The sequence below is a fragment of the Pollachius pollachius genome, assembly GCF_949987615.1.
Source record: "Pollachius pollachius genome assembly, chromosome: 2".
Taxonomy (NCBI): Eukaryota; Metazoa; Chordata; class Actinopteri; order Gadiformes; family Gadidae; genus Pollachius; species Pollachius pollachius.
In genome coordinates, this window is record NC_136935.1 from 20,959,003 (window position 1) to 21,082,161 (window position 123,159).

General features: G+C 42.1%; 1 protein-coding gene across 1 annotated transcript; it reads right to left on the minus strand.

Annotated features, from left to right (window-relative positions):
* Positions 1-12,385: 12,385 nt before the first annotated feature.
* Positions 12,386-86,611, minus strand: piezo1 (piezo type mechanosensitive ion channel component 1 (Er blood group)). The gene is made up of 54 exons (XM_079758900.1): positions 86,147-86,611; positions 66,604-66,699; positions 65,538-65,703; positions 65,309-65,450; positions 54,415-54,712; positions 53,985-54,198; positions 50,907-51,078; positions 50,093-50,173; positions 49,911-49,971; positions 49,669-49,769; positions 48,105-48,184; positions 47,824-48,004; positions 47,540-47,645; positions 47,033-47,214; positions 46,514-46,662; positions 45,959-46,117; positions 45,696-45,778; positions 45,188-45,351; positions 44,883-45,059; positions 44,386-44,511; positions 43,782-43,982; positions 36,773-36,977; positions 35,649-35,753; positions 35,229-35,385; positions 34,734-34,977; positions 34,365-34,461; positions 34,018-34,183; positions 33,660-33,749; positions 33,250-33,332; positions 31,048-31,122; positions 30,845-30,945; positions 30,248-30,392; positions 29,888-29,953; positions 28,965-29,137; positions 28,782-28,876; positions 25,651-25,821; positions 25,227-25,488; positions 24,872-25,060; positions 24,266-24,475; positions 23,931-24,123; positions 23,661-23,778; positions 23,104-23,251; positions 20,898-21,050; positions 20,623-20,684; positions 20,248-20,406; positions 19,907-20,054; positions 17,148-17,336; positions 16,543-16,635; positions 16,208-16,380; positions 15,684-15,806; positions 15,008-15,087; positions 14,044-14,239; positions 13,777-13,918; positions 12,386-13,128 (listed from the first exon to the last, which is right to left on the minus strand). The coding sequence occupies exons 1-54, from the start codon at positions 86,208-86,210 to the stop codon at positions 13,000-13,002; spliced, it is 7,743 nt and encodes a 2,580-aa protein (XP_079615026.1). The 5' UTR covers positions 86,211-86,611; the 3' UTR covers positions 12,386-12,999.
* Between the last annotated feature and the right edge of the window lie 36,548 nt (positions 86,612-123,159).

Consider the following 123,159-nt stretch of genomic DNA (forward strand, 5'->3'; position numbering starts at 1 on the left):
TCTTAATGTCTATTTTGTTGACTCTGAAAAGTATGAAGCAAAACTCAGGTCATGAAGTACACCAACTAACTCCAATGCCCCTTAACACTGAAGCCCCAATTTGTGATATCCATGCAGTATCTCAATCAAAAAGTTGATAAGGTAATCTGCGGTCTTAAAAGTACCAGAGCCGAAGATACCTTTTGACATGGATTCATTATTTCTTAAAACTCACAAACTGCCTTTAATTGCTCCGCTAACAAACATTATCAATTATTCCATAAACGTAGGTGTGTTTCCAGACTCCTGGAAATATTATATTATTACACCAATCCTTTAGTCTGGAAACCCTACACTGAATTGTAATTATAGACCGATCAGTATACTCCCCTCAATTTCAAAGATGGTGGAGAAACTGGTTGCAGAACAACTCATATACCATCTAAACACAAGTCCATTTAGGTTAAATGACCTCCAATTTGGCTTCAGAAAACACCACTCCACAGAGACAGCTATCTGCTACTTCTTGGAGACCGTAAAATCCAAGCTTGATACAGGTGGGGTTGTTGGAGCGGTGTTCCTTGACCTGAGTAAGGCGTTTGACACAGTCAACCACAAGTTATTAATAACCAAGTTGACTCATTTTAATTTCTCTGAGAAATCTTTCCTCCAGACTTCAATGTGTTAGAGTTCAAAACATAAAATCTATGCCTTGTGAGAATAACCTAGGAGTACCCCAAGGTTCAATTCTAGGACCTATATTATTTAGCTTATTCATAAATGACTTGGCAAGCTACTGTCCACCAACAGTGACCTGCCAACTGTATGCGGATGATGCTGTACTATATGTTCACACCAAAGACAAAGCGCAAGCTGCAAAATAACTTACAGCTGTAATGAGTAATGTGTGCAACTGGTTAGAGAGCTCTCACTTGCACTTAAATGTGTCGAAGACTGTTGCTATGTATTTCTCCAAAAGAGTAAATAAGTTTGACACAGACCCAAATATTTCTGCAGGAGAAAAAAAGCTTGAAAAAGTTCAAGAGTTTAAATACCTAGGTGTCATCTTGGACTCACAACTGAGTTTCAAACAGCACACAAAAAAAACTGTAAACAAAATGAAATTTATCTTGTCCAACTTTAGATATATAAGAAACAATCTTACTTTTGAAGCAGCTAGGCTATACTTTGATGCAATGATCATGTCTCACATGACCTATTGCATAACAAGTTGGGCTTCAGCTTGTAAGACGACTCTAAAGTCCCTAGAGTCAACATATAAACAAGCTATAAAAGTTTTAGATAGAAAACCTAAAATGTATCATCACTGTCAGATTTTAAAGAAACTTGAGTTGCTACATATGGAAAACACTGTGAAATACACTGACGCTATTTTAGTTTTTAAAATCATTCATGGTTTAGCTCCACCCCCTTAACAGAAATATATCAAAAGGAATACAAACAGCACAACCAGAACAGGATCCAGAGGCAATTGCACAGTTCCCTTTAGGAGAAGTGCCTTCGGCCAGGCAAGTTTTACCTATAGAGCAACGAATACCTGGAACTCAATACCAAGTGCAATACGCAAACTACCAACTCACACCTCATTTTCCAAACATAAAAAAAAATGGCTTCTGGAAAATCAAACATGTAGTCACTAGCTGGGATAATTTATAATTTGTCCACTGCCGCTGATCTGTTAACCCTGTCTATTATGTATATTATCTTCCAGTCACGCACTAAGGATGGAAATTAGCCTACGGCTATAATCCTGTATATTTACATTTTTATTTTTAAAAAAAATGTTCAATATATTTTGTCCCTTTGTAAAAATAAAACAAATATCAAATCTCAACGGACCAAACGTTGCACTGCCACCGGGCTCGGGCTGAATTTGAGCTGGACGGAAGTGAAGGACAAGTGGAGGTCGATTCGAGACCACTTCGTCCGAGCCCAAAACAAGACGCTCAGCAAGCGGAGTGGGGATGCCACTGACGCCCCCCGTCAGCGGCAGGATGAACTGCCAATTCTGCGGCGCTTGGCTCAAGGCCTATGTAAATCACCAATTAACTTTTGAATCTGAGCGACGCCCTCTACAGGATCTTTTGCTCAACGTCCATCCGACGTAAAGGACGCATGAAAGTATGAGGGCAGTGACGGTTAGAACGTTGATAACGTATGTCTCTATTTACACACAAAATGGGAGCATAACTGAGCCTTAATGCTGTTGTTTTATGGGCTACATTTGGTAGAAATAAACATCAATGATGTAGGATTAAACCACCTAATGGAGCATTCTCCGTCAGGAGGAGGAGGTAAAAACGATGATGTCTGCGCATTTTCCACATAGCCTGCATTAATGGAGTCATTTGGTAGCTTTTATAGCTTTTTATATCTGCTAGGCGCAAAGAGTTCAGCATTCAAAGCGGGATGTTTTTGGCAGGTGACGAGCCCACCGGCAGTCGCAATCGTAATTTCCATTAAGTGCACCACAGATTATTCGATCTGGAACAACACTGACGTCTGAAAATCTGCACATTTAGTGAGTGCGGATAGTGTACTACGTTTAAGTGTACTCATGGAGGTATGGGTATCGGAACACAGCACTGGTAGCCATAGGGGTGAAAAGCTATTTTATTTTGTCTGTTTTTTCCTGTTTTGGTGTAGGGATTTAGGTAAGACAATTTGTATTTTCTGGGATGGAAGTTAGTTTATTGTTGTAGAGATTTTGTTGATTATTTTGGCATTGCCCCCCCTGATGCAAAAGCTTTCACCACACAGCTCTTAACGAGTGCAACGGAACGGCCTCAGGGAAACGGGTGGCCGCGCACATTATGGTGAGCAAATATTGGAATCCGGACATGGATTTGGCAAGGGACCTACACAGTCGAATGTTGGAATGGTTCGCCAATTGCTGGGATTGGATGCAAGAGGGCCAGAGGAATAATGTGCTTTGGTTTTCCTGTCAACTGGCAGACATGACAGTATGTGTAGACGTCAGATTTTAATCCCGGTCGGAGGACCCAATTGTCTTTCGAACCCCTAAATGAGCCAACAAGTCATTGTCGTGGCCAAAACTCAACACTTGCGGGTGGACTCTTTTGGTACAACTACCTTCACGAACACATCACACGTTATACCAACTAAGGCACACGAAACACGCTCATTATAAAGTCCCCACACAAACAAATCAGGGCCCGGTTTTCCGATAACGTTGTCTCTTAGCGCAATAGGAAGACTCCTACGTTTAGACTTATCAAAGTTGTTTACCTCTATAGGCGTGGTTCCCGAACGGTCTCTTAGGAGTCTTCTTAAGGAACACTCCTCATGTCGTTCGTAAATGGCGCTGTCCAGAATGAATGTGCTGAAATCGATTGCTCAGAGATCGAGTTTCCATTTCATGCACAGGTGCATGACAGCATTCTAAAAAATATTGCAGTCTTTGCGAATAAAAAATTGCTCGAAATCCTTCCTTTAGGCGTAAACATTTATTTAACCATGGGCAAACATAGCATAGCCTACACTGATTAAAAAAGATATAGAAAATATAAAAAACAGCGGAGGAGATTGAGTCTGTTCAAATGAGGCTATTGATTTTCTGTTTACAAAGGTGTCTGACTTGTTGATTATTTAGGAAAATAGACATTTTGAAATGAAAGCTACATTTTTAAAAGTTTATTCAGCATATTATACAATACCGTTTATGCTGAGACTGCTTTGATTGTTGTTACCTGTAGGGGTCTGTGTGCGCACCACCCGGCCAGTGTGTGTTTGTCAGGTGAAAACTAAATGCGAAAAAGAAGGAAAGAGTGGTGGTTGAAAAAAGTCTTTCGACCACTTATTACGTTCACTCGTTTCTTGTAATGGTTTATTAATTTCCCAGTATCATTTCCTTAATTGAGAAGAAAGTTTTTTTCATTTTTGATTAGTATAATAAATAAAAAAAAAAATTGAATAGACCGGCTTCCAGAGTTAACACAGATGGAGGAAAGACACTCACGATTATAGGTGAGATCTCCTGTGATGGGATCTCGGGAGGCATTGACCTTAGAAGAGGTGATGCTGGACGCTCTCAGGCCAAGCGATCCCCATCCCCTGCCAGTACATCTCAGGCCAGGCGCTCTCCATCCTCATCTGCGAGGACATCCCCAGCTTTGAGGCCCTACCAGGACAGGCCGGGAGCTACTTCTGAGCCACTCAAAGCCTTATTGTTTGTCATTTGCAAATTTCACAAATTGCTTGCAGAATTGTGCATGCCTTGACACTAGCCGCGTTTACATGGATACTTCTGATCCGATTAGAAGTGGAAGAACAGCTCAATCAGAATAAATCATATATAGGCTACACCTCAATCGGAATACAAGTCTCTGATCGGAGTATAATTTCATGCGGAATAGAAGAGGTGGTGTAGTCCGCTCTAATCAACATCTAGGCCTATACACTTATTCTGCTTTTTAGCTTAGAGAGATGGCATCAGCAGTTGCAGTAGTTCGCAATTGGTTCGTTGGTACTTTTATGCACACCGAACTAGACCGCTGTCAAGGAAAGTGGATTTTTTGCCTGATTTACGTCTTTCTTATCACTCCGTAAGTAGTCCGGTAACTTACGATGTCATGCGCATGAAATGGGAACTCGAACTCTGAGCAATCGATTTCAGCACGTTCTTTCTGGAAAGCGCCATTTACGAATGACGTAAAGAGCGTTTCCTAAGAAGACTCCTAAGAGACCGTTCGGGAACCACGCCTATAGAGGTAAACAACTTTGATAAGTCTAAACTTAATGACACTGCTGATCCGTGTTAATGACGCTGCTGATCCGTGAATATTTATAAATATTTATTCATTTATTATATACGGAGACCACCAGACCTCCTCGAAGCAACGAAATATATATATATATATATATATATATATATATATATATGATCTGCTTCAAAACTAGGAGTATCCACAATACAAAGCATTGACCCTTTTTTGCATTTGTGGTTTTTGACATATACGTAAATAGGGTGCACTGTAGCCTACTATCTGCGCACACCCCCGCTGAAGCTCTCTCTCTCTCTCTCTCTCTCTCTCTCTCTCTCTCTCTCTCTCTCTCTCTCTCTCTCTCTTTCTCTCTCGTTTTGTTCTGTAGAGCAGGAAATAGTTTGAGAAACGCTCCCATTCCCATATTGTATATATATATATAATATTCACAGATTCCTTTGACCAGGTTGGACGTAATCGGGTAACCGGGTGGGTCTATCCTACTGTTACACCTTTCCTGCTGTCGGCTCCCAGACAGTAGTCGAGGAGCACAGGGCAGACGTTCCCTCCAGGGCCGATGTTTTCTCGGGGGTAACACCCTTCACTTTGACCGGCAGTGGCTCTGCTGGTTATAGGTTGGAATATGGTCGGAATAAAGCGGCCACCGATTCTTGACACTAGACTGACACACGCTAACGCTCGCTCTCCTCGCTCAAACACTCACTTGCTGACATCACTCACACACGCACTGCCATTCTCGCTCACACACATAGACCTACGCTACTCTCGTAACACTGCTATCCTGCATGTCCTTCTTTTGATTTTGTGCTTGTGTGTTCAGCAATTATTTTCTTCATGAATGACTTAAACCCATTGGTGAAACACAAAACTGCCAATGTGAGTTCCATGCGCAACGGGGATTTCTAAAGGTGACAGTGGCGACGACTAGCGTCAGAAGCTGAACCATCACTATGGTAGAGCTTAGAAGGTTCTACCAGTGCTTCAGACCAATCTTACCAACGGACGACGTACGTAAGAGTTTCGTAGCAAAGAACGTTTCGGGAACCACGCGAGATGTTAAAGTAGAACTTAAAGTAGAGGTTACGAATGACGTAGCGTTAAGAAGGTTTCAGGAAACCGGGCCCTGCCTGATAAGTTTCCAGTTTTTGAAACCTTTAGTAAAAGTAATCTCAGTGTGCCGTTCAGGAAAATGCCTACAAAAAATCTTGTCTATCAACTGAACCTTTCATACCACGTTGATATTTCCAATAAATTATGGTACTCGGGAATACTTGTAGATGAGGTTGAGAGGCAGGTTCCCCAAGAGCTGACAGATTCTGACAGAATTCAGATTTGACACTGCTAACAAACGTTACCATACGCCAGATTGCAATACTGCTACATTGATGTTGCATTGACCAATGAAAACACATTAACTTTTTTTCTTATAATTTTACTATTTTTAACATTTTATAGATAAAATACAACACATACGTAACAGTACTAATATCCATGTTTAACTATACAGAGTAGTATATATTTTTTGTGTGTGAATCTCTTATTGGGCAGTCCAGCTGTCTGTGGTGGGCCCAGGCCGGCCCACAGCTCTGCACCTTGGTCCAACACAGTTCAGAGACATTTTCACTGCGTCACCCGTGGATCTGTTGGCTCTGTATGCGAACTGCAGGGGGTCCAGTACAGGATCTGTAATGGACTTCAGGGGGGCCAGGATAAGGTGTTCCAGCACCTTCATGAAAACAGAGGTCAGGGCGACGGGTCTGTAGTAACATCATATAGCAAACAATAAAGAATGGCGCTGCTCTGCTGGCGACACGCATACCTGCTCTGACAACCCTACGTGTTTTGTTTATTTGTTTGTCACTCGGAACTGTTATGTGGGTGGAAGAGACTGAACCGAAAGCAGCAGTTGTGGCTGAAAGGGGCTCGCAGTGGATTTACTCACTTGGCAAAGTTTATGATTTTTATTGGACTGTGTTTGTTTATGTGAACGGTGGTAATGAGTGCTGTGAACATGGGACCAGCGCTACGTTACAACACAAGCCAACCTGTCGTTTAGGGTCGCAACATACTTCTAGCCCTCCGGATTACGTCAAGAAGTTCAGATCAAATACCCCCGCTTTGCTGGATAATGTGCCAAAAGAACTGGAAAGAAAGATAAACCGTCCATGGGAAAACAGGCCGGACTGCTCCCTTCGATCCCCGGTGGAGGTCAGTCAACCCAGAGGAGGAAGCGAGGGAGGCGAGGCGGCATCAGGAGGAGACTACAGCAGAGGAAATTCAGACCAGCCCTACCTTCCATGATCTTAGCAAACATACGCTCCATCCAAAATAAAATTCAGGAAATAAGAACATATGCCAGGTAGTCTTTTGAATTCCGCAAAGCGGCCCTGCTATGTTTCACTGAAACCTGGTTGCACGCTGCTGTATCGGATTCCCTTTAAAATATTGAAGATTTCTCACTTATTCGTGCAGACAGAAATGAAAACTCAGGGAAAACCTGAGGGGGTGGGGTCTGCGCATACATTAATGAGTGGTGGTGCCATCAATACTCAATCAAACAGGCAACTTGTAACAGTGACTTTGAACTTTTAGCCATTGGGTTGAGACCATTTTATCTCCCACGGGAATTTGGCTGCATCCTGCTATTCGTTGTTTATGTCCCACACAGCAGCAAAATACACCGTGCCACAGCTGCAATAGCAGATTATGTGTGCAATCTACAGCAACAATTCCCCGAAGCCCCTGCCATAATTTTAGGTGATTTGAACACCTGTACCCTGGCGAAAGCTTTGTCGGGGTTTCATCAGGTTATTAAGTGCAAAACAAGGAAGGAGAATGTACTGGATAAATGTTACACAAACATAAGTGATGCATACACATCCAGAAGCAAACCACCAGTAGCAAATTCTGATCACAATGTGATCCATCTCATACCAACCTATCGGACTAAATTAAAAAGCCGTAAGCCTCAGAATAAATCAATATGAGTATGGACTCAAGATAGTCAAGATGCGCTGGGTGCCTGTTTTGACTGTAATAATTGGGGGTACTAAGGGAAAGCACTCTGGATTCAGCATGCACTGTTACAACAGACTATTTCAACTTCTGTGTGGAATCCATAATCCCAACGAAAACTGCAAAGTGTACCCTTACAATAAACATATATAACTAAGGACATTAAACAAATGAATGAAAGAAAATTGGCTTTCAAACAAAAGGATACTCAGGAACTGAGGAGGAAAGATAAGGAACTCAGAGGGAAGATAAGGAAGGCAAAGGACACACATAAAAAACATCTGGAGGAACTATTCAAGGCTAATGACTCTAGGAAAATGTGGAGTGCCATGAAAAGCATGGCAGAGATGCCAAGTAAACAACACAAGCCCTTCATAACAACTGATGAGCTGGCATCCGCTGTGGAGTTGAACTCTTTCTTCACCTGGTTCGAAGTCTCTGGGACTGAAGGAAGATGTACAGACATCCTCAAGTCAGTCATTGTACACCCTGATGACAGAGTACAAATATCAGTAGTGCAGGTGGCCCAGGCGTTTCAACACCTCAACGCACGGAAGTCTACGGGTCCTGATAACATCACAGCCTCTGTCCTGAAGACGTACAGTGAAGAGCTTGCCCATGTGTGGCAGCCCATATTCCAACAGTCATTGGACACCAACCCTGTCCCCACTGCCTAGAAAACCTCACATGTGATCCAGGCAGTGATCCAAAAAAAACATGCCCAAAGGAGTGCAATGATTTCCAACCTGTGGCTCTGTCCTCTATATTGATGAAGTCACTGGAAAGAATCATCTGCCCCTCGCTCTCCAGGTCAGTGCAGAGTAAACTGGATCAATATCAATTTGTCTATAAGTGCGGCCACAACACCGAAGATGCTGTCGCTACCCTTACACACCTTGTCCTTAAATACCTGGACTTACCAAAACACAAACCATATGCTAGAGCATTATTTATTGACTACTCCTCTGCTTTCAATGCCATCAAACTGGATTTACTTCTCTCCTAAATGCAACAGTTAGACATTAATCCATACCTTATTCATTGGTACCACTCTTTCCTCATCCGTAGGCAACAGCTGGTCAGAGTTAACAAGACGCTCTCCCCCCTCGTCACAACGAGCAGTGGAGCACCACAAGGATGTGTGAGCTCACCAGTGCTTTTCACAATCTATACCAACGATTGCACCATCAGTACCCCTGACCAATACCTCATCAAATTTTCAGATGATACGGCACTGATGACAGAGGGGATGCAGCCTGATCTCTACTATGAGAGTGTGAAGAGATTGGTCCAATGGCAAGAGCAAAATGTCCTCACAATGAATCCCATCAAAACAGAGGAGGTAATTTTTGGCACAGTTCAACACACATCTGCTCCAGTCAGTTTGGTTCTGTGGCCTCTCACGTCTTAAATAAAGAGTATCAGCTCCTGCCGTCCGGAAGATGCTTTAGAATGCCTAGCTGCAGGAGAAACAAATATAAACACTCTTTTCTCCTTCATTCCGTATCATTGCTCAACCAACAGAGAAGAGTAATGTAGGCTCCACATACATCTCACATGCAAACACGCTACACACTCCCAATATCACTATACACACCCCAGAGACATCTATGGCCTTTAATTTATTGGACTGTGAAACCCCTGACTCTTATGGACTTATCTGTGTGTATGGACTCTTGGGCTCTTAAATGTTGTGTAAATGTTTTTATGTGCTGTTTTTATGTCTTGCTATGAGGATTGAAGAGATGTGTAATGCAAGACAAATTTCTGCGTAAACAGACATTAAAGTTTATCTAATCTAATCTAATCTAGTCATTCAGGCCTGTGACCTTGGCCTTCTTGGGGATGGGGTTGATGATTAAAGCCTTAAAGCATGCCGGGACGCGACACAGCTTCAGTGAGGCGTTAAAGATGTAGGTAAATACCGGGGCCAACTGGTTGGCACAGTGCTTCAGGGCGGAGGAAGAGACAGAATCCAGGCCGGCCGCATTCCGGCGATTCTGACTCTCACCTGCCACCTCACCTACTCTCAGAGAGGCACAGAGAGGGGAAAAAGGGGAGGGGAAGGAGAGGCGAGGGAGGTAGAGGGAGGGGGTAGGGGAGGAGTAGCAGGGGGCAGCAAGGGTGGTTGTGACCTGGGGGGGTGGAGGGAAGGGGCGAGGGGGAGGCTGTCAATGGGGACTTAGTTCTGTAATTGGTGATCTTCTTGAGGCCTTTCCAGACGGAGGAGGGATTCCCCCTCCGACAGCTGCTGCTGCTGCAGTCTCTCGGCATAGCGACGCTTTGCCTCCTTCGCCGCTTTGCCGAACCTGTACTTGGCCTGCCTGAACAGGTCACTGTACCCGCCACGCCTGGCTGCCTCCTTCGCCCACCTCAGCCGCTTGAGTTGGGGTGAGAACCAGGGCTTGTTGTTGTTGTAAGAATTCCAGGAGCGGAAGAGGACACACACCTCCTCGTAGAAGCCAATGAACGATGACACAGTATCTGTGTCATCACCCACCCACTCGAAGTCCTGGTCACAGCCTGCCCTATCCAACCAGGCGCAAAGTCGCTCACATGCTTTGCTGGACCACACTCTGAACCGACTCAATACAGGTTTAGAGAGTTTCAGTCTTCTAAAGTATTTTTTGTATATGACAGCAAGGAGAAGGAGCTGTTCTAGGAATGGTAAGCTGGGAGCTGTGAAAAGAATGAAGTCTCAGAATCCCAGAGTTGGGCCACAGGGTGAGAGGTCATGAGATACAGCATTATCTGAGGCTTTTTACTACCTACTAGGATACAGCCCCCACATTTATAAACATACTTGTCCTTGAGACCCTCTTTCATATAAAACTGACCCCAAGTTTCTAGCACACTCCCAAGTGTCTTTGACGCCTAGGTCACCTATTAATTACATAAACCGGTGGGGCTGGATGTATATCTCTAGTATTCTAGTAAGCCTTAATGGCCTGATTCATAAACAAGAGATCAGATGTCTTTATCTCACTCCTAAGTAATTCTGTGTCCCTTCCCATTCTGTGTTTGCATCACTTCCTGTAGGTCTACGACCCGTTGTTGGTCATTTAAGTAGTCTTTTGAAAATCGTTTCCGTCTTCCTTTTACTTTATTGATGCATCAGCACTTCAAAAGAAAGTTAAAGTGTGCCTTTGGTTTGTCATCATTATCATGTACAACAAAATGTTCTGTTCATTTAATTTCATTAAAGGTGATAATATACCTCATCTAGGTGGACACGCCCACTTCTGATGTAAGAAGAGGTTTGAAAATCGTCCGAGTTGTTTTTTCGAGTTGACACATCTAGGCGTGTCCACCTAGATATGTGCTGGATGGATCAGTCTACCAGCCTACCCAGTGGACTGTAGCAAATGTTGCTCATCTATCCGTCGTACATCTAGTTGGACACGCCCACTTGTGATGTCAGAAGAGGCTGATTTTCAAAAACGGCTTGTTACGGCTAATCACACTCAAACCTGGTGGTATAATATGTTACTTTAAATTTCTCATTACTGTCTGAAGACCTGGTCAGACCAGATCCCGGGTGGATAACCTGTACCTTTGTTTCCTTCCACCGGGCGTTATAAACTGGAAGACACAAACAGCCGTGGCTTCTAAGCCGCATAACAATATTCTATCAGATTAGGTTAGGACTATGCTTTACCCAATCTACCAACGTTTGAGGAGATTCTGTCCAATCACATGGCTGAATGCGCGCTGCAGGACTTCCTGATTTCATAGTCAACTGTCCAGCCCCTTCCACGGCTGGTGGTTATGTTCATTTAATTTTAAAGCAAAGTATTTATTTGGTCCATAAAAAAACTAAAGCCATACAAATTGGCACCCCTCATCAGGTCCAGTCATCACCCATAACCACAAACTCCTTCTCCGGTCAAGACATCCCCCTCTTAACCACAGTTACCAACCTCGGTGTGAAGCTGGACCCACAACTGACCTTTGCAAACCACATCAAACATCTGCACAAAACCTGCTTTTTCCATATCAAGAACATTTCTAAACTCCGCCCCTTCCTCACTTTCTCTGACGCAAAGAAACTCGTCCACGCCTTAATCTCCTCCAGGCTTGATTGCTGTAACAGCCTGCTCATCGGTATACCCAATAAACACCTTCAGAAACTTCAATTCATTCAGAACTGCGCTGCCTGAACTCTGATGATAATCTGCAAATAAGAGCACATCACCCCCGTTCTTCAGAACCTCCACTGGCTCCCCATAACCTCAAGAATTCAATACAAGATCACCCTCATCACCCACCTTTGCATCTACAGCAACGCCCCGCAATACCTCGAAGACCTCCTTACACCTCACTCATCCACCCATAACCTCCGGTCCCGGAGCACAAACCTCCATCAGCCCTGCACAAGACTTCGCACCATGGGAGACCTTCTGCTCCGCTGACCCTCACATCTGGAACTCCCTCCCTGAACATCTGCGAAAACCCCAGTCTGTGGACACTTTTGAAAAAGGGCTAAAAACCTTTTAGTTCAAGCAGGCGTTCTTACGTTGTCCTTCGATTTTTCAAAATTCAATCTGCACTTCAACTCCTCTTTTAGCTGTTTTTTATTAATGTATTTTATCACTGGATTTGAATGTGTTATTGCCCTTAGTGTTTTGTTATTTTGCTTTCGGTTTCTGTAGCACTATGAGATTATTTTATGAACAGTGCTTTACAAATAAAATGTATTATTATTATTATTAGTGGGCTTTGCACTGAAAAATATTAAATTATCCGAATCGTTTGGTATCCATATCTATACAAGATGTCTACATCTGCAATACATTTATTCCCTTTGTTAATAGTTATTCTAACCAGAACAATCTTCTTCATATCTTTCTTAAACATAACCAACCTGACAAATGTTGCATTTCATTTATTTGCATTGTTTTCACTTCATAAAGTCCTCCTTTCAGGAGGAATTTATCAACCATAAAAATATTAACTTTATTATTTTATCGATAAAATCGCCATTCTCATTTTGAAATGTTCACAGCTAGTCTATTATGCATTTATTTTTTGTCCCCTTATTCATTTGAGTCTGAATACAAAAAATAGAAAATGAATAAAAAAACACCATGAATCCACAAGAATCCAAATGATGGTTGCAAGAGGGCATCTAGGAAATAATTCATACGTCCTTTCATGTCTGCTTACATTCTGTTGTAAATGCACTGCATTTTTTGTTATTCATTGTACTGTTTCATAAATACTTCTTTAAATTAAAGGGTCAGTTTCTTCTTCGACCCCTGACTTGCATGTCTCTGGTCCATTTGATCATGGTCTCCGGGGAGCGGTACAGGAAGATGAGTTTTGAGTAGAGCTCCTCCTCCAGCTCCAGTTCTCCTGTCTCACGGACCTGGACATAAATACAACCAACCATTAAAGGGGTGATATCATGCTTTTTTGACTTTTCCCTTTGCTTTAGACTTTAGACTGTTATATGACGCATGTATACATGTTTTACGTCTGCTAAGCTAGAAAGATCTAAGCCGGAGCCAGGGGGAGTATTCGCGCCCACCGAGAACGCCCCTTAATAAGTGCAGTGGGCGGTGCTTAAGAGTAGAAGTCCCGCCTCCCGGCCACCCGCAATGTTTAAAACTTCTCAGGGTATTGAATTTGCTGACACACGTTCAAAGCATTCGACCAATCGCAACAGAGTGGGCGTGCTGAACAATCACAGCAGACTGGACTACGCGGGAGGGGGGGCCTTAAAGCGGCATGATACAAAACAGAAAGTTTTTGAAAGATGATGAAATTATTTTTTATTTGAATACAGTGTGAGAATAAAACAGGATATTTCTAACATACAGGCATGTAACCCTATTGTAGTAGTACCCCCAAATGCAATTATTGCAAGAAGCATGATATGGGATCTTTAACATACGATCTAGGGTTGGGTCTCAATTGGATGGGGGTTTCAGGTTATCTCAGTATTTAGCAGTTCAATGCACTGCAGTTTGTTTTAGTGCGCGTCTTGTATGGTTTTATGTGCGCATACACTCACCAGGAATATGTCAGTGCACAACTTTAGGATGCGATCCACACAGGGAAGTTCCTCAAACATGATGGAGTGGGAGATCTCACTGAAGAACCCGCGGACAAACTTTCCAATCACCAGGACCACCGACACATACAGACCCATGATTCTGCAAGGAATGGAGTGGTTTGAACAGAGGAGCATAGACATAATGTACTGTTCCTCAATACATGGCACAGCCCCTTTTGTGGTGAAGTATGTCTGTTGTGTGACCTGTATACATTTGATCTTTACCCGTATCCAGCAAGGAAACCCAAGCTCGGCGGACTGACTTTGTCATTAAATATGATCATGGGCAACACGCGACAGCTGCCTGTGGAAGGTTTACAGTCATCGATGGCAATGTCCCACCACTCCTGGGTCCCACTGCGGTTTAAGGACCTGTCGCTCATGAGGGACAGAGTCACATTCTGGTACCCATCCTCATCCCCTGAAAAGAAAATCAATAATATGTTTATGAAAAACACTGCAGCAGATGAACGATCATTCATGATCCAAAGTCAATGTGTTGCACATACTTATTAACGGATATAAACAATGAATGTTCAAGTTTAATAATTCCCATATTGAATGTAAAGAGAACATCTTATTTTATCTGAATAGTAGACCAATAAAGCGTGTTATCGTGTGTGTACGTGTGTAGGTATGTCCTCATCTGTAGATCTGTTTGTCTGATCTACTGCCCATTTGGCATGTTTACTGTTGGGGTAATGTTGACTTATTTGGAGATGTTGTTCGATATGAATAAATATGAACAAACAAAACCAACAGCCAGCTGCACAGCACTAGGCTTCATGGCTCTGGACAGATGACACTAAATATGCCCACACACTCCCCGGCTCACAGTCTGAACCACAGTATGGGACTCTACTTCTGGATACAGTACTCTAATATTACTCTTACTATAATGAGCGTAGTTTCTGTTTGTTTGCAAATCCTTCAGTTAACTAAACAAGAGTTAATTCGATGGAATCCAAGGGGTCGAGTGTAGATGTTTGACTGAGCGCCTCTCCAGAAAGCTGCCAGCAGCGATACGGGAGGCCAGGCAACCGGCCCATTCCCAACAGGCACTGCACTAGTACATTCAAAGCGGCTTACAAGTTGAGACTAACTTGGGGTAAAAATTGGATTTATTATTTTGCTGCACATTGCTCCTGTGATGTAAATAGGAACATGTGATATTAAGGATGACTCTGACCTTCATAGAGCTGGGTCACCGGCTTGGCCTCAGCGCCATTCGGGGCCCGGATGTAATTGGGGAACATATGAGAAATACGCCTGGAAAGATTTAAATTGAAAGGTCATCAGACACAGAATTCAGAAATAAAATGCAACCCTGAAATATGAAGCCTGGAAACCAGACAAATCTCACAATGTATAATTAGCTGTGCAGATAGGCTCTGGCTCCCCTCCCATACAAAAAGAGTTCTCCCCGGTACGAGATGGACCGACTATAGATCCACCTTTATCCATCGTTAGGCGGGATTAATACAATGAAGGGATAAATATGACTGTACATAAATAAAAATAAAAAATCTTCTCTCAGCGCTGCGTCCCCTGTTTAGTTGATCTGAAATACCGCCCAGAGGCCTTTTGGTCTAACCTGTTAACCACGTCCAGGGAAATCAAAAAAATGATCGAGAGGTTCTGGAATAATTGCAGTGTGCAATTCATCTGCCAATGCCAGGCTATAAAATATATGCCCAATAAATCTTCCTAATTATGGATTCTCAGAAGAGGAAGATTCAAACAAAGATGTCAAGTTAACTGTGTAAGCTAAGAAATGTGTTCAACCTGCTGTTTTTGCTTTCTAAGCATGTTATACTAACATGTTTGCATGCACATACATACACATTTCTGCCAACATGACCTACACAGGCTCAGTGCGGTTGCCAACCAGTAGTGAAGCCAGGTCCGCTCTGACTGGGTTTCCTGGCTCCAGGTTTATGGAGTGTTTGTCAAACGAGTGTTCAACAGTCCCACCTTTACCCAAGTCTCTGTAGGAGGCAGATACACAGAGATGAGGAGTTGACTGTGGGGTTGAAGTGACTTCCAATTTGGAAAAATCAATAATAATGTTAAAAATATATGTTTTTATACGTTTCAATTTTAATTTATTACTTCTCACACCACATAACTTAACCCTAGGTTTGGTCACAATGTACAATACCTACATTTACATTTAGGGCATTTAGCACAACAATATATATCTGTCGGTACAGTAAGGATGTTCATAGAACCAAGTGACAAGCACTAACAATCAATTGGTTAACCCATTCCCTGTATACAACAAAGATATTTGGGATAAGATGCTACACAACTTAGTACTATAACTAAGTATGACATTCAATAGCTGCTGCTATTGCTGCTCTACTCATTGATCTGATGTGTTGTTTACCTCTGAAAGTTCCATGCAAGCCGCAGCGTTAGATCACCAGGACTCCCCATCAGCTCCTTTACTACCTCCTGTCGGCTGGGGGGGCTGATCCTCCACACCGACCCCGAGCTCCCCTCGATCCGGGCTGTCACGATGTCCTCAGAACTGTAGAACGTTATGAACTGCATGGCGACCTACAAAACCACACAACATTCAAACGTAGATTGGAGATTGGTCGATTTCAGTGACTATATATAAGTTAAATCGAATTGCCAGAAGAAAAATAACCTCACAAAGGACACTATCATGCATCGTGAGATGGATAGCAGAAAGCAATCTAAAGCATGGATACTTACAGCGTTGTCTCCAAAAAGTGTTGTAAGTCTGTCATAGTCTGCCTCAGAGAAGGGCTGGATGGACTGCTGCTGAGCACTCATAGTGAACAGGGGCTGGAACACACAAGTTCCACCCTCAGAAAGATATAGGTATGTAGCTACAAGATGATGGACAAAGGGTTGTTATCGGGGAGGGGAGACCTTCACTCACATCAAACACTTACCTGCCAGGAAATCCCATGGACCAAACATTGTCTTCAGTCATGTATGCGTGCATCAAACATATTAAGCTCTGGGATTTCATGGTCATATCTATTTGATTTTACTTTACAGATCTCAAACACTCTAATTAAGAATGTTGAAAGTTATTTGAAGCTGTGGTCGTTATGTAAGGTGTATGGAAGAAGACACTGTATGTGGCTACTTAAACTATGTCCATTGGTATTGTATTAGTGTCAATTATATTACTGTTGTCTGGTTTGTTGCACAAAGTTAACACCGCTTCAGATGTGTGTCATGTTTAGCCACAAAAAATCATTCAGCCGTTGGCCGAATGATATCAACACGGTCTAGATTCATTATAGATATGGGGTTAACAAAAGAACCATCATATATTTAATCATTACCTCATAACCTCCGAGCTTCACTGTCACAGTCACATCGATGGGATGGTTGACCACACCCACCACAGATCTGACCAATGAGATGAAGAGAAGTGGGAACCAAATAATGCATATCAGGAAGAAAATGATCAGTCCGCCCATTCCGTATTTCACTATCTTCTTCTTCTTCTGCCCTTTAGGCTGGGGGTATTTCTGACAAAAAAAGAAAAAACATGTTCATCAAACAACAAACAAACACAAACAAAAACAAACATTCCCGTCCTCGAGATTGGAGGGATATATAGTGGATGTAGTGCACATTTACCTTCCATATATGCTACTATATTTGTTGCTTTGGTGTGTTTTCTGTATGCCTGCGCCTGGTGCAGACCTCATTAATGTACGTTCTCACATTCACTCATGTGGCTGTGTTATGGTGTGTGTAAGGTATTTTCTCTAGGGTCTAGTTAAAGGAAAACCTCTGGATATTTAAACTGGACCCTGTTTTCCGATCATATCGGCTCCAAGGGACTAATGCTGACAACAATTCTTGACATGTATCCAGTATTGTGCAGAAAACTGCGGTCATAATACGCAAAAGAAACTGGGGGAATTGCGCCATTAGACCCAAAGTTATCGAATTATTAAAAAAGGGTCCAGTTGGAAAAACTGCTCTGAAAATTTCCTTCAAACAATCCAATTACCCATTTGTGTTTATTGACATTATATATTGTTAGTACTTAAAAACCTTTAAAATGTTGGTTGTTGCATTTGGATAATAACTACTTGAATGCAGCCCTTCAGTTCCTTGTCATTGTTTCCTTCATCTCTTGGAAATGCCTTTATCCAGGGTAACAATACGGGGGAACCAGGGAGCCAATGAGACTTGAGCTCCCCTGAAAATATTCATTTGGAAAGTTTGAGGGGGTCCTTTAAATATTATTTAAAATATATTTATTGACACATTTATATTCAGTATCAAACTATTCCGCATCAAACTATCCCCCCCCGTATCACGCTGCTCCATCTTAACCTCCACGCTAACCCCCACAGCCTATCATCACTGCTCCACCTTAACCCCCACAGCCTATCATCACTGCTCCACCTTAACCTCCAGCCTATCACCACTGCTCCACTTCTCCGGCCAGTGAGCCAACACCCAGCCATCATGCATCGGCAGGTCTTCTATCAACCAAGTGTCTGGCCAGCCACATTAACTACACACACACCTACTGTGCTCCTAAAGACAGTGTTTCCGCCTTCCGCTGGCATCGCAGCGCAGTCAGCGTATCAGCAGTCATCTTATCAATGCCTCAGCAGCTGAGTACACAATCACCTCACCAAGTACATCCTGCTCCACAGGCTCCCCCAGCCTACCAGCTGTATACACTCGGCCGAGCCCCTTATCAGCCTGTGCCAGCCCAGCCTGACACAGCCTGCCATCAGTCATTGTATCCTGTGTTGCAGAAGACTCTCCATAAACTCTCTAGCCACCATTGCTGAGCTAGTTTCAATACCTGAACTAACTAACATGCCCAAAGATAGACAGAGGGAGTTGAAAATGGCACTGGATCACCAACTAATTTGCCATACTGAACCTTATAGTGTACTCATGCAGCGCTACGTTCTAGAGGAAGCCCATTTACAAGCCTTGTAGGCATTATTTGCAGCCCTTCACTGCTGCCATGAAGGGGATAGAGTGGCGATAGGCACAGCCCCATCAACTCGCACAGAGCAAGATTGCCGCAAGAGCTTGACCCTTTGCAACATTGCTGGAAGGGCTCAAAGAGATGGAAATTATGAAATGATGTGGATTGGCTCTTGGGTAAGCTTTGTGGAGCATCTTCATGTTCTAGGTCACCTCAACAACAACAGCCTGAACCCTTACAACCGGTGGACCTTGGCTACTGGCTCGAGGTAAACGCTGACAGAGGGGAGCTCTGCTCGGGGGCCCCAGGACAGAGGGGGAGGGACTGGAGACGTTCTGGTCGGAGGCCAAGCAGCAGGAGATCAGGAGATTGTGTCTTTTCTGTGGGAATGCCGAGCCCTACGTATGGCAGTGTCCAGACAGTCCAGGGGCTCATTCAGAGAGATCGAGAACTGGATAACCGACTATCAAACTTGCCTCAAAAAGCAAGTGAAACCACTGTTTCACATGGAATTTGGACACTATGTGATTAAAAAGAAGAATGAAAAGAATGCCACCTGTTTTTAACGTTCACGTAGTGTTTGGGGAGAATGGCCAAAATAAGGATTTTACCCCTTCTTCCTCTAAATTGGGGACTTCTTTCAGTAACAGTGATGAAAAGGCATAGATTACTATGTTGACGATTATATAAGACAAATCACCACCTTTAAACTCCGTAAATCTTGCCCATCCAGGCCCTACCAAACCGAGGAGGCCCCTGAGCTTGGAAAGAAAATCTTTGGCAGACTACAGATCAAAGCTTGACGGACACATGCATCCAGCTATGTTTACGTCCATGGTTTAGTCTCATGTCGTGTTTGATTGTAGAGTGTGGATCAGGGTTGGTTGTTAATGGTATTGGTGGTGTGTGGTGTGCTGATGAGGCCAAAGCACTCCACACCGCTACGCTCCAATCACGACAGGTTAAAACATGTAGAATGTATGATTACATGCCGTTTTGTGTGTGGTCCCTCACAATTTTATAACAGGCAATAAACACTAACGTACCTGAAAGAAAACACAGATTTCTGCCTAGACAGAGGCTTCAATGTAAAGCTAGACCTAAGCCAGGACAGGAGGGTACACAGTTCCTTACCTTCTCTGTCTCACGGCTGCACTTAATTATGAAGATATTTGCGTAGATATCTTCAACACACATCCAATTTGACAGAGACAAGGTTGTGTCAGTCCACACCCAATCCATGACAGCACGCAGCTCAACAAGGAATGGAACGAGTCGGAACCTTTACACAATCATGGAAAAGATCATGGAAACATATTTTTAGAATTTGCCCCCTAAAAGTCAGTTGTAAAGTAGTAAAGTCAGTCACCTTAGTGTTTTTTCGTCAACTAATAATATATTTTTTTATTTGTTTTAGGGGGACACAGCAACAACTGGCAGAACTCTTTCCTATTCATACTTGCATCTATCCTCACCCTTGGAACAGAAAAAGGTTGAGGTGGTTGTATCCCTTGGTAAGGAAATTGCCCAGAATTCGGGTGGGGTATCCACACCGGATCTGATAGGCAGACAGGCCGAAGTAGATGCACTTGACAAAGTACCAGAGTTGGGCCACGAAATTCTGGTTAAACATCCTGAGAAAGAGAGAGAGAGAGAGAGAGAGAGAGAGCGAGAGAGAGAGTAGCATTAGTATTTTTTATTATTATTACACTGTAATAACATTTAAAACTTTTAAAAAGCTTCTCTATTTAAAGATTGAAAACAAATGGTGCACTGTACAATTAATTATGTTTTTAACAATAACAATTTGACCCAAATTTGTATGAGCTACTTGATTGTTTTGTACGCACCTCTCAGTGACTGCAGGAAGAATAAAGAACATCCACAGGTGAATACCAAACACCAAGATAATCTATAGGAGCGAAAGAAGAGTGTAATTTGTTAGGAAGTCACCTGAAGCAAGAACCTTTTTTCAAAAGATTAACAAATTTTAGTGTTACCTTTAATGTTCAAATGATATTTTTTAACCAAAAATAACCGATAATTATCTTTGCTTAGCCAAATATCTAGGTATATATATAAAATATATATATCGTATGGTCTACCTGAAAATCTGCACTCTCACCTGAAATATGAGCTTTCCCAGTACAGTCTTGCGGAGGTACAGAGCTCTGTCGATGATCATGGTGCTGAACTGGATGAGCAGCATCACCAGGAAGGCCTCGGGGACTTGGTCGTCCGACAGAGAGGAGGCGATGTCTGCTGCAGCGCTGTGTTTCTGGGGAGACAGTTTAGCAATAAGCGTATTCAATCATTGTGTTATGATGGTGTCTATGCCTGTTCCCTCTATGCTCCTTAATAAACAGAACCATAGCTCATGAAGATGCTACTCTCATGCTTCCTACTACTTTGTTTTTCATCCACAACGTACATTTGAAATCAGTGCCGTTAGCTACAGCTTGCAAAGTCCTCCCTTGTCTGCCTCCTTCTCCTTGCCTCTCTGTCTGCACCACCGGACACCTCCACCCCTCTGTCTGCACCACCTAACACCTCCACCTCTCTTGTCTGCCCCACCCAAGACCTCCACAACTCTCTGTCTGCACCACCCAACACCTCCACCTCTCTGTCTGCACCACCCAACACCTCCACACCTCCACACCTCTCTGTCTGCCCCACCCAACACCTCCACCTCTCTGTCTGCACCACCCAACACCTCCACCCCTCTGTCTGCACAACCCAACATCTCCAACTCTCAGTTTGCACCACCCAATACCTCCACATTTCTCTGTCTGCACCACCCAACACCTCCACACCTCTCTGTCTGCACCACCCAACACCTCGACACCTGTCTGCACCACCCAACACCTCCACACCTGTCTGCACCACCCAACTCCTCCACACCTCTGTCTGCACCACCCAACTCCTCCACAACTCTGTCTGCACCACCCAACACCTCCACACCTGTCTGCACCACCCAACTCCTCCACACCTCTGTCTGCACCACCCAACTCCTCCACACCTGTCTGCACCACCCAACTCCTCCACACCTCTCTGTCTGCACCACCCAACTCCTCCACAACTCTGTCTGCACCACCCAACACCTCCACACCTGTCTGCACCACCCAACTCCTCCACACCTCTGTCTGCACCACCCAACTCCTCCACACCTCTGTCTGCACCACCCAACACCTCCACACCTCTCTGTCTGCACCACCCAACACCTCCACAACTGTCTGCACCACCCAACACCTCCACACCTCTCTGTCTGCACCACCCAACACCTCCACACCTGTCTGCACCACCCAACACCTCCACACCTGTCTGCACCACCCAACTCCTCCACACCTCTGTCTGCACCACCCAACACCTCCACACCTCTCTGTCTGCACCACCCAACACCTCCACACCTGTCTGCACCACCCAACTCCTCCACACCTCTGTCTGCATCACCCAACTCCTCCACAACTCTGTCTGCACCACCCAACACCTCCACACCTGTCTGCACCACCCAACTCCTCCACACCTCTGTCTGCACCACCCAACTCCTCCACACCTCTGTCTGCACCACCCAACTCCTCCACACCTCTCTATCTGCCCCACCCAACTCCTCCACACCTCTCTGTCTGCACCACCCAACACCTCCACACCTCTGTCTGCACCACCCAACGACTCCACACCTGTCGGCACCACCCAACTCCTCCACACCTCTGTCTGCACCACCCAACTCCTCCACAACTCTCTGTCTGCACCACCCAACACCTCCACACCTCTCTGCCTGCACCACCCAACACCTCCACACCGCTCTATCTGCACCACCCAACTCCTCCACACCTCTCTGTCTGCATCACCCAACACCTCTCTGCCTGCACCACCCAACTCCTCTACACCTCTCTGTCTGCACCACCCAACACCTCCACACCTCTGTCTGTACCACCCAACACCTCCACACCTCTCTGGGATAGAGGGCTAACAGGTTATCTGTGTATTCCTAGCAACATCTTTTCCATTATGAGTTATAGTTATAGTTATAGTTATTACTTCTCCCTGCCTAACGTTTGGGACCGTAACATATGGAACAAACATCTGCTGGTAGAAGAGTTAAGGTAGTGCATGCAGCAGTAACAGTCCCATACAACAGACCAGAAATACACAGGGAAAAACCAACCAACCACTGTGTTGGCCCACTCATGTAAGATCACAGACTGAGAGACCGACGGTAAACAGAGGACCCGGGCAGGAAAAATGGCAGAATGAAGCCATTGAAGAATGTTGCAAAAAAATAGAACACAGATGAAAATAGAAACGGTTTACTACTTTGGTTTAATACTCACGCCAAACGCCCAGAATCCAAACACAATGATGATAAAGTCAACCACGTCTGTCAGGAACATGAGAGCGTAGACGTCTGTAGCTGCACGGTATTCCGTGTGGAGGATATTCACAAAGAAACAGCGGGCAGGTCTGTAAACATCCTGAACGCTAGAGGATAAGAAAGGCAACAAATAACAACTAATTATATTTCCTGTTGCATTAGCCTTATACAAAAAGGTCATAGTGTACAAACTTCTCGTAGTATGAAGGGAACTCACAACAGCAGGTATTTACAAAGTGTGAGCTACATTTACATTTACATTCAGGGCATTTAGCAGACGCTTTTATTCCAAAGCGATTTACAATAAGAACATTTGTCAGAAGACAGAGAAACAATCTATCGCTGTCTGTACAGTAAGGATGTTCAGAACCAAGCCTGCGAAAGTGCGTACATTAAATGCCAGGACATACAACATACAATAAGTGCGTAGGAGGGGTGGGAGGGATTTGCTATACAGAGTCTAGGTGAACTCTGAACAAGTGAGTCTTGAGTCTTTTCAGTGAGGGTTCAACTCACCGGGAGACTAACACATGCTTTATCTTCTGTCCTGCAGCTAAAAGTCTCTCAGCTCGTCTGCTCTCCCCCTTCTTCTTAACCGGCTCCTTGATTGGCTGTGAAGCTTCTGTTAGCAAATCTACATGAGAGTTAGAAAGTTAACAGACACACATGACACACAAACACACACACACATATATTCACACGCATATATGTGAGATATAAGTATATATATAGAGAAATATAGCTTCCTAAAACCAATGTAGCCTCCAAGATATCGTAGATGAATACCGTTGCTCGTCTTTCGTTTGGCCTTCCGGAAACGGAGTCTGCTTCTCTTTCTCGGTTCAGTCTTTTCTGTGTGTCCTTCTCCCTCTAGCTTGGTGTTCTCTGGACCAGCAGGGGTTTCCAAACCATCCTGCGGTCCAGTGGCAGGTATCTCTTGGGTGTGTCCAATAACAACAGCAGGGTCACGGTGTTCATCCTGGATTGATTGGACACGGTTTGGGATTCAATAAAGATAACTCCCATCAGATCAAACACAACTAGCTCAGTATGCAGTATAGGAGCCTCTCACTATCATCATCATCCTGTGTCACTTGTGTTTTTAAGAAAACAGTACAAGCCTTTTCTGACTGAATCAGGGCTGGGCCTTGCTGGTCGGTCAAGTCGGATTCATTGGTGTCCTTGTTCTCTACTCCTCTCTGAAAAACGTCTTCATCTGATCCCCTTGCTGCTTCCTCCTTCTCCCTTCCTTGCCGTTCTCTGTCCATGCCGTCCTCGTTGGCCGCTGGGTTCTCCTCCAGCGGGCCCTCCTGGTCCCACAGGCCGTAGCGCTATGGAAGAGGAACACAAGGTTACTGTTGTCCATGCATCTGAGTGCAGCGTGTTGCAGCTCTTCTTAAGGTTAGGCCCAACAAATCCAACAACCGTGATCCATAGTGGAGCTTAACTTTTGTATCAAATTGTATAGTCAATTACTTGACCAATCAATTATTTATATGACTTTACTATATTTTTGTCAACGGTGCATTGAAGCTTCAGGGCGTGCACTTCAGTAAAGTGTGGGTGTGTGTTTATTAGAGCGGCCGGCACCCTCTAAAGCGTGCATGCAAATGACTAAAGTGAGCATGCCCTTAATCAAAGCCTGAGTGCTTTGCTCGGAGACCAAAAGAAGACACACGTTTGACCTAGATAATATGATCAGTTATCAGATATGAACAGTTACTCACCATCAGCAAAGACCTGTGGAAGAAGAGTGCTAGTAGTTGTAACAGATCGTATCGGATGTAGTTGTCTGTCTTCTCAAGGCCCAAGATCCGCGGTGTAAAGAAGGGCTTGTCCTCGTTTAAAGTCATCTCATAAACACTATTCCATGGAAAGAAGCCAAACTGAAACAGGTACTTGACCACCACCATCACCTGTTGAAAGATCAACATTTAGCATATTGGTGAATGACCGAGCTTCTGTTCACACAAGCACTGTGTATTAGTACAAGCCAAAGCATTATTCTGACAATTATGACAGTAACATTGATCAATACAATTGACCACAACATCCATACATGCCTTTCCATTTTCCACGTACCTCTGTGTAGATAATAGCCGTCATCCAGAATTTCTTGGTGGGTCGTGGGACAGCTAGCATGGCCCACAGAAATACGAGTATGGGAAGGACAAGGGATATGGCCGAGGCCGAGACCACATTATTGAGCACTATTATTAAATAGCAGACCAGCTCTGAGTTGGCAGCCAACAGGCTGTACAAGGCAAACAGGAGCTTTAAGAGGCGGTTCTGCTTGGCGTAGAAGTCCCTGCTTTGCTCCAACTCCTCGATGAAGAACTGAGAACTGCAGAGACAGATCTGAGTTAGTTGGTTTCACGTCACAAATCTATCCCAAATCTATCACAAATCCACTCGTACAAATCTTTTCATTGACGTATGCTTCTATCCATGCACTACGGAGGAGTCCTTTATCCATCCACTGAGAAAGTTAGCGACCTTCCCTTACCTTTCTCCCAGCATTTCACTGGCTGTTCTGGAGTGTCTGTGTTGCTTGTGGCCCCCCTGTGGCTCTACTGCCAGCTTCACGGTGCTGCACGATGTGGATTCTGATGACTGCTTAGTTCCACCAGCATTTACTGCTGGTTGTACTGTGAACCAACCTGTGATGGCCAGGAAACTGAGAGACAAGGGGAGGACAAATTATCTATGTATATATATACAGGGGTTAAAGTGTACCGGAACGCTCCGGAACTGTGTTCCGGTACCTCCGATAAATTAATATATGATTAGAATTTTACAGAAAACTCGATAAAGAAAACCGTACCTTTCAGTCAAGATGAAAGGCAGAGTATCTGTTCATAGAATTCAAAGGCAAACCCATGTGTCTAGTTTGCTTAGAAACAATAACAGTCATGAAAGTAATTTCAACTTAAGTCACCACTACATATACCAAAACTGCACTGAATATAATGGTAGTTGTTGCACTTAATGTTGGGCCACTGTTTTTCAGTTTTCATCATCATTGAATGATGATGTATGTGAGCCCTTTGCACTGAAAGAATACTAATCACTCATGTGGCTGTTGTTACTCTTAAAAGGTCCCATGGCATGAAAATCTCACTTTATGAGGTTTTCTAACTTTAATATGAGTTCCCCTAGCCTGCCTATCGTCCCCACATGGCTAAAACTTGCGTTCGGTGTAAAACGAGCACTAGGTACCCTGCTCGCCTTTGAAAATATGGAAGCTCAGGCGTGCTGATTTGGAATGTGGCCCCATATGTTTCCATAAGGGGCCAAGTTACCTCCCCTTTCTCTGCCTTGCCCGCCCAGAGAATTTGGCCCGCCAATGAGACAATGAGCTACGACCGTGCGAGTGCCACATGTGTGTGTGTGTATGTGATTACACACACTGTAACGCAAGTGTTGTACACTTCTTCTGTTATTTGGATAACCGTTCTGCTGTTGGTGTTATGGCGCATAACATGTCGGACTCTCGTCTCTGGTATTTCCACAACAAGACTCATAGTGGGAGTTATCTCAGCCATGGTAAAGAAAGAATTGGGGGAAAGAAACTTTGGCTTTGTACATGAACCACGACATGGAGGAGAAAGGGATTGTTGCCCGCGATTGTCTCCCGCTTGAGCCCCGCCTCCCGCTGCCCGCTGCCAAGGGACCACCGCCTCGGCGCTGCCCGCTGCAGGAGGCGTTGGTGCCTAAGCGCTGCACGAGGCTCCGGCAGGAGACAATTGCGGCCAGCAATCACAGGCAACAATCCCTTTCTCCTCCATGCCGTGGTTCAGTCTACTTCAGATTGATGTTTTGGACGTGGAAGAACCAGAGACGTCGGAGAACCCGATGCAGTCGTTTGAGATTCATAATATTGTCTGGAGGCGCACACAGCTTTTGGCCGTGATCATATATATTATAAGATATAGATCTATGTACAATATGATATCATTTAGATATAGAGCTCCAGGATTCCCGCCGGAGCACCTGGAGTGTTCTAGAATATTTACAGAACACGGCCAAAGGCTGTGTGCGCCTCGCCATTGCGATACATCCACTGAAAACAGAGCGCATGGTACCGTGGCCGCAAGCTGCCCAGGGCCACACCCCCACCCTCCTCCTTGACCCGCCTCTCTCCTCCTCATTTGCAGTAAAGCGTTTGGGGGAAAGCTCAATGTGCGACTAGCTCGTAGTGGCTGTAATTCTGCACCACAGCAGAATTTCGGGAACGTCTTCAAATACTGTGTTAGGGGCCCTAAAGCATCCATAAAGTAGCATGCCATGGGAAATTTAACAAGAGTATAGACGTGTTAAAAAAGGATTTCAGCATGGAAAATGAATGTATGTTGGTTGAATTAACATACTTAAGCTATGAATCTGAATGATTTTTTAGGATTAGAGTTACCAGAATACAGGACATCACATCTACCAAATTCAAAATTTTCTGGGGGAGGACCCCGAGACCCTCCTATTGACTATGCGCCACAGACAAATGCTATCACCAGCCGCCACTGAATAAGACTTATATATGCACATATTTTGTTCTGATTTTGAATTATTGGTACCTACTCTCATATCCAATTAGTTGAAGTGCGCGGTCATGTGGCCCTCTGATGGTGATAATGAAAAATGTTGGCCCTCTTAATCATGAAAGTTGCCCATCCCTGGCCTAGTTAAATTAGGAATGGATAACCTAAGGTGTAAGCGTTGATTTTTATTTCTTTGGTTGGGCCTCCTGTTGAACAGTGGAATCCACAGAGATATGTTAAAAAATTGGTTCTCACAAGAAGGTCACACAGCCTGTCTAAAAAGAAAAACCGTGACAAATAAGTCATAGTACCAGTCAGTCTGGGAGCTATTTTGACTGTATGCGACTGTATGAACATAGCCACATTATTGTTTGGTGGTTTATACTGTTATGTTTAATGATACAGAAAACTCTACCTAGGTTGTGATTTTTTGTTCTTGTCTCCAAACATTTTGGGGTGTTTAAAATATGAGTCCGTTTTGGACTTCACATTTTTATTTTTGAATTAAAATTGGGAAAGCAAGGTTGTGTTCCATATTGTGGTGTTCAGCAATGTTTGCATATTGCCATATAAGTATAGCTGGACCAAAGAAAAAACATTAAATATCAAGCAATTAAGTTGTGTGATACTCGGAACGAAAGTGACTCTATCGTATCCGATACGATAGAGTCAAAAAATAATACACAATACCCAATATGTTGTTACATGGTGAGTCATTCTTTGTTGCGCCGACACAAAATTTGAGAGTTCCCCCACCTGCCAAATCCCACTTAAACCACTGTATGTATGTATGTATGTATGTATGTATGTATGTATGTATGTATGTATGTATGTATATATGTATATATATATATATATATATATATATATATATATATATATATATATATATATATATATATTTACAAGTATATATATATATATATATATATATATATATATATATATATATATATGATAAGGGCTAGCAGTGTTATGGTTTCCCAAAGTATTTTTCGTATTTTAATATATTATTGATTGTTGTTGTTGATTTTGTTATTGTTATAACTATTATTTCTCTGTTTAATTGTTGTTTGAAGAAACCTGGGACAGACAGGCTCACTTGTTTGTTCCTGCATCTGTCTCATTCAAGCTGTTCTCCAGTGTGTCCCCGTCCTCAGAGAGATTGTCCCCTGAAGGCTCTGCTGTGGTCCCCGGCTGGAAGGGGAAAGCAGATTTACGGGCCACGCAATGGAGCAGAGTAGTTTATGTTTAACACCCTTCTGGTATTGTCTGTGAACATTACCTGTCCTATCTTGTGTATGTGCAGGTAGCGTTCTTTGCACAGAACAGTAGAAGTATCCCTGTACTGTTTAGTCAACAGATTGAGCCACTCAGACAGCCCGTCCACCATCGCCAACATGATGGCCCATAAGAACCTCAGGATATCCAGGATCCTTTGGACCACTGCTCCATGACCTGCACATCAACATGAAGCAGAAGACAGAGGGTCACACCTCACACATCCTACAGCTACTGAGTAGATGTACGGCTGGATTTGTTAGAAACAGAATAGCTGTCCTTTAGCTAGTCGTGAGTGAAATGCGCTGTGAGAATATTTGTTTCCGGTTGACGGCGCCTATCAATAATATATAATTATAAATTCAGACCACTCCCGGCTAATTGCTGACTGATCAGGGCATCTCTTTCCTGATTGGTTCAGGGAATCTATATAGTCTGTCAATAGCGCAGAAACTTAGGGAGGTGGGGAGCAGAGAGGGATCCTAGTTATCTTTGTCGTATACGGGGAATGAGTTAACCGTAATATTTGTTAGTGCTTGGCACTTGGTTCTATGAACATCCTTACTGTACAGACAGCCATATATTGTGGTTTCTCTTTCTTCTGACAAATGTACATATTGTAAGTCGCTTTGGATAAATGCATCTGCCAAATGCACTAAATGTACATGTAAATGAAAATGGAGGGGATAATTTTGTTGTTTTAGCTTTAAAAGTTGTTTTATACAAGTCTTGAATCATATCTACAGCAACTATAAGGAAACTTTGTTCGTAGAAGCCGTCTAATCTATTCAGCCATGATGTTTTTTTAAACATCGACATTAATCATAAGTCATGTGGAGAAAACATACAAAGCCTAACATATGCAATACCTTTAACTGGCTGTTGTTTAAGAAAGGATAATATATCAGGAGATATATATATACTTACCAGAGTCTGACTGCTCAGTTGACTGCTGTCCATCCTGGATCAGATCCTCAAAGACATTATGGTCACCTTAACACACATAGAAGCACAGGCAAACACACATGAGCAGAATTGTTCTGTAGTAGTGTGTTTGTGAGTGTGTGCAAGCGTGCGTGCATGATTTCTCATTTGAATGATCAGTGAAAGGGATAAGGCAACACATTGTGAAAATATAAATAAAACATTTTTGATCAACTTTAGTGATACAATGACATTTGGTTTATGATTTGAATTTACAATACAAGATAAAAAATGGATAGATTGGATATAGAATTCAGTAAAGCTCTTTCACTATGTGGTCTTGGTGTGTATCTGCAGATGTACCAGACTCCAGCCCAGCCTCTTCGTTACTTCTGTTGTCCCTTTCCTTGCTCTTGTCTCCTCTCTCCAACCGCCTCAGCTCTCGCTGTCGTCTCTGGCGGTCGCGAAGAGCGGCCTTCACACTGGTCACCCAGGCCTGGTACGCCAGCTGAAGGCCACAAATGTCAACAATCATATAGCGTCAACATAACAAAAGTGCTCTAAACTCTTAACGCTCTCTACTAATAAACTAAATAAAATGATTTGATTATGAGGACGTTCAACCCATGTACATATTTTCCCTAAAACTTATAGAAACTCGTAGATTATACAACAGTTTATATTAGATATTAGTTACTTTCAAACATAATAATAGGATTGTTTTCTACATATTTATAATCATCCGCTGTGTTTTCAGCATATAGTTTTAACGTTATCATGGAAAAATCTGGTCAATAGTTACATTCAAACATTGTCTCAAAGTTGCATTTGCAGCGCATTGATTTGGAACTTTTGAAAGGCATAGGTGTCCCATTATTGAAAACAATGCACAAATTCGGAATGTTCTTGACCAATCAGAAGCATGTATTCAAAAGCTGCAGAATAAATAAAGGTGCCAACCTGACATGCAGTCTGCTTCTGAGGGGTTTGCTCCTCAAAGGGCGTCTCTTCCTCATCCTCACTGTCTGACTCAAACAGGTAGTACTCGCCAGAGTGGAGCACTGCAGGGATTAAACAGCAACATGTGTAAGCTTGTGTAGAACACATGTCTGAATGAGCAACACAACTTGCATAACTCAAATGAAAGATGTAAGTTCTCCGACCGGTAGCGTGGTGCATCCATGGCTGGTGCCATCTCTTCGGGGTCTTCCTTCTGGGGTCTGGACAGGAGGAAGGGTCTGTGAGTGTGAATAACCAATAATTAGTTATCTTTCTCTGTGGTTAATGGAATTTTTTCTCTTTTGATATTTTAATAACATTAGTAGTAGATAGATAGATACATGTCCGATTTGTAGCAGTAAACATTAATACATGCATGTCCACTTAATACATGCCCTGTGTTGAGGAGGGGTTCACATAATATCACACACAATCCAAGCCACCAACCTGCTGCTAGTTAGGGTGCCAAGCACAAAGTGCGAAGGCAACCTAATGTAATTGTTAGTTTTATTATTATTATTATTATTATTCCTCCACGTTTGACTTACACAGCCTAAACCGCTTGCACGATTTTTATGAAACTTACTACAGCTGTAGAGGCTGACGCAAAATTAACAGGTGGCGCTATAGCAACAGTCCAAAAATGCAAACTTTGAACAAACATAGCTCATAACCGCTTTGACGTAGACATGAAACTTTGTTTACACATGCATATCCTCATGTTGAACCAATATGCCTCAAGAACCTTGACTTTATTTGGATAGATTTACGACTATCTTGAATTTTGTTATAAACACTCAATTCCCTAAGGATCCTAGGTTTTCAGACGTAGACAAAAATCCTTTAGCACGTATCATCTATGGACCAATTTCTTCAATCTGAAATAAAGCGAAGTCTGTCCAATAAAGATTAAAGCACCCAGGAGCCATTGACTTCTAAAAAGGGTGTGGTTTAAAACGTGTAAAATGCTTATACCAACATCCAAGTGGACTCCTATGATCTTGAGTCCAATACAAAAGTAAAATATAATATAAAATATATATATATTTATATATATATATATATATATATATATATATTTTTATATAAAATATAAAAATTTTGAACAAGAAAGATTCAACATATTTCCAATTAGGGCGTGGCATCGAAATGGGCGTGGCCTGTGACTAAAATCACCACAGTTCATAGACGGAATGTTTGATTTGAGCGGGACCAACTTAGTTGGTGTTGGTGACCAAAGTTCCAACAGCTTAAGTAAAATGAAGTTGATTGACAAAACAGCATGGCCGCCAGAGGCTCAGAATCGTCCAAAATTAACTTAATGCTAAAAGGCAAGGTTAACTTAAACCAATCCTCATCAAAATTGGTGTAGTCAAAGAAACATGGGTCAAGATGAACCCCTTCAAATTGTATGCATATCGGGCTATAGGGAGCAGTAAAACAATTGACAGAAAATGCAACCTCTCCAAATTGTACTCAGATCGGGCAATAGGGGGAGCTATATCAATTAACTGAAAATGCAGACTTTGGACAGACATATTTTCTGAAATTTTTCTTCTACAGTCATGAAATCCGGTAGACATTTGTGTTTCCTCATCTTCAGCAAATGTTCCAAGGAAACCCAGAAACTGTAACAAAATGGCGACTGGACGTCCAAATTAGCCAAATCAATGATAGATGACTCAAGGCGGGGTTAACTTGAGTCAATAATCACCAAACTTGGTGTATTTAAAGAAGCATAGGTCAAGGTTAACCAGGCTAAAGTTCATCAAAATAGGACTATAGGGGGCACTAAAGCGATCAATTGAAAACTTTAAAGAATCATAACTCCTCAGCCTTTTGACGTACGGTCATGACATTTTGTTTGCCCTTCAACAGATCCAAGCTGAGGCTATTCCAGCGTTGTCAACCGTATGCAAACAAAAACGGTCTTAATTGTCTGCGTCAAGGTCTTAATGGTCTGTCAGGTCTTAATGGTCTGACAGGGTCTTATTGGTCTGCGTCAGGGTTTTAATGGCCTGTCAGGGTCTTAATGGTCTGACAGGGTCTAATTGGTCGGGTTTAGGCTTGGCACCCTTAAAATGCTGCTTACAGCTTTAATTCATCATTATTATTGAATCAATAAAAACTGGTTGCTTGGTTATTCTACAAGTTTTGGTCAAGAAATACCAAGATGGCAGCTTGAACTTCTTCATGGAGCTTCAGACCCTTGTGATCAGCGGTTCTGTTTAACATGTGAACAACTACATCATAGAGAATATGGCTGTGTTTTCATATTCCTCAATAATCTCCATAAACAATTTATAAACCATTGAGATCCATCACGATGAGCTGAATTGTTTTTCCATAAACAGTTAAATCTTTACCATCAGCTTCATCTTCCAGAGAACCTCCAGAAGATCTACGTCCTGCTCGGTACTTCTTCTGTCTGGAGCGGATCCTCTGCATGCTTAACACAGATAAAATAATATAGATCAAGGGAGCATGAGGGATTCTCCTTTTATATAAATAAATCAGCAACTCCCATCCCCATGATGATGCTTCATCGTCATACATTGTTATCCGATTTTATTTTATAGCTGTATAAAAAAATAAAATAAAATAAAATATCCATCAACACATAACAATTCTTCAATTCCTGTGTGGCTACGAGAGGAGCGTCAATGTTTGTTAAATATAATATCAATTAGGAATAATATATTTTAGCAAATCTTTGTAGATACCTTCTCAAGAATGTCACTAGAACTGAGGCACTGAAGCTACAAAACATCCTTACGATCTCTTTAGCTGTGAGAGCGACTTCTCCTCAGCCTTCTGGTGGAATGTCATGTCCTTCACCAGACTGGCTCTGAACAGCTCAAAACCCCTGGGAGCAAAGCAATACAGCATTTAGGTGGTCTTTGTCTTACAATCCATACTACACTTACGCATCACTCAACTATTATTTAACTAATTTAAAATGTTAATGCCTTCAATCTGTTATGCTAAAAATAAATGAATACTATGCTGTTAAACATTCTGCATGTTTTACCTGCAGAATTTGAGGAAGTGACTGGGTCTCTAAATTGAAAAAAGTCTGTTAAGATATTTTTACCAAACCAAAATCAACCTGGAATGGTGGTTTCCACTCTTACCTTGAAGCCTGTTTGGCGGAGGCCTGGAGCTCTGCTGTCACGTGCAGGTAGTAGAAGCTGAGGAAGACCCGCCTCTGGAGCAGCAGGAAGAGGAAACAGATGCTGTCCCAGATGATGCCCGCCTCCTCCACTGGGAGGGTGCAGGTCTTGTCGCCCACAGACTTGGCTGATGGAAGGAATTCAAATAACATGCATGTGAAAAAGAGCACTTGAAGTGTCATTTAGATAGAAATGCAAGAAATACAGGATGTCCACAGAATTGCATCATGCAAGAAGTCACGTTGTCAGTGGATGAGAAAATGGGTCATTCAATTGGTATAGAAGTGCTTGAGGAAACCAGTACTTACGGTCATAATAACCCTTCACTGTGCAAACTAGACTGAAGAGCTGTATCACCCAACAAAAATCTTTCTGCATCTCAACTACAAATACACATGCCAGGATCTGCATTCAAAACACAAACAAAACACAACAACATATGTCAGTAGGATTATTTCATAATATTATATATATATATATATATATATAAGTATGTGTATATTAACTATTATTCCTAGTTCGGGTACAAATGTGGTTTAATTTAATCCATGATTTCAAGTACTTTGATAATAATACTTTGATAACCATCCAAACACAAAAGGACTTAATCTGGGTAATCTGGGTCTGTAGATGTGTCCTGTGTATGTTTTTTGAGGTTTTTTGAGGGCCTCACTTACCGATAACAGATTCTTTGCAATGATAACTCCTACATTATAGATGATAAGGCAGTCCCACACAGCAAGGCGGGCCCTTGCTGGTTTGACCAATAGCTGAGTACCAAACAAAAAGAAGAAGAAACACGCCAGCAAATAACCCAGTCCGAACACAGAGATCCTTGTCGCTCCTGTGACAAAGACCACTGACAGCACAAACCAGTAGAGGTATCGGAACACCAGGACTTTAGCCATGTCGAGGTAACACCTGGGATGAGCAGAGGGAAACAAAGTGAACAAGAGAGGAGTCAATACTATGGAACAATATAGGAGAACAGCTGAATCTTGTACAGATCGTAGACTTGTTGCAGTGTACAGAATGATATAAATGATATAAATATAGAGTGACAGATGAGTGAGTGACAGGCCGGCTTGGTGCACCAAGCAGTATTATACATATGAATGTTTGATAGTTGGACAGATTATGAAGTGAATAGTTCAATAGAGGATGCTTTTTGCCTGCAGTTGATGAAATTGGGTGTTGGATTAAATAGTTGGTTCTCCATGGGATCAGGACAGTCTGTGTTCTCCCCCGCAAGAACCATCCAATCCTCTGTCCGCTCATTCTCAAACACCTTCCACTGCTGGGAGGCACACATCAACAGGACAAAATCCGCTGTAGACACACAAACACATGCATCAAGTCCAACACGTAACAAAACCTTTGGCTGCTACCACTGTTGGATGAACCATAAACATGTTTTACATGGCCTCATCACTTCAATTAATCCATCACTCAAGTCCAAAAAACTGCATTATAAGGAAACATGTTGCTTGTTTAAAATAAGCATTTGCTGTGTTTCCAGAAAATGTATGATTGTACACAGCCAATTGGAACAGCTCCTTATGAGTATAGTATTTAGGTCCTGATTTGAGTACCTATAAGATTTTGTGAGTTGGGCTCAGTGTAGAAATCGGGCAGATAGATCCACTTAATCAGAGCGGAGTTGATCGACACTGGAGTGTTCCACCGCCAAGGATAGTCTAAACAGAGGAGAGACGGAGAGTCAAGAGGGTTATAGTGGAGACTGCCTCAAACCACCCGTCATCAGGATACTAATAGTGATTATATATATTTAAAATCCATTGAATAGACCCTTTTCACAGGATTCATCATAGGACACATAGTTGTCGCTCCTAACACTAATTATGGGTCTGCTACTAAAGGGCACATCGTCATTTGGCCTCATGGACAACTCGTACGCACACGTCTGTGCCTATAAGGCTTGTACAAGTGCTTTGAATGTATTAACCTTTATACAACAATAAACATAATAAAATTCTATTAATAAGAATAAGCCGGTTAATATATTGTTTTGCCTTACATAGGCTCCAGAATAACTCATTACAAAGATTTATAATCGCTGAGTGGGTATCACACGTTAGGCCTTATTTATTACTTATCACGACAACTCCAACCTTCTAATCCTATCTACATTCTCTTTGCTTACACCTTATCCTCCCTGATCTGTTGAACATGAAGGAAGCAGTCTGCCAGTCTTTTAGGCGGCTGGACTCAGTGCGCTTTTGGCCCAAACTGTGCTGCCTTTTATAGCCGCTATACTCCTCAGAACAACTTTAATATTATTAAACATTACCAATATTTTAGGTTTGCAGCAGTAAAATCACTTAAACTACATGGGCACATGGGTCGCTTTGCCTTGCCAACATCTCTATCGGAATCTATTTAAAATCAAATGAAACAGTTGTTTTCTTTCGGATATTGTGCAGGCATGAAAGCATTGGTTATTTTCCCAACTCCTTCACCTCAGCAGGGGCTCTGATGCCACTACTGACTGCCAAATATTACTTGTTTTTTGTTTTATTGCTTTTCTGCGCCGCAATATATTTGTGTCTTTGCAAACCTTCTTGTAGAGGCCGGGGGATACCTTGACTGCTTAAGTCTGCTGGTGCATTAAAGACCCATAACTCGCTTTAGGAGGGACACCTGTGTCTGTCCTACGATGACGCCTCTTTGGAGAGAGTCCATAGCATGGCCTTACCGATACAGAGGGCGGGCGGCATCCCCACGCAGAGGACATACTGATAGATCATGAAAAGGCACAGGAATAGGCAGTACTTAGGCCAGATCCGAGCCATCGCTGCCCGCCTCCGCCTCACTACGATGATCACCAGCCAGCAGCCGTGGATTATAACCACAAAGTTCATCCTCTGGCCAATCACATTAATTGTCATCAGAAAGCATATCTGTTAGAAATGAGAGAGGGGAAATAATATATGAGTGAAGGAATGAGGGAATAGTCCAACTTTATGTCCTACTTTTTAAATGTTCTTGAATCCTATAGACCTGGGCTGTTTGCAGAAGCACTTTGCCTATGTAATGTACAATGAGCAGGGGTCCAAGAACATCTGGATTGTACGGTTCTACTCATTCAGCCGGTCTGAATTTTGACAAAGGTATAGTTCAAGTCCAATCAATCGGGTTAAAATTTTTGAAAAACTGGGAAAAACAAGGGAAAGTAATGGACATAGAAATATCTATGAAACTTTCCTTCTATACTTAAAAAACTATTGGTCTGATCTGGACTGTGTGCAACATTTCCAGGTGGGAAGATTAAGATTAAGATTAAGACCATGAGAGATTTGTGAGCATGATGCAATGTTTTGCCCTAACTGCCCATCATCTTTGTCTTTGCTTAATCACGTGTTCTACCATCTGTTTTGCCGTAATGGTTTCTGTAGAGCAGGGGTCAGCAACCATTTCAACATGCAGTGCCAGTTTGACATTTTCTCGTTAATGAGTGGGCCTTAAGCAACAATATCTTAAAAATTAAGCTGAATTATGACACAGCGAAATGTAAAGAACGAGAATATATGAGAATGTTGGAACCATCCACATTAATATCTATAGGACATGTACATCTTTGCAAAAGCATGTGAAGGCGATGCATACAGGCCACTTACAACAATATTTTAAATCTTTTGTTGTTTATTACTCACAACATAGGTTTAAAAACTATTAATTGATCCCATTTCAGAACACTGCTTTCTGTAACAATAATAATAATAAAATAAAAAAAATAATTAAAAAAAAATATATATATATATAATTTTATTTTTAAGTGTGCCAATGATTATGCTGTCCCGTGCCACTGGTGGCATGCGTGCCTAGGGTTGCCGACCCCTGCTGTAGAGTGACGGAAACAAGCTACCCTATTACAGAAGCAGCTCGGCACTCTACATTGTATTTTGCACTATTTATGACTTGATGTATGCTCAGTGTACCTTTAAATATACAAACATATATAGAGTATAAAAAAATCATAATTTTGTTTATATCTTACTACTATAATAGCAGGCCTGTCGCACCAGTTACTCAAGTTACTCATGTGCGCATGTGCCAAGCAGCCTGCAGCTCACACACACACACACACAGCACGCGCAAACGCATACATACACCGCAAGCAAGCACATACACACCGCACACAAACACCGCACACACACGCACATGCGCACGAACATACATGGAAACGCACACACACACGCACGCGCACACACACCACACGTCAAGACAAAGGCAGCGACACACTCGCCGAGCTAAGACGTTATGTTTTCAAACATAACGTCTTAGCTCGACACACGCGCAGGTAAGAACACACACGCACGCGCCCACACCGTACGTCAAGACAAAGGCAGCGACACTCGCCGAGTTAAGACGCTATGATTTTAAACATAACGGCTCCACCATCGACACACGCGCAGGTTAGAACACACACATACGCGCACACACCGCAGCGACACCCGCACAGGTAAGACGTTATATTTTTAAACATAACGGCTCCGCCATTGACACACACGCAGGTAAGAACACACACGCACGCGCACATACCGCAGCGACACTCACCGAGGTAAGACGTTATGTTTTTAAACATAACGGCTCCGCCATCGACACACGCGCAGGTTAGAACACACACACGCGCACACACCCAGTGACACTCACTCTTAAACATAACGGCTCCGCCATCGACACATGCGCAGGTTAGAACACACACGCACACACCGCAGCGACACTCGCCCAGATAAGACGTTATGTTTTTAAACATAACGGCTCCGCCATCAACACACACACAGTTAAGAACACACACACACACGCACACACCGCAGCGACACTCGCCCAGGTCATACGTTATGTTTTTAAACATAATTGCTCCGCCATCGACACACGTGCCCAGGTAAGAACACACATGTACACACTGCAGCGACACACTCGCCCAGGGAAGACGTTATGTTTTTAAACATAACGGCTCCGCTGTCGACAAACTCTCCCAGGTTACATGTTCTCACTATAGACTGTAGAAATTGCGATTAAAAGAAGGGAAGAGACAATTTCTCACCTCGACAAGCAACGGCGGGTCGTTCATTTTGTCATATAAAAAACGTTAAATTCAAACATCGCACCGACTGGCATATCAACACATAAGTCACGTAATCTTAAAGAGACAGTGTCCCTATAACACAGAACGAAAACATGTAAATAACACAGTATGGTGAATTATGCCTATAGAGCCCGCCACAAGACTACACTTTGTTGCTCAAATGTAATATTACTCCCCTCCTGGAGTCTCCCGAAATGTCTTTACACTTTGTTGCTCAAACTTAATATAACTCTCCTTCTTGAGCCTCCCCAAATGTCTTGCGATATTGATATCCCCCGCTCCCCCCTGCGGAATGTTGTTTTATTGTTTTATTTATTATTATTGTTTCTGTAATGTTTTTTTGTTGCCTCAAATTCTGTAAAAGTCATACTGCAGCCTATACCGTAAGTCGAAAACTCTTGAAATTTTCAGGTATGGTTAGCAATAACCCCCTCTACCCATAAACCCAAATTTGTGGTACTGCACCCAAAATCATGAATTAGGCTTATTTCTCCTCACCAGATTGACCTGGACTCAAAATTCTTTCAGAATATAAATCTCTAAAATCAGACGCATTTATGAAAATGTATACTTTTCCCACGATTTCATATTAAAGCTAAACATGATAAAAAGATTCACAGGCTACAAAAATAATCAAAGATTCACCAAAATCGCCACATAGAATCTTCAGACCAAGCCTCACAAAAATCATCGAACAGAATTTGTTTTACTTAGTTCCATTTGAGAAATATTGGCCAATAAAGTTGGAGCAGTTACCCCATTTTTCTTATATGACCATTTTGTTATTGTATGAAAAAAACATACGACTATTATTGGGTGGATACCAATACCCCCCACTACTAATAAACCCAAATTGTGGTACTGCACCCAAAGGTGGCACTATTTAAAAAAAATATTAACTAGCCTTATTTCTCCTTACTAGATTGACCTGGACTCAAAATTATTTCATCATATTAATCTCTAAAATCAGATGCATCTTTTTCACCATGGTCTTTTGCTCTAAAAATTTCCCACAATTTCATAGAAAAGCCAAAAGTCCACAGTCTCAACCCATTTTGCCTATATGACCATTTTGTTATTTTATAACTACCATTCGGCTATCATTAGGTTGATACCATTAACAGTGCAAATTTTCAGATCTGTACTCTTTGTAGAAAGCCCTTAATTATCTTGTGAAATGTGTGCTTGGAGTTTTCTTGATGTTGTGTGCTTATCAATTGACATTTTCACAATGTGAATGAGGCTTCATGCAGCTCAGGAATGTCAGTGGCTCAACGGGATAATGCCATGTACTGGTGATCCTTAGGTTGAGAGTTTGAATCCTGTATAGAGCATTATGAACAAGCTGAACATGACATTCTGTCATTGCCACTCATTTAAGAAACACAACATTGAACAGCACTCTAAATTTATCAGGCAATCAACATTCCGGCACATTTGTTTCCAATAATCTGACTGCCAAGACACAGTATGGCATTAAGGGGAACTTCTTCATTAACCATTTTCCCTTAATAATTAATTATCATATTTATATTTCTTCCGTTAGTGTTCTTGATTACAAAGGTTTAATTTCCCCAGAATTTCAAAGATTTTTCAGGTATATGCTTTTAAGAAAGCCCTTAATTCACTTGAGTAATGTGTGCTTGGAGGTTTCTGGATGTTGTATTTTGAAACCTCCAAGCACACATTTTGACCATGTGAATGAGCCTGAAGTTCAGGTTTATCAGTGGCTCAATGGGATAATGCCTACAGGTGATCCTTAGGTTGAGATTTCAAATCCAGATTATAGCATCCTGAACATGACATTCGGCCATTCCTTTGCAGCTCACCTGAAAGCCGAGGCACAGCATTTCATTAAGCGGAACATCTTCATCAACATCATTCCTTCATAATTATTTGTCATATTTATATATCTTCCATTAGTGTGTTCTTGACTTTTAATTTTGCTCAGACCCCGTTAATCACCGCTTGCGGTTATATTTTTTCTTATGTTTTGTGTGTATGCTATGTGTGACTGTAGGCTAATGCTGCCTGTCTTGGCCAGGACACTGGAAGAGATGTTTAATCTCAATGATTATTATTTTCAACAAACCAATAGTAGTTGCCTTGCATTTTAAATGTCAATGCACTTTTCATCCCTGAATAACAGTAAAAGCTATTTAATAATTTATTTGCATGCATAGTACACTATACTTTCCATTGAACAATTACCCCTGTTACAATAAATTGACTCATTTTATAATGTAATCAAATTCTCACACACTAGCTGCTTTCAGACACACGTGTAAGTCCTGATATTCTTCTGATTGGCCGTATGTGTGAACAACATATACTGACATTTGTACCCTGAAAATCTCCTGAATAATGCTACCCCTGAGGTAGTATTTTCTCTTTAGGAAATGTAAATTACCTATGTGTGAATGAGAAGTAGAAAGTCTGTATTTCTCACACCACTTCAGTGGGTGTGTTGATGACGATTCTGCATGTCATTGAGTGGCCCCCTAAATGATAATCAGCCTGTTGCCTTTTGTTTGCTGAATGGTTAAAAAGTCATTGAAGAGTCATTTGTGGTGAACAAATTTTATATGTTGTAAAAATAGAGGCAAAATGTTATTATATTATGCACTCAGAAATTTGTTACATTATCGACTGGGGTTTCCACATTATTGCTATGGGTTTAATTACAACTAGAGGTTGAGCGCGCGCAACGCACAAGCGAAAACTGTAGTATTATACATACACTGGAGCATTGTAGAATTCCCTTGATCGGTCAATACACAACATTCCACATGTGTGCATTTTTATTTAATAACTGGACACTGTCGCAAATCAATGCATCTAGTTTTCAATGTTAATTTTAAAATCAACAGAAATGTCGAAATATAGTTCAAATGATAAGATAGTTCATCGTAGCTTTAAATTAGTTTATCAATAATTCAATAGTAATGAAATAATGAAATGATTTAAGGTGAAAAATAATGTGTAGGGGATCTTTCTGATACAGATATAGTATTGGATACCTAAGTTCAAACAGTGTAGGCATACTGAATGAGGCAATTAGGCAAATAACACACAATAACACGCAACATTTGCCTGGGTGGTGCTAACTGTCAAAACGCTGGCCTTGAGCTCCACACATCTCCACAAAAAAACACAGTGGTGTTACACGACAAGTGTCATAGAAGCTTAAACCTTGGACGCGGACATCAACCACTGCAGAGAACCACCTCAACACATCCACACCTCGTCTCTGAGCTCTGAGCAGAGTCGAATAACCAGAAACTGGTTGGTGGAAAAAAACAGGAAATGTTTAGTCTAAATTCAGGTCATTCTTCTAATAACAGTTAAAAATGGCATCAATTAATTTGTTGAAGATCATATAAGATAAACGACCACGTTTAAATCCAGTCCTTCACAACATAACATACTAAAATCAGTTTCTGGTACTTATTCTTGAATAGTTTAAAGACTTCATTACCTTTTGCTTGATGCTGTCTGTTTCTTTTTGTGTGCCTAACCAAGTCTTGCTTTGGCTCTAAGGGGCTAATAACCCTTAGCTAAGGGGCTAATAACCCTTATTAACCCCTAAGAGTAATGAGAGTCAAATAACTCTAGCCCCTTGAAGCCAAAATGATGGGAAGATAGGGTCCAGCTTGAAAAATCCCAAGTCATCATTCAAGGGTATTCAACACATGAGTAGGTCTTGTACATCACAACGTCACATCACAAGGGCCACCACCAATCATTTTAGCTTGGAGTCATCAGCATAACAGCAATCTCTTGGAACTTCCAAGCCAGCAAATTCTGTTTTAGTTTGGAGAGAACTCTGAGGCTGCCCAACCTAAACAGAAGTCGTTTGATGACACATACCATGCTTTAACCCATCACTGATGGGATTAGCAGGACTCGTGCTGAACACACAGATGGCTGGCTCACACACACACAGACACACACACACAAACTCACACCAACACACACGCACACACACACTTTGCTCATCTTATAGTCTATTCACATGCTTTGAGGTGAGACAAAATGGAAAGCAAGCTAAAGAATGATGAAAGAGAACAAGAAATAGATGAACAGGAAGGAGAGAGGGAGAGAGAAATGAAGTAGGAGAGACAGAGAGTTACAGATACATGCTCAATGTGAAAGCACTCAAGAGATCTGGTGATATCTGTGTTATGGTTGGAGAGGCTTCGACTCTACGTACACACAACCAGGGGTCCTACTTTACACTTCAGCACTCCTGTGTTCAACATGCCTACCAAGCTACTAGCACAGTTAGCTGCGTCCGTGGGGGAGGCTGTGAACTACAAACGATCTTGCAGAGTAACAGACATCTTACTAACGGCCCCAGCTGCTTCTCGGCCTGATAGAACTGATTTCATAGAGTTGATTGGTCAGGATAATAGAACAGAACTACACAATGACGCATGTTATATGTGATCAATTGTGTAATTCAATGCCTACACTATGACTGTGGGATCTAACCATTTTACGAAGGAAACACATAATTAAGCTGTTAAAATAACCACAGCTGGGGTTAATCGTAGGGTATAAAAACAAGAGGTTGTTGCTTAACAATGTGTTAAAAAGCACAAATCAAACAAACCTCCAGCCCAAACTTGTAGAAGGCGTAGTTGAGCAGGTACTTGAGGCAGTTTGTGAGGCCCTGGTCCAGAATGTCCCTGGTGGCCGCGGGGAACAGGGTCTGGACCGCAGGGGGGGAGCACTGGACCTGGCAGTAGTGGTGGATCTGGTGACGGTAGACTGTGGCTTCAAACACCAGCAGCATCAGGACCACCAAATGATTCTGAAAGAAGAGAATAGCCATCCCGATTAATCTCACTGCTCCAACCCACTGAACTGGAAGAGCAATTTTACACGTTTAGTGTGAGCCATCATGGGGATAGAGTTTAGCATTGACCCTGTTTACACAAGCCTTCTGAACCTTGCAATGCAAAGAGGGATGTTTTTCTCAGTCCTTTCAGGCGGGAACAGTTGAACGAGAGATACAGGCACCCTCAAACCCCAACCAGAGATGTTATACGCTGCATTTATTCCACATTGTTGTGCCCTGTATGTAAAATGTATATGTTTAATATTTAATACAGATACAGTCTAGATTGAAAAAGCTTTGTCTTGTGTAAACAGGGCCAGTATGTTGTTAAAAATTAACATTTTATCCAATAAAGGAATTATAGGTGTAAGCGCACTTTGCTGTATCCCAGCACTGTGGCATCTTTCCTGAAGCCGAACCAGTTGGCGGGGTCCACGGGCCCCTTGTACAGCGTAGAGTTCTTCATCTGCTCCGGGGACAGGTTGGTCATGTTGGCGAAAGGCTGATGGGGAGGAGGTGGAGAGGATAACTCAGACCATCCCGACTTCACCCATCATTAACTGTTCTCAAACTCACATCACTTCAGGAGAAATGTTACTGATTACCTTCGCAAGTATCCATAACAAGCTTACATCACTTTTAAAATCACTTAAAAATATTGCATTTGTGTCACTTTCACGTCATTCATTTTAACGGGATGTGGGGGGGGAAAAGGAAAATATGACCAATGAAAAATCTAAACTAGATGGCTAACAAGTAGAGCAGATTGTGGTGCCAACTGTGTCTGGTTTGGTTTGGAGACCGCCGGATTATAAAGGATAATATATTTTCTTTCAGTAACAATCTCTTGATATACCGTACGTTAAATCTTACCAGGCTGCAGTTGTTTGAGTACTTGTCCGGATTGACGATGACCAGCTGGTACAGCATCTTACACACGATGATGACACACACCCAGACGGTGGACAGACAGGACGCCATGGGCCTGAAGCGCCCGTAGGGCATGGCTAGGGACCACAGGACCACCAGCAACAGGTTCATGACTGAAGGCTGCAGGGGGAGAGGTGAAAACATTAAAAGAGAGGATGGTATGAGCTTGTACTTATTTCTTAATATTCCAATTCTGAATAGAGCCTTAAAAGACTTGAAGATCGGATTAAGAGAGAAGAGGTGGTTACCTCTCCTAGAGCGACCCACACGGTGTAGAAGGCCACCATCTTAACAATGTGGAGTTCAAGTAGCCTCCAGAGAAACTCCTGAGTCTGGGTCAACGTATCTGAAAACTGTCTGCAAAGAACCAGCAACCTGTCCATCACTAGACCCCATTTACTAGGCATAAGCTCTGGAGTCGAGGATGTGGAGGAGAGAACAATGGGTTTAACAACAGGCGTGACATCAGATCATTTGAAAAATAAAAAATATATATATTCATATCTATTGGTAAGTTCTTCCTGATTTGGTTTAAGTTGGGTAATTTCAGTAGAAATGACCACATAGATCTTACAAGCAGGAGCTGTAACTTAACATCTGATCATAACTTGTATATTACGTCACATACTTCAATATGTTCTCTCTCAGGAAGGCAATACATAAACAAGAGCAACATAATGAATTTCTACCTCAATTTAACTATAAACTGGACGATCTTATCATAAGTTCAAGCTAAAGAATGGGAGAACCACTCACCTCCATCCTCTAGATCGTGGTTTCCTATCTCCAGTTCTTCTTCAAGGCACTCAGTGCCCTCAGAATTGGCGCAGCCACTCTTTCTGATTTGAGGATGATATATTTAGTAATCACCATATAAACATCATATGATTAACATTCATATTTAACGCATGTATTACACATTGTATAACAACAGCAGTCAATAACTACAGCATATTGTAAAATAGATGGATTTATAGCAAAAGCATAAAACATGTATAAACAATCATCTCACTAATCACCTGTGTAAAGGGTTTACGTGCTCCAGGTCTGTGAGGCTCATGAACGGCGTGTGGAAATAGTGCAGCTGCAATATGCACGCCAGCAAGAAGAAGCCGGGGATCAGGATGCTGCTGAACAGCTCTGACAGAGCAAATGTCTCCAGGCCGATGTCAGCCAACCTGGAAACGCAGACGTTATGCTAGACTATGGGAGCAGGGGCTAAGGTTAGGGTCAAACAACCGTAACCCGGTCACCTGTCAAGAAAACCATGCCTGGATAAGTTCCCCCTGATGGTGGAGCTACCTAGCATCCTTATGGTTGCAGAACCCCTCACCTCCTTCTTCATCAAATGCAGCAAGTCTACTGTCTACTGACGACCATTAGTCAATCCTTTCCTCCGAACCTCTTCTGTTGTCAAATATTGACTGTATTCTTTATTTGTTCTCAGCCTAAATCATTTGTATATATTAATAAGCCACATTACAAAACATAAAAGTAAATTAATTCTGGTAAACTATAAACAATGTATTTGAATGGTTAAAAGACCTATAAGGAGATAGAAAAGGTCAACCCACTGTTCCTCTGTGAACCCAGTGAGGTTCCTCCAGTAGCCAGGGAAGTCTTCAAACTGGTAGGTGTAGATTGAGATTAAGATCAGCATGGTGTAGGCCACTACCAGCCACCAGAACACCTTCAGCAGCTTCCTCCACAGGGAGTAGTACACCTGGACACATAACATATGGGTGACTGGACAGAATTAAATAATTACATTACTTTACATAATTATCCTAGCTATCTTTGTTGTATATGGGGAATGGGTTAACCTAGCGATTGTAAGGGCTTGGCACTGAACATCCTTACTGTACCGACAGCGATATATTGATTTTTATCTTTCTTCTGACAAATGTACTTATTGTAATTTGCTTTGAATAAAAATGTCTGCTAAATGCCCTAAATGTAAAAGGTAAATTATAAATACATTTACATTATTTATAAAAATAATAATGAATCAAATGATAAAACACATAATATAACACAATAATAAATAGTACAATGACGTAGCGGAATGCAGTGGGGTGGTAACAATATCCGACCTGATAGAGGCATAGGCAGAGAAGGAAGAGCAGCATGTAGACTATTTTGTATCCAACAAGCTTCCCAGCGAAGGAGACCATGATAAACATCCCTCCACAGACATAGATCCAGTACTTGGCATAGCAGCTCATCACCACTCCTCCCACCACCTTCAGCACTGATGCATCACCCCCACTCGGTCCTATATATGGTAAACACAGGAGAAGTAAACACAAAGAGAACATTGAGAAATGGAGACAAGGTATTATAAGTGAACAGTCCCATACAGACCAGACGCATACACTTAGCTAAGTAGTCAAACAGGCACTAAACTATAACGCTCAGTCAGTTGTTACTGGCCTCTCATCTCATATTTGTTTATGTGTCTCAAAAACATGCACAGGCTTTTTAAGATGTTTGTAATAAAACAATATTGTGATATTTTTTATGTTAGCGTTTCATGGCTAAATATACACTTCTGCAGGTGGGCATGTCTGTCTAAGCAAGAGGAAAGGAATAACTCTCACCTCTGGTATTGACCTCTTGGAGTTGAGTGAATATCTTAATTTTCCTACTGAAAATCTCTTTCACTGATTGCCGCAACAACAGCCAGAAGGTAAGAGTAAAGAGAAGCTGAGGAGAAAAGAAATGTACAGAAACATAAGTGGATTTAAACAAATTTCTAACAAAATAAAGTTAAACTCCCAGTTCCGAGCCGATCTTGTGAGACTATCTTGTGTGACTTCTTAGACCTGCTTTGAAGTCCTTGGTTTCTCTTTCTTTATTGTCAATTAAATAGGGACCTGCTTACCATAGCGCCTAGCCTGAGGCATGGGTACTGAGCCCTATCTAAGCCAAGCTGTCTGAGACTCAGCACCCCCACAGTGTTGGGAAGCTCTAGCTGGAACTCCATGGCCCAGATGAACTGCAGAGAGCACAGTGCCAGGCCGTAGAACAGGATGAAGGGCGAGCACAGCATGGCCACGTGGCGTCTGAACAAACACAAAACAAGGAAATAGGATTGTTCAAAATGTATTGAAGAGTTTTTCAATACATTGGCTTCAGACCTAAATGTTATTTTCTTTACAGTACCTGGACCGCACAATCCATATGAGACAAGCCCATAGCAACAGCACAAAGGTCAGCCAGCTGTGGTAAGTGATGCTCCACACCTAAAGAAAATGTAAATGATGAAGAAAAAACATGAACTTGATGTAGTAACATAATAATAATAATAATAATAATAATAATAATAATAATAATAATAATAATAATAATAATAATAATAAATTCGATTTATATAGCACTTTTCTAGTGGTAAAACAAACAACAGACATACATCACTGACACACGCTCGGATAGGAGGGGGGTTGGGGCTAAGAGAAGGCAGTAGAGAAAAGATGGGTCTTGAGGCGGCATTGGAAAAATGGGAGGGACTCTGAATCTCTGATGTCTTGGGGGAGGGAGTTCCAGAGCCTGGGAGCATCCCTGGAGAAGGCTCTGTCCCCAAATCAGCAAATGTTGAGGCAGCTGATGCCACTGAAGTGACTGAGTAGCTGAAAACTGAGAATGTGTCATCTTCTGCCTGACGACTTACAGACTAACACAGAGCTGAGCAGAGCATGAAGACGAGGGTCAGCGTAAGAGATATGACCTCCTAACAGCAAAAGGCTCCTAACAGCTAGGAGCCAAGAGGCGTCAGACCAATGTACACCAGCTCCTCCGGATCACAGTTCAATGTATACTACCTATCACTATCACTATCTTGCTGTAAATTACTCTTAGGAAGGTTCATTAATAAGGTAACCACTTCCTGCAGGCTTTTAATTATTAGTAACTAGTTTATAATAATATGGGTCTTTTATGTTGGGGACTTCCGGCGGAATTAGCGTGATCCAAACGTTTTTAAGTGGTTGCGAGTTCAGAAGACGTAATTTCAGTATGTGAAGGAAGGTTGCTTGACACTGCTCTGCATGAACATGGTGTTCAGAGTGGATTGCAAAAGACAAGGGATATGGAACTTCTCATTGTTTATGATTTTGTGGTAGGTAAGGTGGCAGAGTAACTATGAAGAATTGTTTGACTGTATTTTTAACTGTGTACTGTATATCTTAACATTCATGTTAAGATGTACAGCACTTTCAGCACTGGTCTGGCAGGATTCAACATATTTGGCCCAACTGAAATTAATTTGTAATAGTTATATATTGTGTGATCTACTCTATCCAGTTATGTATCAACAAATTGCATTTCTACGCTTGTGAGACCAAACATAGACCAGATATGGACAGAGAACGGAATGTCAAGAATGGCCATGCGGGTTCCAGTGGGCTTTGGCCGGCTCTCCGATGTCCACGGGGGGGGGGGGCGGCGGCAGCAGAGCAGCACAGTGTCAGTCGGCGCTTCGATGTCCACCCGGGGGGGAGCCCTCTGGAACCCGCACGGATATTCCTGACATTCCTGATGGGGTACATTGGCCTTTCCGGGCCGATAATACAGAGCAGAAATTCGCCACTAAACCGAGGACTGGAGCTCAGAACGTTCTGGGGTCCGTTTCCAAACACAGAGATTTCTTCTGGGTCCTTAGGGGAAGACTTTGAGGACCCATGACAAAGCATAATATTGGATGCACTTGTTTGACCATAGTGAGATGTACCATCATGGCTATGAGAGCACAGACGTAGCTCTGCTGCATCACCACTCGTCCCATGACAAAGAACGGGTTTTCTCCTTCTGGGTTAATGGCAGGGCAGAGGTCTGGGGAAAAAAGGCTGAATTTAGAAATCAACTATATCGTATCCTGCTGCTAAAAATATGTTTTTAGTTTTTTATATTTATACCGTGAAATAATCAATATTATTTTAAATATATTTTAGATAATAATTATATGCAGCTTACCACTACTGGCCTCTCCCCCAGTGTCTGGTCTCTCTGAATGACCTGAAGACAGGAGCATAAGCTAACACACACACACACACACACACACACACACACACACACACACACACACACACACACAGTAAATAAAAGATGAGGCTGTAAACAACAATCCTTATTTTCTTGTGTTAATATACATGTACCTGTGTTTCATCCTCATAGTTATGCCTCTGTGTCCTCCTGGAACTGAGCTCAACATTATCACTTGTTGGCTCACCTTTTTTCTGATGAAAATACACAAACACACACACACACACACACACACACACACATACACACACACACACACACACACACACACACAGACAGATGTATTACACAGGTATTTGACAGGCCCTATTGTCAAGTCATTCTGTAGTAGGCTTCAGACCATGCAGTCAGGGACTGGATGCTTTGGTCTGAGCTGGGTTCAAAAGCACCCCAACCAACATGACCAGGCTCTTTGTTAGATATCTTCCCCTGTTGTTGATAAGTCCCAATGTATAAATGTTCCTAAGTCGGGGTTCCCTTCCCACTTAGTCTTCATATAAACTTGTTGTTTTCTACGTTTCTTTGTTCTCTGTGGCGACATTTCTGGCCCCTTAGTCTATGACTAGTTTTATGTTCTTCTATGGGAAGTCACAGCGAATGCCTCGATTCCTCCTTTTTTGGAGAAAATAAAATTGTGCATCCTTACCCGTCCCCTGAGTCCTCTGGTTCAACCTATCCACACCTCTGTGTCAATGATGGCCCCGTACCAGGGTCAGATTAAAAAGGACAAACCGATCCACCCCTTTGAGTCAATGAGGGGCCCGTACCAGGGTCAGATTAAAAAGGACAAACTGGTCCACCCCTTTGAGTCAATGAGGGGCCCGTACCAGGGTCAGATTAAAAAGGACCACATTGTGTGCATGTAAAAGCGCCCTTAAATCTGGACGGGCGATAGTCAAGGTCATATGTCGGTGTGGCAGTTGATACCTTGGCTGGTGTCCGGTGGCTGCTGGTCTTCAGCACGATGGCTATTGTTATGTAGAGAAGGAGCAATATACCCGGATTGACATAGACGGGCCAATCATGGTTGAGGTTCACGATGAGGTCTGAGGGGGCAGAACAGTTTCCATGTTGAATGATGTCCTTCAGGCCAAACAGTCTAGTAGAGGGGATTTAAAGAAAGAGAAAATCAACACTGTGTCTTTATACCTCAGATAAATCAGGAACATTGTGAAAAGTGTTGTTTGGTGAATATTTAGAACAGTAGAGGGCAGATCAGGAAAGCCACGATTATTGAATGAAAGGAATTCTAAAAGACTCTTCCTACATAGTTTTTCTATATTTTAACCTTTTTTGTGTATTGTGTTTTATGGTAGATATTTATTTGTTTCTTGTAGGCATTAATTGTGGTTTATTTTTTATTCTCTACTAATATAATATAATATATGTCGTCAGATAGAGTACAGATCAGAATAAATGGACTCCATTCATGACTTCCCACAACTACATGACCTTATGCTATAGTGTACATTTGGAAAGTCTAGTTAGCTGCTAACCCATTGTGTTTGTGAATTGATGAACAAATCTTACAGTTAATATTTACAACAATGATGACTTCATTATACTCTAGAGGTATGTGCAAAAAAGTTTTTGGGGGCTTAGTGTCTCCATGAGCGGGGGGCTATCCTTTGACTCTCTGACACTCATTGAAATGTATGTTATTATACCCACACAGTAGTAGTTATTATGTCTACGAGCATTCACAAACTAAAGGAGGAGTGGCCTTGGGCCAGAATTCGGCTTTGTGTTCCCTGACATCACCAAGAATAACAAAATGTAACATTTTGATCTTAAACCGGTGCACAATGTCCATTAACCGGAGGCCAACTATCAGCCTTCCTTAGGAGAAGACCTTATTATCAACTAGAAAATGCATTTCCTGCAGAAAATGCGGTGAGTGCTGTAGTGCAAAGTGAGGTTGAAAATATTTCTTAATAAAGCCACATAAAGAAACGTTAAATGGCTTAAATCAAGTGAAGGGATTTGAACAAAAGTTCAAAAGTCTAAATGGAGTAAACAATGTAAACATGCACACCATTTAAGAAAATGTAAATGGTTGGAAACAAATAAAGTGACAGCTGAATGAAAAGTGTGTAAAATGAATTGAACTGAAGAATCTGAAAGGTCAAATGTATTGCCCTGCACTGCTGGTGTGAGTGTGAGTGTGAGTGTGAGTGTGTGTGTGTGTGTGTGTGTGTGTGTGTGTGTGTGTGTGTGTGTGTGTGTGTGTGTGTGTGTCTTTAAGAGAATAGCGAGCCAGTGTGTGATTAAAAGTAGCCCAATAGAGCGGGAAAAACAGCCCAATCTGGCAACACTGCCTGAAAGTCCTCCAAAAGTAGCCCAATCTGACGGAAAAAACTGCCCAATCTGGCAACACTGCTGAACGTCCTCATGCTCGAGCGTCAACATAAATCAATGAGACCAACTGAAAACAAAGCCGGTATGAAACTAAAACTGTGATCCTGAATAAAGTTTAAATGATATCGAAATTCTGTTTGTATATTATTGAAGATACAAGTGTGCAGATTTGTTAAAGGGTTTGAACGAAGGTAAACGGTTGAAAAATGATTGAGTTACGATGTCTTAAGAAGTAGGTGTGTCAGAATGGGCAGAAGTCTTTAATGAAAACAGCTGAAAACGAAGCCGGTGTGGGTACCATATCGACTCGCCTGCCAGATCGACTCGGTGTCCTACATGCGCAATAATGATGCACTTCCTGTAAACGCTGCCTTTTAAATGCGCATGCGCATTTCATTCATTCCCGTTATTCCCAAGTATTAACGATCTCCTTTTGTTTTCTAATCTATGAATAATAATCGAATGTACAAAGATTGATCAGATAATATTTGTGGCTTTAGATTGATGGCTAACGTGAGCTGATAAACTTTAGCGGGGGGGGGGGCTTTCATCAATATAGGATTAGTTTTGTAGGTGATAATTACTTTAACATATGTGAAAATAAAAATATGTGTGTAACCGGGCGATTTATTGTTGCCTATACTCAGGTAATATATAAAAGAAGAATCGGTTAACTCCATTCACTGAACGGGGCGATCCACTTTAATTCCAGCGCTCACAACACAGAGTCAAAACAGCGACCCACATGCAGACACTTCCGTTCTGCTCCTTATGAATAAGATTGCCTAACAGGAACTGGGTTACATATGCATTCATCAGTGCTTTCAGACGTGTTTCCAATGGCTTTTTTTGTGCGAAAGAAAGGGCTGTGTTCAATGAAATCAAAACCAAAACGGACTGAGCCTTCTTTTTATGACCATGATTGAGCCCCGTTGATAAACAACCCTTCCGGGTTTTGTCCATTGGCTTGTGTCGATACGTCAAGTGTCGATACGTCATCTGTAAGCGCAGGACCCCGAGTCGATCTGGCAGCCGAATCGATCCGGTACCCACACCGGTATGAAACTAAAACTGTGATTCTGAAGAAAGTTTAAATGATATTGAAATTCCGTTTAGATATTATTGAAGATACAAGTGTGTAGATTTGTTAAATGGTTTGAACAAAGATAAACGGTTGAAAATTGATTTAGTTATGTCTTAAGCACCCATTGACTCCCATGTTAAAAAATTTATAGTATTTTAAAAGTAGAATATCTTAAAAAGTCTAAAATATTTAAAAAATTCTGAAAAGAAGCGTGCGATTCCAAGCTACTCTGAAAATTTGAATGGAGTCTCTAGGTAAAAGATTGAGGAAGGAGATAGGTCCCAAAGTTTGTAGAGAATAACAAAGAAAGAAATAATAAAACTTATGAAGAACAATAGTTGAGCGCTGCATGCAGCACTCACCTAATAAGACCATAAATGTAAATTAGCAAAATAGATACTCAACAAAATCCATCCATCCAAATGAGTTAAGATTTACAGATTTAAAAAATCTGATGTCGGAAAGTAGTAATAAATCGACTTTCATCTGCAACAAGTCTACATGTTAAAAGTGTGTTTTGAGTGCTGCTAAGGGAATAAGTGTAAAAAGGAACAATACTTTACCTGGCCCATAGACTTTCAGGTGGGAACAGGCTTTGTGCCACCTGACTCTGGTACAGATACAGACAGACCATGTGACCAGCAGTGAAGAACCCCACCATGACACACAGTGCGTTGAACCCCACGGGGCTGATGGGAAGGTGACATGCCCACCATGTGCACAGGCCAATGAAGAGAATAAAGTAGACCGCAGAGAACGTAGATGGAAAAGTTATGCCTGCAGGGACAATCACACAAACACGGCAGTGGTCATGGACAAAGCAACAGACAAAAGGCGGTAATTTAATTTAACAATAATAAAACATTTTAATTAGCACTTACTTTACTAAAAGCACTTATTTCTCAACCACTTAACATACATAGATCAATTGCTTTGAATACGCATATATTATTCATAATCTCCTATGTATTAGAGATTCAACAATAATCTTACCAGCTAAAGCCAAAAGACATATGGTTAGAATCCGTCCTACATCCTGGAGAACCTCGTGTGCTGTGGTTCGAAGGCGCTGGGCCAGCTGCTTGGCTCTGGTTGCTGTGGAAACCTTCTCAGCAGGCATGTTGGATGAAAGCATCGCATCATTCTCGTCTGCATCTACAATGCCTGCTTCAACATCGATGTCTGCTTCAACAAATTCATCAATGACTGCTTCATCCACTTCATCTTCTTCTTCTTCCTCTTCCTCTTCCTCTTCTTCTTCTTCTTCAATGTCTGTGAGTACATCTTCAATCTGGGTTGAGAGATGCAAGAAACACATCAGGAATAAGACAAATATGGCATATATGACACATATGACGCCATCGACATGCAACCGTCCACCACCATGAATAAGACTACGGTTTTCTCTAGGTTTGAACATTGTAGGAAACAACTTAGATAATTTAAGTACACATCTCAACAAACTATATAACATCATTCTAATCATGTTTAGATATTAAAATGCAGAATTGTTACCTATCATACCTTAAAGTTTAGGTTTGAGGTTAGAGATGCTTCAGTGGATGTTGTACATTGGAGATGTTTAGGTGAAGGTTTTAGGTTACAGAGGCTTAAGTTTAGGGTTAGGTGCAAAAATGGTTCTGTGCTATACACTATACTTGTTTACACTGTGACACATTATACTATCATAACAGATTAAAGGACCAGAAAAATTGCAGGACTTTCAGCCACACTCTGTTACTTCAAGACCTTCAGTATCATCAAAATGCACCAAGCCACGTCAGTAAATAGTGCATAGCCGTAGCCAAGGCTACTAGAAATAATTGCATGAATAATTTTCTCTGTACAATATCACCTTGATTTGAAACCTCTAATTTAATCCAAGGAGTAAACTTCCTAAGACTATTACTAATGGACAGCATATCCATCTTATTGTTGGGGCCAAGGCAGAGAATTTCAGATTTATCATCATTTAGCTTTTAAAAGTTTTGGCTGCTCCCAATTTGTGACTTTTATACATTATATATGACGGCGGTTCACTTGACAACTGACCCAGCCCTAACAAGTTCTCTTTTTGAATCATTGATTATGCTTTAACATGACTAACAGATGCTATTGTTTATATGTATATGTATGGGAAATACAGACCAACTTGGGTCCTGACTGCCAAAACAAATGCACTCCCAAATCACAGCAAGAGAGCAAAAGCAATGTTTTGGTCCACAGAGTTGAATGATTTGTATGCTCCACATAGCTATGGATGCTAATAGTGGGGTCGTATAAGGCTCAGTCATTTCAAATTTGTGTTAAAGTTTGGTTTTCACTTCCAAGTTGAAGTTTAGGGTCTACAGAAAAATTTGAGTCCGAGTGTCAAACACACAGATGAAAAATGGCCTCTAGGGGGCGCCGCAAAATATGTAAACTGCTACAACTTTTGATTAGATTATCCAATTTTGACATATGAGGTATGTATGGATTCAGAATTAAAAGAAGAAACAGGTGTACCAAGCATTTGGTGACCAGATAAAAATAAATACACTTTTATCCCAAAATATTACATGGACACAAGCGAAATTATGCTTTTTTTGGAGATAAAGTCTGGAAATGTCCTGAAAGTTGCTATGAAACATGATTTGTAAAGTTATTGTATATAAAGGTTGTGTAATGACCCGACTGGATTTAAGATTGGTGTTCAGAATATCCCTATAGCACAAACATAGCTAGGATACCCGTACACAAATATGGCTGCATATAGCCTACGTGATATGAAGCACCCAACTTGCAGGCCTTTTGTTATTGTTGCACTTTTTAATTATTTTGCTGCTTTCATCCATGAAAAATAAGGTTATAGTAGAGTTATGCCATCTACTGCCACAAGAGGGCAGACTAGCAGACACATTACCCTTAATTTGACAATCAAGCATCTGCGCTAATTTCTCTCTGGCAATATTGGTATGTTGAAGGTAAGAAAACAACAATGAACATGTTTGGATGCTAAGTTATGTTTTTAATGAACTTGTACGACAAGTAATGTGTGATGAATTGTGAAATATCAACCACAGCTAGTAGCTAATAAATCCAAACAGTAGCTAGCATTAACATTAGTCATTTTGCTAGCACCAGTTAAAGCTAACTTTAATGCTGGCAGCAGGATGGAATGAATAGGTCTACTGGGTCTTGCACTTGTGTAAATTTTAGGTTTTTAGCTGTTTATTTTACATAACATACTTAAGTTTGATTTGGTTACAAAAAGGTAAATACAAAACTATTATATTTTATCTTTCCTGTTGACAAAATACAGGAGTTCAACAAGCAGGGTATGGGCTGCTTGAATTCTGTTTTTATGAGATGGCTGAGGCAAGAAAATGGGAATTGTGCATTCTGTGCCAAAAGAAACTGAGGAACAACTTGTTTGCCCTCTTGCGAATCCAGTTGGCAGTCGTAGAGTGGGAGCCTACAAAGAAATCATCAACCTTGTGAGTCAGTTTAGAGCTATTGGTGCGGCTCCCCACCCAGATGTAGATCTTCCAGATGAAGAATTGATGCAGCAGAATCGTGCATCCTGGCACAAATCATGTCGTCAGCTTTACAGATCCTCAGCATTTGAACACGCAAAAAAACGCACTGCCCGTGAGGGATTGCCTGGTGTAAATAGAAGATCTTGTCGGACTGGAGAACCTGTTAACCGCAATCTATGTCTCTTCTGTGCTAAAGAAACAGATGCAGTAGACCATTCTTTCCAGAAATTATCACTTACCCAAGAGATACATGACAAGGCAGTTAAACTAGGAGAAGATCGTATTCTGGCACTCCTTGCAGAAGGAGATCTGGTTGCTATTGAAGCAAAGTATCATCTGAAATGCTACACAATGTTTAACCGCCGTTACAATGTGATTTGTAAACAAACCACAGTGAGTGAAAACCTTGAAATCACAGCAGAAAATGAATTGCTAAAAGAAGAAATTAGCGGGGGTAGTAGAGTCTTTGCTTTGCAAGATCTAACAGAGATGATGACTGAGAGACTGGAACAATATGGTATCCAGAAAATCGTGAACCGGACACGCCTAAAGGAAACAGTCCTCAAGAACTTCCCTGATTTGACAGAGGAGAAAGGTATCAGGGACAGAGTTTTCATTATGTGTTCGAAAACTGCTAGGAAGTTCATATCAGACACATCACAAACACCAGATGAAGAAGCGCACACATTACTAATGGCAGCTTCAATCCTCAGAAAAGCAGTTTTTAATCATGAAACTCCATTTAAATTTGATGGCTCATTTCCCAGAGGTTGTGAAGAGACGTCTGTTCCCCAGAAAATGAAGTATTTCTTCCGCCATCTCCTCACAGGACCCAAATCCTCAACAGATCAAGATAATTCCAGACAGACTCTGTCTGTGAGTCAGGTGGCCATGCTAAATATGACCTCTCTTTCAACAAACTTGAAATGTGAGCCTCCACTTGCAGTGTTCCTTGCCCTTGATTTGCATTCGGAAACAAGAGGCAAGAAGTTAGTCAATCTGCTACACAAATATAAACTCACAGTATCATATGAGGAGGTCCTCAGCATGGAAGTTTGCTTTGCACAGGCCATTGCACAACAGACCAGGAAGAATGCAGATATAGTCTGTCCTACAAATTTGCGTCGGCAAATTTTCACAGTTGCAGCCCTTGATAACTTGGATCATAATCCCACGCACTGCAAGCTCATCCTTCCATGGAACTGGGATTTCACTATTTCAGTTTCCTACATCAGAGAAGCCTGGTGTAGCCCAGGCTTCATAAGCTGTGAAAAAGTTAAAAGAAGAGAGTAAAAGTCCGCTATTATTTTGTATGAATGTGTGAGAGAGCGATAGCTGGCATTTATGGGGTTAACTGCGTCGGACAGAGCAGAGAGACGTGCGTCATGACGTCACGGTGAAGCGGCGTTGCAAGTGCGCATAACTGCGTGATAAGTAGTGGGAAAGGAGAGAACGCACCGTTCGGTTGCACGATTGAAAAAATATCTAGAAGTAGTTAAAAGTATCTAGAAGTAGTTGGAAAACACCGTGAGCTGACTCAACAGTCCACAGTTGATGTTGCCCGCTCGGCGGTGAGTTTAATGTGTCTTTTGAATGTGGGGAGCGTCGAGTGGAGGTGTGTTTGCGTCAGTGCGAACTTGTCGCTAACTGCTAAATAGAAACCATGTGCGTTAGCCGCTAGTGTAGCGACCAAGGCGAATTAGCATTGAACTCGAGCTAACGCACGAGTTAACTGCTAACACCGTGGGGTAATTCTAAATGTTAAGCTATTGTGTGCATTGTATGGAAGGAGAGAAAAAGGGGGATTCATTATTTAATTCGGACAATTATTATTTAATTCGGACAATTGATGCTAAAAGGCTATTTTGAGTTATTTGAGTTTTTATTTCATTCACTGGTAAAGTGAGACCTATGTGGATAATATATTTTTGTTAATTGATTTAAATTAATATATAGGTCATATTTATGTTATTATTTATTTTAACTGAAACAATGGCCTGTTGTAATTTACTGAGATGTATGAATGTGGCCTGTCCTACAGATCAGGTTTTTGTGAAGGATTTGAATTGGTGACGCTCGATGTCGAGGGGACATCAGCGACACTGGTAGTCAACGATAGATAGGAGACCAGCACTGGATAGCCACCAGGCGGCTTCCAGACATCCGCTGGAGATAACCAGATGGCGAGCCGGAACCAAGGAACAGAGTCAACTTAACTACCTCCCAAACCTGCGGTGTGGTAGGAAACACAAAGATCAAAGGGCCCCAACGATATAAACTGAGCTCATATCAAGGAAGAGAAGACCATAAAGACATTTCTTTATATTTCTATTTTATTTTGCGCGCATTTTATTATTTTCCATGTTGTTCCATGTTTTATTATTTTCCATGTTGTTCCATGTTTTATTAATTTCCATGTTGAAAATTGTTGTTAACAATACAGTTCTGAAACTACGTTTTGTGTGAGTGTGGTCAGTGTTGATGTTCCATCCTGGGCTCCATGAGCGTTAACCTAGAATCCTGGTAACTGGTCCAACTTTGAATTGAAACTGAAACCCAAAATTAAAAAAGGGCAAAGAGGGGTTACACTGGGTTGCACCAAGAATGTCTGAAAATCAACTCAAAGAAATCAGGAGAAAGCAGCATAGTAGGACCCATCCTGCCTCATTCGTATACATCTGTACCACCTGTGGGCCGGAATCTTGCTACCCAACCTCCAGTTAAAGTTGTGCAGCCAGTGGTGAGAGGTTCATTTGATGCAGAGAGACAGCATGAGGAGGCATGGATGAAGGCAGTAAATGACATCCTCTATGTCAATTCTGATTTAGAAAGTGGCACTCCAACAATGTGGTCTTCATTCCATGCTGCTCGATCTGATGTTGTTGGACAGCCGGAAAAAAGCATTGAGGCCCTCCTGCCACTTTTTCGTGACAAAGCAGCAACCCCAGAAATGGTTCACCATGGAATGAACCTGGTGAAGAAAAACACTGAGCACCTCAACCCACAACAAGTCCCTGTGATGGTAGTGGACCAACCCCTGTATGACCTTGCAAAAAAAATGCAGTGGACCTTCCCTGACATCTTCGGAGAAGACAAGTTTGTGGTGATGTTAGGTGGGCTCCACATTGAAATGGCTTTGTGGAGTACCATGGGAGATCTTCTGCGTGGATCAGGATGGCCTGAAGCCCTGAAAGAAGCTGGGCTAGTGAATTCAGTGGCAGCAGCCACATCATTTCTGAAGGCATCCAATGTAATGAGAACAAGATATGCCCATCAAGTTACTGTTGTGGTACTCCACAGCCTTCTACAGCGAGCCTATGAGGACAGTGGAACTGAGATGGTCCTTGAGGACTGGGTTGAGAGAGTTGCCCATGAGAGCCCAACATTCTCCTTCTGGCTCCTTGTGTACAAGTACCAACAGAGTATCTTCATGTTCATACAAGCACATCGCGAACGGAAGATCGAACTCATGGTCACAACCCTGCAGAAGCTTGTTCCTCTGTTCTTTGCTCTCGACCATCATAGCTATGCCCGGTGGCTTCCAGTCTTTAAAAAGGACATGGACTGTCTCCCAGATAGTATCCGGGCAGAGTTCGAAAAGGGACATTGGACGGTAACTCGCAGCAATCTACGCTTTTCAGCTATGCCGATTGACCAAGCACACGAGCAAGACAAAACAAAAGGGTGAAAGGAGTGGGTGGCATAATTGGCCTCACAGAGAACCCGGACATGTTGGAACGCTGGATTGTGACAGGCCCGGAAATCAGCCGTGTCCTGGAAGAGTTTACCACTGTAAATGACAGTGATGACTCCGAATGGCGTCCTCATCACGAGGAAGGATCAGCATCACAGCAGCGTTTTCAACGTCACACCAAAGAACTGATTCCCATTTGCCCTCTTGGGAATCCAGTTGGCAGTCGTAGAGTGGGAGCCTACAAAGATTCCCATTGCTGAGCTGTTGCTCAGCAATGGGAATCCCTTTGAGGAGAGCAGTAAAGACCTGGTTACTTTAGATAACAAGGTGTGCGAGTCTGCATCCGCTGCAGCATCGGTCCTTAAAGTTGAGTCAATGGGACAAGAGCAGTACAACAACTTCAAAAAGAATGTGCTGGACTCACATGACACACCACTGACAGCTCCGATCAAGCGAAACAACTTGATGTTGTTCCATGAGAAGAAAACACGCAAGAAGACAGCAGCTAAACTGAGGATGCAGCACTTCAAACGTCATGCAGAGCTTTATGGGAAAGCTTTCATTGTGCTGGAAAGCCGGAGTGGGAATTTGGAAGATTTTTTCTGCCACGAGTCTTCTCCATACCCACCTGCATTGTCATGCGAAGGATCCCTCAACTCCTGTACGAAATCAGATTTGTTGTATTACATCCTGGGGAATCCTAAGAGTGGAGGAATATCTGACAGTGAGGAGATAGTTGCACCAGATCTTTATGATTTCATTGTCATTGATGGTGGAGCACTTATCCATTCACTGCCTGGCACGACTGTCCAAGGGAAGACCTTTGAGTCCTACTTCGACAAGGTGTTCTGCCCAAGAGTTCAACGTGACCTGAAAAGATCAACACGAGTGGACATCGTCTGGGACCAGTATCGTGCTTTGACAATCAAAGGAGGAACAAGAGAAAAGCGAGGATCAGGCACCCGACAACGCATCTCTGGCACTGCCAAAGTCCCAAGAGATTGGCAGGCATTTCTGGCAAATGAGGATAATAAGACAGAACTGTTTTCATTCCTGTCAACTGCGCTTGTAACAAATGGACAGTTCCCAGATGACAAAGATGTCTACATAACAGCAGATGATTGCGTCCACCATGTTGGAAACAGTCCTCCAATGGATCGCTGCAACCACGAGGAAGCTGACACTCGTGTCCTAGTGCATCTTTTCCATGCCCTCCAAACAGCATCAGTTGGGATGGTCTATACTGGAGACAGATGTTGTCGTAATCCTGCTGAGTAATTTCCATCATATCAAGGCTTTGAATGCAACTGCAGAAATCTGGATCTGCTTCAAAACTGGAAAGACATCAAGAATGATCTCCCTGAACACTCTCGCCACAAAACTGGGCACAGAAACATGTAAAGCCATGGCTCTCTTCCACGCATTCACGGGATCAGACAGCACATCTTCTTTCAAGTTCAGGGGTAAGCGATCCTGCTGCAAATTGATGCACGAAGTTCCACACTTGACAGAGGAGTTCGCAACCATCATTGAGACTCTATTCCAAACCTCTCCAATGCTGAAAGAAGTTGCAGTAAACTTTGTCTGTAGGCTGTACTCCAGTGAATCAAATGAGGAAAATGATGTTGATCTTCTTCGAATGAGGCTATTCTCACAGAAGACGAGGGATGTTGAAAGAATCCCCCCAACAATGGATGCTTTGGATCTACATCTCAAAAGGAGTGTCTTCCAAGCAAGCATCTGGACAACAGCCCACATGTAAGAATGCACCTGTATGGATTTGAGTACTATATAATCACAAAAAAACCATGCATTTATGTATTCATTCATTTAGGTCTATAATGCCTGACAACAACCCCACTGACCATGGGTGGAAAGAAGAGGACAGCAAACTTCTTCCCATTTGGACTACGCTACCACTTGCCAAAGACGTATTCCAACTAGATGTGAAGTGTGGTTGTACAAGTACTTGTACAAGTCGACCTGCCAGTTCTCGGTGCAAGTGCATGAAGGCGAAGTTAAAGTGCACATGTCAGAACTTCTAAGACTGACATAGAATAAATCAAAGAAGTTAATTATAGTTATCATTGTAGAGTGAAGTTCTCAGAATAAATGTTAGCCCTATGGTCCTCTGTTCATTTTTTGAATGCCAGAAAAACTATTGTTTATCTTCTTATTGTTATTGATTTACTTTCTTCCAGATATAAAGTTATTTTGTGAAAATTTCTTGTGAATAAAATGATGGCTTGTTGGCTTGATTGATTGATTGATTGATTTATTGATTGACTGACTGATAAAAGTTGAGACACCTGATCCTAAATCAATACATAGAAAGTTCATGGCTGTTACTACATTTTGCGGTGCCTCCTAGGGCATAGAATAGAAGAGTGAGGAGCATTTCAATTTCAGTTTAATCACCACACAGTCTTGACTTGTGAAATAACATTAAAAAGTAAAATTCCTTAGCAACTGTGAGGATATTTTGAGACTTTATCTTTAAAAAAGCATAATTTCGCTTGTGTCCATGTAATATTTTGGGCTAAAAGTGTATTTATTTTTATCTGGTCACCAAATGCTTAGCATACCAGTTTCTCCTTTTAATTCTGAATCCATACATACCTCATTTGTTAAATTTGGTTAATCTAATCAAAAGTTGTAGCAGTTTACATATTTTGCGGCGCCCCCTAGAGGCCATTTTTTATCTGTGTGTGACACTCGGACTCAAATTTTTCTATAGACCCTAAACTTCAACTTACAAGTGAAAACCAAACTTTAACACCAATTTGAAATGACTGAGAAAAATTACACATGCATCCGACCCCACTGTAATAGCCTGGGTTGCCTATCCTTGTGAATTGGATAGGAAACTGATTTAAATTATTTTAAGGATTATTATTATTATTATATTATTATTATTTAAGGATGTTTCTCTCACAATTTCTATATTCTCAAAGGAAAGTAAATTTCATCAGTAAAGGTTTAAAACAAAGTCAATGTGTTCAAACCAACTCTTGTGTAGGGCGCTCAGCCTCTAAGAACCTCCTCAGTTTCAACAAAAAAGTGTATCACTGTTACATCACAGTGGTTAGAGATAGGCTTTGACATTGGAAGCCTCCCATACAACATGGAAGGCTATTTAAACTCCTTTTAATATCAAGTTACCAATCATCTCAAGTTACCGTTTACTACATATAGCCAGACTCTCGGGTTGACACCCGCTAGCCGCATGATATCAGCCGCTTGCAACTCTCATCTCATCAGTTGGAGCCAGTTTAGCTTCGTATAGCCAAACAGAAGTAGAACAGAGACTACATCTGAGCTACAAGCTATACTGGTGGCGTTCCTGTGAACTTGTTTTTCCGACCACGTTCTGATTAAACTACATCAGAAACAATTTAGTTTCACGGTTACCAACAATCTGCATTTATGCAATGTAATTGTAAATGTAATCACGCAATCTATAATACTTATTATACGCATACGTATTAAAGTCTGTTGCATTGCGATAAATATCAACATTTGTTATCACAACACATAAATAATAAATCACTACACTACTTTCATTTTTCATGATTGAATTCTTGTTCAAGATGTCACGCAGTGATAAGTAAGTTATTCAAGGATTGCCAACTGAATAGAAAATACTGCGGCGATAGTGAGGAGACAAACCCCAACCAGTCCCAAACCTGGTGGTCATTGATGGTCAGGTCATATGGTTGCGGTAAGGAAAATAAGTGATGAAACTTTGGTTAGGGTTAGTGGCTGTAAATAGTTTCTTTGCTTCAAGTACAGGAATTAATGAATAAATATCTTCAGTGTGCAGTGCAAACAGGCCCCAAAGAAATGTCCAGCTTGCCCAAATTTACAGCAACTGTCCCTCCAAGGTTTTCTGAAAACTTGGCAGCACTGTTTTGTATTAATGCATAGGATACACTAAAGGGTGTATTAAATCAGCCAGCCTTCAATATTAAATTCCACACATAATTGTTTTTATTTGTCTGTGAACAATGATGGTTACTATTGCGGCTCATGTCCAACTGAAATCTAATAATGAGTCTTGAGTCTCCAGCTTTTGGGTCGACCAGCTGTCTTTATCCTTTTTTGTCCTTCCCTCCCCCTGATAAGTTCCACCTGTTCCACGTTATCATCTCCTTCCTTGTGTATTTAGTCAGCCTGGTGCCCTCCCTCTGGGCTAGTTTATCTGTGTACTCAATGTGCCAAATGTCCAAGCATTTACTCTGAGATTACTACAGTTCCTGGTTTGTAGATTCCTGCTTGTTTCTCCTGACTACATCTTTATCTGCTTGTTTGATTTCTAACCAATCTGAGTTGTGCGATTGAGTCCTTTTTTCAGTGGTTACAGACACCTAATAATATAAACTTATACAATAGGGTTCCTACGGATTTAGTTGGCTGCCCTATAATAATAAGACACAGAATAACAATAGTGGGGCTTGCTTTGAAACCACACTTATTACCCAGTTAAAGGTCTGCAGCATTGCTTCTTTGGTACTCCATAGCTAAAACCCAGCGTCAGCACATCCGTAGTAAAGCACGTTTCAGTTGAGGGTGGAAAAGCACCACGGTCCAGTGTGGGCTGACGGTGGATAAGTGGCTGGGTTTAGGAAAAGGTTTAATTTATTGAGCAACCCTTAAGGTATATGCTGCAACTTACCGAGGTGATGTTAGAAGCAGCCAGTAGCTCTCTTTTCTTCGATATTTGGCTGCAGAGTATCATGGTTACCAGGGCAACCATGCACACCCCTACATCCGGGCATAACTGACGCATCAGACCCCATGGGTCGTCCAATGAAAGCCTTCGGAAGACACAAATAAAACATTTTTAAACGTAGATGTCAGCAAACACTGGCAAAGTAAAACCAACTGAAACGTGACATTTGTACCTTGACAGTCCTATGTGTTTGGAGAGCATGTCCCATTGCGTGCAGTTGTCAGCCAGAGCTGTATACAGAGGTGGATATGTGTATAGCATCGTCTGGAAACAGACATGAGCCAGCACAAAAAACAGACTGGTGCAAAACAATACTTTGATGTATAGGCCTGTAGGACCTGCAACAGACAAATGATAGAGGAGACAAAATAGATTGTGATTATAATTGGGGATGTAAGACATAACATGGGGAAATCTCGGCAGTAGCGTTGTCATACATGATGTTTACTAAGGACATAAGTCAAACATTCCAGGGTTACCAGGCAGGAAGAATGCTTACATAATTAATCTGAGCTGGTAATAAATAACATGAGGGAATGACGGACTACCGGTGTTTACGTGACTCTGTACTGTTAGATTTCATAACATTGCCCATCAATTTGTTTACTCCAACGGTTCCTCTGTGCTGTTTAACATAATATTTTCCTGCTACCTTCTGGCCTGTTACGCTTATGGGAGCATTTAAATTCTCTTTTGGATAGAGATAAATATCTGGGAACATATTATTGATTCCCAAACCTAACTGTCCCTATCAGGTTCTCTGTATTGATATATAAGGCTAAATAAGCCTGGTGAGGCAGGCTCGTATAACAGACAAACCTTTTCCCATGAGGGGTGTAGATAGGTAGGTCAGTGTGTGTGTGTGTGTGTGTGTGTGTGTGTGTGTGTGTGTGTGTGTGTGCGTTGTGCGTGTGTCTCCAACACTACATGGGCAGCTCCAATCATGTATGGCTGGTTTATGTAGCGTGCCCATAAAAACAGCAGACCTGTAATTAGTGATATGAGTGACCGCTGTCTATGTCTTACGATGACACCTCTGTAAAAAAGTTGAACTAAAGGAACTGGAGAAATAATTAACAGTTTTAATCAATTAAGAATCTTCCTGTGTCTTCTTAGCCTCCAAGGGCTCTTCCTTCTTTTACACAGAATCGGCAATCGACAAGATGTATGGTTAAGTTACACACAGGCTTCTTAAAGACAGGCAGCAGAATATACACAAACAAATCTATCTGTCTTACCTCTGACTGTGTGCTTGTTGGGCCAGAAGAACCATGGTAGCAGCAGCAAGTAGAACAGGTAGACCAAGGAGAATACAGTGTAGCGCAACAAACATGCTGTGGGGTGTAAAAAACAAAGTTTGTAGTCAGTAAAATACTGTCCCACAATACCTTCTCAAATCAGATGTGATCAACTGTATGAATCAACTTCTCACCTTCCCATTCTGATTTATGCATTGTCATTATTTATTTTGCAAACAATGGTGCTATCTAGTCATTGTTAAATTATATAAGTCATTGACAGTAACATTTCCTTTCCACCAGGTAAAATAAAGAAATAATTATAGCAATTATCCATTTTCTTTATTATGTTTTTGTAATACACTTGTAAGACTCTTTTGGCTCAAAGTGCTAACTCATACTGTTCAAATTCCAGCTGAAATAGTGGGTTCACTGGCACTTTGAGAGGGCGTTTGGAGAGAGGGGGTTTGAAGGATTGAAAGGGTTTGAAGGGTTTGAGGGGAGGGAAAATCACTGCTGTTCTTGGTTCAAGAGGAAGGGTTAAGCTATGGAAAAAGGTCCTGCCACAGAGAGGAAAGCTTTGTAAATCATGAGAATTATTAAGAAGTGAATTCATTTGATGGGAAGCCCCTATCCTTTTTGAAGGATAAGGGCGCTGTCTCTGCTGGGAGGAGATTGGCAGTGGAGTGCATGATGTCTAGAGAACCATAGAGCCATGTTTCTCAAACAGGAGTACAGGGGCCTAGGAGCACATTTGTTTTAATATTGGTTATGAACAATTATCAAATATTTAAGTAAATCTGCCTTCTATTGAAGTTTGGTCATTCTTTCCAATGAAAGCTTATGCTATAATGTCACCTTGCTAGGAAAGCTATGTCAAGGAAACTTTCCGACATCAGATCATTAGGTAATGCAAAAATTATCACAACATCATTCAAAGCACATTCAGCCTTTCATGTCCATCAAACACATTCAATTCCACTAAAGATGTGGGAGAGATCGGAGAGAGGAGAGAGAACAATATTTTGAAACTAAGCAACCAAGAAAAACCTCCCCCCCCTCCCTACGTCAGCCATTTCACACACTGATGGCTGACGGATGGCTACGCGTATATCCCATGCAGCCTAGGGCTGCTTGATTATGGGAAAAATCATAATCACGATTATTTTGGTCAATATTGAAATCACGATTATTCAAACGCTTATTTTTGAGTTTGAAAACATGTATTTAAAATTTTGGCTTAAAAAAATAGACAAAATGGTCAAAATCTAAAATGATGTACAGATATGTGTCCAGCTGTTCTGCCCTTTCTATAAATCATTAAAAAAAAACTTGATTATGTTAATCTTCGAATCGTTTGACGCAAAAATTGAAATCGCGATCAAAATCTGATTAATCGCCCAGCCCTAATGCAGCCCAAGCCCAAAAAAGAAAAAAAGATCTCTACAAAAAAGATAATGTAGAGAAAAACAACAACATTCAAACACATTTTCATATACTGAGGGACCTTCCGGTCAACCATTTCACCCGGTCCCTGTCTCATATTTAGTCTCCCATATGATATGAAGATAATTTTCTCAAGCCTCCGATTGCATTCTTTCTGTTATCAACCGCTGCAAATCACTGGTACTGGGTCATTGTACTAAGAATGCAGAAGTCCAGCAACTCCCAGCAATTCCTTTCAAAGTACTTAGAAAAGGCTATTTCCAAACTGTTTGCTTTCAGGGCCCTCTCGCAGTACAGAGTCAGCTCAACTTTCTCTAGTTTAATGACAAAAAGTCTGAGGTTTTCCTATATCGCCCTGGACTCCATTAATAGTCTCACCAACGGCCTTGCACATTCATCCTCTTATGTCAAACCATCTGCCAAAATCTTGGTGGCTGCTTTGATTCAGACTTTTAAGAAACCAATATTCTTTGGTAAGTTCCAGTTTCTAACAATTTAAAATTAGTAAAAAAAATCAACCCTGTGACAAAAATCGAAATAAGTACTTACAAAACTAAGTTTTTTGACGGAAGGAAGTATTTCAATCTTTAAAAAACAAATAGGGTTATAGGACTGCGGTTCCGTTAATAACAAACTCTACCTTTCTGGTAGGTAAAATTGACCTATCCGTATCCATTAGGTCAATCAAAAAAAAAGAAAAAAAATCTGCACGTTATCTGGAGATGAGTCAGACAAAGTGTACTCTACCTGATAGCCTCTGCCTGATAGCCTAAATATCACGTAGGTGCTATTTGGAGGAAGTAAGTGGGTTTCCGATCAACTCTCCACACCAAGAGAGCAACCAAGACTTGCTTAGGGCAAAGCTTCAATGTGAAGTGGATTACGGGCGGTGGAGCGTGCAAACAGCATCATTTCTTGTTCTCGATTCCACTGAGAACCCTTGACATTTTTCCATGAACTCAGGATTCTTAGACCAGACCCACTCCAAAACCTATTTTTAAGTTTTATTTTATAAGTGATGTTCTTTCCTTTCTGTATTCCCACTCTGCTATTCATTTCGATCCCTCAAAGAAAGCATCATGTTTGATGAGGTTTATATATATAAATGTGATTACATTTCTGAAATGAAACATTCGGTCATTCATAGTTTGGCGGCATATCCAATTTCCAAGATATGTTTAAGTGTTTAACTAATCATAGGAGAACTAAAAGTAAAAATATTTTGAGATGTTTTGAAATGTGTTACTTTTTTGTTTGAGGGATCAGTATCAGTTTGAGGGATTTCATCGAACCACTGAGTGAAGGAGGATCAGAAACTTATTTTTCCCTGGGAAAGAAGTTCTAACAAACCAAGCAGAACGAAAGACAAATATAACCACAAGCGGTGATTAACGGGGTCCGAGCAAAATTAAAAGTCAAGTACAAACTAATGGAAGATATATAAATATAACATAATTGTCATATTTAAGGAAAGATGTTTCACTTATAAACCTGTACTGCAGCCTCATTCACATGGTAAAAATGCCTATTGATAAGCACACAACATCCAGAAAACTCAAAGCTCACATTTCTCAAGTGAATTAATGGCTTTCATCAAAGCATATACCTGAAAAATCTTTGAAATTCTGGGGAAATTAAACATTTGTAGTCAAGAACACTAACGGAAGAAATATAAATATGACAGAGTTAATTATGAAGGAAAAATGGTTAATGAGGAAGTTCCCCTTAATTCCACACTGTGTCTTTGCAGTCCAATTCTTGGAAACTAATGAGCCGGAATGTTGATTGCCTGATTAATCTCAGGTGCTGTTCAATGTTGTGTTTCTTAGATGAGTGGCAATGACAGAATGTCATGTTCAGCTCGTTCTTAATGCACTAATCAGGATTTGAACTCTCAACCTCAGGATCACCAGTACACGGCATTTTCCCGTTGACCCACTGACATTCCTGAACTGCATGAAGCCTCATTCACATGGGTAAAATGTAGATTGATAAGCACACATCAAGAAAACTCCAAGCACACATTTCACAAGAGAATTAAGGGCTTTCTTAAAAGAGTACAGATCTGAAAATTTGCACTGTTAATGGTATCCACCTAATGATAGCGGTATGGTAGTTATAAAATAACAAAATGGTCATAAAGGCAAAATGGGTTGAGACTGTGGATGTTTGAATTTTCTATGAAATTTTGGGAAAAGTAAACATTTTTAGAGAAGAAGACAAGGGTGAAAAAGATGCATTTGATTTTAGAGGTTAATATGATGAAAGAATTTTGAGTCCAGGTCAACCTAGTAAGGAGGATTCTTTTTTTAAATAGCGCCACCTTTGGGTGCAGTACCACAATTTGGGTTCATGGGTAGTGGGGGGTATTGGTATCCACCTAATAATAGTTGTATGTTTTTTGTACAATAACAAAATGGCCATGAGAAAAATGGGCTAACTGCTCCAACTTTATTGGCCAATATTTCTCAAATGGAACTAAATAAAACAAATTCTGTTTGATAATTTTTTTGAGGCTTGGTCTAAAGATTTCATGTGGCAATTTTGGTGATTTTTTGATTATTTTTGTAGTCTGTGATCATGTTTAGCTTTAATATGAAATTATGGGAAAAGTAAACATTTTAAGGGCATAATACAAAGGCAATTTTACATCACAAAAAAAAAAAAGACTCACTATTTCCAAAAAGAGACTTTTCCATATTCAAAGTCAATCCACTTAACTCCATCACCTTCATCATTCAGCACTGTATTGAAGAACAAGCTGACAATGAACTTGGTCAGGAGTTCATGGACTATATAGTAGAATAAAACAAAGCTGAAAGACGGTTGCATAAACACGGGGGAAAAATAGCATCAGAATAAGAATAATAAATTGAACTGGAGCATGTTTCAATCCTTCGACCGGAGCACCACATGATAAAGTGCTCTTATTACGTTGCAGTTGCAGGTCCATGCTGGACATTAAACTGCTAGAAGGCATGAACAACCTGTTTCATATGACATCCATAGTCTCCAGGTTTCCATGCAAACACTGAGTTACTGATCACTATGAGCATTCCAGATTGTGGACTTTGTCAAATGCCAACATTCTGTCAGACCCACTGTTTAGTGACCTACAGGACACTGGACAAGGAGACAGAGAGGAAACTGTCCAACTCTGCAGTGGGTACAAGGCGTGCCCTGGTGAGCACCTTTGCCACAATCCCAACAAAATAAATAAAGTTGCAGAATTATAGAACCACAAACTGCAGCAGATTATTTAGGCGAGAGACCTTGGAACAGAACAGAAACAAAAGAAAGTTTGTATTATTAAAATCAAATGGAATATGTTTTGGTTGTGTAAAAGGGATTATATATAAAAATTGCAAAGGAAGTTTGACAAGAAAATATGGTCCCTGAAGCGCTATTTATGAGTGTTAGTGTTACATATAGTGTCAGCGAGCAGTGCACTGGTATCCTTTCAGGGACCTTTCCAAAACGGGGCTAGCGACAATACCACATGAGACATTGTGCCTGTACAAGTAAAGCTGAAGAAATCTATTTATATAATTCAAACATATACATTCTTAGATCCAGGAAGAACCTTTTGTACAGATGCAGTGATGAAAGGTGACATGCTCAAGAAAAGACAACCCCTATTTGATTGAAAAGCTTATGCTAAGAGAGGATTGTCAGCATTGGCACTGTATGCGGAATGGAAATAGCAAGTCTTGAAGAATTTTAAAGTAAATACAGTGACTTGAAGGAGTCATCGAAAAATGATGAACACTGTAATCATTTCAGAAAATCAGCTGAAACAGGAGTGCGGAAAGGTCTGGTACATCCCACGGCACCCAGGAAACGTAAAACGTAAAACCAACTGTCACAGACTTTCTACGATTTCTATGGTGGCCAAAAGGTGATGTTGAGCAGGACCTAGATGAACAGAGAATGACAGGATGAGGATGTTTGGAGCAGCATCCTCATCTAGCTGGGCTAGATTTGAGCTTCCATAGATAACAAGGATTAGGTTTCAGCTGGCTTGAATGATGGAAGAACTAGCTCAATGGACTGCAGCAAATGGAAGGGTATGAAATTGGTTATACTGAGCTAAAGAGCGTAAGAGATCGATTGAGTGAAAATGTCTAATTCCCTAACAGCGCTGAGGTCGTCCGGAGCTTCGCCTCTGTAGAGGTTCTGCTCCAAATGAGCGTAATGTCCTTCAGGGTGTATCAGTCTTATGTGTTTTCTTCTAGCGAATTGTGTGTTGCGAGTTGTGTGTTGCGAGTTGTGTGTGTCACGGCTGGTGTGGTGGTTTCTCGAGAGCACCTGCCTGGCCTTGAGCACCCCGGGCTGTGGCCGAGGGTCATCAGCAGATAGATTCGAATGAGTGTGTGCATTGTGTGAGCATCTGACAGCCCCTATCCTTGGGACATGTCTTCACCATGGGCCTTAACGTGTGCCTATATCTGTACTGTATATGTGGTGTGTTTGTTAGGTTATTTTGGCCATCAATCTTAAAAACACAAAGGCCAGTTTGAATAAATTAGTCTTCAGCTACATTTTAAATATCTCATCTCTTTCAATTTCATATGACTATGTGTGAAAAAGAGTTTCCTTGACACACAATGTTGGTAAAAACATATTTTTACTTAAAACAAACAATACCACAACAGACGATTCCCTTGCACAACTCAAGCCTCCCTCCAATCTAGAACTCTGGCCCTCTTAAGGAGCACCAGAATGGGTGTGGCTCAATTAACCTATGAGCCACAGCTGCAGACTATAATGGCTAACAGCCAGACAGGAACATGTGCATCTTTTAAAACATGGTTTAACACAGTGAAGATGCAATTCAAATCTTCCCACTATGTAAGAGAATTCTCAGAGTCAGCACTTCAAAGCGCCAACCAGCTTTGTTTTCAGTGGTGATATAAGGATGGAGCAGGTCAGAGATGTACACAGGTCCCGGACCATGCAAGGCTCTATACGTAAAATAAACAAGTACCTTAAAATAAATCCTGAACTTCATGGGAAACAAATGTGAAGAAGAATGTAATTTGAGTGGTCCAGCTAGACCTTGTTAACAGCCTTCCTTCAGAGATCTCCACCATGTGTAGATTGTCACAGATGTCTTGCTTAGGCAGGGGAAAAGGGGATCACTGTTCTAGCCTGAATTCTATTAACCCATTTGTACCGGCTGCTGCGCGGCGCAACATTGTATCTAGTAGATACAATGTTGCGCCGCGCAGCAGCCGGCACAAATGGGTTAAAGTGTGAATGATCACCTCTAGAGCAGGCAGGCATACAGCAAACCTGAGCTTGGCAATGTATCTTAGATAAAAAAACGTATTTAGGAGAACGATTTAACATGTTGATCGAAGTACAAAGCATCAAATATAACCCAGTGATTTGTATGATTAGATTGTACTGCTGCAGAAGGAGACCCAATACCCAAGCTTGGACACACTTCTTTCTGAAGCAATGATAAGGATCCAAGTCCCTAAGAAAGTAAGACAAAAGTGCAAAACAGTCACTCTCACACTTTGTCAGTCTCATTAGGACTTAAAAGAAACATACAGCTGGATATTGTCAGGGTAAAAGGCATGTGATACCTTTAAATTTGCTCACAATATGAACTGAGGGGAGCATATACAAAGATTGAGGCCCCCCAGAGGAAAGAGCAGCAGTTTCAGACATGCGGGGACCAAGTGACACACAATTCCAGTCCAAGCGGCTCACAAACATCAATGTATTATTTGCAAATCAAGTTTTTGATCAGCAAAAAGAAGACAAAAGCTAACAGCAAAGTTGAGCTATGTCCATGAATTTAATCTCCTGCCCCCGCAGTGAGAAACTCTCTCCAACTCAACCGCCGGGAGGATCTGTGTGTCCCCACCGTTGTCGTTGGTTTTCATTAATTGAGTATGCATAGCCAATAAGGCTTGCACCTATAATCAACAAGTCAATGAGGCTTGCACCTACAATCATAGAACATGTTTTATAACAATATATCGTTAACACTACGCATACACGTAGGAAACATCTATGTCTGGATGTGCGGAGGCTGTAGGGGAGGGGCATCTGGAAGAGTTTTACAATGAGGCTACCCTGGTGCCTCTTGGCTGTTTGATCAGTACAATAATATAATTGTAACACAGAGAACACAACTTCACTGCGAGAAAAACTTAAATAATTTGGACAAACAATGTTTTTTTTCAGTATGCATTTCATCAGTAATGATGCGTTTATGCGGCATATTCCAATAAGAATAGTGCTGGTGAAAAAAGACGGATAGGAGAAGGTTGTGCCCTGCCCCTGCCTCTTCAAAATATGAATTAAAAACTGTGTTTGACTGCAATAGGCAACACATTAAGAGAGCGGGAGATTATCATTTATTATAGCGCTGATTCTTGAGAGTCGGGACAAAACACGTTTTCAAAAACATTTTTTTTAAACGCACACTATATTAATTAGAGTTATATGTTTCTGCAGAGAAAGGTCTTAGCTATTTAACCATGTAAAGGAACAGGTTCTGAATAAAAACACACTTTTAACAAATAAACATGTTTCCCTTCAGAACTGGATTTGTGTCAACTCCATCAGACACACTAAAAAGTATAAAATTTTAATTCTTCCAATCCAACAAGAATCTAAAATTCTGAAGTATGTTGTAATAGTGTTTAGTTACTCTGATATGTAATAAAATACAATATATAAACTTAAGTTGTGATTTCACACTATTCTGAAAACCCAGATTTCTAAATATTTGCATTTTCAAACTTTTTTTTTAATTTCAATATTGTTAAAACAAATTCCTTAAATAAATAAGACACAAGAGGATGTAGATCAGATTGTCCTTTATTACAAGAACAACATAAACTGAAGGAAAAAATTTTTTTCACCAAAAAATTAACAAAAACATACATCTGACACTGTTGACGAAGATCTGATGGTGTTGACGAAAAACTGACGGTGTTGACAAAAAATGTGTGTGCATTGCTGATTATTGAACAAATGTGCTTTTTAAACACTACTACTAAAACTTCTCCTTGTTATTAGAGTATTGAACTTACTGTAAAGCAAATTATAATAAACATATTGCACATACACCGTTTCCAACTATCAAAAAAACAATAAGGGAAACCAGGGGCCCTCCTCCCCCTCTGTTTTTATCTACCTTCCCTACACCACTTCCTGCTCTCCTCATCCACCTCTTCTCTACCTTTTCTACTTTGTCAGTAGTCATTTACTTGGTCTTCATCCTGATTTTCTTTTTTAAAGTGGCGTGTGTGTGTGTGTGTGTGCACGTGTGTGTGCGTGTGTGTGTGTGTGGTTGGGTGTGTTGGATGTGTAATTGCCCTGCACTGCCTACTTCATACTGGGTGTGATCTTAAATTGACATTCCTTAACAACAATACTGCAGGACAAAATCTGTAGCTTAGAATCAGGTTCAATTAGCTTACTTAAGATTTCATTTTTGTCTAACCTGCACTTATGCCTTGAGCAACAGGCGTCGGACATGCTCACGCTCTATGAAGTCCATCACATCAGGGGCTATTCTGTAGATCTCTCGTGTTCTTAATTGGACTGGTGATGCATTTCCCATTAGTTTCACTATGATGTCTTCAACTGGGCAGAAACAGACATCCTTCATGAGAAGCTTAGGCTGGTACTTTGCTGTTGGACCATGGGGATGCAGAAACTCCACTTTCACATCGTGCTGCTCAGTATCCACAGCAATGGTCTTGGCTATCCACCAGTGGCCATCATATACTACTGCTAGCCAGTCTCCATTATTAAGGCTGCTAACAGTCGTAACTGTCACAGTACCCTCCGGACCTTTCAGAAGCTCCTCATCCAACTCCTCCTCCATCACATCTTCCATTTCCAGATCCTCTTCCATCTCCCCTCCCATCTCTTTTTCCATGTCCCCCAACAACATGGCCAAAGGTCTTTTCTTCGCTGCCCTCCTTGTATCACTCTGCTGTTTCTCTGGGTAGCCATGGAAATAGAAGGTAGCTGGGCAGAAGCACTGGCAAACCAACATCTTGCTGCAAAAGCAGGATAGTTGTCTGTGGTGGATCCTGTTATCATGTGGGATGACCTGATGTATTTGTCTTGTTGAGGGAACCTGTTTGAGAGGATGCATGAGAAGTGTATCGTACCTTTGAATATCTTCTTCTGCAACGTGGTACAGCTGAACGCTCTTCAGACTGTTTGAGACCTTTTCAAAAAATGTGTGTCCATCTGTCACATCATTTCCTCTCAGGACCAGGTTGTCAGCTGTTCTTTTCACTGTTCCGCCAATGCCGTCTGGTGCGCCCTTACCATGGGAAGTGGGGAAGAAGTTCCGTGTTGTTCTTTCAAACCCCAGTGTAGGGGGGATACAAGACAGAAGGAAAAAAATCTTCTTGTTCTTATACTGTTTACTTGGACCATCAGACCAAAAGTGCACGGTGGTAACCTGCGGATATCTCGTTTTGATATCTTTTAGGACTGGATCCATGTGTGTCCAGATTGCTGCAGCATCCTGTCTCTTTGACTCTGAAAGTGTGCAAAACCCTGCCTTTCCACCCTTAATGTAATACATTCCGGTATGTAGCGTTATCTGTGGCAGATTTTGTCCAAAATGGCAGGCCTGTACTTCAGATTGATACTTGCATCTCCAGGATTCTGAAAAGTCAACATGAACAATTGCTGTACTTTGTTCACAAGTCTCAATTGTATTTCTGTATGCTTTTGACTGGTTTTGCACTAAACGCACATGTGTTGTGGTTTCATTTCTGAGTATTTGCTCATAGAGTTCGATGAGCTCTGAAAGACTGCCACTGTGTTGGACAAGTTTAGTGTTGATGTGGATTCCATTGACTGTGTCTTCTTGAACTCTCTCCCACTGCTTCCACTGAACATGGATTTTGTCTTGCTCTTGGGTTGTAACTGTACCTTTTGTTTAGACATCGTGAGCAGATGCGAAGAAGGCAGGCCTCACTTGCTGGAGAGCAACAAACTAATTGAAAACTGTCATCCAGTTTGTTTGACTTCACAACACCAGATATTCTAAGGACCTTGAGCATTAAGTATGCATTTTCATGCTTTTGGCACAGACATGTCTTTCGATCAAATGCTTTTAGTGCTGTAATATAGAATGGCTTCAGAGTACAGAAAGAAAAATAGCTCAGCTTCACAGTGGGGTTCCTTATGAGGAAATCAGTGTGGAGGTTGATCATGGAGTTTGTCAGGATCATTCTCTGCTGCTTCATCTTATTCCTAGTGATGGTGTCAGTCTTATCAGTGGTCACATGTGCAGAGTTCAGGAAGAAATCCTTAACAGTCTCTGTTATACCCTTTAGGAATGTTGGCTTTTTCTTTGTCTGTTTCTTTCCTCTCATTAACTTGTAGATTATCCCAAACTGGTGGATTTGGTGAAGGAGATGATACTTTTTTAGAATCTTGCCTGATGACACACTTAGTGCTGGTTCCTGACGCCTTGGCCCAGGAGTTTGTTTGCTTTTCTTCAGCTCTCTTCTTAGGATGTTGTGGAATAGAAGGGCTTTCTTGATTTTTGGATTCCTAATTTTGCTTCCTGATAGCATCTTCTTTGTTTCTGTGCCTGAGGATTCAAGTGGTGTTTTAATTGTAGCCTTTCTTCCTCGAGATATTCTTTTTGTCAGTTTGTTTCGTTGCTTTGTTACCTTCTTAAGCTTATCTTTCAAAGTTTTTATTGCTCTTGAATGCCTTTTTCTCGTTTTACTTCTCTCCCTTTCCTGTCTGAGAGACTGTCTGCTGTGTCTGGCATTGTATTCTTGAATATTCTGATCTTGCGGACTATCTGGAGGGGTGGGAGCCTCCAGCACTGCATCTTCATTGGATCTTTTCTGTCTGGACCTTTTCTGTGCCTCTCTCCAATACTTTCTCCAATTCCTATTTGCCCTGTCTCACATCTCGTCTATTTGTATTACTTTTTTGTCTGTAACTCTCTTCTTCCACCTTTGTCTTTCCTTCTCTTGCATAGCATGTTTGCTCTCTTGGTCACTGTTTAATTTTTCCCTTCTCTTTCGTTGGTACTCTCTATTTCTTCTCCTTTGCTCCTCAACTGACAATTTCTGTCTAGCCATGCTTTCCTACAATACAAATTGAAATAATGAAAATTTTACTTAAATAAGACTATAGAATCAGATTTATATTTACTTGACATGATTGATTGATTGATGGATGGATGGATGTAAAATCCTCAAGGTGCGGGATGTAGTTTTCATAACCAGATGTTATGAAAATCTACACACTGGCTTCTCATCTCTCACTATCTCTACATATTTATGCAGAGATATACATATATATGTATATGTGCTGGGAAAGTTACACGTTATACAATAATAAGCAGACAACTGCCTGCCCCTTCTCTACAAGTCAGATGTGTATGGTTAAATAATGTAATGCATGCTATGTATGTACATTTATGTGTAAACGTAACCCTGAAATAACATTTTAACCCTTTACTATATTCACAAATTATATATTAGCACATTAAGAGGTTTTTGGTGGATTTGTCAACTCCGTCAGCTTATAGGTCAACTCCGTCAGACATAAAACCTGACGGAGTTGACGTCTGACGGAGTTGACGTAAGGGCATGTATTTTCCCGCCAAAACATGTATTGTACACTGCAGTTAGCTAGTTTTTCCTCAGTTGCTAAGTGTCCCAATAACCACACTAAATTGCTTAAATTCAATCCTCTATGGTTTTAAAAAAGTATCTTAACAGAAATATGGTATTGACATGGTCCAGCTGTGACCATAGCAATATTGACATTGATTGTCTAAAATATCAAAAATTGTAAAACGTACCAGAGCATTTGTGGTAGTGTTGCATTCACCACAGACAGGGAGATGAAAAGGGGTCCTCAGGGATATAGCTGACCATGCTATTTCCTGATTTATTGTGGCTTATGAGAAAATCTGACGGAGTTGACAGAAACTGAGGACACAACTTTGATAGGCAGATTTTTATGGAAAACATTGTTTGACTTTCACTTCATGCATTGTTTTTTTTATATTTATACCCCTTCTTTTTTATTTGATAGATATGTTTTCGCAACTGTAGAGCTTTTTTAAAGTTTTTTGGGATGGTCAACATTTTGTCCTCTTGCTGAGGACAAGTGCAATAACATTGACCTTCTAACCACTGACCATACATTTAAACAAATTTTCCCCAAAAAGATAAAAAAGTATATTCTAAAAATCACATAGGTATATACAATTCCTTTAGATTTAACTTTGTAAGTATGTCAATCAGGATGAATTTCTTTATTTTTGATATAAATTAGACTTTTCTATGTAGGACATGTTTTGTCCCGACTCTCAAGAATCAGTGATAGATTATCAGGGCAAATTGTACCTTTAAAGGAGCTGCCTGTAAGATAAAAAGTGATGGACAACAGAAATAAGTGGGTAACTCGTAATATCAAGGTGTGGTTGTTATGAATGACCATACTCTCAAATGGCTAATCCAGGCGACAGTGCCTATTGTATGGGTTGGGGAAGTACAAACCAAACAAAGCATTGAGGGGAAGAGTTATTAGCTGTCTTTAAGATGTATATTTATATCATTTTCAAAATTTTCCTAGATATTTGGTAGATGTGTCATGAATACTGGGCTATGTAATGGTTATTTTAAGCTTCTAGATCCAGTTCTCCAGCACTTAATGAAGTGTAATATTTTGGAAAAGGCAAAGCCATCTGCCTTCTCTTAGTGAGCATGCGCTATGAGAATCTGTTTTCCGAGTTGATTGTCCCTGCCTGTGTATGAGCCAATGAGATTTGTATTATGTATTTCTATCTGTCTCCCTATACATAATCTATCAGGTATTCAAATGATGTCTTTACAAATTCCACCAAAGCCATTTATTTTTCTAAAACGACCCAAAACCAATCCTTAACAGCTTCGCGCGTATAAGAACCAGATGCACTTTATTGGGTCCTATGAATTCATAACTTGGGAGAATATATTCTATTCTATTTTTTGCCTTGTAACCATCAACAGGTCCAAGTGGATAAAACACATCAGAAATCTGTAATTTACTTCCACTTCGCGATGCTGCCAACAAATCATTTTTTGGTGAGCGGTCTGGGGAACATTACACATCGAGATCCTTGGTTGAATGAGGTAATGGACAAAGCTTCACCCATTACTAGAAAGCACTTTATCTGTAGATCTGCTGAAACAGGTACCAAATGGTCTCAGGCCCAACACCTATCGTCATACTATTAGAGTGTCCGAGGACCATAACCCTCTCTCGGACGTAAACATCCAAAATCAACCGTGCCACAAATCATTTTGTGTCACCCAAACAGAATTTGTCACACACCCTATTTCCCCATTTTTTCACAGTATTGGCACATCCTCTGTCCCGTTTCATCCATCTCTGTAGATTTATTTGTAAAGATGAACTTACTTGCAATAACTTGTAAATGCCTTTTTCCTTTTTTACTGCCGGGGTCTTTTCTGTCCTCACTACCAACACTGCTCTTACACACACTAAAAACTTCAACCACTAATAACAACGGGCTGGTAAACAGGTATTATACCAGATCTTCATTTCCTTTTCTGGCTCTTAGTCATCAGAATAGTGCCTTTGTGTATTTTGTCTGTATGCTTTTGTCTTTTATAGCACCAGTGTTACTGGGCAATTTCATTGACCCTTTGCAGAGTGTAAAAATCTCCTTTTAAGCCCTGTGTTTTAACTGAACTTCAGTGGGTCATATTTCCAATTAGAGCCACTCTATAACTTCCAGCTTTGCTCGAACCTTTCATGACCTCCCCTATCACCTTAAATATAATCTTCTGACAGGTTTATCCTTTCCACTACACAAGGCTCTTCCCTCACCAAGCCGTAAACATGCCTTCTAACCAATTGAACCATTTCAGAACATAAGTGGGGAAAAAAACACAACAACCATAAAACTGCCAGTTCGGATTTTAAGGTGCTACCGTTTACCTATAAAGCCTTGCATGAATTAGCACCATCCTACCTGATGGTCCTTATTATTCCTGATCGTCCTTCTTGGCCCCTCCGGTCTTAGGCAGCTGGCCATCTTTCAATACCAAAGGCTAGGATGAACTCAGCAGGAAACAGAGTTCTTCAATCGAGCGCCCTATCTTTGGAATGGTCTACCACCTGTAATCAGGGAAACTGACTCTGCTGTGATATTCAAAGACAAGCTGAAAACCTACCTACTATTTTACTCTTTTATTTGGCCTAGGGGCGCACTAAGCTGCTGTTGCACTGGGTTTGCTGAGATTGCTGCAGATGACTGGCACCATATTAGTGGTTGAAAACATTTTTTATTTGCACCCTGACTGGATGCCTGGTCTCCCCTGAAGGTAACCAGCCTGCTCGACGGCCACCACCCCATCACCAAGACAACAGAATTGTCTTGGTGTATGTCAATTATTTCACCCATTGCACTCCTCACCATCCCAGAAGGGAGGGTGCAACCACTCCTAGGTGGATGTCATGAATATATGGCCTGTGAAGCCCTGAGACTGTAACTGTGATTAAGGGCTACATACGTACAAATACCTTTAATTGAAATGAGTATGGTGGCGCAGCACCACTATAGCATTGTTTAAGGAGATCCCTGCAGATAAACCCCAAATGAACACCTTCGTTTGGCTCCACAAAATGATGACCTTGTTATTATAGTATATACATATAATATATATAAATAACTTTGGGAGTGCGTTAATCATGATTTTCCCACAGTGAAGCAGTTGCGTTTTCTGCTTGTTGACTGCTCAGTGAATGACCTGGGATGGGAAGCCTATCATTTGTATTACTATCAATCTGACCTCATGTGGCGACAGAGATAGCCAGAAGAGCTCTGTGATTAATTAACAACAACATGTTAATTAATCACAATCACACGTTACATCCATTTAGGCACTATGTCAAACCGTGTTACATCGCGGTTTACTTGTTTAAGTCTGTTTTCTTTTTATTTCTGGCACCCATGCCACTTCGGAAAGAATTACGTTGCACTATGTATTGGTATTTGTATGCATTAGTAACGATTAGGCATTCTTTTTGGAACATTGAGTAATCGGTTAACAATTTTGAGAGGATACACGTTTGAATCTATCATCTCTGAGGACCCTCCTTTAATATCACTATGGTCATCTGGTTGCATTTTATTTGTATCACTCTGGGCATTCAAACACAGACGTACGCAATGTTGGCCTGGTATGGGGTCAATAAATGTAGTTTAAATTAAGCAGAAGGATATGCCAGTTTGTGGCTCAAAAGCATGTTTTCCCTATCGCTAGCCCTGATATTAGCAGTTAAACTGATGAAATGTTTACACTTGGGTAGCAAAATACCATAGCAGTCGGAAAATTGGCTAAAGAGGAACTGGTCTGTTTTTTTTAAAGCAGCTTCCACAATCACTAGGTCTGAATAACTGCTGCCACAAGACCGGATGCACTTTCTCAGCATAACACCATTGGGGAATCCTATGGTTTTATGGACACTGACATAGACCATCCTAACAACACCCCACTTCTCCTCCTAGTTTCTCCACGTAAACCCTTCCTTAAAGGGCTCATGTCATGCCACCAGGTGTGCCACCAGTTAATCACACCCACACTTGGTGGCATGGGCCCTTTAAATATTTGATGTTTAAAAGCAGCTGAGTAGTTCTTAAATTGTATCTTGTTCAAATTGAATGGTTTAGTTTATTTAAAGGTGGATCGTCAAAACTCTCACTAATCAGATGAAAGCATCCTTCTTCCTTGCTATCACCCTGTGGGAGATATCAGCAATTAGATAGTACCGTCTATGTCTTCTGCCTATTTGTTGGTTTCCTTATGTTTAAGTTCTTGTTTCTGTTAGTTGATTCCATTTATCTGCTCTGACCCAAGTAATGTTTTGTTGCCAGCTGAATGTTTTATTCCCTCTGCAATGGTTTTCAAATCCTGCTACTACTGACATCTATATTAAAAACTGTATTTACCCATTCATATATACACACACATTATATGCTGCAGCAGGTAGTGTAATCAGGCTTCTCTGAGCAGTAGCAGTTTAGCTAAACAATAGATAAAGGTTATCAGCCTTTCAACCATTTCCAAAAAAGACCAAACAAACCCCTCAGACACACACACACACACACACACACACACACACACACACACTCTAACACACATGTGTGTTTCATTGCAGGTATAAAAGGATCTGCTCTTACTTCAAACTATACATGAATAATCGATACGCTTGGGTCACTTTTTGAATTGTCTTTTAATCATCTGGATATATATACATTTACACAAGATAAATATCTAGATTCAACAACCGTTCTAGAATTTAGAATGTCTCTCGATAAAATAAGCAATGTGTTCAAGCCGAGACCCATGCAGTGTAGTGTGACACATCGTTAGGCTCTCAGAGGACTCCAAGTCCCAGAGAGATTAATAAATATATTAATATATATACTAATATACCTATGTCTTCATGTATCATCCAACGGGACGTGTACGGTCTCTTAGCAGCAACACGGCTCTGAAACGGAGATGTGTGATTTGGGCTTGAGCTTTTTTACACTTAGGGGCAGTTTTTGGAAGATCCCCGCTGATATGCGCACAAAACTAACAGGTTGCAGGTTTGAACAACATACATGGTTTGCACAATCTCCAAGAATGGGAGACGTAGACTGTGGTATACCTGTTTTCATTGCCTAAGATAATGCTGCAAATCATGTTTAATAATCATATGGCTTGTCGATCAGAACACATCATGAGATTTATGTTGTTGATACAATTTTCAGATAGTTGCAGTAAAATCATAAATAAAAGAAAATATACCGAAACTGTGGCTAATAAAATTTTTGTTTTGCCATGTTTCAAAACAAACAATTTCTCCCCATAATGACAAATAATTTCCCAAGTAATTGCCTAACAATTGCCAAAAAACATTATTACCAAATACATTCCTATCCTCCAATGCTTCGGAATAGAGGCGGTCAATGTGAAGTGAAGTCACAATGTTCAAGCCCTATTGCAAGGGCTAGGAATGGTTTTGTGTGGAAATATTTCAAAACATTAGCATTTTACATATTTCCAAGGCCATAGAAATAAAACTGCTCTTTACAACGTGCGGACGTTCTTTATCATTTAAAACAGCACAGTGCAGCAGATTGCAGTTTTTCACTGCTTACTCTGCTCTTACTAGATAGGTCTACTTTTTTGAATTTCCAAAAAAAATATTGTCGCTGTGATCATGTAATAATAATAATAGTTTGTCTGAGGCAATAATATGTAACGTATGTGTTGAGAAGGGATACAATACAATGAACATAAGAAATATGATCATGACTCAAAATGTGAATTTGATCGAAGAAGGAAGGAAGTCGCTTTTGAGATGAGAGTTTTCGATGCCATAATGTGCTATAAACCATTATGCTTGTAGAACCAACCGATTTATGGGCATTGCACAATGGACATACTACACGCCTTACCAACTATAAACTTAGATATAGAGAGGCAATTTGAAATTGACTTTGAACAATATGAGCCTATACTGTCTGCCAATGACACAGACACACACAGAAAACCACAACTAAATATTAAATAGAGTAAAGTAGAGAGGGTTTGAATGCCTACAAATTATTATCTTCTCATTGGAAAAGTAAAGCTGTAGACAGTTAAGGTAAAGCAGTTCAAATCTTGGCAACCAACGTGGTTATTTTGGGATTACAGTGGAGCTATGGAAAAAAGTCAAGCCGTGACTCTGTTTATTGTTCTGTAAAAACTATTCTGGACTAGTACAAAATAAATATTAACAAGATCATACTAAGCTATGTGATAGCTGACTTGATGTTACCATAACCATTGTTGCTTTTGTAAGTCATTGTGACGACAACTGGTCCAACAACAATAAGCCCAGAAATGTTCCATTCTGTGTTTGTGTGTGTGTGTGTGTGTGTGTGTGTGTTTGTGTGTGTGTGTGTGTGTGTCATAGCAACTGGTGAATCTGAATTTACATGCTTTCCTGTTTTTGTCTAACTCCCCACACGCACGTGTGTGCCTGTGTGTTGGCACACACACACACACACACACACACACACACACACACACACACACACACACACACACACACACACACACACACACATCTAGCTGTAAGGAGTTAAAAAAGGGTGTTGTTGACCTAATCAGTGGGTGGCACTGGAGATAATCTATGGCTAGTTGGATAGCCTACTGCCTCTCTTGTAAATCCTTGACGTTCTGAGGGTAAAGACTTTCTCAACTGGTTTCAGGTTGAACTTGTAATGCCTGAGACCTGGAGGCCCAGTTAAAACAACCCTGCCCCTGGGCACATGAGCCCTCGCACATGACACCGAGATATCCACACTTTTGGAAACATGTAACACTGGCAAGAGAAGAGGAGGAAAACAAAAGTACATTCAACATAAGACCATATATTCAGCAATGACCTTAACCCATACAGCAAATTGTAATTGTTTTGTTCTTTGTCATGGACTTTCCCTTAAATTAGGGCTTATCAGAAATATGGATATACCCATAAAGGCACATTTGTTTAACTGTTAAAGGCACAGTCTGCTCTCTTGGATTGAAATAGGCAGCAGATGCTGAAGAGAACATGACAAAAATGAATTGACAGTGTGATCATATTTTGTGTTTCATCTCTGATGTTCTCATCGGTTGAGATCAACCAGCACACATTTCCCACAGAAATCGTACACTAAAACCAGGGAGATGTCATGCTGATCACTTCTCACATAAAGTCAAGAAATGTCTCACTGACTTAGCAACATACCAGGATCTCTCTCTCTCTCTCTCTCTCTCTCTCTTCACATATTTTGAGTATGAACAAGGCTGATTGCAATATATCATGATAGAACAAAACCAAAAGGCAGAACCATGAATTATGACGTGTGTGTATGTGGGTGTCTGTGTGTGCGTGTGTGTGTGTGTGTGTAAACACAGGCGTTTCACATAAATGGACTGTACCTACGTGGGTTTGAACTATTTGAATATTGAACGTTCTTGCCTGGTCTGAGTGTAACAATGTAGTTACATTATAAAACCATGTCCAGTCTTACCTGTCAGAAGCGCTGCAGGTAGGATCATACAGTAGAAGAAGCCTATGACCAGCTGGAGCTCCATGTCGAGGAGCCGTGCTTCGGCACAGAGCCGTCACGAAGCCTCCAGAGGCGGACGAACAACTCGGTACACACTGCGGGCCAATCCTCCAATAATCCGTACAATATTATGTAGTGCACTACATGTTTAAAAGTAAAACATCAATCGTCGGTTCAACTAGTTGATAAACAGTCCGGCTGAACGATAACACATTTACTCCACGGTGCGGTCATCGTAGATCGGAACTGCGTAAAAAGTTTGTGTAAAAAGTTTGAAGTGTTCAATACACTTCTTTCTTTGGTGTAACTTGAGCTAGAACCATTCTTTGAAATAAAATCAAGCAGCTCAATGTATTAGTTTTAGATTTTAAAACCAAGTTAGTCCGTGGGTCCGCCCCAGCCTGAGCCTGCCTGCCTGCCTGCGTGTGTGTGCGTGTGTGTGTTCTCCTCAAGGCGTTCCTCCTCGGTGATGTTCCACAGTGGAAACTATGATTCAACAAGTCCTCTGTGTGCTGCTGCTGCTGTGGACCTTCTCTCTGTGACACCCTGCTCTACTCTACTGACGCCATGCCACCTCCCTGCTGCTGCACAAACACTACAGAAAACACTGTTTTTGTAGCAGAACCATTGTATGAAAAGGGATTTTTCTTCACATATTGACTCAAAGGAGCATAGTAGGAAACAAATGTAAAAACATAATCCTAGTATTCCTAAGTAGTGTGTGTGTGTGTGTGTGTGTGTGTGTGTGTGTGTGTGTGTGTGTGTGTGTGTGTGTGTGTGTGTGTGTGTGTGTGGTGTCAGGAGTGAGCTACATATTGCGTGTGCACACTGAGTTCACCGGTTGGCTTGGAGCCTGTAACCCACAGTCAGTATAAACCACCATGCCAGTGGGACTGGCATGGTGGTTTAGAACTAGAAAATGCGGTGAGTGCTGTAGTAGCCTATAAAGTGAGGTTGAACATATTTTTTAATAAGGCCACATAGATTAAAGGCCCACTATGCAGGATAGGCCATTTCTTCGCTGTTTTCTCGGTTTGCGCTCACACTTTTCTCTGCACAGCTCCCCCTACAGCTTCATAGTAGATATTTTACAACACTGTCGTAACAACTCGTTGAAGACCCTTCCCGATCCACTTCTACGTTAGCTAGCCATGTGCATTTGTATTCAAATAAGCCGGCGAATGCGTGAAGCCATGTCCGAGGTAGGTGTTCGCTGTTCATGAAGGGTAGACAAGGTTATACATTTTGAAATGGTGTATTTGTGTTACAATAAACGTAAAGGGTGCGATTTGCCGGTGGGGATGATCCCCCCCTCTGGTTTACACGTCCTACCCTCTGCTGAATTATTTTTATCCTCGTGGAGATAAAAATTATCCCCCCCACCCAAAGTATTGTGGCGAGCAGCACGGGAAGGACGAGACGGGAGCCCAGGTTGAACAATTATGCAGTTCCGTGCCCCATACACCGCACGACTACGGACTGCCTTTATTAACAACGAACATAAGAGAAACACGGGACACCTGACCAACACACACAACACTCTCACTAATGGTCCCGATCACACAACAATGGAACAACACACAATTAACACACAACCAATAAAGACCCCAAACCCGTTAACCCCACTTAACCTAACAGAATAAATTAACAGAACCCCTTTTGTCAACTGACAACCCCAATTCCCAGAATCCCCGCGGCCCCGGAACATGGCGCCCACACCCGTGGTCGCCACAGTATTTTCACCATTACATCGTAATAATTAACAACCAAAATACACAGGGTCCGTCTTCATTTTGAAACATTTTAAAATGTTTCTCAAAATTATCCCCCCCTCTGGTTTTTTCGCAAATCGCACCCTTATATCCTCTATTAGAATTGTTTTATCTTTGGTTGTTGAACCGAACGAGCAGTATGAGAGTGTTGGCCAACATAATACATAACGATAGCATTAACAATTTGCGAAGCAATCGTACATATATGTATCTGCTGAACTTGTGTACCAGGGAGATGGATTCAGACATCGAGAGGGTATGCTGTCGCCAGTCCCGGTGTTGCAACGAATTCTGTGACCCACCGAAAAGTGTGACCCCAGGGCGCGCTGTTAAACATGTTCTGCAACAGGCACGTGTGCTTTATAACAAAAACATAAATAAAACATAAGATCTCCGGTGGGTCTTTATTTTCTTGATACTAACATTAATTCTAAACAGCATTTTACACAGTAGCCTATAATAGGAAATGTTCAAGGTAAATCAGCGTAATTCAACACTGACTAGCTTTTTATGGGTAAAGAAGCAACGGCGTAGACCGTACTAAACGCCCTATCCATTGTATGGGTCTGTAAAATGCTAATCAAATCAATCAAATGTATTTATTAAGCACCTTTAATAAAAAGGTAAATCGTTGGGGGGAGATCTTATGTTTTATGCATGTTTTTGTCATGCCTGTACGCTTCAAACTCGTGCATATTGCAGAAAATATGCAACAGCGCCCCCTGGGGTCACTTTTCGGTGGGTCGAAGAATTGTGGGTCTGTAGTGCCGTAAAGCAATTCGTAACAACGCGAGACCCAAGACTCCCGCGAGAGTGGTCGGCGGGTCGCCAGCAGAAACTTGCATATTCCCTTTCTCCGCCAAGATGCGCTAGGGGGAGTCGAAACAGCGACCAATCGACCGCCAAGTGCTATAGAACCAAAACAATGACTCAACCTGTTATATTGAGGTAAATTTAGCCAAAAAAATTGCATAGTTCCCCTTTAAGACATAAAGAAACGTTAAATGTGTTATGTTGCAAGTAGTATAATGAAGCACGGAGACCGAAATGCGTTCAAGTGTAAGTATATTGAGTAAGTCCAAGGTTGTAAGCACGCAGCACAGTACTGTAGGTCTAGCTCCCTAGACTATCTCTACACCAGGGGTCAGCAACCTTTTTGTCATGCAGTGCCAGTTTGACATTTTCTCGTTAGTGAGTGTGCCAAAAGCAACAATATATTAAATATTAAGCTGAATTATGACACAGCGACTCCAAACATTTCCAAAAGACCTGGAATTTATTTATTTCCATGTATATTTCCATATATCCATATGTATTGTAGCGGCGGCAAAGAAGCACACAGAGTCAGGCTTTAGTAAATTGTAGTTCTGCGTCCCATACACCGCACGACTGCAGACTACCTGTGTTCATAACCAACCATACAGAAAACAGCACACCCAACAAACAAAATGTCATTCTCAGTGACGGGGGTGGCAATGATACACATGTTAACATTCAACAACACACACAACCAATTAACACCCCAAACCTTACAATTACAATAGGACGACAAAGCAACAGGCAACACGAGTTCCATAAGTCCACCAGTCAGTGTGATCCCTGCTTGGCTTTGCTGAGCTCCAATATCTGGGGGTTGTAGTTTGTGACTTTAAGCTGCACACATGCCTCAGAGTGCTCCGTCATTAAACTACTGCGGGAGGGGCTGAGCACGTATTTCATGTGTGAGAATACCTGCTCACAGAGGTATGTCGACCCGAAGACTGACAGCAGAGCCAACGCAACGTTCGGGAGACAGCTGAACTTCTCTGGTGCAGACGCCCAGCAGGCGAGGATGCAGGCAGTGATCGTCGACGGCTGTGGTTTCCAGTTGTTTCCGTAGCTCTGCAAACTTAGTCAACCAGAGTGTTGAGCTCCTCAGCTCAATCAGCTGCATTTCCATGTCCTGTGTATCCAACCAGTCTGTCAGGGATGAATCCAGTTCATGTCCATCAAAGCTTTCGGGCTTGATCAGGAAAGAGAACATGGGTTCAAACCTCTTAAAGTCCCCAAATCTTGTTGTGAACTCTGACTCAAGCTCGCGCATATATGCGCATATTTCAGCGTTGCTGATGTTGCGCTGGGAGGACATCTCTCTTAAATGTCGGAAGTAGCGGAAAGTGGAGGTAGCAATATCACTTGAAAATACTGCTTACTTGCTGACAAAAGCTGTCCATGTTTCGAACATGTCCAAAACAGTTTGCCCTGCACCTTGCAGTCGGAGATTGAGCTCGTTGAGGTGTCCCGTTATGTCTGTCAGAAACATGAGTTTCACCACCCACTGCTCGTCCGTCAGCTGTGGATAGTCTTTGCCTTTTTTCGGACAGAAAGGCCTTGACAGCATCGAAGCAGCCGACAAACCGCTCCAAAACCTTTCCGCAGCTTAGCCACCTCACAGCTGAGTGGAGAGGGAGATCGCTGTATGCGCTGTCCATCTCCTCGAGCAGGGACTGGAACTGTCGGTGCGTCAGTGCAGATCGCTGATCGCTCCAATCCGAATTGGACATTTTTGCACACAGGTTTTCTTGGTGTGTATAATGCAGTGCAGTTTCATTATGGGGTGGCCGACTTTTTCTTCAATCAACCTGACAGCTCCCCTGTGTCTCCCGACCATGGCGGAAGCGCCGTCCGTTGTTATTGCGAAGATTTTGCTGATGTTGATCCCCCACTTGTTAAAATGATCCATAAACACCGTGGCTTCGTCCTTGCCCTTTGTCGTGCCAGGCATTGGCTTAAGGCAGCAGAGTTCCTCTCTTACAGTTGAATCACAATATCTTGCCATGACTGCCAAACGTGGAATGTCATTCACGTCAACGCTCTCGTCAAGCGCAATGCTGAACACCACAGAATCTTTTAACCCTGATGTTTGCTGCGCTCTGACATTTTCTGCCATTTGCTCAATGCGTCGCTGGACACTTCTTGCTGACATGGGAATGTCCTTTATTCTTGCCTTAATACTTTCTTTGTTTGGCAAGCCTTCAAACAGGGCATCGGAGCAACCGAGAAATGCTTCCATAATATACTCCCCATCCGTGAAGGGCTTCCCATGTTTTGTGATGCAATGAGCAATGCGATAGCTAGCTTCAGTGGCATGGTTTTTAGTGGTGATAAAGACTTTGAGGGTGTTTGCTTGCTTCCCATACCTAGACACTGCACACTTAATTGCGTCACTCAAAGTGATGTTTCACACTGGAGGTTCGGCATACAACATTTTCGAAACATAAAGTGCACACAGCACGGTCTTTTTGAAAAACGAAACCAAAGTCTTCTGTCCATGATGGCTGAAACGCCCTCAAATTGACATTCTTAGTTGGCGGCGCCATCATCTTAGACAAGTAGCCTACTGCTGCCGCTGAAATGTTAGCACTGAGGAAAGCAGCCACGCGCAGCGCAAAGCATCCACCGTGCGAAATGTGCATGGGAGGGCTCAGTTAAGACAGACATGTCTCGCTTAAAGCCGTTTCTTTTAATTGCAGGGGAGACGAGAAGAATATTCATTTATTTTTTGCAAGGTTCCAAATGATTATGCTAGGGAACCCGTAAAGGGTCATGGGGTAAAAGAAAAAATTGTTAACGTTTCTCTTGAGCAAGAGAAATTATGTGGTGCTCACGAGAAAGTATCTGGTGCGCACGAGAAAGTATCTGATGCGCACGAGAAAGTATCTGAGCGCACAAGAAATTATCTGGTGAGCAAGAGAAAGTATCTCGTGCGCACGAGAAAAGATGTTGTGCGCACGAGAAAGTATCTTGTGAGCACGAGAAAGTATCGAACGCATATCAGTGGCAGTGTGTATGTGTGTGTGTATGTGCTTGTGTGTGTGTGTGTGTGCCAGTGACACTGCCAGTGATATGCGTACGATACTTTCTCGTGCTCACGAGATACTTTCTCGTGTGCATCAGATGCTTTCTCGTGCGCACCATATACTTTCTCGTGCTCACGAGAAACGTTAAAAGATTTTTTTTACTCCATGTCCCTTTACGGGTTCTGTATTATGCTGCCGCATTACAGCTAGAAAAATAAAGAAATAAAGAGAAAAATATATATATATTTATATTATATATTTATTTATTTTGTGCCAATGATTATGCTGCTACGTGCCAGTGGTGGCACGCGTGCCTAGGGTTGCCGACCCCTGGCCTAGTGCATCTCGTCGATTTTGCTGTTTCGTGCTGCTAGCATTTTAGTGAGATCAGAGATTGTTGAGAAGCACAGTAATAAAAGATCTTTGGTAAGATAAGATGGATATAAGATGAGCGACCCGCAGTGAATTCAACCCGGCCCACTTGACATTGGGTAGGTGCATGACAGTTGTACCTTAAAACTTCAATAGCCCGATCTTTTATTTGTTTCAATCACTGAACTTTAGAACAAAACTCTTGCTCAGCAAAGATGGGAAATACTATCAAATGTGTTATTTAAACCAGTATGAATATTACCGTACATGTATACATATTACCAGGCTATCGAATAACGCCTGCACGCACACACACACACACACACACACACACACACAAACACACACATGCACACACACGCACGTTGGAGTGGTAATTGGGAGAGTTGGGAGAATTCCTGGTGGGCCGTTAACGTTTCAGGGCCGCCGGGCTGATTACTACGGGATAACAATATTGCGTTCATAAAAGTTACTTTCTGCGCTGTCCGGCAGCCTGAGCTGTGCGCCCTCAGCCTCTCGCTCACTCAACACATGCAACACTCACAAACTGTCAACGTCGAAACCAAGTCGATTTTGTCTAGAGGGGAGTACCTGATCGGCCCCTCCCAAAGTGGTACAGCCCAGGTGGGCCTTGAACAGCGATTGGTCAGAAAGACCTAACAGCTATGACAAGTTCAACATTGAACTCTCGTGCAGGCTCGAACACACACACACACACACACACACACACACACACACACACACACACACACACACACACACACACACAAACACACTTTTAAGGAGTTTTTCACCCGCTCCGTATCCAGCTTGTTTCACGCTTTAAGCACCCAGGCTACTTGTAAGGCAAGCTGGGGCTCTCATGTTCCCCACTGCGGTGTATTCCTTGTCCGCATACCCTGCCATCCAGTTGTCATACGATTCAGGCAGACTGGCTTTGAACGGCTGATTCCATGGATTTATGCGTGTGCCGTGTTTTCTCGCCAATGTGGCGATGCTGTATGTTTAAGCTGTTTAGAGCTTAAATAAATGGACTATAAGTTTAGTATGAACAATTATTGAAGTTCAACATTTTGTTCAGCAAATTTGACAACTGAGAGATGCATTATTGTAGCCAGTGAAAACCGCAAAATTTTGACGTGTATATTTATGGGCGGATTTAGAATCATTTGTTGCAAAATGTTGCTAATTTTATTCTCTATGCATAGCGCATCACGTCGATATTGATGTTTCGTGCTGCTCTAGTTTGCACAGTTTCCAGAGACCCGCAGTGAATTCAACCCGGTCCACTTGACATTGGGTATGCGCATGACAGTGTTTATTTGGCTACAGGCTTTTCTAATGTCTCATTTTGGCTGGTGTATGTCCTGCCTAGAAGCCTGTTCTGGGGCTCTGCAGCAAATTCATAATACATTTTTTTCCCAATTGGGGTCACGTACAATAATGTATTTGAAATTTTGAGAGCACTGAGCCTATAAGTAAGTGTACTCTATGTAAGTGTACTTACGTAATTACCTGATTTCGGACACAGTGAATGTTTGAATAAAGATATTAGTGACCACATATTGAGCTTCTTTGTAGCAGCTATAAACTAATTTAACCTTTAAAATGTACCTGTAATCTGTTAATGGTATGCACTTGTTCGCTGGTTACATGCTACACATGACAGGCCATACATACCAGAGTCACAGTGTGCATGGCTCCCACTGAACTTGTTTCATCTTCTGCCCCTGGAAAATAGAGAACTTTTTCAGTTACGATTCTCTGGATGGCATAAAGTTTAGCCCATTGCATTGAATATTTTACAACAGTAACAAAATATGGCCCCTATCAACTGTTAAACACTTCAAAAGGTGGAGTCAGCGATCCCAGATGAAGCTTGTTGATATTTTAATTGAGCACCAAAACAAATCCCCCTTCCTTAATGCTCCCTCAGACGCTTAGCCCCAAGAAACCCTTGCCTTGGGGCAATCGTACGGGCATCTTCAGCGTGCAGTGTGGCCGCTCTAATCTTTTACCGAAAAAAAGGTAGATGCAGGATGTGTGTTCCGGGCCTAATGCCTGTTCAATAGCATAGCTGTTACCGCCATCACTAACGCCGCCTGTAGCTGATTGGTTAGATAAGTGTTGCCAGACTTTGTCCCACTCCCTTTGTTTAAATGCCCATTTACAGAGCCTGAGCTGTGTCTAAACACTGGGCTTTTTTTCAGCGCAGTCTCGGTACAAAATGTAGTTTTTTCATTTATAAACATTTGCCTGGCTCACACCGAATACCGTAAACATGCAATTAAAAGCTAAATCTATCAGCAAAATCCCATCAAAACTAGCTCAGACATGCCTCTTTTTGGCAAGGATATGTGGGGGGGATGGTTGAGTGGGATTTTTAACCTTAATAACTTTGCTTTAGGCTACCCTCTTCACAGGGTAAAACCCCTTTCTCCCTGTCACAACGTGTTGACATTCTGAAAGGAAAGCCATTTCATTAAATATTAAAGCCATGAAGTAAATTGTCTCAGTTTTTCTAACAGTATAACTGTAAATAAAAAAATGATACATTTCAACACATGATCCAAACTTAAAAGGTCACAGCAAATTTAGATTTAAAAACAGACCTCATTGGATCAATAAACGTAGACTCAAGTTTTTGTATTTCTACATTTACGCACCCTTCCTTTTCTTCCTTGGCATCATTGGAATAAGACCAGGGTCTTGTTCCACACCGTCATCTGTCAATTACAGGAACACACTCACACTATTCAATCTATCTAAACCTCAGAAACTGATATTTGAACAGTTTTTAATAAAGACCAGTCTTATTTTGTCAAAATGTTATTTCCATAATTTGCATAAAAAGACAGCTTTCAATAATGGACCCTCATTTTTTAATCTGAGGAAGCATTTAGGGCTTGCAAAAAAATGATTGAAAGGCAGCTAACGATTGACACTTGTTACAAATATGATGTATTTTGAAATTGTATGGTCAGTATCAGAAAAAATAACTTGTCTTTGCACTAAATTTTATGCAAAGCTACAAAAATACACAAACAATCTGTGTTCTAGATAAGGGAATTCAGGCATGGTTAAAAGTAAAGAAAATAGTTTAATTGCCTTTGCACTAATAAATCATTTTTATTCTACTGTTTTATTGACTTGTAGTAGGAAGAATGACACCTATGTTATTCCACACAGCCTGCACTAGCTGGAGGAAAAGTCCCAAAGTGACCCGAAAATCACCCAAGCAGTTATTACAGTAACAAGTCGTTTCAAAGCTCTACGTTTTACTCCTTTTCTTCCATTGTGTTAATGTAATGTAAGGCCGAGTTGAGGCTGCTGCAGGTGTCTCTGGAGGACAGGGCGGAGGCCGAGTTGAGGCTGCTTCAGGTGTCTCTGGAGGACAGGGTGGAGGCTGAGTTGAGGCTGCTTCAGGTGTCTCTGGAGGACAGGGTGGAGGCCAAGTTGAGGCTGCTTCAGGTGTCTCTGGAGGACAGGGTGGAGGCCGAGTTGAGGCTGCCTCAGGTGTCTCTGGAGGACAGGGTGGAGGCCAAGTTGAGGCTGCTTCAGGTGTCTCTGGAGGACAGGGTGGAGGCCGAGTTGAGGCTGCTGCAGGTGTCTCTGGAGGACAGGGTGGAGGCCGAGTTGAGGCTGCTGCAGGTGTTTCTTGGGGGGTCCAACCTTCATTGGAGTAGAACAGAGTTATTTAGAGAATGATATACTTTGACTAGTTAGGACCCGAGCATCAACAATGTAAAAAGGCCTCTTGTATTTAAAAACTATACTACAGTATATACTCCGTAAAGAGTTTTATTAAGTTTGAATAACAAATATTCAATGCGCTTTAGCTAACAACTGCCGTTTAATTACAGAAAATAAAAATGTACAGCAGTCTGAATGAAGACAAGGTACCCTGCATTTACCATCAAATAAATATCACTGTAAAGGCAACCTGAAAACCCAGTCATTACAACCAAAAGTGTGTTCTAGTTATTACAATAATTCACTGAGAATTACAAATTCGTAACCTCAAACATGTTACTAAGCGGCTGTAGCGTTGTATGAAAAAACATGTTTTGACGTAATAAATGCTGAATGTTACAACAGATTCCTTATACCAAACAGTAGTTATTTAGCAGAATAAGGTTAACAAGATGATGTCAGGTGATAGAGATATTTGAGATTAACTGCTTGCATGTCGCTTGTTGAGCAATTGTGATTTGTTTCACAAGCAAATCACACTTTTTCTAGTGGAAGTGTATCATTAAAATCTCCATACTTTGCAGAAATGGTCAATCATGGGGGTAATGAAGCTTGTGACATCTAGAGTAATAGCTGTCTGCTTTGCTGTTTCAGAATCACAAGCTCCTATCAAGTGTATTGCCTTCGTTAAAGCAGTGAGTATGTTTGAAAAGGCAACCCATCTGCATGCATCTCCATCCTGTTTTGTCAAACGTAACACGTCAAACAAAAACATTGAAATAGGCTGCCATTTAACAAGTTTTATACTTATCTATTGATAATTTTACAGGGAAACCGCTTAAACACACCCTTTTCCGTAGACATGAAGTCCCGACCCCAATTTAACGATCCAAATCCATTTAGAAATGAAAGTGCAGCAATACACTCTGCCTTTTAATGCACTGTTAAAACATGACATAAACAAAATGCAACAAGTACAACTATCATAAGTTTACAAGGATGTACCGTCACTACAAGGTTTCAATGTTAGACATGTACAAAATGCTTTTAAAACATTATAAATAGGTGATGCTAAAGTTCAACAATCTAAATTTAACTGTATGAAACATTAAATAAACAGGCAGACATTTATTCAATTTATATAGCCTATATATTTGCGTCGCTTTAAGGGAGAGGCTTACAAAAAACATTTCTCCCCATCATAAATCACACAGTCTATGGGCCAAAACGACAAATATCTCTGACGGGCCTGGCTCCAGACTCCAGACAGTCCCCGGGCTACCTCAGGGCAAGGTCTTTTCCTCTTTCCAGCTCTTTCATGGAGTCTTTTGAGCCATTCTTGGTCAATTTTATTTTAATTTAAGTCCATTGTCTTCTTCAGGAGAATACAGAGATTTTACTGTGATTTGACTGCAATAAATTGGTGACAAATCTAAATTATATTAATATCATAGTGCTCCACTGTAAAAAGCCTGAATAACAGTAATGCTTTGTTGGGGTTGTCAGCGAGATGACAAGTAAACTTTGGTTAAAATTTGTTGTCACTGGATGGATGTCTAATCAATCAATCAAGCTGTGCTGTGCTGACTGTTACAGCCGATATCGGCTCTGAATGACGCTGTTAGCAAAGTAAGGAGAATATTTGTGGTGTCAGGCCCTCCATTACAATGAGAGATATGCTTACTGCGTATAGACCACTACAGCACCCATTCTAAGCTTCATATATCACTGCAGATGAAATTCTACAACGTGTTTTAGTATTTTTCATTAATGTTTTATTCACACATATATCCACAAAAGGTTTTTTATAAATAATAAAAATATATTACCCTTAATAACGAGATCATACAGTGCCTTCATCCTTTCCAGACACCCAACAGACGTCTCAGACAGATGGCAGAGAGGGGCAAAAACTTCAGAGACCCAGCAATTTAGCTTTTTTACAGGTCTTGCCAGGAATGAAACGGGCCTCCATCAAAGAGCCGGCAATTTCTTAAGCTTGAAATATACAATACACAACACATATGAGAAGACAATAAAATGTTAATGCTTAAATGTATAGGGAAGAATTATAGCAACAAATTAAAACTGAACTTCATGAATGCAACATTTAAAAGTGTGCAACATTTGACACACTTTCTGTGTCGACCCCAAAAGTGTGTACTCTTCACGCTTTGGTCAGGCAAAGCGTGACACTGAACACGCCTTGCGAGGTGAACGAACGTATCTATTTCACGCTTTGGCGTGATACCGGGTTGCTCTGAACGTCCTCACGCTCTGGCGTCAATGGAAAACAATGATAGCAACTGAAAACTATGCCGGTAAGAAACTAAAACTGGGATTCTGAAAAAAGTATAAAAGCTATCGAAATTTTGTTTAAATATTATTCAATACTATTGAAGCTACAAGTGTGTCGATTTGTTCAATGGTTTAAACAAAGGTAAACGGTTGAAAAATGATTCGGTTACGATGTGTTGAATTGCCAGAGGTTGATCAGACAGCTTCAATAGGACCAACTGGAGAATATGACGGTTTGAAATTAAACTGTGAATCTGAAAAAAGCATAAATGATATTGAAATTCTGTTTAGGTATCATTGAAGACACAAATGTGTAGATTTGTTTAATTGTTTGAACGATGGTAAACGGTTGAAAATGTTTAGTTACGATGTCTTTAGTAATTGAAGTGTCAGAATGGGCAGACGGTTTCAATGGGACGAACTGTAGAATATGACGGTTTAAAACTAAAACTGTGAATCAGAAAAAAATATAAATTATATCGAAATTCAGTTGAAATATTATTGATGAAATTTGACCAAGTTATGATGTCTTAAATTGTAGAAGTGTTGAAGACGATGAAGGATGAATCAGTTTTTTTTAAATTTTCCAATGGGAATGAATGGGGGAATTTTGGGTGAATGACCTTGAATCAGTGGCGGAGCCAGAATAATTTTATAGGGGTGGCCAGACTGGGACCAAAATTCACATAGTGGTGGCCACATAAATCAGAAACATGATTGTTTTCATTAAGCATCTAAAGTCGGCTTTACCTGATAGTAGTAGGCCTTTTCATACCACTGACATGGCTACCAGGCAGCGGAAAAAACTACTAGTTTATTCTCACTATTCTAGTAGTCCCAGTCCCCAATCTCATTTTACTAAATTGATGCAGTTAACTTAAAACATACCCATCTAGAGGGTACATCTAGAGAAAATAAGTCCATTATTTTAGTGTCTCATTTCTCCTAGGACAAAATCACTGTGAGTCAAAGAGTCAAAAATAAATGAATTGATGTATTTATTTACCATCTCTTAACAAAATAAATTACACACTGACTTGCCAAAGTGATTAACAAAGTCATCCAGGTTAAGTGATTTCACTCTTCGAGACTCAACACTTAGAACTCCCAAATTGCTTAATCTATTGTCATCCATCCTTGCTCTCAAGAATGATTTGATCAGTTTAAGTGCAGAGAAGCTTCTTTCACACGTAGCAGTGCTAACGGGAATGGTGACTGCAATTTTACACAACCTAAAAAGCTCATGGAAAACTTCACAGCATGGCTCGAGGAATTTTGTCACATCTAATATACTCAAGGGATTTTCCAAGCCTGCTTGGATTTCTCGATCCAATATCCGCCTGAACTGGTGTAATTCATGACGGATATCATCTGTATTGCAGTCATAAAGTTCTGCAAACGGAAGCAGCGCTTCCTCATTACAGAAGTGATCACTTTTGGGATTTAAGGCCTCAATGCTGCGCATGACATCACAATTTGCCCTAGAAAACCTTTGTTCAATTTCACTCAACATCACATCGATGGTTTTGTAAAATATCTTGCTTCGGAACACGTCTTTGTTTTTTTCTGAACGACCACCTAGTGTGGACATCACATGTGAATTATCTAGCCTTTTGCTCAGTAGTGTTCTTCTTTGGCTGGGCTGGACTTCGATGTTGCACTGTTGTGCTGTATCAATGACTTTATTCCATAACCCATCGAAGTACTCTTCATTTCTGAAAGTTTTGAGATTATGGACCAGTGCCTCAACCAAGTCTATAGCTAGACCAAGGTCTATGTTTTGACTCTGGAGTGCCTCTGATAAGCATTTCACCTCCCCAAAAAGCTTGGTGAGCATTACCAGGAGTACCACAAACTCCAGGTCAATTAAGGCCAAAAGGCTCCGTGCCTCAACTGAACGGTCACCACTTTCACTGACATCTATCTCCTCAAGTACACAAATGATGGCTGGAAGCCTATCAAGGATGGTTTGGCATGCCTTCTGCCGACAGGCCCAACGTGTGTCACTCAATTTTTGTAGCTCCTTAGGAGGGGCTCCTTCATACAAACGTTTCTGCGTATCCAGCCACTTTGAGTGAATGTATGACCCAGACATGAAATTGTACAATTTCTGTACAGCAGAAAATAAGTTTTCAACCTCAGGGACAATCTTTACAGTGTCTACAAGCAGTAAATTCAGACAATGTGAATTACAATGCACATAGAGGGCTTTACTTGCCAGCTCCTTCATGCGAGCCTGAACGCCATTGTTCTTTCCGCGCATGACTGACGCCCCATCATATGCCTGTCCAACAAGATTTTGTTTATATTCCAGGCCATACCGCTCAAGTATATTAACTATTCTCTGAGTCAACGCAGCAGCATCGAGTTCTTTTAATGCCTCAAAGTGAAGAAAGCTCTCTTTCACTTCTCCACGATAATAGTATCGTAGCACAAATGACATCTGTTCCTTCTTACTAACGTCTTTGGTTTCGTCTGCCATAAGGGCAAAGACCTGGGACTCTTTCACTTCTTTGATGATGGTGGATCGCACCATCTCAGCCAACGTATCCAAAACCTTGTTTTGGATTTGATGGCTGGTGTATTTTGCATTTTGCACGCCATTCATTTTCTTTTCAACTACGGGGTCATGATTTGCAAGAAGCTCCAATATTGCAAGAAAGTTACCCCTGTTGTCAACTTCCTCACTTTCCCTATGGCCTCTTTGGGCAATGTTTTGTGTGGCGGTTAACAATAACACCTCTGCAACACTTTTAATGTAATGACGATTTTCTTGAACGAGTTTTGAGTGGTCCTGAGACAATATATTCAACAGAGAGGTGTTCTCTTGTCCAGCCTTCTCAAAATTTCTCCAAGCCAACACTGCATTGCTGTGTGCCTCTGATTTTGCATGGGCAGCAAAGCCTCCATCCTTGTACATGGCCTTTTTCCAATTTCTAAACCCTATACCAGTGAAGGTAATTTCAGAATTTGGAAGGCCAAAGTGCCTACAGGCGTAACAAAACACAGCATCCTTGCACACAGAGTATTCAATCCATGCGTGTTGCGCATACCAAGAGGCATTAAAATTTCTTCTCCTATCACCAAATGCGGTCCTAGGAAAGTCTTTGAGCCGTAGCTGGACGGGGGCATCCACTCTCGATCTAGAAATGTCTAAGACAAGAACAAGATCTATAAGCCATCAACCATGCACAACATGCACACATATGAATGTGTTTTATATACCCGAAGGAGCCTCTTCCACCACAGGATTAGTCATCTTGTCCTGTTGATCATCCAGGCACGGTCTGATGACACCTGTCAGTGTAACCACAAAATAAAAATATAGCTGCGAGCAGCAATGTGGGGGTCAAGCAGACTAGGACTCCATAAACTTATTTTGGTGGACAGACATAATCGGTTAGGTGGCTACATGATGACCGTCTCAGTAATTTCACCTACAATGAAAGCTATTAAAAAATGGTTATCACAATGAAAATACATTGAAGTTGGTTTCTAAGGGCCGGAATAGACTTGCTGCTAACAACGCCCCCCCAAGGTGTTGATGATGCCCAATTATCATCGGGCATCACCAGGATAGGGTCATAAGCAGTGTGAAATTTTATTTACAATGGGTAACAATATGAGCATACTATTTACCTTGTGAAGTGCTAGGCATGGGCTGTGTTGCAGCATCACTGTCAATGTCTGAAACATACAGTTGTCATGGTAAGTCAACAGTCATCATGGCAAGTCTTAGTGTTTTTATACAGGTATTTCAAGTACATCAAGCACAAGAATATATCATATAACACATATTGTCTGTGGAAGACAGAATTCTGCACACATGGAGGGCTTACAGTCAGAGTGAGTTGTACCTGTAGGTTTGTGTCCTCGAGAGATGAGGTAGTCTGACTCGCTCTCACTCTCAGGCTGCACCTCGCTCGCAGTGTCTCTCTCCCTCACTCTCAACCTCTTACTCTCGTCCTGTCTTACCACATCACTGTCCCGTGTTTCCTTACTTGGCTTTTTGCTAAAGTATGAGGTAATTTTTCTTTTCATTCTGCTTGACAGGTGAAGACAGCAGATATAAAGTATATCAACCACATGCCCACAGGCAGCTTGCAAGATAACATACATCATTTAATCTTGGAACAAAACACTGATGCTACTGCTGCTGGCCACTCAATGATAGATTTTGTAACAAATAAACAAACAAACAGAAATCTTCATTCTATGATACAATTGTGAGGCAACAGTTATAATGAATCACTACATGGGTATTATTCTCAGAGCCTTATCTAGACACACAGCATGGCAATTTGAATAGTTTTCGCTAAGCATGCTAGCGCTAGTGAGCTTAATTACATTGCTAAATTAAGCAAAATCTTTCGACACTATCGTTTTCAAAAGAATGATCTTAAACGTAAAAAACGTACTTACCTCACACTCTGTGGGCCGAAACCTCCACACGTGTTAGATAGCCTCTAGAGTTGCATCCATCCATGTGGGATCCCGCACACGCTTTGGAAGCTCCTGTTTTGTGTTGCGGTAAAATGCGTCCTTAAGGGAACGACAACTATGCGAAAATAGCGTTCCGATTTTATTTTTTTTTTATTATTTTTTTGGCCCTGGTCGTAGGGGTGGCCAGCATGGTGGCCGAAGTTTGACCAATGGTGGCCATGGCCACCCCTGGCCACCACGTGGCTCTGCCACTGCCTTGAATATCTCGGGAATTATGAATAATATGAATACAGACAATAATACTAACATGGTACTAACGGAGCTGAACGTTTTAATGTTTGAATGATGTTTCTACGTTGAAGTATGTTGAAGGAGTCGCGTTCTTAGAAATTGCAACCCCTGAAGGTATTGTGGTGTGAATGCTGATGCTGAAATGCTCCACTACACTGCTGAAGCTGAACGTTAAAGAATCATTACACTGAATCTAGGAAATCTGCTGAACATTTTGAAAGTAGAATGAAGCCTGTAGAATGAAGTATGAACGAGTTGAATGGTTTTAAAGTCATGCTGCTAACGTCTGCTGACGCTGAAATGCTCCGCTACACTACTGAAGCTGAACGTTGAATAATTACACTGAATCTAGGAAATCTGCTGAACATTTTGAGGGTAGAATGAAGTCTGTAGAATGAAGTATGAATGAGTTGAATGGTTTTGAAGTCATACTGCTAACGCCTGCTGACGCTGAAATGCTCCGCTACACTGCTGAAGCTGAACGTTGAAGAATCATTACACTGAATTTAGGAAATCTGCTGAACATTTTGAAGGTAGAATGAAGTCTGTAGGATGAAGTATGAATGAGTTGAATAGAGTTCCAAACATAAAAAATGTGTGTGTGTGTGTGTGTCTCTTTGAGAGAATGGCGGAGCCATTGTGTGTTGTGTGTGCGTTTGCGTGCGCGTGTGCGTGTGTGTGTGTGTGTGTGTGTGTGTTTCTTTAAGAGAATGGCGGAGCTATTGCATGTGTGTGTGTGAGCGTGTGTGTGCCTGAACGTCCTCACGTTCTAGAGTCAACGGAAATCAATGAAACCGCCTGAAAGCGATTCCGGTATGAAACTAAAACTGTGATTCCGAAAAAAGTATAAAAGCTATCGAAATTTGTGTTGAAGATGTGTTGAATGGTTTAAACAAAGGTAAACGGTTTAAAAATGATTTGGTAACGATGTGTTGAATTGTCAGAGGTTGACCAGACGTCTTCAATGAAACCAACTGAAGAATATGACAGTTTGAAACTAATACTGTGATTCTTTCGTTTGGATAGAATTGAAGATACAAATGTGTAGATTTGTTTAATGCTTCGGATGATGGTAAACGGTTGAAAAATGATTTAGTTACGATGTCTTTAGTAATTGAAGTGTCAGAATGGGCAGACGGCTTCAATGGGACCAACTGTAGAATATGACAGTTTAAAATTATTCTTAAAAACTATTCTGAAAAAAGTATAAATGATCGAAATTTTGTTGAAATATTATTGAAGATACAAATGTGTAGATCTGTTTAATTGTTTGAACGATGGTAAACGGTTGAATTTTGACCAAGTTATGATGTCTTAAATTGTTGGAAGTGTTGAGGATGAAGCATGAATCAGCGTTTTTTTAATTTTCCAATGGAAATGAATGGGGGAATTTTTAGTGAATAACCTTGAATATCTCGGGAATTATGAATAATATGAATACAGAAAATAATAACAACATGGGACTAATGGAGCCGTATGTTTTAATGTTGAAGGAGTCGCGTTCTTAAAAAGTGGCGGAAGACCTATAATAAAACTAGAATTGCAATCCCTGAAGGTATTGCGGTGTGAATGCTGACACTGAAATGCTCCGCTACACTGCTGAAGATGAACGTTGAAGAATCATTACACTGAATCTAGTAAATCTGCGGAAAATTTTAAATGTAGATTGAAGTCTGTAGGATGAAGTATGAATGAGTTCAAGGGTTTTGAAGTCATACTGCTAATTTCTGCTGACGCTGAAATGCTCCGCTACACTGCTGAAGCTGAACGTTGAAGAATCATTACACTGAAACTAGGAAATCTGCTGAACACTTTGAATGTAGAATGAAGTCTGTAGAATGAAGTATGAATGAGTTGAAGGGTTTTGAAGTCATACTGCTAATGTCTGCTGTGCTGTTGCTGTAATGCTCCACTACGCTGCTGAAGCTGAACGGTGAAGGATCATTACACTAAATCTAGGAAATCTTCTGAACATTTTGAATGCAGAATGAAGTCTGTAGAATGAAGTATGAATGAGTTGAAGGGTTTTGAAGTCATACTGCTAACGTCTGCTGACACTGAAATGCTCCGTTACACTGATGAAGCTGAAGGTTGAATCATTACACTGAATCTAGGAAATCTGCTGAACATTTTGAAGGTAGAATAAAATCTGTAGAATGAAGTATGAATGAGTGGAATAGAGTTCCAAACATTACGTGTGTGTCTCTGTGTATGTGTGTGTGTGTGTCTTAAGAGAATGCCGGAGCCATTATATGTGTGTTTGTATGTGTGTCTCTGTGTGAGTGTGTTAAGAGAATGTCAGAGACATTGCGTGTGTGTGTGAGTCCGTCTCTTTAAGAGAGTGGCGGAGCAATTGCGTGTGTGTGTTTGTGTGCCTAAACGTCTAACGTCTGCTGACGCTGAAATGCTCCACTACACTGCTGAAGCTGAACGTTGAATAATTACACTGAATCTAGGAAATCTGCTGAACATTTTGAAGGAAGAATGAAGTCTGTAGAATGAAGTATGAACGAGTTGAATGGTTTTGAAGTCATACTGCTAACGACTGCTGATGCTGAAATGCAATGCTACACTGCTGAAGCTGAACGTTGAAGAATCAGTACACTGAATCTAGGAAATCTGCTGGACATTTTGAAGGTAGAATGAAGTCTGTAGGATGAAGTATGAATTCCAAACTGAGTTCCAAACTGTGTGTGTGTGTGTGTGTGTGTGTGTGTGTGTGTGCGTGCGTGCGTGTGCGTGTGTGTGTGTGTGTGTGTGTGTGTGTGTGTGTGTGTGTGTGTGCGCGTGTGTGTGTGTGTCTCTTTAAGAGAATGGCGGAGGTATTGCGTGTGTGTGCGCGGGTGTATGTGCCTAAACGTTCTCACATTCACCGTGGTGAAGTTAGTTTGTTGTTGGATATTCAACAGATATTCGGATATTCATTTCCGGTGGAAAATTGCTTGTTGCTCAAAAGCTTCCGAGTTATGGGACCCAGACCCCCAAGACCAATGCAGACCTCTCCTGCTTCTTGGTACTAACAAGACACACCTCATTAAAAATTCAAACTTTGCAACTCCCTCCATTTTTTTTTAAATATTTTAACAATCCCATTCATTTTCTATGGAAAATTGCTTTTTGCTCAATAGCTTCCGAGATATGGGACCCAGACACCTCAAACCAATGCAGAGTTGTCCTGCTTTGTGGTACTAACAAGACACACCTCATTAAAAATTCAAATTTTGCACTTCCCTTATTTTTTCAAATATTTTAAGAATCCCATTAATTTCCTACACTGTAAATGCAAACATGGCATTTAATTAAAAATAGTAAATTGAACTTAATCAGTTTTTATCAACCTGCTATTAACACTTGCTTTTAGTAAGTTACTTGTACTTTTAGGTTGAATAATCTTACCAGCTCAGTCTACCTGAGCTGGATTCATTTAGAAAAAGTTAGTTTTTGACCTGTGGGCATGTGCAGATCCATCCCCTCTACGCTAGACGGTACATGTCACATCATGCTCGCAACTGACCAGGTGGAGCTGGACCTCATCGAGCTGGACCTAAACATAGCTTCAACGGCACTTCATTTTCAGCATAACAGCAATTCTTGTGCTTGGCACACTCGTTTGGTGAGTAAAAATGTTACCCATGTGCAAACCGGTTTGTTTCTTGCCCCAGTTGTTTGTGCGTGCTTGTAATGTGTGGAGTTATGTCGGCTAATGCTAACTAACTATATTGTGGACATAACGTGGCTATATTTTGATGAAACTTGGTCACTCATTTTTTGTGTTATACTTTTCAATCCTTAACTTCCTCAGTGTTGAAAATAGGTAACTTTCAAGACTTATGTCACGTTAAAATTGAGGTAAAACTTTAGTGTAACGGTCGCACACGTACTCGTCACACGCAGGTGAGCCCACCTGCTCACCCGCCATGCCATTAACTTTTGTTGAGTACTGACTAGCATGATGAGAGACTGATCCTGGCGGTTTGTGAGTTTCCTGAGCTTTATGCAGAACATCAGAACATGTCTGGATATAGCATTTTATTTTAAGCTAGGCTGTGAAGTTAGGACTATGCTAATTTGCTAACTTTAGTTACCAACAATAACCGTCTGTGTTTATCATAGACCGGATTACCACTTTGCGTCGACATATGATTGGGGATATCACCACAGTCAACTAACTTCAATGGAGGCAAAAGAAGTATAGGCAACCCAGAGGGAGAATCCTCAAGCAAGAATATCAAACGCCAAAAAAGAGTTGAAGCAAACTACCCACCTAACTTACCTAAAGGACATAATGAAACAAGCCTTGAAAATGCCAGAATGGTTCTTGTGGAAGAAATGAAGAAAAAACAACCAAATGGCACTTTCATTTCACAAATGATGGACCAATCATTCCCACTACGCAGACAAGAAATTATGAAAGACATTTTTGTTCTCAACCAATAAAATAATGCCAATCAAAAAGAAATTCAAGATGTGTGGCTAGAAATCCAAACACTTGTTGGAATATTAATTCCTCTGCCACCTCTTCATCCCTACCCACCCCTCTCTCTACTTTTTCAGGTGTTTGCTGAGTTTAATAGAATCGCCAGTAAGAATCTTGAGGGGACTCCCTTTGAAAAAAGGGAACTGTTGGCCACGAACTCAGTGAGCTGATGCAGCACATGAGCTGGATGGTAAGTAGGTTCAATTTGCTTTTGATCTGTAGGATAGTTCATTAATCAAGTTCTAAATGAGATTATCCAGACCAACCTATTTTATTTCCTGTCTGCTTGTGCCTTGCAAATTACTCTGTTAACTGGTCTTTTCTCTCTCTGTGTATCATTAGACACCAGACGTAACAGTTCTTAGCTCTGTTGTCCTCAAAGGCATTCCCATTTTGCTAAGTGCCAACTCGAGTGAATTCTACAAGACCTACTCTGTAAGTACTTGCAAATAAGAAAAAGTTTGGTCTGCATTTATATAAAACTATACCTGTGTTGACATAGAAGATGTAATTATATCTGCTCAATATACAATATACATTTTGTACAGTTATTGATGTATTTTGTATAGTAATACCTCCACAACTAATCTGAGAGATATGTAAACAGCCAGTAAATAAAAATAAAATTTGCCACATAAATGTTATACACATTCATTAATTTCAAATCTAAGGAGTAGGAGTCTAGGTTGAAAAGTCATTGTCACTGTTCAAGAATGTATAGACCTTGTTGTATCACTGCTGATGACTTTGTTACCTACTTTACCCAGAAAGTAAAGGACATTAGCTCCTCTTTTATCACTGCCACCATCCTCCCTCCCCCGACCCCCACCTCTGTCTTTACCCAATTCATCCCTCTCACCTCAGACGAGGTCAACAGAATTATAACATCTAACCATGCCACCACCTGCCCCCTTGACACTATCCCTTCCCCCCTCCTCCAGGCTGTGTCAAACGACATCCTGCCATTTCTAGCCGCACTTATTAACTCCTCCCTCACTTCTGGCATTGTTTCAACGTCTTTCAAGACTGCCAGAATAAATCCTCTCCTCAAAAAACCAACCCCTTGATACCACTGACATCCAGAATTACAGACCGGTATCTCTTCTTTCATTCCTCTCTAAAACATTGGAACGTGCCGTCGCTAACCAACTGTCCTCCTATCTCTCATCTAGCAACCTGCTTGACCCTTACCAGAGTCCCTCCGGGCGGCCAGAGCCTCGTCCCTCTCATCGGTTCTCATTCTCCTTGACTTGTCTGCAGCATTTGACACTGTGAACCACCAGATCCTCCTCGCCACTCTCGCCGAGCTTGGCATAGCTGAATCTGCCCTTTCCTGGTTCACGTCCTACCTGATGAATTGCACTTATCAGGTAACATGGAATGGCTCCTTGTCCAAACCTTGCACGCTTGATACAGGTGTCCCTCAAGGCTCGGTACTGGGGCCTCTTCTGTTCTCCCTCTACACCAGATCTCTGGGCTCTGTAATTACATCCCACGGCTTTTCCTATCACTGCTATGCTGACGACACTCAGCTATTTCTCTCCTTTCCCTCATCTGGCAAAGTCCTGATTGCAACACGCATATCTGAATGTCTGGCAGAAGTCAGCACCTGGACAACTGCCCATCACCTGAGGCTTAACCTCAACAAGACTGAGCTCCTCCTAATACCAGGGAAAGATTGCCCACACAGGGACTTACTGTTCACTGTTGAGAACATCACTGTATCTCCTTCTCCAACTGCCAAAAACCTTGGTGTAGTGTTGGACAATCAGTTATGCTGCACCGCAAACATCACTGCGGTGGCCCGATCCTGCAGATTTGCACTTTACAACATCCGCAGGATCCGGCCCTTCCTCACAAGGGAAGCAGCTCAGCTTCTAGTCCAATCACTGGTCATCTCCCGCCTCGACTACTGCAACTCGCTCCTGGCTGGACTCCCTGCCTCTGCGATTAAACCCTTGCAGCGCATCCCGAATGCGGCAGCGCGCCTTGTGTTCAACCTACCAAAGTTCTCACATGTAACCCCCCTCTTCCGAGACCTCCACTGGCTCCCTGTAATAGCTCGCATCAGATTCAAGATGATGGTACTGGCATACAAGGCAGTCGATGGAACTGCCCCTGCCTACCTCCAAGCATTAGTAAAGCCACACACCCCAGCTCGATCCCTCCACTCAACTACCTCAGCTGGACGTCTGGTACCGCCATCGCTAAGAGCAAGCAAAGGTCGATCAGCGAAGTCATAACTTTTCTCTGTTTTGGGACCTCAGTGGTGGAACGAGCTCCCTACCGATGTCAGGACCGCAGAGTCGCTCACCAGCTTCCGCAAAAGACTCAAAACTCACCTGTTCAGAGTTCATCTCGACTCTGCATAGAAACCACTGCACAGCCACCATTGAATGTTGTACGTCCTGGCACTTGTACATTGCACTTATTCAAGGTACTTAATTGTGTAGCATCTACAGTAGCTGCTATCATTGCTTTACGCGGGGAATGGGTTAGCCTAGCGATTGTAATACTTGCACTTGGTTCTATGAACATCTTTACTGTACCGACAGCGATATATTGTTTCACTTCTTATGACAAATGTACTTATTGTAACAAATGCACTTATTGTAAGTCGCTTTGGATAAAAGCGTCTGCTAAATGCCCTAAATGTAAATATAAATGTTGTATCTCCATAGCTTTAGTTTAACCATACTAAATTATTATAAATAATAATTAAAAATTGGAAAATTGCTTTTTGCTCAATAGCTTCCGAGATATGGGACCCAGACACCCCAGACCAATGCAGACCTGTCCTGCTATGTGGTACTAACAAGACACACCTCACCAAAAATGAATATTTTCCACCTCCTATTGTATTTATTTTTTTAAGAATACCATTCATTTCCTATGAGAAAAGGCTTTTTGTTCAATAGCTTCTGAGTTCTGGGACCCAGACACCCCAGACCAATGCAGAACTATTCTGCTGTGATATACTTATCAAACACATCTTAATATATGTCTTCCCTTAAATTGTATTCATTTTAGAAAAATGCAGAGCCTTTCTGGTATGTTTTTTTGGTTAATTTATTAATTAATTGTACTCTTTTGCACCTATTTCAGAGGCACCAGCAGGAGCATTGGAATGGAACCAAGTATTGTTTCATTCAGCATTTTGGTGCTGTTTTTCATTGACCATTTCATTATGTGAACACACCCAAAGAAGTTTTTGCAAGTTACATTTTAGCTTCAGACCTTTCTGTAGCGATTCTCAATCAACGCAGCTGGTGTGTTTTACACACTCAACAGAATCTTTTGGTAAACAGGCATTGATCTTCAGTCACTAGGGTATAGCCTAGGGTTAAAGTAAGTGGAAGGGTTCCAATATGATAGTGTTTATGGCTGTAACCAGAGAGAATAGATGAAATGGAAATGTGTGTGTGTGTCTCTCTTCCCCCCCCCCCCCATTCCTGCTTTCCACATTTTCTGATGTAAACACAACTTTTAAGGTTTTATATTATTTTTAAATCACATTTCAAAACAAACCTGGCACTTGGACGAGGCACAATTTTCCTCAACCTTGTCATCGGCATAAACAACACACACTGCCCTTGCCTTTTCTTGACTTCCTCTAACTTCTTGTTGTCCATTTTTAAGCAAAGGTTATGGAACCACTGGTCACATTTATCACACTGGATCTGTTGAATTGAAAAAAGAATGAATGATTTATTCATGTACATGACTTTGTCACTTGGTAGGACACTTGGGTTTAACTGGTATGTCACCAGCGTTGGGGAAGTTACTTCATTACTTTACTACCATGCGAGGAGTAATGTAAAGTTGTAAAGTAAGTAAACCAAACGAAAGGAGCCTAGGAGGAAACATAGAGCTATGTGTTTGGAATGGAGGAGAAGTGATCATTAAACAGAATAGTCTTCAGATGTGCTTTGAAGAAAGGAAGACAAGGACAGTTATGCCGCGATCAAGTTGTATGATACGCCCGGCCGTACGAGTCGTAAGGTGTAGGCCTAGGCTACATCTCCCAGCTGTCATGCGGCATTTCACGGAGGCACGCCCCCTCTTGGTCATAATATCAACATTCCCTCTCGTTGTTCTGAGAGTAGACTGAGTAGTGTGAACCAAAAGGGGGCGTGCCTCCGTGCAATGACGCAAGAAAGCTGGGAGATGTAGCCTAGGCCTACACCTTACGACTTGTATGGTCCGGTGTACCATACAACTTGATCGCAGCATTACAAAGAGGTTGGGGGAGGGAGTTCCAGAGTTTGGGGGCCAAGGCACTGATAGACCTGCCACCAAGGGTGGAAAGTCTGGTGCGGGGGATGGCTAGAAGATATGGGTCAGAGGATCTGAGCGAGCGGGAAGGAGTGTAAAGGTTCATGTGTTCGCAGATATAGGGAGGATCAAGGTTGTGGAGGGCTTTGAAGGTGAGTAGTAGGACTTTGTATTTAAATTCAGGACAGAACTGGTGGCCAGTGGAGTTGATGGAGGATGTAGGGGATGTGTGCAGATCGATTGGTAGGGGTAAGGAGCCTGGCTGCAGAGTTTTGAATCTTTGAAGGGATTTCGTGGGAAGACCAAGGAAAAGTGAGATGCAGTGATCTAGACGGGACATGATGAGGAGTGAACCAAAGTCTGTGCATCACTAACAGAGACAAAGGGTTGGAGATGGGCAAAGTTACAGAGGTGAAAGGCATTCCTAGTGAGAGTTTTGATATTAGGATTGAAGCGTGGAGCGTGGAAGGGTGGAGTCAAGTTCTATGCCAAGGTTTTTGACAACTGGAGAGTGGACAGGTGAACCATCAATGTTGAGAGGAAGACTTGGAGGTTTGGAGAGCATGCTTTTATGGCAAATCAGATAACCATCACATACACACTCAATCACATAAAACATCAGTAAACAAACAAACTGAAACAAATAAATAGTAACGTAGATACACATCTAAAATCACAATACTGTACTTTAAACAATACTACTCTTGAAGGTTGTATCAGCGATGCTGAGTGACAAAACACTTTTTATTATGTTCAACTAATATCATCTCACGCTTGGCTAGCTCTCATGCCATTATAAGCATTGTAAAAATCTGGTCTTTTTATGCAGCCCAGGGACCACAAACCGGACAAAAACGGGGTTGTGTCCGTTTTCTGGGGTTGGTAGCACCACCAACAATATCAAAGCGTTATGAATACTGAATGTAAGGGTGAGTTATCTCTCTCATGTGTGTCTTTTCGGGTCCTCAGACAAAATATAAATTAGTTATATCGGGCAAAAATGTCTGCAAAGAAATTCAAACACAGACAAAAACACACTTATTATCCACAAGAAACGCTGACACAACCTTTAAAATGTGATTTAACGTTGCAAATACACCTATAGCCTATTAAGAAACCCACTAGGAGGCAAAAAACTATGAATGTAGTGGGTGAGTGATGCTGGCCAAAATGGCCATTGCCCCCTGTGTGGCTCTGACCTCATACATGTAACCATTACTGTTGAGGTTGTTGCCAATTATTTTCTAAGATATGTTCACAGTTTTACCCAGTCTGTTTTTGTTGGTTAGACTCAGGTCACCAAACCAGCAGATTATAGCAAATTTGACTCAACGAAAGACTAATAAAAAAAATTCTGTGAACACTGAACCCCTTCAACTTTCTTGGCCTGTTTACATATTGCTATCAAAATTTAATTATCTTTGTTAATTAACTTTGTTACTAGTTACTTATAACACTATATGTCACATTACGCTACCAAATTTAAGTGCTGCTCACAACAACTCACCCAGTCCGTGCTTGTCCAGGGGGCCTGTCAGCTCCACACACTGAACAAGTGCCCTCATCAAAGACTGAAAGAAAGTGTATTTGCATGACACATTTAGAGCCCAATTTTGGGGATTGTATCGGCAAATGGTGTGTGCATTTTCTTAAACCTGTATGAGGTGATTGGTGGAGACTCTGATATGGGCAAGGCCTGTGGCTAAGGGAAATTGCATTCACCAATCACATTCACCAATTCTGTTACCATTTGTCGATATCCTTCCCAAAATTGGGCCCTTAATCTGTATATATTTGGAATGCTTTTAAGTTATTCAAATAAGTTTTAGATTCTGTATTGTATACCTGATGATTCAAGGACTTTGAGAGACATATCTCTCCTCGCCTCTTCCATGGCTCTCCTTTTTGTAGAGAAGTTCATTTTGGGGAACTCAGGGAAGGCTTCCATCACTGCTCTGGCCATCTGAATTAACAACACTGAAGTGTTTGTCTTTCTCTTTTAATAGATAACTAAACCATTTGTCAACACATGCTTGGTGGGGAGGATTTAGAATCACTGCTGCCAGCTTCAAAATGGTTGCCTATGGGCATTCATGGTTTGTAAATGCCCATGGTCAGCCATTCTGAAGCAGGCAGGGGTGATTCTAAATGAGCCAAACACGAAGAGATAGGACCAATCGTCAACATTTCAGTGGCAACTTCTATTTCATCCTAGACAACCGAGAAAGGGGGCTCAAAGTACACAATAGTGAACTTATCCTTTAAAGACATCTTGTATGTCTGTGGAAACATCCAAATATAACCTTATTTCCACCATCACAAACATGAAAGAAATATCATGTTTCCGCTATACTACATAGATCTACTTACTTTGACAACAATGACACCACAGCTGCAACCATCCCTTTGCACTGGGTGGGGCATCACTTCTTTTCACTTCACATCCACCCAGTAAGTTTTCCCCTGACGTTTTCTTATCTTCAAGTATTCCCTGAAGAAATGTGATACTTTTCTTTAAGTGCTACCAAAACATTGTCCATTCACAGATACATTTTAGCAAAGTTGTATTAAATTATAAGGTATATGGACATATCTTCAAAAACACCACTGTCTGACAAACAGCTGCCATTGTTGAATAAAAGTAAACATGATTGACTTAAAATGTTTAGAATCCTAGCTTGAATATTTACTGTAGTCTCTGAGCCGCATGGGTAGAGTCCTCAAGCTCTGAGGATGCTGGTGAGGGATTCATTTGGTAACAGTACCAGACTTTGCATGAATGTACTGAGAAAAAAGAGAGGGTATACTTTAACTAGAGATGCAATTTCCAGAAATTGCAGGGAGAGTGCATGCAAAGCAAGAAAAAAGGTGATGTGTCAAATTCAATTTAGAATCAAAGTTTCTCTCTTCGAGACATTTTCACATTAGCCATATTCTTTACTCATATTAGCCAAATGAGTGGGTGAGATAATAGGGCAAGTACAGGTGCTACTAATTACTCGAATTGACATAACATGTAGGAACATGTTATGTCATAAGACATGAGACATGAGGAATAAAACAAGAGGAGGCCATAGAGTAAAGTTCAAGTAAAGCAGAGAGAGAGAGAATCTTAAGTTGTCTGGGACATTTAGTTCAGCCTATTGGATAATAATGTGCATAGAGAAGTTGAAACATGAAATAACGGCAGGAGGGGAACGAGTTTAACTTTAGTCAGTCCAAAAAGACGTGTGAGGATTAAGGGCGTATTCACACCTGCACCGCTGGTGCAGACCTTTTGAGCTGGTGTGGACCTTTTGAGCTGGTGTGAACACAAACCATTGAACTCTGGAGCGGACCAAACAGTCGGACCGAGACCAAGTCGGAGAGGTGGTCTCGGTTTGCTTCCAAACGAACCCTGGTGAGGTTTGCTTGATATGTGAAAGCAACCGCGCTCGGTCCGACCCAGTTCTAAAAATCATATGCCTCTTTGGATGCAACTGGCTCCTGTTGCTGCGTGCATTATGGGAAATAATCTGTTTTATTAGAACGGTAACTCCTAAAATGCTTCCACCATCGTCCATCAAGGGAGATAATTGTTTTGGTAGGACACGCAGAAGTGTATTGATGAGCTATGGGTTAACGTGGAGCTCCATGGAAACATGATGTCTGTCGCTAGGTAAAAGACAAGTTTTTATCGTTGCAAAACTAAAAACATTGCATTGTAACATTGATGTTGTATGAAACGCTCACAGCATTCTGCAAACGTTTGTAAAATCTATCAATAAAAAATACTTTTTGAGCTTTTCCTACTACCCTGACCAAGACATTTCTTTCCAATGATGGGACGATATCGGCACAAGTGTGGTTTTGCGTCGTGGTTCTGGTCCACTTGCAAAAAGTGCAATGTGAAAAGAAACCTCACCAAACCAAAAAATAAACATCGTATTTTGATCCTGTGGTAACCCGGGTCTATCAGCCCCGCCCCCGACCAAGGAACAGGAGTCTCTGGTGCTCAAAACTGCCAACAAAGGCACGTTTATTGAATCCAATACAGAAAAAAGGAAAATCCCCCCCCGTCAATGCAAACTATAACAAAAAAGAGTCTGGGCTCCGTGAGCCACTGGGGATGCTGTGGTCGTCCCTCACATGCTGTCCCGGTATCCCGATGGGGAGGTCCCTCTGCGTAGTCCTGTGGTCTCCTCTAGACCAGGTGCTGGGGCAAAGGTCCGTCCGGGTGAGGTGAGGAGTCTCGGTCTGCTCTCCGCTCCTGCATGGGTCACATACCTCCTTCCTTTAGACAATGTCTCCAGTCTCGTTATAAACCTTCTCCTGTGCCTGATTGGCCTCCTTCGCAGGTGTCCCCCGTTTGCGTTGATTGGGGCTGCTCTAATGCAGTCCTTGGCTCCCTCTGGGGGAAAAGGGTGGTAGACTGCCTGTATTACCTGCCCCCTGGGCTTCCAGAGCCGCTGTGTCGGGCCCGGGTTGCCACACTCCTTCACCCTCAGATGAAGCCCCGGGGAGCCTCCGACTGCCCAGAGGCATGCGTCCCGGCGGGACAGGGCGTCAGCATTGGCGTGCTCCCGCCCTGGTCGGTGGTCCACTTTGAACCTGTAGTCCTGTAGGGCCAGGAACCACCTTGTCACCCTGGCATTGGTGTCCTTGGCGTTGGCCATCCACTTGAGTGGGGCGTGGTCTGTCACCAGGATGAACTCCCGGCCCAGGAGGTAGTACCGCAGCTTGTCTACCGCCCACTTGATGGCCAGGGCTTCCTTCTCCACGGTAGAGTAGTTTCTTTCGTTTGGAAGGAGTTTCCTACTGATGTAGGTTACTGGGTGTTCCTCCACGCCCCGGACCTGTGAGAGGACCGCTCCAAGGCCCACCTCTGAGGCGTCGGAGTGGACTATAAGGGGCAGAGTAAAGTCAGGTGTTAGTAGGATTGGCTCGGAGCAGAGGGCTCGTCTAAGGAGACTGAATGCCCCCTCTGCTGCCTCCGACCAAGTGACGCGGTCCAGCAGGGCCTTCCGGGTCAGGTCATGTAGGGGGCTTGCTAGGGTGGCGAAATTGGGAATGAATCTTTGGTAATATCCTACCAGACCGAGGAAGGACTTGACCTGCTTCTTGGTGGTGGGGCGGGGCCAGTCCATGATGGTCTTCACCTTGTCCTCCTGGGGCGGACGTTCCCGCGTCCGACTCTGTATCCCAGGTAGGAGGCCTCCTCCAAGCCCAGGTGACACTTGGTTGGGTTGGCGGTCAGACCCGCCTTCCTCAGCTCCCGCAGGACCGCTCGCAGGTGTCCTGGGCCTGCTGTGCCTTGTGCAGATGCTCCCGTACTATGGGCCAGACCTGCGCCATTCTCTCTCGTACCTGTTCCACATGGTCCACTAGGGTACGATGGGGGGAGGGCCGGCTCTCCCAAGCCTCTTTAGCCAGATCTAGGAGTCCCCTTGGCCGCCGACCGTATAACAGTTTGAAGGGGGAGAATCCGGTGAGGGCCTGGGGTACCTCTCGCACCGCGAAGAGTACATGAGGGAGGAGCTGGTCCCAGTTCTTCCCGTCCGTCTCCATGGCCCTCTTTAGCATGTGCTTTAGGGTTTTGTTAAACCTTTCCACCAGCCCGTCCGTCTGGGGATGGTACACTGAAGTCCTCAGCTGCTTCACCTGTAGAAGGCTGAGAAGCTCCTTTAGCACACGCGACATAAAACATGACCCTTGGTCCGTTAAAATCTCCCGTGCTATCCCCACCCAACTAAAAAGCATCATTAGCTCCCGGGCTACTGCCTTAGCGGTTGCGGCGCGGAGGGGTAGGGCTTCCGGGTACCGGGTGGCGTAGTCCACCATGACCAGAATATATCGATGCCCTCGGCTGGTCTTGGGGAGAGGGCCCACAATGTCTAGAGCCAGCCGGTCGAAGGGTACCTCTATAATAGGCATCGGTATCAACGGGCTCCGTGTCGGGGGTCTCGGGGCCGTTCGCTGGCACTCCGGGCACGCCTGGCAGTACTCGGTAACATCCCTCTTCATCCCGGGCCAGTAGAACCTGTCTAGGATTCATTCCCTAGTCTTGTCCATGCCTAGGTGTGCCCCTAAGACGTGTGTGTGGGCCATGAAGAGAACCTTACTGGTATACGGGCGAGGTACCACCAGCTGCTCTATTATTACTCCGCCCTTCTCGGTTACCCTATACAGAAGGCCTGACTTGGTGCAGAAATGTGGGTGAGGTAGGGTACTCACCGAGTCCCTGGTGTGACCGTCGTGAGCGGAAACGTGGCTCCAGGCGTGCTTCAGGGTGTCGTCCTGCAGCTGGGCAGTGGCGAACTGTCCGGGGCAACCCGACGCACTCGGGGTTGGGGGGAAGTCCGAGAGCTCCGTGAGGGGGGAACTCTCCGTCTCCCCTAACCCAGCCGGCTGCTCCGACGCGGTCAGTGTGTCGGGGGTCCCCGGCGGGTCCAGGCGAGGGGTCTCGCCTATCCGGCGGCCTGGCGTGCCTGGTGGGGTGGGGCCATCTCCCCCAGTGACGTCTCCCTCTCCCGACGTCTCGGCCGGGGAGGAGTGTGGCGCCCGGGCTCCATAGGCGTGTCAAACCTGTTGTCGGCGTCGCCTTGGCTGCGGACGGGGCAGTCTGGGTCCTGGCTCCGCGTTCCATAGTCGGTGGAAGATGGGGCAGTCTCTCCCGATTAATAGGGGCACGGGGAGGTCGGGTACGATCCCGGCCCTTACGGTGAAGGCCCCTCGGGGGGTCCGCACGACCACATGGCACGTGTCATAGGTGCGGGTGTCCCCATGCACGCAGGCGACCTCCATCGGCTCCCCCGTCCTTCCGACGGCTAGGTCGGGTCGCAGGAGGGTGACGACACTCCCCGTGTCGATGAGGGCCTGAGTGTCCTTGTCGCCCACCCGCGCCGGGAGGTTCGGTGCTCCGGCCTCCTGATGTGCCCAACAGGTGGTGAGTAGGCATGGTCCTGGCCGGACTCGTCCCGGTTCTCCGGGCAATGGCGAGCAAAGTGTCCTATCTGGCCACAGATATAACAACGCCATGCCCCTCTTGCTTCCTGCGATGGGGTCTGCGGTCTCGGCTGATCTATCCGTCGAGGGGGTTCCGGTCCCCGTCGGTCCCTACGGGTCTCGACCGGGCGGGGCTGCGGCCGGATGGCGCTGCTCAGCTGTCGGGCCACCTGCCAGTTCTCCAGCTGGCGGATCAGTTCATCCACCGTGTTCGGGTGGTTGGTGGCGAGGGTTCTCTGGGCGTCCGGTGGTAGCTGGCGGATGGTGTTGTCCAGTAACACCCGATCGAACGCGCTGGGGCCAACGTTTCCCGCGAGCCATCTCCTGATGAGCTGAGCGTGCTGAGCGATCTGGGACCTCACGGCGCCCTTGGGGTCGAACCGCCAGTCGTGGAACCGTTGGGCCCGGGCCGCCAGGCAATGTCCATAGTACGCCAGGACCACCTGCTTGAGGGTCTGGTACTGACCCGCCTGTTCTGGGGGCAAGTCCTGGCTCGCCTGCTGCGCGGGACCCGTGAGGAAGGGGGTCACAATGTGGGCCCACTGGTCCTCAGGCCAACTTTCTCTCCGAGCCGTCCTCTCGAAAATCTCCAGGTACGCCTCCACATCGTCTTCTGGTCCTAATTTGGTTAGGCGGCTGGTGGGCGCCGAGATCGGTGAGACCTCGGGGGAGCGCATTTCCAGCCGTCTAACGGCCTGCCGGAGCAGGGCCCTTTCCTCTGTGGCGTCTCCCAGGGCGGCGGCCGCGGCTGTGGCTCCGTCTGGGTTCTGCATGTTCCCGAAAAGTTAGTAGGGGGAAAAAAACCCGGTTGCGTGGTCGGATTGCCTGCGTTCTCCACCATATGTGGTAACCCGGGTCTATCAGCCCCGCCCCCGACCAAGGAACAGGAGTCTCTGGTGCTCAAAACTGCCAACAAAGGCACGTTTATTGAATCCAAAACAGAAAAAAGGGAAATCCCCCCCGTCAATGCAAACTATAACAAAAAAGAGTCTGGGCTCCGTGAGCCACTGGGGACGCTGTGGTCGTCCCTCACATGCTGTCCCGGTATCCCGATGGGGAGGTCCCTCTGCGTAGTCCTGTGGTCTCCTCTAGACCGGGTGCTGGGGCAAAGGTCCGTCCGGGTGAGGTGAGGAGTCTCGGTCTGCTCTCCGCTCCTGCATGGGTCACATACCTCCTTCCTTTAGACAATGTCTCCAGTCTCGTTATAAACTTTCTCCTGTGCCTGATTGGCCTCCTTCGCAGGTGTCCCCCGTTTGCGTTGATTGGGGCTGCTCTAATGCAGTCCTTGGCTCCCTCTGGGGGAAAAGGGTGGTAGACTGCCTGTATTACCTGCCCCCTGGGCTTCCAGAGCCGCGGTGTCGGGCCCGGGTTGCCACAATCCAGACTAAATAAGCGGACCAATGGACTTTCCTGGTGTGAATACACCCTAAGAGGTGGCTGTGATCAGACAAAGCAAAGGTTTTACAAATGCCAATTAATGAAGCTTCTGTTAAGTGGTAGGAAAGCAGAGGTTCAGGTGCATCAATCAATGATCAGGTGCTGAGTTCAATAAAGGTTCACTGATGTCACAAAGTACTTTTCACTCATAGGGATATATACATATACGCATATAAATAAAGACTTAAGCCTAAAATTTGCACATGGACCAATGCATCAAAATTTGAACGGATTTTCTAAGTCAATCAGTTCTAGTCAAATTAGGGCCTGGAAGAATAATAACACACACACACACACGGTGGCGGAGTGGTAATAGAGAGTCGGGAGAATTCCCGGTGGGCCGTTAACGTTTCGGGGCTGTCGAGCTGTTTACTGCGGGATAACAATATTGCGTTTATAAAAGTTCCTTGCAGCGCCGTCCGGCAGCCTGAGCTGTGCGCCCGCAACCTCTCACTCACTCAACAGCTGCATCACTCACAAACTGTCAAAGTCGCAACCAACTCAATTTTGTCTAGAGGGGAGTAACTGAGCGGCCCCTCCCGAAGTGGTACAGCCCAGGTGGGCCTTGAACTGTGATTGGTCAGAAAGACGTAACAGCTAATGACAACATTGAACTCTTGTGCAGGCTCGAACAGAGTGACACACAAACACACACACACACACACACTTTTAAGGAGTTTTTTTCACCCGGTTAAAAATATTAACGCCGTTAAAATTGGTTTGCGATAACGCCGTTAATAACGCGTTAAACTGACAGCAATAGTTTATTTATATAGCACATTTAACACAATTTTAAATTGACCCAAAGCTCACAAAATAAAAGGAAAAAAATTATAGAAGAAAATAAAATACAAATAATTAAACAAAAGTGAAAATAAATGAATGAATAGAATAGTGTCCTAGAAAAAGATTTAAAAAAATCATCAAATGAATAACAAATGAAGATAAGAATTGATGTCAAAAAGAATAATGATGGTCTGAATATGATTATTGGCTGGGGGAAAATACTAATACTAGGCTGATGACACTGGTGATACAGTTGATAAAACAAAGACAATGTGGGGTGGGGGTGGGGTAGGTAGGGAGTTAATAGATAATGCTGATGAAGGAAATACAATAAAATAAACAACCAAATGGAAATAAATGGATGTTAAAGCCCTGGGAAAAAAAGATAGGTCTTTAACCTGTTAAGCCCTAGGCCTATTTCACAGGCCTCCTGCCCGAAATGACATACCCAAAATGAATAGAGTATGCCTCCACAACTACAAGGGCTATATGAATAAAGTTGGTTTCAAAAAGAAGGTAACACCTGTGAGGTGGCTGCAGAAGTGTCAAAATCAATATAGATGTTACAATTCAGCTAGAACATAGTAAGAAATGTCAATTTTCAATTTTTGCCTAGAGAAAACACATTATTTAGAGTGAATACCACCTTGAAACTATGGGATAGTAGCCCAAAACCTTTAGGGAAACATATAAAAACATCTGATGAGTACCCTGTTCCAGGATAAATGCTAATAAAGTGATTTTAGAGAGGTTTTAGTACAGGTAGGTCCAGGCGGACTAAATGGTGCCATTTGGGCACTTTTGGGCACCATCAGTGCCATTTGACCTTTCTAAGGTACCAGACTGTAAAACTAATTTTATTTCACTGACATATCACTATAGGTATTCATTCCATCCAAATTCAACAGTTTTGACTTGTTTTGAAAATTCACCCAGACCTCTATACATTTTCCCAGCAAAAGAAAACTATACTATCGAAATGAAGTTTGACTGCAACTGGAGCAGATATATTTGAGAACAACACATAATAAAACCAAACTGTAAAAACAAAGGTAAAAACACAGCTAAAGACTACAATCACTAGGGATATATATATATACATATATATAAACACGCTGGCAGCAACTTTGAACAAATATAACTAACTAACTAAAACAAACTATATACACTAAGGGCTGTCATGCCACTGCTGGAAGCAGTTCTTTTTGGAAGTGAAGCACAAAGGGACCTGGCACTTCCTGCAGTACAATTAATCTGTGTTCAGTTCTGGCAACAGCAATTCACTGTCGTCAGACGAGGACTCGAGAGGGACTACAGTAGCCCCACTGTCGCTAGTAATGATAGCAAATGCCTCCGCAAACGTATAGGTCTTTCTCCTGCCTGCCATTATTTATTTGAAAAGAATAACAAATGGGAAAAAAAAGGCAAGAAAATACAAAATAACTAGCTAACTAGGAATGCAAACGTTGTAAGAAGTGTGTTGTAGGAGCGTATGTCTCTATCTAGCCGGAGTGTCTGCTCTGAGAATGTTCTCGGCGCTTCTAGTGTGTATATGCTGACCTTCCAGTCAAATGCGGGAAGATATCTTGGGTATGCATTGGTCAATTTGGATGATTGACCCCTCTACCGAACCGTCAGAGCCAATAGAGTCGAGGGACAGTCAAATCGAGGGACCCAAAATCCATGTAAATAAACACCATTCGCCAATCAAAAGTATCACACCGTATAACGTTTTTTATTTGTTTATTTATTTTGCTCTTCTTTGGCTGCTAGTTCAGTGAGTCTTCATCGTAGAGTGATGAGAGTGATATCATTGGAATCTGGGTCTCAGCTTTCACATGACATATAGTTTGTGTGGGTGGCATGAAGTAGCGAAATCGGCGGCGGCCAGTATGCGCGCATGCACGTTTTGCGTGTTTTGCTACGGGCTCATTTAGTTGCTTGGTGCTTGGTGAATTGTGTTTTGTTTAGGTAAAAATGGTTATCATGGGCTTTTAGCCGAGCTTCTTCCCGTTACGTGGGTATGCACCATGGACATGTTGGAGCATGATGGTGCTGTTTACAACACACGTTGGCGCAGCTCGGGTTTAAGAGGTTAAATTACACTTAAAACTACTGATTGTGGAGGAGGATTTTATATGTATAGGGAGGTTATTCCAGAGGTGGGGGGCAGCAAAGAAAGCCCTATCAGCTTTGGTTTCTAGGCAAGAGTTTGGGACAGCCTAATGGTTGCTGAGAGGAAGATCTAAGAGGCCGAGAATGACAGTAAGGACTTGGTAGGTAGCTTAATAATGGGGTGCCATCCCA

Excerpts from the sequence above, each read along its gene's own strand:
- piezo1 (XM_079758900.1), bottom strand. The coding sequence starts at position 86,210 with ATGGAGCTCCAGCTGGTCATAGGCTTCTTCTACTGTATGATCCTACCT. Across the intron at positions 48,185-49,668 it reads GTGCTCTCATAGCCATGATG|GTGTGGAGCATCACTTACCA; the intron begins GTACATCTCACT and ends CATTTTCTTTAG. Across the intron at positions 25,489-25,650 it reads AGTGAAATGCTGGGAGAAAG|TTCTCAGTTCTTCATCGAGG; the intron begins GTAAGGGAAGGT and ends CTGTCTCTGCAG.